Genomic DNA, 144,179 nt, shown 5'->3' with positions numbered 1-144,179 from the left:
GGAGTTTGCAGGGGGGTCTGGGGGGGACTGTTGCAGAGGGTATAGATCCGGATACACTTTTGCTGTATTCTATTTTGGGTAGACATTCAGCATTTGTCTTAGATACTACTGCCGTACCTGTCACTTCTTGATGTAATGTTTCTAATGCAAAAGACTCTGCAGACAATTTTAGAAGTGCTGACAGCAAATAATAGTTTTGGGAAGGTACATAAAAACCAATTACAAGGGATAACAGCAGAGCTGAAATATATTAATTGCAGTATGCCAGCGCTAGTACGACCTGTACCGGAAAAAAAGGATCAAGAAACAGATACCCTCGAACAAAATAGAGAAGGAGGGGAAACAGCCCTAATACAGACAACAAGTTAACCCTCAGTATATGTTTCCAAACAAAGAATTCTGGTGATAAAGAGGAACCGCAGATTGGGGAGAAGGGGATATGGATCCCATGGACCCCACAACAAATTCCAATGTAGGAAGCAAAGTAAGTTAGGAACCTTTAGGAGTAGTACTTCAGTAGTGAGCAAGCGAGAGATAGCTCAGACAGTCCAGGTTAACAACTTAAGGACTGACCAAGGCTGGGGGTGGGAAGTAGTAGCCCCAGGGTGAGGGTCCACATCACAAAAAGTTCCTAGCATACCCTATGGAGAAGATAGTCAGCGAGGAGAAAGAAAGAAGGGTAGAAAGAAGGGTAGCCAAGGAGGGGCAGTGGGAGAAAGGGAAGATAGAGGGGTATGTAGTGGGCTAGAGGGAGAGAACAACACCAAGAGATTAGTAAGAAATTGGGGTAGAAGAGACTTAGTCAAGCCAGATTTCCCAGTGAAGAGCGGGGTTTTGTTTTCACCTAACGGCCCAGGGAAAAAGGGAGTGGGATAGTCCCAGTGTAAGTAAATGTACGTGGATATTTTTGAAGCCTGGGGAAAGGGATTGGGAAGAAACAGCAAAGGAAATTAAAACCCTTGAATCATACATGCCTTTTGGAATTTATGGCTTTGTGCCCAAGTTTATGTGAGATTGAGTCAGAAGATTTAAAGCAAATAGGATTTATATTAAATTCGGAGGGGAAAGAGGTGACCAAAGTACTCTTCTATTCTGAATGTATTAGATGACTGGTACTGCAAGCAGAGGCAGAGCTAATAAAGGAAGGTATAAGACTAGTACAACAAAGTGAGTTAGAAGGTGAGGAACAAAATAGTAGAGCCCTCAGGTGCCATGCAGGCCTGCGCCCAAATCAAGTGCAGTGTAATTTGTTACATAATAAAAATCAAAGAAGGTGTGTGGATGGAAATAATGGCAGTCTTAGCTTAACTGTAGTTACTGAGCAAAATAAATCACAGTGGACCCTCACAGGATAACGACCCTACTTACAGATAATAGTTTGAAAGCGCTTAATGAACTGATAGTAAATTATCCAAATTTTAGAATGGAAGAAGATCCTAAAGATGTTTTCAAAGATTATAATAGGGGTATTGCGCTAATGGTTGACTGCTTGAAAACCAAATTAAAAATATTGCAAGAGGAGACAAAGGGAGAAGCATATAAGATTAATATTAGCAATAGATGGTTTAATTGGGAGTGCAAGTGCAAAAACGGAAAGGTGCGAAGGTTAGAAAGGGAATCTAAGAAAAGACCTTCTAAGGTTATAGAAGAGAAGCTTTGCCAGGCAAAACAAAGTCATAAAATAACTACAAGACAGAGGAAACGGGCATATATTAAGAAGAATTGGGATACAATGATTGAGGTGATAAGCACACGGAATATCAGGGGCTTTTGGCAGTTGGTGGGGGAATGAAAAATGTCAGGAACTATGCGGTGTCTGATTGAAGAAGAGGATTGGTACAAATATTTGTCTACTGCATATAAAGGTTCTGACACTGAGGAAGAATATGGCGCCACTAGGAAGATTGATGAGGACATGAGATTAGCTTTTGTCCCACAAAAGGTAAAATAAACTATTGTAGCACTTAAACTCTCCAAAGCGGCAGGCCCAGACAATCTCCCAGCAATAATAATAAAGAAAAACATTGATTGGTGGGTCAGAATTTTTTCCAGAGAATTGGAAGGGTGCTATGATAAGACCGATTCATAAAAAGGAGGACCCTACACAACCACAAAATTACCGCCAGATAAGCTTAATAGATATAGGAGAAAAGGTATTTGCAAAGATACTGCTGGGATTGATTAAAGAATGGGCAGAGGAAAATGATTTGATACCAGTGGAACAAGGCGGGTTTAAAGAAGGGCACTCGACAATTGACCACTGCTTTAGTCTGTGGTCATCAGCAAAAAAAATCAATTGAAATGCGAGGAAGCCTGTTTTGCTGTTTTGTTGATTTTTGTGCCACATTTTTTCTGGTAGACAGAAAACTATTGTGAGACATGTTTAAACAATTAGGGATCGGTTTGGATCAATTTTTTCTCCTTCAGGGTCTGCATACACAAAATTGGGCCCAAGTAATTCGAGATACAAGTGGTTCACTCTCAAAAAAGATCCCTATAAAAAACGGACTTCGCCGGGGTTGTGTATTGGCCCCAATATTATTTACATTATTTCTGTCAGACTTGCCAGGGCTGCTGAAGGAAGTTAAAGGCCTATGACCAAAAATGGATGGAGTGCATGTTTCCTGCTTACTATATGCTGATGATCTAGCGATAATGGATATGACCCAGCAAGGACTACAAAGGAAATTGGAGGTGTTTTATTCCTATTGCCAAAGGAAAAAATTGGTAGTAAATATGGATAAAACTAAAATAATGTCAATTGGGAAAGGAAAGAGTGCATTTACTTACTGTCTAGGAGGAGAAAAAACAGAGAATGCAAAAAAATATAAATATCTAGGCATGTGGTTCAACTCACATTTGAGATGGAAGATCATATTGAAGCCTTAAAGCACTATCTTCGGTTTGGGGATTGAGACAATTTAGTAGTAAATATGGGGGACCTTGCTTCCAGCCAGTCATCTCTGCTTTTCATGCTATGATACGTCCCCAGTTTCAATATGGGGTAGAAGTTTTAACATTTTCAGGGAAATTAAATTGGTAGACAGAAGAAGGCATTTACGTAAAGCGTATGCTATCGCTGCCTCCTTCAATTGTGCTACAGGCTATACGAGCAGAATGTCAAATGACAGCATGGACTTACCAGGGACTGCATGCTGCGTTGAAGTTTTGGCTAAGCATAAGAGATGAGGGGATTTGTAAGATTGCGATATTCTGTAAAAAAGAAATAATAAAAAGTGAGAAATACTGGGCGTCACAAGTGAGAGGACAGTTAGAAAAGATCTGCGTCCTCTTAGGCTTACCCGGCAACCAGTGTTGTGGAATAATGGTGAAGGAAAGGGCAAGAGAAATAGATCTGAAGTACCTGGAGTGTAAAATCTCAAATTAGGCCATGGTGGGTGAACCTAACCCAAGATTAAGGGACTCAGGCCCGTATTTATACTCCGTTTGCGCCGAATTAGCGTCGTTTTTTTCGACGCAAATTCGGCGCAAAACTAACGCCATATTTATACTTTGGCGTTAGACGCGTCTAGCGCCAAAGTATGAGTAAAGAGCGTCATTTTTTTGCGTGAACGCCTTCCTTGCGTTAATGAGATGCAAGGAAGGCGTTCCCGTCTAAAAAAATGACGGAGACGCAAATGCGTCGTATTTATACTCCCGGGCAAAAATCACGCCCGGGAGGTGGCGGGTCAAAAAACCCCGCATTTGCGCCACTATTTAACGCCTGGGTCAGGGTAGGCGTTAAGGGGCCTGTGGGCTCAAAATGAGCCCACAGGTGCCCTCCCCTGCCCCCAGGGACCCCCCCTGCCACCCCTGCCCACCCCAGGAGGACACCCAAGGATGGAGGGACCCACCCCAGGGACATTCAGGTAAGTTCAGGTAAGTATAATTTTTTACATTTTTTTTTGGTGGCATAGGGGGGCCTTATTTGTGCCCCCCTACATGCCACTATGCCCAATGACCATGCCCAGGGGACATAAGTCCCCTGGGCATGGCCATTGGGCAAGGGGGCATGACTCCTGTCTTTACTAAGACAGGAGTCATTTAAATGGCGTCTGGGCGTCGAAAATAATGGCGCAAATCGGGTTGAGGCGATTTTTTTGCCTCAACCTGACTTGCCCCATTTTAAGACGCCCTAACGCCATTTTCCCCCTACGCCGGCGCTGCCTGGTCTACGTGGTTTTTTCCCACGCACACCAAGCAGCGCCGGTCTGCTAGCGCCGGCTAACGCCATTCCATAAATACGGCGCTCGCATGGTGCTTCAGAATGGCGTTAGACGGCGCTAAATTTTTTGACGCTAAACTGCGTTAGCGCAGTTTAGCGTCAAAAAGTATAAATATGGGCCTCAGTGTTACAGTTCAGATTTGAGTTAAACCCAGGTTATAGGGATCCCAAAGTAAAAGCATCTCTTAAGAACACCGAGGGCCTTTATACTTGTGGTTTATTACAGAAATGTAGCACGTAACATCAACTTTTGGATTGTTATTGGCTTTTAGAAGTGCGTGAGAAGTTTTTAAGACCAAATTTTAAGGAGTATAATATTATTAATCGGGATCAAGCGCTCAAGTTACTAGTAAACATGAGGTTTCTGAATGTAACGTGTGCGCTAGGCCAATTTTGAAATTGGATTAAGAGGGTTTTTAATTGGACTCATAGGGCCCGGTATAACGTAGGGAGCAAAGGTGAATGAAGAGTTTAAATTGTTGTAAATTGATTGTTTTTTAAATGATATAGGCTGATGGTAATATTGAAAATTTGCCACGTTATAGGGAGGCGTGTAGTAAAATACAGAGCACTTCATATTGACAATTGCACTTTATAACATTGTAAGGATTTAAGTCTTATGAGAATCACATGTGGGACAATTTGGTGGGCATTTTGTACCTTGAAGGATTAGTAGTAAAAGGGAAGTTATTCAAGGTTAGAATCATTTAATGAATTATGTAAATAGAGTTGGTTGATAAGAATTAGAATGAATTAAGAATTTTGTGATTGCATAATGCAATGAGACATTTTTAAATACATTTTGTATAATTAATTGTTTATGGGATAGGATTTTTTATAATGAATTTTGTACAACTTATTGTTTTTATACTTATAAGGTTCAAGCCAAATAAAAGAATTTATGACAACACAGGCATAATACAATGTTAAACGCGTCCTGCAATGGAATCCTGCCGCAAGGAATCCCCCACTGGAATAACATCAACCCAACTATGAAATCTAAATATGCTTGGCACAATCCCACCACCCAGACAGCGCTGAAGTAATGTTAGCCAGCAGAGGAATCGGCTGTGTCTGTGCACCTCTTACGCAACAGAAAACAGTCTGTCAACGCGGACAGAGGTTTAGCCGTCATAAATCTAAAGAAGGTGGATGGGAATCTGTCAACTCGATGGAGTCCTTGTAAACCTCACCACAGACTGAGAATGGGAGTCCCGTCAAGATCGAAATCAGGCCCTAATTAGAAATGTTTACCAGGCCATTCCGCTTAAAGTACCTGGCTGTTGAGGAACCTTTCTTAAGAGTTAAACTTGAATTTCTCTTTCTTGGAGATTAATCACCAAAAGTCAACAGCTTCAGATAGACTTTGTCTGACCACTATCTGTTTCCATCTTGTACTCGGTTACTGCCTCCGGCCTTGCCCTACTGAGGAGTTTTGACTTCCTTTTGAAGTCTGGAATAAATTTGGGGCTACTTTTACTTATAACATTAAAACAAATCACACGCTCTCTTTGGGTAACATTTTGGCTCATATTTATACTTTTTTTGTGACACATGTGAGTCACTTTCTGATGCAAAAGCGGCGCAAACTTACAAAAGACAATTATATTTTGTAACTTTGCGCAGCTTTTGAGTAAAAAAGTGACACAAATGTGGCACAAAAAAATTATAAATATGGGCCTTTGTTAATAAATTATCTAGTTAAAATTGGATTGGGATATTCATGGTGTAATGTTTTCAACTTTTTTAATGTTTTGGTACTAATAAATGCTTCACTCATTTGCTACTTTATGAGTGTCTACTCAGTGCCTTCACAACCAGGGGCTGAGCTCAGTCTTTTAAATTGTCTTTACCAGACCTACGAGAGTGTTGACATTATTTGTTCTGGTGAACTAACATTAACCTCACAGTCATGTGATGCAGAAGAAGACATTTTGAAGGTAGCCATTACTAATGCCCATTTTTCGCTCACACTAATCTAAAGGAAGCGTTTATGAAGAATGCTGGGGGCTGGTGGTCCCCGGGGAAATTTAGGCCACCCTCTCTAAAAGAGATGTGAAAGCTATTTGAAAACATCTGGTAGCTTTTACATCTAAGAAATTCAGGGCTAGATGTATCATTATCCGGGTTTGCATTTTCTAAATAGCGATATTCAAGAAATTACTATTTCAAGAAATGCAAAATGGAATGTATGAAAATTGTGTTTCGGTAATAGCGCTTTCTTAAAAGTCTCAATCGTTATTACCGAATCGCAATTAGGGAATGGGACTCCATTCATCCCTATGGGTCTGTAGGCCCATAGGTGTGAATGGTTTTGCATTTCCGAATTTGCGAATTCCTTTTAGGAATTTGCAAATTAGGTAATGCAAATCTCAGGGTGCTGGGGGCCTAAGGCCCCCTTTGATGCACCCCAAAAAAATATCAGTGGATGTGAAGCGCACACATGCCAGAGGGGCTTGTGTGCGCTACATGTCATTTTTAAAAACACATTTTTAAAATGCACATGGTTACCACCAAATTGGATTTGGTGGTAATTGCATTTCCTAAGTGCACAATACACATTTCGGAAATTAATGATACATGTGCTTTGGAAATCACAAATAGGAATTCCCTATTTGTGATTTCCTATTTAGAGAATGGAGTTGCTATTTTAGTGATTCCTTGAAATTGCACTGCAAATGCCTTTCATAAATCTTGAAAGGCATTTTTGCATTTGCAAATGGTCAAATTTTATAAATGCAGAAAACTTTGATACATCTAGCCCTCAGTATGGCTGAGAGAAGCTACACCACTGCTGAGAAAGAATTATTGGTAATAAAAGAAGCCATTGGAGTCATCACCTATAGGGGTTCAACAATACGGTCACTGTATTCTGTGACCATTGGAGTCTCAAATGTATGTGCCCAGTTCAACAATTATCTCCTTGGCAAGTGAAATGGATGAAATCTTTTGCTGGTTTTGATTTCATTGGAACATTTGGCCTAGAGTTGAGAGCAAAAATAACAGATGTTTTAACCCAAAGTGTGTCCTTAGTAACAGAATTATTTGGTCTTCCTCATTCAACATATCCTTGGCTTTGTCCAGTTACCACCACACGGAGATTGACAATCTGAATAAATAAATCTAACAGTGAGAAATGTCTGTGCTGTAGCTCATCTAGGATTCCTGGGTAAATGTAGGGCCTCTTTCAAAGAGGTCATTTATACTTTTGAGTGAGGTGACTCCTTTTTCTATTCACATATAGCAATAAGCGCGTGTGCCACAGGCTTTTCTTTTCCTTTTTAATGTAATTGTTTTTATTGCTCTTAAACTGTTTTTACTGTTTTTAAATCATCATTTTTGGATCTCTCTGGGGCAAACTTGGGGATCTTTGTATTTTTGGGAGCTCACATTGGTTTTAATTTTTCGGGAGTAAGGGCCAGTTAGAGCCCTACTTCCTGTTGACTGCCAATTCTTGGATTAGCAGTCTAGACGCCACGGGTCACGTGAGCTTTGCTCTTCCGACCCACCAGCAATATATTTGCACACAATGCAGCCGCGCAGCGGAAGGTAAGAACATGTGCCACAAACTTTTCTTTTCCTATTTTTAATTTAATTGTTTTTATTGCTCTTAAACTGTTTTTAAATCATACATTTTGGATCTCTCTGGGGCAAACATGGGGATCTTTGTATTTTTGGGAGCTCACCTTCCTGTGGACTGCCAATTCTTAAGGTTAGCAGTCTTGACGCCGTGGGTCAGGTGAGCTTTGCTCTTCCGACCCGGCAGCAATATATTTGCACACAATGCGGGCGTGCCGATCGACGCTGAAGGCAAGCCCGTCTGTGCCCGTCCGCATCCGACGTGGGCCGGGGACCATGCCCAAATGTAGACCACTCTTACCTTCTCCCCTACATATCTTCGTTCTCTTGCAGGTAATTCCTGCCAGCACAAGATGGCATTAGATTACCCCATTGAATGGAGTTGTAGGCACTGTAACTGGGTGATTCAAGTGCCCCAGACCTTAGAGGAGGCTAGATCCCAGATCCCAGGGTTGAATAGGACAGGGGGGGAGCATATACAGGACAGGCCTTCAAGTAGAGGGTCCCTAATATACGCCCTGCTAAATGCCCGCTCATTAACTAAACATAAAACAGAAATTGCTGAATTAATTGGGCTAAACAACATTGATTGCCTTTTTATTACAGGAACATGGGCTTAAATGGACTCTAATCCCGACTTTATTGAGACTTCTCCCCCGAGATATGCCTTCTACAGATTGGATAGAACAACTGGTAGAGGAGGATGACTAGCGGTTATCTGTAGATCAGATCTTACGTGCCAATGGAACAGACCGAACCCCCCCCTGAGATATGTGAAGCCATGTATTTTCAAATTTATCAGCATAATTCTTTACTTTTTGAAGGACTTCTAAAATATATATCCACCTGGCCCTTTTTTAAATTTTCTTCAGAATTGGACAGGTTTGTTAGAGCCTTCAGTTATGTCAATTAAATCGATTACATTAGGAGATTTTAATATTCATTTTGATGAGATTCAAAGCTTGCATATTAAAGAATTCATAAATCTCATGGCAGCCCTAGATTGGGAGCTGAAAGTCCTTTCAGCTACACATATAGCTGGACATTTGATAGACAAGATTTTTGCCCGCACTAAGGACCAGCTGGCATTATCTAATGCCCCTCTCAGCTGGACAGATCATTTTCTCCTAACCTTCAGATTTATGGTGGGTATCTTACCTCAGCTCCCCAATTGTAAAAGAAAATCGATTAGGCACTGGAATCATATTAAGAAAGAACGGTTTTTAGCCCTTTCCCAGCCTCCACTGGAAGCAGGCTGGGAAAGGGCTAACAATTTGTCCCTGCCATCAGTAGATAGTTTTAACCAGGGTATTGCTACTGCTGTGAACCAATTGCCCCCCCCGCTTAAGGCCTATTCACAGAAAACAAAAAAACCTAGCCAACTTTGGTTTAGAAAGGACCTTAAGCTATTCCAAAGAAAGTATTGTCAACAAGTGCGGCAATGGAAATTCTACTCCTATTGAGAAAGAAAAAAATAAGAATTGCTCTTAAAAACTATAAAGAGGCAAGCATTTAAACTAAATCTGAATACTATACCCAAAAAATTTAAGATGCCTCCCATGCCCCCAGAGAACTCTTTAAGGTTATTAATGCACTGACTTCTCCCCCGCCACTGTTAGAGCTGGAGAATTCACAGGAATTCTGTAATAAAGTGGGCTTACATTTTGAAAATAAAATTTTACAAATGTATGCTAGTTTTAATCAACTTGAGGATAGGGATGGCTATCCTGATATAGTTAATATTGAATCAAATACCAACTACCCCACACTAACTAACTTTCAACCTCTATGTCCTGAAAGAATAAAAATGTTTATCTCAGAAATCAAATTGGCTCCCCCTCCGATCCTTGCCCCCCTTCTATTCTTTGATTAGCCCCTGATCCTGTTTGAACAGCCTTATCTCCAATTTTTCATGAGGTCCTCACTTCTGGAGTCTATCCTACTTCTTGGAAGGATGTTACAGTAATTCCTTTGAAAAAGAAACAAGATGGAATCAGTCATGACGTGAATAATCTGCGACCCATTGCCCTACTTCCTTTTCTGGCCAAGATCTTGGAGAAGCATAGCAATAGGGAATTAGCCAATTTTTTTATGGATTCAGGAGGACTAGATGCCTCCCAACATAGTTTCAGGAAGGCACATAACACAGAATCAGCCCTCATTACTTCATCAGATTCGATCCGGAGAATGGTAGATGAAGTACAAGGGGCTATTTTAGTCTTACTGGACCTGTCCGCGGCATTTGACACTATTTCTCCTCAGATTATGATATCCCGCTTATATCAAGCAGGGATTAGAGAGGAGGCTCTTAAGTTGCTGGAATCTTTTCTGAAAGATAGATGGGCCACCGTGAGCTGCAGCGACTTTAAGTCTCCTGCATACCACTTACCTTGTGCCCCCAAGGTATCATTACTTAGCCCCACCTTGTTTAATTTGGCCAAATGTATTTGTTCTTTTGGCTTTAGGTCAACCTCCTACGCTGACAATACCCAATTGATCATCCCAGTCAATCAAAATTGGGAGGAAGTAGCAGATAGCTTTAACAAATGTATGCATGAAGTCAATGGATGGATGAACTTAAATTGGCTCAAATTAAATGGTGATAAAACGGAAATACTATGCTTCGGATCAGGAACTCCCACTGGTGGCCGACAGACTGTGACACTCTCCCAGCTCTCATTACTGCTATAAAAAATGTAGGTGTCACTTTCAACAATTGCCTTTCTTTTAGATCACGTCAATCACATTGTGAAAACTAGTTTTTGGACATTAAAGATGCTAAAGAAAGTTTTTCCTTTCCTTCAAAGGGAATGGAGAATTACAGTGACTTTAGCACTGGTAGTATCCAAACTAAACTATTGCAATGCTCTGATGCTTAATTTATATAAAACATCTCTAAAGAAACTTCAGTTGATTCAAAATACTGCTGCTTGGGCTATTTTGAACCTCTCATGCTCAGCATCAGCCAGTGGCAGTTTAAAACAATTGCACTGGCTTCCAGTGGCCCAGTGTATTATTTTTAAAACCTTATGTCTGACCTACAAAGCAGTACATTGAAATGGTTCCAAATATTTGACTTCCAAGCTACATTGGTATAAACCCAATCGACAACTCCGCTCGGTAGGAGCTTTCAGAATTCCGGTCCCTTGTACCTATAAAGCGAAATAACACTGTTACTGTCCGCTGGCCCAGCGGAAAAGTCGAAATAGTGAGCCAGGAATACCGCCAGCACTGGTGGTATTATAGCACCCACTGCCTCAGCGGTCATCTAAGAAGACCGCCGAGGTTGTAATGAGGGCCTTAGTCTTCTTTTTCAGGACAAGTTTCATCACCGGAACGAAGTTGCAAGTTGGATCCAACCCCCCGCATCTCGCTTCAGATACACATCGCAGGAGGCCTAGGTGAAGAATTCTATCTTTGGACTTAAAGGATTTTTAGTGACGGAAATCTTCATCAACTCAAACTTGAAATAGGATCTGACCTCCCTCTAGCCCTCTTCAGATACTCTGCACGGGAAACCTCGTCAACTTTTTGACGTTCGGACTTTGTCACTTTTTTGAAGCTTTTTCTCTCTGACATTGGATGAGTCTGCCAAGCAAGCAGATTTTGGCTTTGAGATTGCCTTTCCATGAGCCCCCGGTAGATTCCTGGATGTCTGGGGCTCCAGAGCTTTTCAGCGGGACAAACCTGCATGTCAGGCCCAGTTGCAGTCGACGTAAGCCGGCTTAACTCACGATGTTGGGTCGGTCCACTTATGGAGCTTTTTTCCAAAAGTTCTCCAATCCAAAACCCTGTAAGACTGGTGGTAGCAATGCTGAGGGTCCTCAAAGGTGTTACCATTATGTAGCTGGACATAGGTAGTGACCTATGTCCAGTGCACACATAAAATGGCGTCCCTGCACTCACAAAGTTCAGGAAAATGGAACTGGAGTTTGGGGGGCAGCTCTGCTAATGCAGGGGTGCCCTCACACACAGGTACTTGCACCCTCCCCTGTGGGCTAGGAGGGCCTGCCATAGGGGTGACTTAAAGTGACCTAGTGCAGTGACCTGGCAATGAAAGGGTGCATGCACCTTTTCAAACAGACTGCAATGGCAGGCCTGCAGAACACTTTGCATGGGCTCCCTGTAAGTGGTATAATATATGCTGCAGCCCATAGGGATCCCCTTGTACCCCAATACTCTGCGTACCTATGTACCATATACTAGAGACTTACATGGGGGTACCAGAATGCCAAATGTGGGGTGAAAATGGTTCCAGCAACCAAGTTTAAAGGAGTGTGCATATTCACTGGGGTCATGGTTAGCAGGATCCCAGTGATCACAGTCAAACACACTGACAAACAAGCCAAAAAGTGGGGGTAACCATGCCTTAAAGAGGCTACTTTCCTACAAAACCTGAAATATTTAACTCCTTTTGAGTCTGTATTAATTAAAAATTAATTCTCTCCAAAGTCAGCCTATGGAGCCTATTCAGTACAATGAGGGAAACAAATGTAGCTATTTGTCTTCAACAGGGCCTATAAAACATCTTTTATAAAGTCCCTGCTTATTGTTACACTTTGGAAGCACTTTTATTTCCAAAGTCGAATTTGGGGTTAACTTTACATTAAAAGCAGCCAGCAAGGCAGGCCTGCCTTTAAAATGACACTGGGTACCTCAGCCTGCACTTGTGGGTGCACTACCTATACTGGGTCCCTAAACCTATAACCCCTACATATACTAGGGACTTATAGGTAGGTTGATACAGCCAATTATATTTTGCCTAATTTGATTAATCCATTAAATACAGAGCACTGGCCCTAGAAATGGTTAACAGTACCCAGGGCACAGCCAATAGTCAATAACCCCCAGTATCTGTCCAAAACGTTTTGAGGGTGACCAGGGCAAAACATGAGGACTAAGCTACAAGGCAATACTAACCTAAACACATATCTGAGCCCTAACATCTACCCAACTGTGCTTAGTTGGTGGATGTTGCTTGACATTGAATATGTGACCCATTTGGGAGTGCACCTTCTCCCAACGCACTTACCTCTCTTGTGTAGGCTAGCCTTGGTTCACCCTAACTCCACTGCTAATCATGTTTGGCAGGTAATGCACCAACAGCCACAGCAGGCAACCAAACTCCTCCTACGACATGTTCTTGACCCTACCCCTGACCGACATCTCACCACCCAAACTAGCCACCTTACAATCAACAACCACATAAAACTAACCCTTCCCCCACCCATAAAATGACAGAAACCCTAAATGGAGAAATCCTGACAATATATTAGACAGAACTATACAATATACAATTATACTACACCAAGCTTATGTACACAACAGGGACAGCAGAAGCACTAATAATACCAAAAAACAGAACAATGCTCAAGAGCTCACACCAAACACCTCCAACAGCCAGCACAGAAAAAACGACTGTATAAGAAAGTGAAAGGAACTTCACACTTCCTGGTTTGCAGCATGTATGAGCCATTGTATAATTTTCTGCGTGGATGAGCCATATTTCCTACTAAACCTTCACATTTCCTACTAAAGCGTCGTTTTTCCTGACTAATCGCTAGAGAATTAACCAAGCTGCAAGATATACGCAACACATACAATGACCAATTCATTGTTTTTAATCCTTTAGCGTTGAGGTGTGGCTTCTGACTGACACTCTTCCTACTAAAGCATCACAATTTCTACTAAAGCTTCACATTTTCTACTAAAGTGTCACATTTCCTATTAAACTGTCACATTTCCTATTGAAGCATGGCTAGTGAAATAGGCAATACTTAAGTTACACTCAATATACAACAAAAGGGTCAATTCATTGTTTTTGATGCTTTGATGTTAATGCATGGACTCAGACTGATGTTCTGTGTCCCATCCATTATGCGTTGTGTCAATGCATGTGTTTTTCTTGATGCAACTAGCCCTTTGTTTGTGGTACAGTGTAATGATTGGTGCAATGCAGGATCCTACCCAGTGATCACTTTTCTTGCTCACAATCTCTTTGCTGACATGCTTGTAGACTTTTGAAGTGCTGCAGGTGTATGTTAACAGTGTGCATATGTGTGACTCCTTGCATTCATAGTGTGGACACTAGAACAGGCAATATATTGCTGTAAATACATAGAGTTATTGACAATTGTAACATATATGTATGTGTTAGATGAGATGCAACACTGATGTGCAGAATAAGTAGACTAACTGGGTTGCACTATGTGGCCATGCACATCAAATGGGCCCTGTGTTCACTGGCATAGGACAATCAGGTCACTAAACTGACCTCAATGTGTGTAAAGAAGAAGAAACATGTAAAGACGTACAACACACAGAGTTATGGCACGCTGTTTACATTTGCACTCCCTTTAGATTGTGGTAGGATGTCTGACATTCAGTGCAATGTTCCATATTGCTACTTTTGTTTGGTGTGGGTCTTCCACACAAACATGCATTTGGCAGATTTTATTAATATGCACACATGTTTTGGGCCACATGATGGTGTCCCAGGGTGGGACCGACAACTCGCTACAGTGATGAGCCAAACTGAAATAGGTGAGATGTTAATGTATATATGTTGAAAGTGACTCTGAAATAAAAGTCCTTACACCAAGGAAGTGCTCAATCACTTAATTACTTTTCAACACACTTTTTGTAATAAAATAGAACTTGGATTTATGGCCATCCAAAATAATCAGTCTTCAGTAAAAAAAAGTCCGCACAATAGTGTTCTTCCACCGAGTCCAAGTAACTGTACCTACATTTTCCCCTCCGTCCACCTCTGCATCATCATCCTCACCCACTGGTTCGTGCTCATGGCACATTTGTTGGCACACAGATATTGAGCAAGATACAACAAACCAGGATGATTTTGCAAACTGTAGGGGAAAGTATAGAAGTCGGCCGCTGGACATATCCAGACAGTGGATACAAGGCCTTAGTAAGCAGAAAGTCCTTTCCACAATACTTCTGGTCCTGCACAGCACTTTGTTGAAGGTGCACTGGGCCTCTGTCTGGAGATGTGCATAAGGGGAAACTAGCCAGACCTACAGACCATATCCTTGGTCAGATGAAAAGACAAAGGGAGAAAAGTTAGTCAAGGATCATGGTGGTTGATAAACCCACATTCAATTACATGTCCTTCATGTGTACTGAATGACTTTTGTACATCCGTACCACTATTGCACGTTACTGATAACATTAGGGCCCTCATTATGACATTGGCAGTAAGTACCGCTTACCGCCATGCTGACTGCCGCCAACATACTGCTGCGGCGGAGAATCACCGCTACCCATATTATGACACACACATAGCAATCCATCACTATACAGCCACACACACAAGTCCGCCAGCCAAAGGTCGGTGATAAACTGGCGGTAGCAAAACCCACACCATTACGACAACAGAACTACACCCACAATATTATTATCCACGAATCATCATGGCAGACATTCAATGGCTGTAAACCATTGGTGCTACATACCACCACGCTCAAAATACACACACACATACAAAACAACACCACATTGAACAATTCAAACTACACACACCTAACACCCATTCAAACACCACAACCACACCATTATAAAACACACACACACATTACCCACAACACTCTACGAATACAAACAAGTGCCACAAGAGAGATAGCAAGAACACAGACAAGACCACAGTCACACACCACCATCACCTATATACCATCCACGCCCCTTACATCACACACCCCAACACATTACTCTACACACCCTCACCCACACCACTCACACTACACCCATGGCACCACGACACCCAAAGTTCTCAGAGGAGGAGCTAAGGGACATGTTGGAAGAAACTATCCGGGTAGAGCCACAGCTATTCGGATCACAGGTGCAGCAGACATTCATTGCAAGGAAGATGGAGCTATGGTGGAGGATCGTGGACAGGGTCAACGCCGTGGGACAGCACCTCAGAACAAGGGATGAAATCAGGAAGAGGTGGAACGACCTATGGGGGAAGGTGCTTTCCATGGCAGCAAGACACCAACTAGCTGTACAGAGGACTGGCGGTGGACCCCCACCTCCTCCCCCACAGCTAACAACATGGGAGCAGCAAGTCTTGGCAATCATGCATGCTGACGGCCTGGCAGGAGGAGGAGGAGGACTGGACTCTGGTAAGTCAAATCTCTATTGCTATCACCGCCCCTACCTGCATGCCATCACATATCCCTACCCTCACCCTCACTCCTATAACTCCACCACCTCCCACACTCCCCAACTTCACAATCCACACATCCCAATTTCAAGCCCTGCATGCAACACCAATGCATGGACACCCATCACAGACCTGCATGGATACCTATCAGTAAAGCATGCACACTAGAGGGAAACAGATAGCCCACAAGATAACAACTCACACAAGGCAAAGCTGTCAGGGCAAAATCAACCTTAGAGGGCAACACACCCATGCACAAGATGTCATACACAGAAACAATAACACTGCATTTACATCCCCACAGGTCCCCCACCCAATGTTACTGGAGAGGAGGTGCCAGAAACATCCAGTCCCCCCACCCCAGAAGAGGCCCACAGTGATTACAGCAGCTCAGGACTCCTGGATCTGGATGACCAACCTGGCCCATCAGGGATCTCCGGACAGTCAGTACCCAGGCACAATCCCATACCACCACAGAGCCTCCCCCCTCAGGAAACACCAGCACAGTACCCACTCAGCGGCCCCATACCTCTGTCCCCAGGACACGTCAATCAGCAGTGTGTCCACCACTACAGGTACCCCAGGCCACCCCACAAACACAGGACGATCAGGGACCTGGGATCAGAGGCAGTGGGCACATGCTTCAGGGGACATAGTCACAGGACAACAGGGAAGCTGGGAGGACTGCTGTGCGACAGGGGGAGGACAGGCCCAGGGAACCGACTCTCCAGGAAGCAATCACTGAGATCCTGGGAGCATATCACCATTCCCATGAGACGATGGGCCAGATACTGGACAAAATGCAAGGGAACCAGCGGTTGCAGGAGGGACAGTACATGGGGATCAGGGAGGAATAGAAGGACATCAACACCACCCTGGTCACCATTGCAGGGGTGCAGGCAGACATGGCCAACACAATGAGGGAGCCAGTGGCACAACACCGGGCCCCTACTACTACCCACACCGATGAACAGCCCACCACCTCCGCTGCCGCTAGTGGACAGGAGGCCTCGCCACAGGACCAACAGGCCACCAGCACCCCTCCCCCTGCAGAAGGAGAGCCACCCTGCAAACATTCCCTGTGATCTAGGCAGAAGCCAGTCACTGTTGCCAAGACCCCCGCCATGAAATAAGACTCTCCTGAATGTGATCCTTATGTCCCAACCTGTCACCCTGTTCACCTTGAACTGCCATTGCTCCCACTCCTATGCCCCCTTGGACAATGCACCTGTGATCCACATAGACTGGACTCTATCCTAGACTTTCCTCCATCATCAACCCAACCCATTGCACATCCCCCTCTACTTATTAGCACTTAAATAAACACCCTCTGAAGAAAATGTATGGAGTATGTCAAATGATTTAACTATGTATTCGTTTAACAAGGTATAAACACTGCAATACAACTGTATAGTAATGTATATATAGGAATGACCTGTAGTTGGCTGCAGTCAACACACCAGGAGAGATAGTGGGACACAAATATCTGCAAACAGACATGCCAAAGGGTACAGTGAGTGGGCATAGAAGAGGGAAAATCAGCCTGCCAGTGACAATGTCAAACACAAATTGTTAATTAAAAGTGAAGTTACACTGTCTTACCTGTGTGTCATTGAAAGTATTGATGAATTATTGCACTTATGTTGTCCTCATCCTCATCCTCTGACTCCTCATGTTCACTGTCCACAGGGTTCACTGCTGCCACACACCCATCTCCAGCCTCATCCTCATGCAAAAAAGGCACCTGGCGACGTAAGGCAAGGTTGTGCTACACACAGTATGCCACGATGATCTGGCAGACCTTCTTGGATGAGTAGCACAGGGAACCACCTGTGAGATGGAGGCAATGAAACCTAGCCTTCAGGAGGCTGACTGTCCTCTCTATAATTCTTCTTGTTCGCCAATGTGCCTCTTTGTAATGTTCATCTGCCCTTGTCCTGGGATTCCTCACAGGGGTCAGTAGCCATGAGAGGTTGGGGTAACCAGAGTCACTTGCAAATATCGAGGGACAACTGTTAGCCACACACCAACCCTTAAGGCCCACACCGTACCCATACCCAACATCCACTGACTGGGAAGAACATCTCACCTATTAGCCACACCCAGTGCCTCTGGAATTGAGCCATCACATATGGGATGCTGCTATTCGTCAGGATAAAGTCTTCATGCACAGACCCAGGATACTTCGCATTGACATGGGAGATGTACTGGTCCGCCAGGCACACTATCTGTACATTCATTGAGTGAAAGCTCTTTCAATTTTAGGACACATGTTCATTTCTCCGGTGGGGGGGACAAATGCAATATGTGTACCATCAATTGCACCAATAATGTTGGGGATACGTCCCATTGCATAGAAATGAGCTTTCACTGTGGCCAACACCTCTACCTGGGGGAAAACGATATAGCTGCGCATGTGCTTAATCAGGGCAGACAACACTCTGGTAAGCACTATTGAGAACATTGGCTGTGAAATTCCTGCTGCCAAGCCCACTGTCACTTTGAAGGAGCCCGTTGCCAGGAAATGGAGCACTGATAGCACTTGCACAAGAATCGGGATCCCGGTGGGGTGACGGATAACAGATATCAGGTCAGGCTCCAATTGGGCACACAGCTCTGTGATTGTGGCCCTGTCCAGTCTATATGTGAGGATAATGTGCCTGTTCTCCATTGTTTCCAAGTCCACCAGGGGTCTATACACGGGGGGATGTTTCCATCTCCTATTCATCTGCAGCAGTTGCAATCTATGGGGCAAATCGGTGAGCAGCTGGTCAGTATCTCATATTTCCAATCACTACACTTCATTGCGTGTTCTGGTTGTAACAGTATTTGTTGGATAGGTCCAAATGGTGCTTATGTGTACTGTGACACAGCTAGGTGCCATGGCCTGCTCCCCCCTGAAATGGCGTCCGCCTGTCCTGTATGGGTGGAAATGAGGTAATTCCGCTGATGTTGTGCGCCGTTGCAGGAGGCAGTCAAGAACCGCCGTGCAATTCACATTAGTCATCATTAGGCCCTATGGGTTACAGTAGCCAAGGGTGATGTACGCTGGTGGTGACGGTATGCTCCACTGCAGGCGTGACCACCATTTTCTATCTGTTCACTCACTTGCTATCTGGCCTTCAGCAGGAGAGGACCTACACTGCATGTGCTACTGTGACCTGTGCCTGCAATCAACCGTGGCTTGTGTCACTGGGGAAATGGCCCCTGCCTTCACCGTGGAGGAGATGGAGAGACTAGAGGATGGGGTCCTACCCCCGTACCGAATGCTGTATGGGCCTCCAGACCAACAGGTGAGTACTCTGTGAGCACGATGGATAGGGCATGAATGCAAGGAGTGCTGTATGTGAAGGCCTTGTGTAGGGTGGGGTTGGTGGAAGAGCCCTCGGCAGCGTGCTGCATGTATGTGTGGCCATGTCTATACGTAAGGGGATGTGAAGGCCAATGGTGGGCCATGAGTGTAACAGGCAGGACGGTAGGACTCATATCTTTCCCTGTGTCCATTTCCCTGCAGGTCAGGGCCCATCAGAAAAAGGGTATATGGCGTGCCATCGCCAAGGGCGTGTGGACCCTGGGGGTCTACCGCAGGCGGAGCACCCACTGTCGGAAACGGTGGGAGGACCTGAGATGCTGGGCACGGAAGACGGCGCAGGCCCAGCTGGGGATGGCCTCCCAATGAGGAAGGAGTCCACGTCGAACCCTGACCCCCCCCGATGGCCTGCATACTGGCAGTGGCCTATCCGGAGCTGGATGGGCGCTTGGGACATCACAGAAGTCACAAGGGGGTGAATACAGTACCCCAATATACCACTTGCACCTGGTGGGGTGGTATCTGGGTGGGTGATGTGGGCCTGTGGGTCCCCCTAGGCCAGGCCACACATTGCACGGTAGGTCCCATGTTTGGCAGGGTCTGATGTAAACTTCCTCCAACAAAGCTAGTCGGCATCCACTACTGGACAAGGGTCTGTGGGTCTCAGGTATGCTGCAATTGGCGTTAGGTGTCCATGTCCATGGGTTGGTGACTAGCATTGTGACTGGTAGTGCATTACCTAGTGCGTAGGACTGTTTCCTGTGTGTGTGCATCATGTACGCCAACGGTGGAGTTATTGGCACCATTGACCAAGTGTACCCTTTGTGTTTCCCCCTTTTTCTTTTGTCACCCTGTCCTTATGTGCATTAGCATCATCTGGTGGAGGAGCAGAGGCACCGGCGACGGAGGGACCTGCATCCCTCAGGGCCCAGGAGGCCGAATCCACCGACGGTGAGGGCACCAGTGGGACAGAGGGCGAGGGGAACACCATGGAGTGGACAGTTCAGACAGTGATACCTCCTCCGATGGACGCTCCCTGGTGGTGGTGGACACCTCTGTGCCCATCCCAACTACAGGTACAGCCGCCCCCGTACCTGCACCGCCCTCCCAGCAGCCCCTCAGTGAGTTTCCTGTGCCCACTCACCCAGGAGGGTTGGCATCTCCTTCACCCCAGGCACCTCAGGCCCTGCCCCAGTTAGCCCTGCTGCCCTGAGTGAGGAGGCTATTGATCTCCTGTGATCCATCTCTGTTGGGCAGTCAACCATTGTGAATGCCATCCAGGGACTGGCAGCCCAAATGCAACAGACAAATGCATTCCTGGAGGGCATTCACACTGGCATGTTGGCCCAACAGAGATCAATCCAGGCTCTGGCCTCATCCCTGATGCCAGCCATTGTCTCTGTTTCTAGCTTCCCCCTCCAACTTCCTCTACCCAATCCCATTGCTCTCAACCCCAACCTGTCCCAAGCACACAGGCAGACCAGCATGCATATGAGACAACACACAGGAGTGGTTCAGGCAAACACAAGCACCACACATTATCCCGCAGGCACTCACACAGACACCATCCAGAATCAAACATACTAACATCCACGGCCTCCACTGTGTCCCCCTCCTCCTCCTCGTCTACCTCCTTCCCAGTTGTGTCTGTACTCACACCTGTATGCATTACATCCTCATCAACTCCCACCATCACCATCAAGCCTATCACTACACGCCCCTCACTGGCAGCCCCCCCACATCCATGGACACTTCCCCTGTGTCCTCTCCCACTGTGTCTGTGCCCCCTCCTCCCAAAGTACACAAAATCAAGCACTCAGACGCCCAACAGCCATCCACCTCACAACAGCATCCAGCCCATGCACCCAAGCACAGCAAACTGACACCTCCTACAACTACTTCCTGTTCCTCCACTCCCAAACCTTCACCCTCTTCCTGCCCCGATGTCCCTAAGAAGCTTTTCCTCTCCACCGTTGACCTTTTCCCTACCACTCCCCCGTTCTTCACGTCGGGCCAGGGTGGCCAGAACACAGGTGAGCACCTCAGCCACCCAGTCCACGGCCACAGTAGTGCGAACAGCTATTCCAGGTGGGAGAGGATACCGGACACTAGGCAGCCACACTAAAAGGGTACCTGCACCAGGTGCTGCAAGGAAGGCTAAGGATGCACCACCAGCTGAATCAAGGAAGGGCAAGGAGGCACACCCAGCTGCGTCAAGGAGGCACCCCAGCTGCTTCAAGGAAGGGCAAGGAGGCACCCCCAGCTGCTAAAGGGAAGGGCAAGGAGCAATCCCTGGCTGCTGACAGGAAGGGCAAGGGGCCTGCACCAGCAGGCAGTAAGGACATGAGGCCTGGGGCTCGGACTTATTCGGAGCCCCCACTGCCAACCATGGTGGTTCAGCGGTCCGAGGCTGCTGGGGAAGAGCTGGAGCCTCCCCCCACCACTGGAAGCACCGCCAGCAGCATCACTGTCTGCAGCAGCAGACCCAGTGGGAAGTCATCCGAGGCTGCTGGGGAAGGGCTGGAGCCTCCCCCCAACACTGGCAGCACTGCCACCACGACCAGCACCACTGCCAGCAGCAGCAGCCCCAGTGGGCAGCCATCCGAGGCTGCAGGGGAAGGGCTGGAGCCTCCCCCCACCACTGCCAGTACCGCCACCAGCACCACTACTACCACTGAGCAGCCGTCACCACTGGCGGACAGTGTGTAGTCCTGCATCCATGGGCTGTTGTGTGGCCTGGCCCCTACAAATCCTATGGGTCTGACACCCAGGTGAGTGACTGTGGCCTTGCACTCCCCAAGATCTGCATCACTGGGAACAATGCCCCCTCCAGAACTAGTGGAAGAAGCCATCCACTCACCCTATCCTCCACAGGACGAAGCTCACAGGGCACAATGCCCCCTCCAGAAACAGTGGAGAAGCCATCCACTCACCCCATCCTCCATGGGAAGAAGCACACTAGGCACAATGCCCCCTCCAGAACCAGTGGAGAATCCATCCACTAACCCCATCCTCCACAGGATGAAGCTCACTGGCCACTGTGCCCCCTCCAGAACCAGTGGAAGAAGCCATCCACTCACCCCATCCTCCACAGGATGAGGCTCACTGGGAACAATTCCACCTCCAGTACCAGTGGAAGAAGCCATCTACTCACCCCATCCTCCACAGGAAGAGGCTCACTGGGCACAATGCCCCCTCCAGAACCAGTGGAGAACCGTCCACTCACCCCATCCTCCATAGGATGAAGCTCACTGGGCACAATGCCCCCTCCAGAACCAGTGGAAGTAGCCATCTACTCACCTCATCCTCCACAGGACGAAGCTCACAGGGCACAATGCCCCCTCCAGAAACAGTGAAGAAGCCATCCACTAACCCCATCCTCTACAGGATGAAGCTCACTGGGCACTGTGCCCCCTCCAGAACCAGTGGAAGAAGCCATCCACTCACCCCATCCTCCACAGGATGAGGCTCACTGGGAACAATGCCCCCTCCAGTACCAGTGGAAGAAGCCATCTACTCACCCCATCCTCCACAGGAAGAGACTCACTGGGCACAATGCCCCCTCCAGAACCAGTGGAAGTAGCCATCCACTAGAGAGACTGTGGCCTTCCACTCCCCAGGACCAAGCAGTGGGCAAACCACCCACTTGAGAGACTGTGGCCTTGCACTACACAGTACCAAGCAATGGGCAAACCACTCACTTGAGAGACTGTGGCCTTGCACTCCCCAGAACCAAGCAGTGGGCATACCACCCACTAGAAAGACTGTGGCCTTACACTCCCCAGGAAAAAGCAGTGGGCAAACCACCCACTTGAGAGACTGTGGCCTTGCACTCCCCAGGACAGTGCACAGGGCATGTTGCCCCCTCCAGGACCAGTGGTGTTGTACCATCTTCCGGCTGAGGTGCCCCCCCATTCCCCATTCCATTGAGGCATCTGTGTTTTTTCGACCTGATGCCCCTGCATAGTTCTCTCCGTGTTGTTTTTACAGGAGTGCGGTGGGGCCTTGGCCTGTGTGTTGTGACCCTGTGGCCCACGGACATTGAGGACTGGGCAGTGTCCCTACATTTGTAAATATGTATATACTTTGGGATTTTGATGCACTTATTCGTATTACACTCACTTTCTTCAAATAATTTTGTCCTTGCATTATTCCTGAGGGGTACAGTGTAGATATGTTATGTTACTGCTTCTGGTTGTTTGTATGGTATTGGGGGTGGGGCTGTGTGTGTTGCGTGTGTGTGTGTCACTCTCTTTTTCCTCCCCCTCCCTTGTGTGATCGTCGGAAGTACTCACCGTGGTCGTCTTCGCCGGCGTTGGTATTCATAATGTAGCAGAAGGTAGACAAGCATGGGAAAAATTAGCAACTTGGGCTCCATGGATTCATGGTTGAACTTCTGAGTTCTGTTCCTGCCAGGCTTTTGATGTCATTGGTACCACCCTGGAAAAGGTGGCAGACAGGCCGGTCATAATAGAGTGGGCGGTACATTGTCTTCCGCCTGGCTGTTGGCAGTTACCGCCGTGGTGCTTGTGGATTCCACCCTGGCGGTCAGTGTGTTAAAGTGGCCGTCTGTCTGAGCGGTTTCTGCTGAGGTCATGATTCTATTTGTGTTACCGCTGGCCAGTTGGCGGTATTACCGCTGCTTTATCACTGACCACCAGGGTTTGCATTGCAGATGAGCCCAGATGAATAGCGCAAATAGGAAGGACACCCCTTGTATACATGCATTGTCTCACATTGCACATACTGGTGTGTCCTTGATTATTCTTCATTTGCTGTTATTAGGTCTGTCATGTACTTCAGGTGTACTTACTAACCATTAGGTCATTCCATTATGGTCATTCTGGAATTGCTGATTTATGATGGTGTGCCAGAAGATGTATGCATCATTCACATTCCCAGGGTATTTGGCAAGCACATTGGTGAACATACCACAATGGTTCACGATGGCCTGAACATTTATGGGATACATATACTTCCAGTTCCTGTAGTGAAAGGGATGTAGCTGCAGGGAAAACTATTTGCAGATGTGTACAGTCCATCACACCCAGCACTTGTGGTAAACTGGTGATGGCATAGAAACCTTGATTAATCTCCAGCTACAGTTGTTGTGTGAAGTGATAGGCATATGATAGCATCCACAACAATGTTTAGGAAAGCAGAGAACGATAGCTGGGAGAAACCTGCCACTCTGGCTGTTGTAATCTGGATGTCACCATGTGAAGTACAGCCATGAGCTTCACCTGTGGTGGTATGTTGGTTGTCCTCCCAGTTGGTGGCTGGAGCCTTGGTGCTATCTGGTTTAGCAGCTGAACAATAGATTCCCTCCAGAGGCCGTACTGGGTGATGATCCCATCCTCCCTGAGATCAATGAGGAAAATCAGCTTCCAAAAAAATGTTCTCCATACTCCTGTGCTGCTTTTGAGGTAGTGAGTGGGAAGGTGTGAGTGGTTGGGGTGGTGGTGGTTGTGGTCATCTCCTTACAACTTCCAAATGCAAAATCAGGCGCTCCATGATGTAGTTGAACTTGCCAGTCTGTTCTGTGTAGTGTCTCTTTATAGGCCAAAGCCAATGCATCATTTCCTATGCATGGGTTACAGATGTGCAGACATGTTGGTGCATTTGAGCTTCAGCGCGACACTTGCAGGTGATGTGTCACTTTTCCCTAAACTTGTAAATATATATGTAGTAGTTTTATGGTGGAAATTATGCTGGAACACCTATCTTGAATATATTAATACTTATGAGATGTAGCCTGTTCAGAAGCAGTTACATTTCAACACAATTCAACTTTTGTAAAGCGCAACACTATGGGTATCTGGGCGCAGAGGTTGCTGAGTCTGCTTCGAAAAGCTTTCTGAAGTCTGCCAGTGAGGGTGCTGTTCAGAGGTGGAGTTCATTCCAGGCTTTGGCAGCAATGAAAGAGAATGAGCGGCCCCTGCTGTGGATGCAATGGATGTGGGGTACATGTGTGAGGGCGAGTGAAGTGGAACACAGGTGTCTCAAGAGGACATGGTAGATCAGCCTGTGGTTGATATAAGACAGTCCAAGTTTGTTGAGGCCTTTGTAGGCATGTGTGTGTGTCTTGAATTGTCATTTTATGTGGACAGGCAGCCAGTGGAGCTTCCTGAGGTGAGGAATGATGTGGGTCCACCAGGAGGAGTCTGGCTGCCATGTTCTGTATTGTATGGAGTCTTCTTAGTAGCTGGGAGAAGATACCAGTGAAGAGCACGTTGCCATAGTCAGGGTGGCTGGTGATGAGTGCTTGTGCGATGATCTTTCTGGTGTTTACTGGGATCCAACTGAAGATCTTGTGGAGCATGCGTAGGATGTAGAAGTAGGAGGAGGCAACTGCATTTAATTGTTCTTTCATGGTCAGTTGGCTGTCTAGGATTATGCAAAGGTTGCAAGTGTTGTCAGTCAGTGTGGGAATGGGTCCGAGTTCTTCTATCCATCAGCTGTGGTCCTAGGTAGAGGTGTTCTTTCCAAAGATCTACTATCAGGGCTACTAAAAGTGATGCATCACCCTAGATGTATCACCTTGTAAATGTGGTGTACTGACTGCACCACCAATGCAATAAAAAAGCTTTGACGCATTGGCGGCACAAGTTCCTTGTAAATAAGCCTCCAATTGTCTCTATAACATCGATAACAGTATGTCTAAGAAACTAGGGAACAATGCAGGAAGCTAAATGATACCTAATACGCATCACCACTACCCTAAACTCTCTAACGCAACAGAGGATGTCAAATTAGCTCTTCACAAGGGAAATTCCTCAGTGAAGTGCACAGTTTAGATTTAACATGCACTGGACCTTCTATTCTTGGCTTTCACTGGAAACGCTGGAAACACTAGAACGGTGCTTGAGATGGGTATGCCGGCAGCTATTTGGAGTTCTTTCATTTCCATATACCTCTCCAGCTTTTGGATCTAGTTATTCTTTTTAATGGAAACTGCTCTTTGGAAAGAATCTCATTCTCCATTTTTTCTCTAGATCTTGGTGTCTTTCGGTGAATTCTGACAGCAGCTCATCGATGCAGAGAAGCAGTTCTTTGGAACAGGCAGTCCAGGCAGGGTACAATCCTTACAGCACAGCAGTCTTTACTCCATCAGAGTTCTTTCAAATCCAGTAGTGATTTGCTCTCAGGAGGTCAGTGACCCAGATCTTATACCCCAAAGTGTCATTGGTGTGGGGGATGAATATTAAATAATCTATCTGAAGTGCACAGGTCCCCGTTTCAGTCCAGCTCTGGTTCCAGACAGTGGAGGGAAATCAGCTCTTTGTATGGGCATAGGCCGTTAACCTTTGAAGTGTAAATGTGTGTAAGCTGTTCCTATCTTCCCAGCCCAGGAAGACCTATGGCAGATGAATGCAGATGCAGTTGAGTATTCTACATTGTGCATATCTGGGGGGAATGCACAAATGTAGCTGTCCTCCAGACCAGACATGTATTGGAGGCAGGCTGTCAGACACACAGAGCAGTGAGAGCAGAGAAATGCCCCCTTTCTAAAAGTGGCATTTCTAAATTAATAATAATAAATTTGACTTTACAGGTAAAGAGTATTTATCATTACCATTCCAATGATATTAAACATGACACAGCTACTTTTTTCTGATCAGGATTTACAGCTGAAACGGTTATTAAGGAATTCCAAACACTGGCCTATGAGAGAAGCAGGCCTCACAGTTATGACAAATCACTATGGGAGTTTTTCATGATCAGGACATGTAAAACGTCAATGTACATGTTCTGCCTTTTACATATATTTTACTTTGACTTACATTGCACCCTGTACTATGGGCTACATAGGGCCTACCTTAGGGGTGACATATGTAAGAAAGTAAGAAGTAGAAGTCGTGATATGATTTTTTAAAGATTAATGGCCTAATCATTATGAGTTTGGCAGTCAGACGAGCTGACTGCCAAACTCACATGAAGGACGCCACCACCATACCAGTGGCACCCCCAAGCATATTACAATGTTCCCACCAGGCTGACATTTAAGGGAGTTGGTGTAAATATTGTAGCACACCAGCACTATTGTAATGCAAAGGAGACAGTGCACAATTCTTTGGTGCTGGGCAGGGGGGGGGTCGCTAAACTGGTGCTGGGCAGGGGGAGTTCTGTTTTACAGTCCTTTTTTTTCTTGGATTTTGCCCCCTTGCCTCCCCCGAGGAACAACACACATATTAGCAAAATTAGAGATCTCCCTCCACAAGCTGATTAAAGAAGGGCAGCTTCTAAACATATTGACTAACTCAGCCTCACAGGGATTGCACAACACACGCGTAATGCCCACAGAAGCACCCCATTTCACGATTTCAAGAGGCATATAATAGAAGCTAACTACTGTTTTAAAATTCTGGGCTTGCAGATTAGCTGATAATAAGATTGTTATCTTAGAGGAGAAGATTTTAATTTTGTTCTGAAAAACTTCAACCGATCAGGGCTCAGCAAAAAAGCTTCCCCATCCAGATCTTGTGGAGACTTAATAAGCTGCCTCAGCTGCCACCTCCTCTCCACCGTTGCATGGCAGAAATCTAAACGTGCAAAGAAAGAGTGGCCATCATGGGTTCTCTTAGAGTCTGGGCGTGTCCTCTCAAAAACGGCCTGTTGCAGCAAAATGTTTCCAAAACATACCAACACAGTTTTGAGCTGAGGCAGCTCTCCAGGCCTGGGCTTTCAGGGAATAGAGGAAAATGGTGTGCCTTCTGTACTTCAGCATCCCAGTTCCATATGGTTAGTTCGGGAAGTACACCCTTCAAGAGTTCAACAACAAAAGTCCTGATGTCGTTCCCTTTGGCCCCTTCAGAAAGGTCCAGGACTCTCAGATTCTTCCTACGCTGTCTGTTTTTGAAGTCCTCAATCTTCCACACCACATTGGTTACCTGAGTTTCCTGCAGTGTGGTCTTGATTTTAAGTGTTCCAACATACTGTTCTAGCTTTGCTGTTTGCTGTTTAATTGCTTTCACCGATCTCGTCACAGGTCTTGTTTACCCACTTTGTAGAGCTCTGCAGCTTCATATTGTCTAACCATGCCCTCGTGCTCTGGGTAAGAGTCTCATCTTGTCAAGTTAATTAATTGTGCTATATATTAAACCCAGTGAGGGTTTTTCTCTGGAGGAGATTGGCAACTGCACTTGATCCTAGGAGGGTGACTCCGTTTGTGATTGGGAATCTTTCAATAGATCTGATTTGCGGTAGAGCAGTCCCATTAGAAAGCCTGAGAGGTTGATCTGCAGCTCTCTTCTTTCATCCTCCTCTTGGAGCCAGCACTTCTGATTATTTTAGTCTGTAATTTTTTTCTTTTACCTCACTTTGCCTCAGAAGTCATCAGGAGTTATGCTGGACTCAGAACCTGAGATCTCTGTGGCCTTGAAAGCGTCCAGCATCAAACCTCCATCTCAGCATTTATCAAGACTCGTAGAGCTATAGCACAGAGAGTATGTTCCGTCATTAAGTGAAAATAATTGGCCAGCATGCACTGATGTGTCCAACCCAGCCATTCTCAGGCTCTGCTTGTTTATACTTGACTCTTCTGGAGCGATAACAGAGTTGTCCTGTGGCAAAGGAGAGTGACGGATGGGTCTAATCACTACATTTTGAACTTCTATGGTCAAAGTGCCCTCTACCAAAATGACCCCCCCCCGGACAGACATTCCTCTGCCACTATTTTAGGTTTCACATTTATTGTTGTTGTTGAGAGCACCATCCTTCTTTCTGACATATCCAAATTTTGGTTAGTTAAGACCACCTTCCTCCCTGTCGTATTGTCTGCAATACATGAGTGTTTGAAATTGGGTCTCTAGTTGGCAGAGGTATACACCATTGTCCAAGTAGAGAACCACAGACCTAGTCAGGGTAAGTCACCACATAATGCAAATTTTCCTGTGCTCACCCTCTGGTAGCTTGGCACAGAGCAGGCAGGCTTATCTTAGACTGCAATGTGTAAAGTATTTGTGCAATAACTCATACAGTTAAAAGCACAGTTAAAACACCACAAAGGTTTAGAAAAATGGGGAATATTTATCTGAATAAAGTAAGCTAAAAGTGACAAAAATCCAATGCACACAAGTTGAGATATCACTTTTTAAAGGTCTAAAAGAGCCTCAATCCTAAGAATCAGTAATTGAATCCTTGTAATGCGCAGTACCTGGGATGCGTCAAAAATAACAATGCACGGGGGCCGCAGAGGAGCGATGCGTGGAAAAATAAGGTGCAGCATCGGATTTTCTGGCACAGCTCCGAAGATGTGTTGTTTCTTTCCATGCTGGAAGGTGATGCATCATTTTCCAGGAGTGCAGCCTTGATTCCTCACTACAATGTGGAGTTATTTTGATATCCAGGGATGATTTTTTGAATTTTGATGCGCCGGTAGAAGGAGCAGGTGCTGCATCAAACTGGTTGGCGTTGCAGTTAAATTTCAGCCGCAAGGCAGACGCTGCGTCAGATTTCCAGTTTGTGAGTCCGATGCTGCGTTGTTCTGGTTGGCAATGCAGTCATTTTCCAGCCGTGATGCAGGTGCTGCGTGGATTTCTGCAGACATTGCATCAATTTTCCTAAGCACAAGGACTTCCTGGAGAGGTGAATGCTTTGTTGGCCCTAAGGCCTCAGAAACAGGAGGCAAGCTCAATCCAAGCCCTTAGAGAGCACTTAAGGAGTCCTTTCAGCAGAGTCACGATCACCAGGCAGAAGGGCAACAAGCAGGAAATCAGTTCTTCAGCAAAGCAGTCCAGATGAGTCCTTTGGGCAGCCAGGCAGTCTCTCTGACAGAGCCCATGTGTAAGTCCAAAAGTGTCTGATTTGGTAGGGTCAGAGACCCAGTAAATATATCCAAAAGTGCTTTTAAAGAGGGGGAAACTTCAAGGAGTGATTTTGAAATGCGCAAGTTCTCCTTTCACCCCAGTCCTGTCTACCAGGATCCCTCTGAAAAGTCTGTTTTGAAGCTGAAATCGAAGGATCGACTACCTGGTGGCACACAACATGTAAAGGCACCCTATATTTGGATGTCAGATTGAGTTTGGACTTTTATAGGCCACTTTTCCAATGGAGACTTTTAAGTACAGATTCGTCATGACTTTGAAAAAGACTGTGGACTCATAATTCTAATAAAATACAACAAATAATAAAAGAAAAAGCCTTGATAAAGTCCTTTGTAAGACGAAATACGTGTCGGCTGAATATGGATGAACTTTACAATCTATTTCCCTATTGGATGAAGATAAATACTTCCGCTTCAAGTCATCAGAGTGGATAATTTCCACCCTTATAACCAATTTGTTTGATTTTGTATATAGTTGATTATGAATGTTTTAAGGGACGAACCGCTTTGTTCTTGACTTCAATATAGAGATTGTCAAATTTCTGGTGAACATCTTTATGTAACAATGGGTCATTTGGTATGTTACTTTAGCTGTATTGTAATTTTTGCAAATTCTTTTGTATGTATTAAATTTAATGATCAAGAATTAAAAAAAAAAATTGTTCTTAAATCATCATTCATTGCACTGATACCACATTTGGGCATATTTATATTACTATAGTCCTCTTACACAATTTAGTGATTCATGAATACTTCAGAATTGATAATAGATTGACACTATTCTATGTGTGCTCCATTCCCATTTTTGGATATAAATTTAGCTTGCTGGTACAAGTTCTCTTGTTCCGACATACATGCTTGACAACAGGCATGTTTTGAATGTATTGAGCACCTATACAATACTCGATATTATAGGAATGTGCGGCTACTAATAGGTTTTCTGTTGTCCATAAGTTCCCCTAATGAAATCATTTTTTTGTATGAAGCAGGCCACTGGCCATTGAAGTCTAAGAGAGATCCCCTCTTACCTAAGAGACAGAGCATACCTGCCCAGGGAGACCCATTCAGTATGCAGATGAATGCAGATGTGACTGAGGGCCTCAATACAAGTTTGGTGGAGGGGATCACTCTGTCACAAATGTGACTGATATCCTGTCCGCCTGTGTTACAAGTGCCATAGGATATAATGCAACTTGTATTATGGTGGGAGGGATATCCGTCACTCGTAATGAGGCCCTGAGTGTCCTGTGTTTATGGTTGTCTGGGTGGAATGCACAAGGGGAGCTGTCAACCAGCACAGATCAGCTGTGGATCGGAGACAGGCTGTGAGGCACAGATGGCAGTCAGTGCGGAGAAATGCCCACTTTCTAAAACTGGCATTTCTAATATACTAATATTAAATACAACTTAACCAGTAAGCAGAATTTTCTATTGCCTTTTTGGCCATACTAAACATGACAAGCTACTACTTCCTGATCAGAATGTACCACTTAAACACATAAAAGGGAAGTTCTAATTCTAGCCTATGAGAGGAGCAGGCGTCACAGTACTGGAAAATGAATTGGTGAGTTTTTCACTACCAGGACATGTAAAACACATAAGTGCATGTCCTGCCTTTTACTTACGTAGCACCCTATCCTATGGGATACCTATGGCCTACCTTAGGGGTGACTTATATGTAGAAAAAGGGGGGTTTAAGGCTTGGCAAGTAGTTTTGATGCCAAGTCGAAGTGGCAGTAAAACTGCTTACACAGGCCTTGCAATTGCAGGCCTGAGACACAATTAAGGGGCTACTTAGGTGGGTGGCACAATCAGTGCTGCAGGCCCACTAGTGGCATTTAATTTACAGGCCCTGGGCACATACAGTGCCCTTTACTAGGGATGTACAAGTAAATTAAATATGCCAGTTGGGTATGAGCCAGTGTTGCCATGTTTTTGGGAGAGAGCACATGCACTTTAGCACTGTTTGGTAGAGGTAAAATGCCCAGAGTCCTAAAGCCAACCAAACTGATGTCAGAAAAAGAGGAGGAGGAAGGCAAAAGGTTTGGGGTGCTCATTCAGAGAGGGTCATTTTCCATCAATGAGCCACTCTGATCGGTTGGTCTCTCAGGTTCCCCATGCTAGAGATCTCCAACTCCGTTGCCCATGCAGCTGCCACAATGGGGGGATAGCCAGTCACAGATCCCTTTGTGGGCAAGCAGGAATTTTCCAGTGCCTCCCCCAATATTTTGTAGCCACTTCTTCAGACCGCCGCATACCTCCACTGAAGGCAACAATGTTTCTCTGTCCTCCTCCTGTCTCCATTTCTGCCCTCGTGGTGACCTTCATGGCATCAAACAATACAGGGCTCGGTAGCAAGACAGAGGAAAAGTAACTTGCAATGGTTGACTGTCCGGATGCTGGTCGCGCCGAGGCCCTCGACTCTCTCTCATTCAGCTCACTGTGGTCTGCCTGGCTGTGATGCAGGTGAGCACCTGCTTGCCTACCCTGAGGCTTAGCCCCAGTTCCTGCTCCTGCTACCATTGCCACCACTGCAGAGCCCTCCTTCTTTAGGTGAGTCTGTCCCCCGCATGATACTTCACTGCATAGGGGCTCCCCTTTCCCTTACGGGAGGCGTCCCGCTTTTGGGGGCCATCTCTTCACACCAGCCACTGAGCTTTCCACAGGGAGCTAACGACACCTGTAACGTAGCCTACAGCATCGCCCACAGCACTGATACTGCAGCAATCAGTACACTGATGGCGTAAACAAAGCCCGGAACAGATTTCGATGGGGGCTGAACCCCGTAAAATGCAGTCACAGCTCACGGGGTGCGGAAGGGGTGGGGCTGCACATGAGGGATGAAGGGGGGAATAAAATATATATATATTTTTTTAAACACTTACCTTTACTGGCCACCACACTGCTCTGCTTCTCCGTCCCAAGCATGAACTCCCAGTCTGCCCTGCGGCCAATCCTGACGCTGCTCAGAGCAGACTGGGAGCATGTGCCTGCTCTCTCCAGTCCGGCAATACGGTGCCAGGCTGGAGGGAGCACACTGGGCCCGAGACAGCCGTCTAAACACACATGCGCTTTGAGGCAGGGGGTGCTGTGCACTCCCCTTCGCTGCTCATCACCCCTCTGGCCCTGCCCCTTTACAAGAAAATGATAATAAAGACAGTTTATTATCGTTTTCTTGTAAAGGTTTTGCAGCTGCCGCTGCTGGTAGGAAAGCAATGCTCCTCCGCCCTAACAAAGGAGCCACCCTTGGTCAAATGCATCTCAGCTAACCGGCTTTGGAGTGGTGTGGTTCTGCTCACATTTCCTGGCCACTAACAAAATGCACAGCCAGTGGGTAGTCAGGGGGAGAGAGAGCTTGAAACTAGCATGCCTATGAGAATGCTATCTTGCCCATCTTTCAATGTATAAATGTCTGCATGTGTTAATATGTTTACATATGTGTGTGGGGTCGGTATAATTGAGACTCGCAGGTGCTTAAGATGTCTCTGCTGCTTTTTCTATGTTACATAATGAAAAAACAAGTTAAAAAGGAAGATGAAAGTTTGCAAAACATAAATTAGACTGCAAAAAGCTGGCCAGTTCAAGCCAATATGCAGTACTGCTGTAAGGCAAATCAGCCGTTCACAGACTAAGCAATTGTCTTCAGGAAAGCTCTTCTCTGTCTGTTTGAATTTATTTTTTTCTATATTATGAAGTAGCTATTTTTCTAAAGGGTTTAATAACCAGGTTGATTAGGCGGAAGAAATTCATGTTCAAATGGTTATAGATGGCACTTACAAAAGCCCTTGTTTCCAACCTTTGAATGACAGATGGCCTTTTGGAGATGTCAATTGTGCTGCAGCTGAATAATTGAAGCAAAACACGACTCTAGCACCCAAGGAGAAATGCATTAATGTCAACGAAAAATTGTTAATTTAGTCCACCATAATTCAACATTTTACACCAACTGTTCAGCGAGTACACATTAATTTAAAACTTATTTCTTGATGCTTGTAAGTTTCTTTTCCGCGTGTTCATAATGTTAGCTTTTTCACATCTCCCTTGGGCGTGGCATGGAAGCAGCTGTTGGTTGATGGTTTACTGCTTTTATGTCTGTCTCGATTTACAAGCAATCACCATCTCTTCTCCAACTAATCCCTAAAACGTGATATGAATTTATTGCAAGCAGAGAGAGGGATTTAAAATAGGTAGGGAAGAAGAGCTACTGTATTGCCTTTGCCTCATAGACAATGCCCTGAACACTAAGGGGCTCTTTTACAAGGTACGTCATTTTGTTTTGACGCAACTGTGTCGCAAGCAATACTTTACACTGCTCCACATTTACAAACTGACGCGTTGGGCTGAATGTATCAGTTTGTAAAGCGTTGCATCACATTATACCTGCCCCAGGTATAATGTACGCAAGGTAGGCATTCCCTCGGGAAAAGCCATGTAGAAGTGAGACAGTGAAATTTTAATGTTTCACTGCATCGTTCTGCAACTTCACTGCACCAGAATTCTACAGCCTGCTCAGAGCAGGCATTAAACTGATGCAGGGCTTTTCTCTATGGGATCCTTCCTCACATTGCTGGGGTAGCATCATTTTTGTTACACCAGTCTGGCAATTCGTCAATTTAGTTCCACAGATGCATCAGAATTTCTGATGCCTCTGTGAACATGTGCGCCATGGCGCTCTGTATTGTAAATACAGCGCATCCATTGCATCATTAGGGAGTCAAAGGGCAGAGCAAGAAATCTCATCAGGCCCTATATTTCCCGGAAGGAGTCTACTTTTGTCACTAGTCATCCACTGGCATGCAAAGCACATGGAACCCTCTCCTCCCCCTCCCACGACTGACTCAAGAGCTCTCAGGCCAAAGTGCTGCGCAAAGGGGGGCCCCCGGGAGCTCAGCCCCGCCCCGGACCAGGGGGTCTATAGGGGCTTTGTTATGCCATTGCTGTCGTCCATGTTTTCTTTTTTATCACCAATTGTCTTCTTTCTTCCTGATTGTTAGAAATGGGGTCTTTGGTTGACAGTCAAGCTACCCCCTGTTCAAGCAAGGACCCTCACTCTAGTCAAGGTAAAAGAGAATCACCCTCAGCTAACCCCTGCTAACCCCCTTGGTAGCTTGGCAGAGCAGTAGGCTTAACTTCAGAATGCTAGGTGTAAAGTATCAACACACACAGTAACTTAATGAAAGCACTACAAAATGACACAACAAGACCAAAACAACAAAAATCCGGCATACACAAGTCAGGTTATGAATTTTTAAAGATTAAACTAAAAAATAGCGCTTAGAAACACAAAATGCTTTGATGAGGTGTTAACACGGCATCGTGACGGGGTCGTTCCCAACAAGCCAACACCAGCGGCGCTGGGCACTGAGTCGCGTAGACCCCCAAGTACAGTGCCTTTGGTGAAGAGGGAAAACAAGTCGATGCGGGAAGTCGGGGATCGCCGCTTCTGTGCGAAACGTTGAATCCGCGGACTTCGATTGGCGTCGGTCACGACATGGTGCAACGACTTCCACGGAGTCGCGGACTTCAGTGGGGCTGCAGTGGCGTCTGGCCTGCGGAGGTCGTCGCGTTCCAGCGAAGATAACGGAGTCGGTTGCAGGCGGCGTCACTGGATTCAGCAGCGGCGTCGGTCCGAAGTCATCGGAAGTTGATTTCCTTGAATTTCTACCAGCGTTCCTTTCAAGGGCCCAGGGACTGGATAGGGCACCACTTGTCAGATCAGGAGTTTCTCCAGACACTCCAGGTGCTGGCAGAAATAAATCTTTGCTGTCCCTGAGACATCAAACAACAGGAGGCAAGCTCTAAATCAAGCCCTTGGAGATTTCTTCTCAAGATGGAAGGCACACAAAGTCCACTCTTTGCCCTCTTACTCTGGCAGAAGCAGCAACTGCAGGATAGCTCCACAAAGCACAGTCACAGGCAGGGCAGCACTTCTCCTCATCTCCTCAGCTCTTTTCCAGGCAGAGGTTCCTCTTGATGTCCAGAAGTGATCTAAAGTCAGTGGTTTTGGGTGCCCTTCTTATACCCAATTTCTCCTTTGAAGTAGGCCTACTTCTAAGTAAAGTCTCTTTTGAATGTGAAAAACTGCCTTTTATATCCAGTGCTGCTGAAGAAGTACAGATGCCCAGAGATGTGGTGCCCTACTTGAAGGAGGGAGTTAACACATGCCAGGAGGTTCAGGGGTAGGAGGTAGCTCCAGTGATTCACAGGGTCCCTGAGGTGGATTGGGGAACTGGCATGGGGAGTCATATTCCTACTGGTGGGAGGGACACTCTACTGACTCTAGGTGAGAGTGAGAAGGAGAGGGGTTCCCCCCAGGTAGAAGTCCTGGTTACGGAGTGTGAAGACATCCCAGGAGAGTGTGGGTTGAGTGTCAGGGACAGTCAGGTACTGTCTCACCAGTCTCAGGAGGGTGATGTGGGATGCTTTTTCAAAGCAGTCTCACTGGATGGTTGGGTAAACGGTACTTTGGTTAATTCATGTGAGGGGCTGAGTGATGTAATTGCTGGAGAGCAGATGTCTATTCCTTATTTTCCAGAAGTACACCAATACCCGGTGGAGTATGAGTTCTCTGACCCCAGGGAACTTACACTGGAGGCAGACCAGAGAGTCTGAAGAGGCATTTGGGGGTGCTCCCGAGAGGAGTCGTCTAGGTAGTTCCCAACCAGGTGAGGTAGGGAAGGATTGTAGTGTCCCAGGTAGGTCCCAGTGTAGTGGGATGAGTGAGGGACCCTATGTCCAGTCTCAGAGGAGAGGGAATGGAGATGGGTGTAATAGGTACCTCTACTACACCACAGTGTAGACTCTGCACTTTCCCATCCATATCTTCTGTGTGCCCCCCAGCTTCCTTGGCTGTCACCCAGGCCCTCAATTCTTCTTGCAGCGCCCCCTTCTTGTCGGAGCTCTTCACAGGACAGGCAAGATCTTCAGAGAACTGTTTCAATTGAGCAACTGAGTACCTCTTCAGTTTCCCTAATTGAAACACAGCTCCAGCTGTTGCATCTCCAGATTGAGACATGATGGCAACAAGTGCAAAGTTCCAACGGCAGAAAACAATTTCCCAATGAAGTAAAAAGTCAAGGGATCAGCAAAATCATGGAAGTAGAACAAAAAGGAGTCCCAAAGAGAAAAATGAAAGATCACCGTAGTGGTCTGAAATCAAACAGTAGTGTACACTTAATCACTGTATGTCAAGTACAAATACACTGATCAAATCTGTGCGGACACTCTGGGCCCATTTTCTTCTTTATGTTCATTCAATTGACCATTATTAGGAGTCTCGAAGGGTAAAGTGAGTTAAAGTCAACACTTCAAACTAATTAACATTGTAACCTATTTGGTCACTCATTGAATCTCGGGACAGAAAGTAAAGTTTAAGAATTTATTACAAAATTGATGGCAAACCTATGTAAATGAGTCTTAAAAACATGCTATATAAGTACATAATCACCAAAGCATAGCGTTGATTCTGATTAAATCATACAGGCATATGTTGTACAAGGATCTCAGTTTCAGCAATACAAAAGATGAGAAATAGTATTTAGTGATCAGTATACAAGTTGCAGTCCTTTGCCTAATCATTTGAAAACTAATTTATTCTAAATATTCTAGCTCAACTATGAGGGAATCCTAATTATCTCTCAGGAGACATTGTAACTGATGAAATCAATAGGAAAGTGTCAGCATAACAGAAACCTCAGTAGAAGTTGTGATAGAGAGGTGTGCATAGCATGAAGCCACTGAAACGGAAAAAAAGTAGAGAGGTCTGCACCTCCTCTAGTCTCAGGGGAATCTGCTCTTGCCAAACAGTAACAGGGGCCTGCTCTCATTTAGCTAAGTAAATTTCAATTAAACCTTGCCAAACCTTCAAGAATCCATGTTACCAACACCAGTAGTCTGTCTTCAGTGCACAATTGAAATTGGCAACTCTATTCAAGTTCTTATCCCACAAGTCGAACAGCAGGACAATCTTGAGAGCCTTTATGAGCATGGCACATAAATAGGAGTCTTCCTTCTCAGTTTGTTAGCACTCCCTTTGTCCTTCCAAAATAATCCTCCCATATCCTACTTTCTCAAATACACAATATACCTTTCATTAATGATAGCCTCAGATGGGCCCACCTGCAAATATAGAATGTTGCAACGCAAGCAAACTTCACATTGAACTTTAGACACACAAACCAACATTTAAGTTCTTTAGCTGAGCTAACGTAGTATGATACTTCAATGCACATTCAAGAAACATAATTATACTTGCATCTTCAATTAATAATTCAAAAAAATTATGAATAAACAATTGTATGTAAGTTCATCATGATATCTTATTTAAAATACCTGAATATAAATGTGCACACTTACTACAATCCTACACGTTAAAATCACCATGAACCTGAAGTCTTTAAAGGAGAGGTCCCTAAAGTTACTTGCTCTACATCACTCCTGGTTGAGAGGAAAGTCTCGTGGAGCCACCACCAATCATGGTCATCCCATTCCAAATCATCAGGACACTCGGGTAAGCACAAGAAGAAGTCGAAGAAGCACAAGCGTACTTCAACTTTACCCTGTTGGTTAAACAACACAATGCAGGAGAAGGAGCATCCTCACTCTAGTCCTCCATTTTTGGAGCCTATTTCTGAGTTGACTCTGCAATTCCCCAACATTTGGGGAGCTGAGGCCACCCCTGCCCAACTCAATGATATTTACGAGGCCATATGCTTCATTTTTGGGCAGTCTGAACCTGCTAGAGAGGCTTCGGGCCCCACAGGGTCAGCAGGGCGCCTTCAGGTTTTGTTAGCACAAGTGTTTTAATAAAACATTTTTGATAGGTGTTGTATTATGAGTAGTGGATTTGTGTAAAAAAACATAATAACGTAGAAAATAATGCACACATTTGAAAATGTGTTCATGGTGAATGTCTGCTAATGTTCACGAAGTGTACTCACTAATAGTTATTAAAATGAAATATTGAGCATATGTTTGATTAATGTAGAAATATGTCATATTAAGGGTTATGCATTATGTATTAGCTTTATAAATTGTAGCCCTTAACTTAGCATAGGTCTTGGCTTAGTTGCCAGGCCTCATGTCATGCTGTATTTCTTAAACGTTTAATAAATGGCTGTCAAAGAGAGCTAATTTTGATTTTCCATTGTATTGTGTAAATGTTCCAATAGCTGGAAAGTTTTCTCATGAGAATCGATTGCTAGAAATGTTCTTGCCAAATGTAACAATATGTATGTAATGTGTGTGAGAGTGACTTTCGTAGGAGGAGAACAATGGAGACACTGACTGGAGTAGAAGCTGCAACAATATTGTTACCTAACAAGCTGGATGATGAGTACATTGTAGGGAAAAAACAATCAGCGACATGTGAACGGAATGGTGGTAGAATTCATAGATTTTTTAGTTTTATTGGACAAAGTGTGAACATGCAATCCCTTGACCAGTAGGGATTAAGGAAGTAGTTGTAGGGAATTTAACTTAACGAGACTGTACCGAGAGAAGACAACCCATTCTTGCCCATTTCCGTCTTGACAAGAGACATGCTTAATTTGAATGCTTAAAGACTTTGGCCCTCATTTTAACCTCAGCAGTCTTTTTGCAAGACCGCCGAGGTACCGCTGTGCTGAAGACCGCCAGTGCAGGCGGTTTTCCGCACAGCATATTATGACTGCTGGCAGCCCTCCATCTTTTTTCGGATGGAGAGCCGCCAGCAGCCATACTGGCGGTCAGAGGGGAAGTGGAGGCTGCTCCACCTCCACCGCCACATCATCAGAACACCTCCCACCGAATCACGTCCCATGATTCAGTGTGGCGGTGTTCTGGTGACGGGGAGCTGGTTGCGGAGCAGCCCCTATGGATCTAGTTCCCTCCTGGAGGATCACTGGACCAGGTAAGGTGATTGTCTGTTAGGGGAGGGAGGTGGGGGGATGTTGTGTGCATGCATGGGTGTGTGCGTATGAGTGTGTAGAGGGGTGTGTGAGTGCGTGTATGAATGCGGGGGTGTTGTGTGTTTTGAAAATGTGTGCATGTCTGTCTGTATGTCTGTGAGAATGTGTGCGTGTATGTCTGTGAGTATGTGTGCGTGTATGTCTGTGTGTGTGTCTGTTGGAATGTCTGTTTGTATGTGTGCGGGTATGTGAAGTTGTAGTGTATGTGTGCATGTGGAGCGGTGTCAATGTTGGAGGAGTGGGGTCTTGCCACCTTTGGAGGAGGCAGGGGGCCTGAGGTGTGGGGGGAGGACTCAGGGGTGGGGGAGGGGGTGGAGGAGACCCCTATCAGTGCCAGGGAAGGAATTCCCTGGCACTGATAGTGCCTACCGCCATGGATTTCGTGGCGTTACAGAACCCCACAAAATCCATGGCGGTATGCGGGGTCGTGATACTGCTGGCGGTGTAGTGACAGCCGCTGGTCTGGAGAAGGAAGTCTCCAGCCCAGCGGTCGTTACCACCCTGGCGGTCGGAGTGGAGAAGTGGCAGTTTAGCATTTTTTTTCTGGCGGTCTGTTGGAGGTATGACCGCCATTTTTCCACCGACCGCCAGGGTTGTAATGAGGGCCTTTGTGTTTTCTGAACTTTGATGTTGAATCCTGAGGCCTTGATGATCGACTGATGTCCTGATGACGAAGACTATTTTAGCTTCCCTATCCAATTGAGGAGAGTTATTTTTGTACACATGAGTTTGTTATGCATATTTGCTTTTTCTTTCTAGGTTCCAACCGCACTGTTTTGATAGAGCCATAGTTAGATGTTTTCTAAATTTGTGTTACAAAATTGTTTTGCACGAAGCCAACATACTGATGCTAATCTGATGTTAGATACGGATCCTCTCTAATGAAAGTCTGCCAATAGGGAATAATGTTGGATGAATGTCTTTGCTGAATCTAGATATATGTGATATCGTTTGCACAATTATTCTTGTTATTAATTTGCGCCTTAGACTGTGTGATAGTTCAAGCTTTGATTAGATTACATTTCTTCTGTCACTTTGGACAGCCAGTATTGTTTCCTTATGTGTATCATTTGATTTTGAAATTAATTTACATGACGGTAGCATTGTTAATATAGGGAAATAAATATTCTAACTTTTACTAAAAGGTGTAGTTATTTATGACTGAAAGGTCATTGTGTGTGACAATTACTGACTCCAATTTATTATTAATGTAATTGATTATTGTTGATTATTGATATTGTCAATGAATTATTGATTATTGATCTGCATGTACTAGAATTATGGTGGGATCATCTTAATTGCGAGTCCAAAGGTTCAACTATCTATTCACGTCCCCTTGTAAGTTTACTTCTTAAGGTCAGACGCGCTACCAGTGATGGTAGCAGAGGTAATGGTTTGTCTCCTTAAGAGCTCACCATAGACGTCCATACAGAGTAAGAGCAGAGAGGTAATGGTTTGGCTTGTCTCCTTAAGAGCTCACCATTGATATCCGGTACAGAGAAGATAGCAGAGACGGATGGATCCTCTCCCTGTGAGCCCATCGTAGATTTTCCCAGAGATGGTGGTAGCTTGATGATTTGGTCCTTTGAGAGTTGATTATTACAGAGATTTGGATTTTATTTTTCAATTATGTTATTTGGAGAGACAATGTCCAGAAATTACTTACCCAGAATCTTGGATCTTGCCAATGATTGTCTGAGGATGTTCTCAGCGTTCTAAAGACAGTGTGAATGAAGTAGGTTGCGCTTGCACAGCGTATGCAAATCGCAGGTGAATTGTGATGTTTGTGAGGGTTTAGAAGTTATAGAAGGAGTGTGCGTACTCCGCAGTGTGAGAGTGGGGAAGTCGTTGAACTTCACATGTGTTTGGCACTGTGTGCTCAAAATTGCCCACGTGGTTGTTGATGTACAGACCCTGCATGGCCTAAAATTCCTGAGTATATTGAAAACTGTATGAAACACTTGGTTTTATGTTGTAATGTGTCTGGTTTAGAGGTTGATCGGGCGTGGTTGACAAGTCAGAGTGTGAGTCAAAGTGAGAGAAAGAAAATTTTGACTGAGATCTGACGAGTCCTATGTGCACCAGGACAGACCCACTGATCAGTTGAGAGTAAAATTTGCGGGTCGCAGTTTACTTGCAAATCTGGGAGAATGAGAAAGAAGGAGTAGCTGTTAGAGCGAGAGCCGTCAGTGAAAAATCCGTAAAGATTCCGAAGCACTTATGTTACCTTTCCTGTAGTGAACCAGCAGATTTGTTTTTTTGGTTTTTGATTAGTGCTTGCAATTTTTGCATTAGTTTTGTGTGGATCGAAGTTTGGGAGGACAAGCTACAATACTTTTTTAGCTGCAGTACGCGTGAGTGTGATGTCATTAGAGCCGCGCTGGAATAAGTCGGTTAATGAGAAGGGTCGCGCACAGATTGGCACCCGTCCGTTAGAAGCAATTGGTAGGTGAAGAGAATTCTGGGATTAAAAGTCACTTCTTGATTTGATTTTGAATAACAAAAGGTCAAAAAGATGAAATTGTTCAAAGCTTTAACGAGTGCTTTAAGGGGAGATACGTATATTACAATGAGTATAGGTGCGGCTACACCGCCAAGAGGTACACCAGCTTACATTGTAATGGAAGAGAAGGGTGTCGAGCCATGTCTTTAGATAAAGCAATGGTGCAAAGTGACAGAGAAGGATGGGAACTTAGCATTTCCTGCAAATGGGACGTTCAATTTGAGAGTTTTGGGGCATTAAAGGATGGTGCTCTGTGAATCAAAGCCCCTTCCGAGACAAGCACAGTTTGAGTCATTAGCGATTTGGGAGCTAGTAGCCAGACAGCAACAGCAACAGAAATTCGAGAGGAGAATTAGAAAAGCAGAAAATACTTTAACAGAGTTTAGGTGGGACAGTGATCAGAGAGCTTGGGGGATGGAGACTTTGCATGGAATTAAGTTGTTTCCGGCAATTATGCAGGGCAATGTGAAGAAAGGAAGGAAAGCTACTAGAAAGACTAACAGAAGTCCGTCTGAAAATAGGGAGGCTAGAAAATCTTCAACAATGGAGGTAGAATCAGATGATGATGAGTTTATTTTGCAGTTATTGAGAAATCTCCCACCACTATATGCAGCACATGAGAGTGGTCCGAGTACCAGTGCTGATCCTACAGATCCGACGCAGGTTAATGGGATAATGAGTCTGATGAGGGGTGGCCTTAATGTGACTACTACTCCTGCAGTGCAAAATCAGGTGCAACCGCCACAAGTTCAGAGAATTTACCCTGATGTGCCCGTTATGGAAACAACTTAGAATTTAATGGTGCCCATGGAACAGGTTTTCCCGAGGCGATGTTGGTTCAGACTCAACCAACTCCACTTTTACTGGCCCAAGTGCAGCCGAAGGTAATGCCGAGATTCACTCCAGTAACAGGGACACAGTCAGATATGTCTTCAATGATGACTCAGAACACAGGAGTTACTCTCCCACATAGCGTAAGAGCCAGATCAACCCCAGATGCTATATTGTTACTTATTACTGTTGGTCCAGCCGTACCCCTATTTGCACAAAAGAAACCTACTGTATGTGAACAGGGTGCCATGTCCCAGGATCTAATGAGGGGAGGATATAATGAAAATGCTCGAGTAGTCTCTCCTTTGGGACAGAATTTTGATGGATCAAGATCATTGTTGGACCTTAGTCCATTTGGAACACTTCCAGACACCATGGTAGAGTGAAACATTAACCGAGGTTTGACAATGTTGACATCGCAGACCCCAAATGCAGTTGCACAGCAGGTACCACCAGTCCAAGCCAGTAACATTTTGTTGCAAGGATTGACAGCCCAGCAGTCGACTGAATGGTTAGCAAGCTGCATACCCCGCAGAGTGCTCCTAAGGGAGAGGAGTGTTTGAATTATGCTAGGCCAAGTATGGAAGCGAGTGAACTTGTTGAGGGAGCTATGGGTATGAACAGGTTAGAATCCTACACAGAAGCCAAGTTAAGATATTTGTGCCCAACGATTACAAGGGAAGTGAACAATGTGCATCAGAAACTAGCAGACCTGGCAGAGAAATATGGCATAGAAATAGAGAAGAAGCATTTGAAAAAGAGTTATAGATTAGATTTTGAGACAAAAAATGTTGCACACAAGAGATGTACCGGAATGAAGGCATACCTTAAGGAATTGCTTCAAAGTGCCCAGACATGGGGAGCATTAGACAAATGGAAAGGCATAGGGCTGAAGAAAAGAAACAAAAGAAAAAGGGATTCTTGGAGCTGACTGAAAATGTGCAGCAGGATAAAAATCCAGTAAAGATTTTACCAATGAGAGAAGTTCCGGGAGGGAATTTTATTATTATTTGATTTGCTGGCAAGCAAAGCCGATTGATGAGGTGTTGCACTATGCAAAGTACTGTAGTGATGAGATTGAGTTGAAGCAGAGAAAGCTGAAAGAGAAGGCCATGGTGATGCAGATTAAAGCTACTCAGACAGGCATGCAAGGGAATTTTTCACAACAGTTAGCACAGCAGAGTCAGGGAAATATGATGTTTCAGCCCAAGATGACAGGTAGAGGTCGCAGAGGTAATATGAATCGTGGTCCAGACTTGGGTACTGTAAGGGTTCAGAATGATGTGCAGGGAATGAAGAAATTATTGCCATGTCACGTTTGCGGAGCCTTTGGACGTTGGAAACGGGAGTGTCTGATGATGGTGCAGGAAGATGTAGTTCAGCAAAGTAATTACATCAATTTGTTCCAGAACATGAGAGGGCGCAGAATGAGAGGTCCAAATTTTCAAAATAATGTAAATCAAGTGCAGAACTTTCAACCCATGCAGCATGTGCAAATGCCATATGTACAAATGACACAGTTGCAGCCAATGCAGCAGCTGGTTCCCATGGTACCTAGACAGCAAATTCAAATGCCTCAAGCCTGATTATACGATGTAACACCAACTTTAAAAATAACTACTGCCTTAACAACGAGGTCGGAACACCGACCTCGTTCTTACTACTAATGATTTTACCACGAATGCCCTAACAATGATATTTCATTGTAAAGGCATTCCTGATAAAACCATTACTAATAGGCACCATTCACCCTACATCCCTCACACCACCCCCAACCCCACCCCAAAACCTAAAACCCCCTGACCCCCCCACCCCCTCCCCAAAACCAAAAACGACCCACCCCCAACCCCACCCCAAAACCTAAAACCCCCTGACCCCCCAAACCAAAAACGCCCCATCCCCCCAACCCCACCCCAAAATCTAAAACCCCCTGACCCCCCACCCCCTCACCAAAACCAAAAACACCCCACCCCCCCAACACCACCCCAAAACCTAAAAACCCCTGACCCCCCACCCCCTCACCAAAACCAAAAACGCCCCACCCCCCTAACCCCAGCCCAAAACCTAAAACCCCCTGACCCCCCACCCTCTCCCCAAAACCAAAAACGCCCCACCCCCCCAACCCCACCCCAACACCTAAAACCCCCTAACCCCCACCCCCTCCCCAAAACCAAAAACGCCCCACCCCCCCAACCCCACCCCAAAACCTAAAACCCCCTAACCCCTTGTCACCTGCGTCGTCCTCCTTTGCCAACTCCCTTCTTTGTACCTTAACCACGCATGTTTGTTGTTCAGAACATACGTAGTTAAGGCACAAAATAATGAAGTCGTGGTTAAAAAAAGCGTTGTTGTGCTTTCGTTAACCACGACTTTCGTAAAAAAAAAGTTGAAAAAAGGATGTTTCCCCTCAAGCCCCACTGGATCAGCAACAAGGGATGCTTTCTCAACAGGTCACAGGTCAGATGCAGTACACCAATTCCCGTTACACAGTGAGGATGGAATAAATGATGATTGGATGAGCGACAGTTCAGATGAAGAGCCATGTGTGCTTGCAACTTCCTTAGAAGTAGATCAGAGAGGTCCCCATGTGAAGGGAAAGATTATGGGTCACAGAGTTTCATTCTTGGTTGACACAGGAGCTACACGATCCTCAGTGAGAAGTGCAGAAATTCCAGACTTGCCCCTTTCAGGTAAAACAGTTCAGATTGTAGGTGTAGCAAATCATTATTTGACCAACCCGATTACAGAACCAGTTCAGGGTAAAAGTGCCAACTTTCAGGGATTGCACAAAGTCAAGTAGAGTATCCCAACTGGGAAGAGACTTGTTGTGTAAAACATGATGTTCGATTACTTGTACAAATTATGGAATTGAGACTCAGAGAAACAGTGATGATGAAGATGACCAAGCCCCAGGGACACAGTGTAAAACTACAAATGAGGGATATCCTCTGATTGAATTTTTTCCAATGTTTAAAGTGAAGGAGCTGACTCCTGACTTGCAGGGAACGGTTAAGGAGAAAGCATGGGATTTGACAGGAAAAAAAATAGGTCTGATAAAGGGAGATGAGCCAGTTCAAGTTACTGTAAAACCAAATCCAGTTTTTCCTCAAATTCCCAAGTACCACATGCCCAAATAATTGCAGACTTTGTGAACCAAGGGGTTTTGAAGGAAGTATTGGGCAGCCCATGTAATTCACCAAAAATGGGTTTGCAAAAGCCCTGTGGGAAAGTTCGAATTGTCCAGGATTTGAAAGAAATTAATTAAATTGTGGTCAAATGTTGTCCCGTGGTGCCAAATTCAGCAGTGATAATGTTTCAGATTCCATGTGAGGCTAAGTGGTTCACTGTCATTGATTTGTCACACGCCTTCTTTGCTGTGCCTCTTCATGAGGACAGTCAGTTTCTCTTTTGTTTCAAATTTCTAGATCGAGTTTATTGTTGGTGCAGAATTCCTCAAGGGTTTTCAGAGTCAACTTCCATTTTCAATCAGATCTTGAAAAAGAATTTGGAGTCATTGGTATTGCCTTTCCAATAGACCTTGGTACAGTACATTGATGACTTACTGATTGCATCCAAAACAAAGGACGAGTGCAAGTATGACACGATTGCCCTCTTGAACCATTTGGGAAAGAATGGCCATAGAGTGTCTCTGCTTAAATTGCAATACTGTCAAAAAGTAGTGAAATACTTGGGTCACCAGATTGAGAAAGGAACAAGAAAGATATCCAGAGGTAGGAGTACAACCATATTGCAGATAAATCTCCTGACCACACAGAGAGATGTCAGGATGTTTTTAGGGATGATAGGTTACTGTCGCCAATGGATTACAAATTTTTCAGTCGTTTCGAGACCATTGCAGAAGCTGGCTCATAAGGAAGTCACTGATCCCATAGTGCTAGACCAGGCTGGAATGAAAACGTTCACTGAATTGAGAGAGAGTCTGTGCAAGGCTCCAGCTTTGGATATCCCTGACTACACGAAACCTTTTACATTGTTTTGTCATGAGCGTGTTGCATGTTCTTTGTCTGTCTTGACACTGGTCTATGGAGGTGTAAACCACCCAGTAGCATATTTTTCAGCTACTTTGGACCCAGTTGCAGCACCCTTACCAGGTTGTTTGCACGCAGTTGCAGCAGTTGATCGAAGCCCTACACAGTGTGAAGGCATTGTGATGGGACATCCCCTGATTATAAAGGTCCCTCACTCTATTGAGCTTCTACTTACAAGGACGAAAACCCAATATTTGACTGGTGCGATTTTGATCAGATATGAAATGAGTATTCTAGGGTCACCAAATGTGTCATTGAAAAGATGTACAGTACTGAACCCAGGAACCTTACTTCCCAATGAAAATGTTGAAATTGAGAAATTGGAAGATGTTGAGCATGATTGTCTTTAAGTAACTGACTTGTGCGCAAAACCGAGACCTGACATTAGAGATACCCAATTGGAAGAGAATGACTACATTATCTTTGTTGATGGTTCTTGTATGAGAGACAATGCAGGGACACTGAGAGCAGTATATGCCGTGTGCACAATTACTGGTATTCTGGAAGCTTTTTGGCTTCGGGGAGTGTATTCCGCCCAAGTAGTGGAACTGGTAGCCCTTACTAGAGCCCTTACTAGAGCGTGCCATGTTTCTGCTCAGCTGAAAGTTACAATCTATATGGATAGCCAGTATGGATTTGGAATAGTCCATGATTTTTGCCAGTTGTGCCACAGAGAGGTTTCATGACCTCTTCTGGTTCACCAGTTAGAAATAGTGAAAGGATTAAAGAACTATTACATGCTATTCAAATGCCTGAAAAGTTTGCCCTGGTGTAATGCAGTGCACATCTGAAGTCGCAGGACTTCGTATCAGTGGAAATGGATATGCGGACCAAGTCGCAAGGTTTTGCGAATTAAACTGTATATCGTTCAAAGATAAGTGGGAGCTGTTACCTGAAGAAGACGAAACATGTCCAAGTTTTACAATAAAAGTAATTGACACCTTGGTGGAATTGAAAATGTTGCAGAATAATGTTGACAGGGAGGGAAAACGTTCATGGATTAAAATGAAATGTGTGCAAAGACAAGATGAATTGTGGGTTTAAGGGTAAATTGGTTTTACCAAATATTCTGTTGTCTCAAATGGTTAGGTATTATCATGGTCAAGCACATGCTGGGAGGGATGCCATGATTCGGTTGTTCAAACATGATTGGTTCAAGCCAAAGTTTAGACAAGTTGCTGAATCAGTTTGCCATCATTGTGTCATTTGCCAACAACTGAACATGGGGAAAGGGACAGTGGTTAATTTTAGCCACATTGGAAGAGCAGGAGGTCCGTTCAGCAGAATGCAGATGGATTTTATTGAAATGCCTGTGTGTGGATGTTTGAGATATGTGTTGGTGACTGTTTGCCTTTTTAGTCACTGTATTGAAGCTTGTAGTACAAGAAGAAAGGACAGTCTCACAGTAGCAAAACTACTGTTAAGGGAACTGATACAGCATTTCAGGTTTCCGATCTCTTTTGAATCAGATAGGGGAAGTCACTTCAACAAAGAAGTAATTAAATTACTGTGTGCAGCATAGAACATTGAGCAGAGGTTGCATTGTATTTACCGCCCTGAAGCATCAGGACTGGTGGAGCAGATGAATGGTACCTTGAAGTCAAAAGTTGCAAAGATGTATGCATCCAGGAATTGGAATTGGCCTGAAGCATTGCCTTTAGGTTTTATGACAAATCCACTTCTGCAAAGGGCTGGCTGATGTGGTTCACTCTTTCTCTCAGCAGGTGGAAGCTACCACACTGCCACCTATCCATGACCCAGGGCACAACCTGAGAGCCGGAGACTGAGTTGTGATCCGGAAACACATGAGGAAAACATGTTTGGAGCCTTGTTGGAAAGGACTATTTTAGGTAGTTCTGACAACTTCCACAACTGTGAAGTGTGCTGGAATTCTGAATTTAATCCATGTCAGTCACACGAAGCAAGTGGCATGTCTACTCGATCATGAAGAAGAGTTGCTGAGAGTACCAACAACAGCAGAACATGTCTCAGGGCCGGAAAGAGAACAAAGAGGAACTGAGACCGGATCTGATCCAGTTGAGGGCAGTTCAGTCACTCCTGTGAGAGACAAAGGAGAAGACCTCCAGGAGAGTGACAGAGAACGTATCACAATTGAGGCAGCAGGAGAGCTTAGTCAGAGGAGGGCTTTCCCAGAAGCAGACGATCTTGAGAGACAAACAGAGCAATTGCCAGACGCAAAGAGGAAAGCAGTTGAGTTGGATCAAAGTCACTGTAATCTGACTCTTCCTGAACCTGTTGCAGGTCCGTCAAGAGAAAACACTGCAGAACAAGGGGAAGTTTTGAGTTTGACTCTGAAGAGAACACTGAAAGGAGATAAGTGGCCAGAGTCACAAGCAAAAGGAAAGGAAGTGGTTGTTGGCACAACAATTGAGGAAGAAGTAAATACAACAAGGAGAGAAGATCTAAGTGAAGGATAATTGAATGGTGATCAAAAGTTGAAAAGAAAGAGAATAGCAAGTCGAAGATACGCAGGTCCTGAATGGGTGCATGCAACTACAAGTGAATGGCAGCAGGATTTTTTGTCTTTTTGTTTTGATGGAGACATTCCGGGTCAGTATTTTGGCACTTGAAGGAAGCTGATGAACTGAACTGTTGAAACAATATGAGAGAAATTTGTTGGGAAAGAGACTGTTGAAAATAACCGGAAAAGACATTAATAGCCTGATTTGACTTTTTGATACCTGATTTTGACAAGCTGCTTACCGATTTTGACAAGGGATCCTGGAAGTGAAATTGAGACCTTTAAATAAAAGCTGAAAGGAGAGTTTGTTTTAGATTTTTGCAGCAGTTTTTCAAAATTTTTCTTCTGCTTTCTGATTCTTTCCAGATTATGAGTAACATTAGCCAGCAGGGTAGGAATACTAGGTGCTGTAAATATATGCGTTTTGGTTTGGCGATTATGTGTGGGATATTTTTTGTGTTGTTGATTGTGAGTATGTCTGTTCTTAATAAGAGTGAAGCCAACCCTAATTCTGCTTTTGAGTCAACTACTGTACTAACGGAAATAGAGAGGTTTAGTTTAGATGAGAAGTATTTGCATGAGGGTACTAATGCGCAAGGGGAACTTTCTTCTAATATCTTCTATCGCTTGTTGAGTGAGTATGTTGAGATGATGGATGCAAGAAATTGTGATGTGTGCACGCAGATTCCTTCATCAGTTGAGGAAGGAGTTATGTACCATAGTCTGCCCCTAACATATGGAATAAGTTGTAGTCTGCTACTAACAAGATTTTATAACCAGGAGTACATTCATTACTTTCACTGGAATTACGATGTGGTGTTTTCATTTGTCCCTATAACTAGGCATTTGAGTACAGTAGCTAAGGATAATGACATAGTATTAGTTAGGGGTTTCTTTGAACCTACATGAACACTTGGCACAGCTTCTGCACACAACAATAATTTGGCATGCTTGCTTACACGTTAACCACTTTGCTGCCAGGCCTTTTCCCCCTCAGGTGCCAGGCCTTTTTTTGGCTATTTGGGGCAGTACGCCCTTATGTCATCATAGCTATTTGTCCACATAAGCTACCCACGCCAAATTTGCGTCCCTTTTTTCCAACATCCTAAGGATTCTAGAGGTACCCAGACTTTGTGGGTTCCCCTGAAGGATACCAAGAAATTAGCCAAAATACAGCAATAATTTTGGGGTTTTTTCAATTGTTTTTAAAAAAAAAGGGCTGCAGAAGAAGGCTTTTTTTTTTTTCCCCCTGAAAATAGCATCAACAAACAGTTTGCACTGCTAAAATCTTCCCTGATTTCAGGAACAGGAAGACTTGAATTAGAAAACCCATTTTTCAACACAATTTTGGCATTGTACTGGGACATTCCCCATTTTTACTATTTTTTGTGCTTTCAGCCTCCTTCCAGTAAGTGACAGAAATGGGTGTGAAACCAATGCTGGATCCCAGACAGCTAAACATTTCTGAGAAGTAGACAAAATTCTGAATTCAGCAAGGGGTAATTTGTGTAGATCCTAGAAGGGTTTCTTGCAGAAAATAATGGCTGAAATAAACAAATATTGAAATTGAGGTGAAAAAAAAAGGCATTTTTCTCACGTTTTACTCTGTAACTTTTTTCTGCAATGTCAGATTTTTTAAAGCAATATACCGTTACGTCTTCTGGACTCTTCTGGTTGTGGGAATATATAGAGCTTGTAGGTTCCTCAGAACCCTAGGTAGCCATAGCCAATAAATGAGCTGCACCTTGCAACTTGTTTTCATTCTATACCAGGAATACAGCAATTAGTTTGCTGAAATATAAAGAATTAAAAATAGGTATCATGAAAACCTTTGTTTTTCCAAACTAGGCACAAGATAAGCTGTTGAGAAGCAGTTGTTATTTGCACATCTCTGAATTCCGGGGTGCCCATACTAATCAAATCAAATCAAATCATTAACATTTATAAAGCGCGCTACTCACCCGTGCGGGTCTCAAGGCGCTAGGGGAAAAAGGAGGGGTTATCGCTGCTCGAACAGCCAGGTCTTTAGGAGTCTCCGGAAAGCGGAGTGGTCCTGGGTGGTCCTGAGGCTGGTGGGGAGGGAGTTCCAGGTCTTGGCCGCCAGGAAGGAGAAAGATCTCCCACCCGCCGTGGAGCGGCGGATGCGAGGGACAGCAGCGAGGCCAGAGGAGCGGAGGAGGCGGGAGGGGACGTAGAAGCTGAGGCGTCTGTTGAGGTATTCCGGTCCCTTATCGTGGAGGGCTTTGTGTGCGTGGGTGAGAAGTGGGAAGGTGATCCTTTTGCTGACTGGGAGCCAGTGCAGGTGTCTCAGGTGTGCGGAGATGTGGCTGCTGCGGGGTATGTCGAGGATGAGGCGGGCCGAGGCGTTTTGAATGCGTTGCAGGCGATTTTGGAGTTTGGCTGTGGTCCCGGCGTAGAGGGTGTTGCCGTAGTCCAGGCGGCTCGTGACGAGGGCGTGGGTCACGGTTTTTCTGGTGTCGGCGGGGATCCAGCGGAAGATCTTGCGGAGCATGTGGAGGGTGAGGAAGCAGGCGGAGGACATGGCGTTGACTTGCTTGGTCATGGTGAGAAGAGGGTCCAAGATGAAGCCGAGGTTGCGGGCGTGGTCTGTGGGGGTCGGTGCGGTTCCGAGGGCCGTGGGCCACCAGGAGTCGTCCCAGGCGGACGGGGTGTTGCCGAGGATGAGGACTTCCGTTTTTTCAGAGTTCAGCTTTAGGCGGCTGAGCCTCATCCAATCTGCGACGTCCTTCATACCCTCTTTTAGGTTGGTCTTGGCGCTGGCGGGGTCCTTGGTGAGGGAGAGTATAAGTTGGGTGTCATCGGCGTAGGAGGTGATGATGATGTCGTGCTTGCGTACGATGTTGGCGAGGGGGCTCATGTAGACATTGAAGAGTGTCGGGCTGAGTGATGAGCCTTGGGGTACGCCGCAGATGATCTCGGTGGGTTCTGAGCGAAACGGAGGGAGGTAAACTCTTTGGGAACGGTTTGAGAGAAAGGAGGCGATCCAGTCCAGGGCCTGGCCTTGGATTCCGGTGGAGCGGAGGCGGGTGATTAGGGTGCGGTGACAGACTGTGTGAAAGGCAGCCGAGAGGTTGAGCAGAATGAGGGCGACTGTTTCACCGTTGTCCATCAGGGTTCTGATGTCGTCAGTGACTGAGATGAGGGCGGTTTCAGTGCTGTGGTTGGTTCGGAATCCGGTTTGTGAGGGGTCGAGCAGGTTGTTGTCTTCCAGGAAGGTGATCAGCTGTTTGTTGACGGTCTTCTCTATTACTTTGGCTGGGAAAGGCAGAAGAGAGATGGGGCGGAAGTTTTTCAGGTCGCTCGGGTCAGCCGTAGGTTTCTTTAGTAGGGCGTTGACTTCGGCGTGTTTCCAGCATTCGGGGAAGGTAGCAGAAGAAAAAGAAGAGTTGATGACGGTCTGGAGGTGCGGGGCGATGATGTCGTCGGCTTTGTTAAAGATGAAGTGCGGGCAGGGGTCCGAAGGGGCGCCGGAGTGGATAGAGTTCATGATGGATTTGGTTTCTTCCGTGTTGATGTGGGACCAGTTGTTGAGGGTGATGGCCGTGGATGCCGGTTCGGTGGTGTTGTATTACAAGGCATTTCTCAAATAGAAGTCTTTTTTACACACGGTGTTACATTTGGAAGCAAAAAATGTAGAGAAAGACAAAGGGCAATAACATTTGTTTTGCTATTCTGTATTCCTCCAAGTCTCCCAATAAAAATGGTACCTCACTTTTCGGGTAGGTCTAACGCTCGCAACAGGAAACGCAACATGTACACATCACATTTTTACATTGAAATCTGAGGTGTTCAAAGTGCCTAGCTGTAGATTTTGCCCTCTAGCTCAGGGGTCACCTAGTTAAACCTACCAAACCTGCACATTTTTAAAAACTAGATACCTAGGGGAATCCAAGATGGGGTGACTTGTGGGTCTCTCGCCAGGTTCTGTTACCCAGAATCCTTTGCAAACCTCTAAATATGGCCAAAAAAACACTCTATCCTCACATATCTTACACCCAGCATTCCCCCAAGTCTCCCACTAAAAATGGTACCTCACTTGGGTGGGTAGGCCTAGTGCTCATGACAGGAAATGCCCCAAAACACTATCTGGACACATTTTTATCAAATACAAAACTACCTGTTTTTACTGGGGGCACCTGCGTTTTTGGTCCTGGGCTGAGCAGCCATCTAGGGAAATCTACCACACCCAGACATTTCTAAGAACTAGACACTTGAGGCAGTCCAGGGAGGTGTGACTTGCATTGATCCCCCAATGTTTTCTTCCCCAGAATCCTCAGCAAACCTCAAATCTAACAAAAAAATCACATTATCATTTCAGTGTAGGATCACCACACCGGGACAAATTTTCAACCACCCAACGTTCCCCTCAGTCTCCCGGTAAAAATGATTTCTCACTTGTGTAGGTGGGCCAAGTGCCTGTGACCTAAAACATGTTGAAATTGAGGGGGAACCAAAGCGGGTCCAAAAGGGCAGTTTGAAAAAACACATTTTAAGGCCGACAAGTGCAGCAGATTTTTTATTGGTATAGATGAGACAATGTTGGATGGTAGGAATTTTGTGGATTCCTGCAGATTCCGGAAGGTTCCGTCACAAAAATGTGGGAAAAATGTGTGATTTCCAGCAAAGTTGGAGGCTTGCAGGGCATTGTGGGTAAGAAAATGGTGCAGGGTGCATGTGAAGCACACCACCCTGGAATCACCCAAAGGTTTAGTTTTCAGATGTGTCTAGGTCCTGTGGATTTTTCTACATGGCAGCGTCCCAAGGTAAAAAAAAGTGGAGCCCTGAGCATTCCAAGTGGGACGATTTTGAGAGTTGCCAAGTTCCCATGGCCCAAATGTAAAACCAAAACCCAAAATAATCAAATGACCTCTTGCATGCCGCTGGACAAGATTGTTTAGTGTGTTGGGGAGAACTGAAAGACTGTTACCCCTTCAGTTGGGGTGGAGCATAACCAGGCCCATACTGATTGGTAGCCACTACCCCACTATCTTTTGATTTTTTTTTTAATTCCTGGCATCTAGTAGACTTTCTGCCCTGTGGGGTGTGGATTGGGGGTAATTGCCCAATCTGTCCACTGGTGGGCAGAACAACTTTGGCCCCATTTATTTGGGGTGGGGGTATGGCCTATTTTAAAAAACATATCTTCCCTGGTCTCTGGTGGGCTTTCTGCCCCCACTTCCAAAAATATGCCAATCTGCCCCCAATGGGGGCAGATATGGCCAACAGTAAAGTGCCCCAATGGGGAGCGACCCTTGCCCAAGGGGCTGCCCCCCAAACAAAACACACACAAACACACACACCAGTCCCTGGTCTCTAGTGGTTTCTGTCCCCCTCGGGGGCAGATTAGCATAACAAAAATAGGCCAATCTGCCCCCAATGGGGTCAGAAATGGCCTAAATAATATTTGCCCCCCAGAGGAGCGACCCTTGCCTAAGGGGTCACTCCGCATACATAAAAACATAAAGTAAATAAAAAAATATATATATCTGTGGTGTCAAGAGGTTTCTGCCCCCCCTGGGGGCAGATCGGCCTAATTGTAATAGGCCGATCTGCCTCCGGGGGGGCAGAAAAGGCCTCAAAATACTTTGCCCCCCCCCTCGGGGAGCGGCCCTTTCCCAAGGAGCTGCTCCTTTTATGCTTAAGGGCCAAAAAAAACCCTGGTGTCTAGTGGTTTCTGCCCCCCAGGGCCATTCTTCCCCCAAGGGAGGCAGAATTGGCCTAAAATGATTCTGCCTGAAAGGAATTTGGGCCCCCGGGGAGCGACCCTTGCCTAAGGGGTCGGTCCACACATATAAAGAAAAAAACAACAATATCCCTGGTGTCTAGGGGTTTTCTGCCCCTTGGCGGGCAGGAATGGATGAAAAATAGTTTGTCCCCCCTGGGGAGCGGCCCTTGCCCAAGGGGCCGCTCCCCTTATGCGTAAGTATGATAACAAACAAAAAAAAATCCCTGCTGCCTAGTGGTTTCTGTCCCCGCCCCTGGGGGCAGATCGGCCTAATTATATTAGGTGCAGGACAGGCTGGTCTCGTCCCAGGCACATGGGAACCGTGTGCCAGGAAGAGACCAGCTCGTCCCAAGCACCCAGGGGCTTAAGAGAAGAGCTTCTTAGATCACACAGATGACAGGAGAAAGGAATTAAAGAAGAAGTTAGAAAATGCTTAGAGGAAAGGATTTACAGGGGTGGTTATGATTATAGTGCAATTAAAACGCAAGGAAAATTAGTTCTAGATGCGCAACACATAGGGAAACTTTGCATATATAGGCCTAGATCATGCAATGACACTTTGTTTGTGGGAATGAGTGAATGTAGACATGTGTCTTTGTTTCCGAGTAAATGGACGTTCATGTTGCATGGACAGGACCCAGCAATTCCTGGGATTCATAAACTTTTTGGTCCTAATGCGTATTACCGTCTTCCAAGAGGATGGTATGGGGCATGTTACTTGGGAATAGCTTTCCCAAAGACTTATCAAATGAATGATTTGAAGAAGTTTCCGAAAGTGACTGAATTACATCATATGAGACAGTCTTCTGGTATAGTGGGAGATATACTTGGAGCAATGATTCCTTCAGCTGGAGTTTCTAAGGCATACTCACTCGGTGATGCTTTTCATCTCAAGTGGAACTCAGACCTCCTTTATGCCTTTCTACCAATACCACTTCTGTCCGGAGTTCTCAAGAAGATCAAGAACTACCAGTTCCAAGTCAGTCTTGTGGCTCCGGACTAGGCATGAAGAGTATAGTTTCCCAAGCTCTTGAGCATGGCCATCAATCTTCCGATCAGGCCTGCCCCTTCAGGAGGATTCTCCGGTGCAACAACGAGGGACGGGTCTCCACCCAAACCTGTCCAGTCTTTGTCCTCTTTCTTGGAGATTGAGCAGTGGCAGTTGACACCTTTTGACCTTCTGCCAGAAGTCTGCAACCTTATCTTGGCAGCAAGGTGCCCCTCCACCAAAACGGCATATGGCTGTAGATGGAACAAATTTGTGGCATGGTGTACAGACAAGTATGTTGACCCCCTCTCTGCTCCTCTCTCTGAGGTTCTTTTGTTTGTCCTTTCGCTGGCCAGCAGGACTCTGGTCTGGGCACCCACACAAGCTATTTGTCTGTCTTGGTTTTCCTCTGATTGCCTGATCAACCCTCTTTATTTGAATCCCCCATTTGCCAGGCAGCAACGTGGGCATCCTTGCACACGTTTACCAAACAACATTGTCTGGAGAGTCTGGTCGGAATGGATGGGTACTTTGCCCATTTGGTCCTGCAGCAATTCCTAGTACGATCTTGGTTTTCCTACCCTCCTCCAGGGATGGTATTGCTTAGGTATCTTTTCCAAGGTAAGGAATATGCAACTAGAAGTCTCTATCAGATGAACAAGCTACTTACCTTTGTAACAAATTATCTGGTAGAGATATGCTAGTTGCAGATTCCTCACTGACCCGCCCATCCTCTAGGGTGAGGAATCTGCAACTAGAATATGCCTATGCCAGATAATGCGTTCGATTAGGTGTTTAAACATAGGAATTTCTGAAAGAACTAAATCATAATTTAAAAAATAATATTGCAAACTATCCTGTCTGTGGAACATACTCAACAAAAGACTACAAGACGCTCCATATGTCAAAGGAATGTGATAGTAAATGATGCCTTCTGAAATGGAAGCTGTTAATTGAGTACCAACAGCAATTCCTTGGCTCCATAGTATCTATGTGTTCACAAAGCAATCTGAAATATACATTTGCAGAAAAATATAAAATCATCTATCTGCAAAGCCTTATCATCTAAACCATATAAGCCACTTTATCTAAGACTCAGGCCCCCATTACAAGTTCGGCGGCCACTGGATCACCACGCAAGCCATGATGGTCACACCGCCAGTCCAGCGGTGCAGACCGCCATATTACGACCACGGCTGTTATCCAACCGCAACACAGTCAAGTCACCCCAAGTACCGCCAGTGCGGTTGGACTGCCGACAATGGTGGTAGCTTTCTCCAGGTTGGCAGGGACTAATTAATTGCCCATTATATTACAAGTCAGCAGACCACCAGGATTTCTGGGGTGCACCACGAAAACCCTGGCAGAAACTGGCAGAGTAAAAGGAGACACTCTCCTCCAGGTACACAGACGCATCTACAACCACCATGGAACCCGAATTGGAAGTCTTCCCACTGCTGTGTCTAGCCATACACCACCATGACTAGCGACGACGACGAAGATGACAACTGTAAGTACACACCCATACACAACACACACACCCGGCATGGGCAGTGATGGCCACACACACACGCAAACAAGTGCCCATATCAACGTACACATTAACAGACACACACACACTCACTACATAAACACATACGCTAAATACACACACCGCGGCCAACAGACACACTGCACATGCACACCACTGCCACTGTCAAACAAATCCATACACAACACCCCACAATCATTCAACAACATCACAAACACACAACCGCATTGTCAAAAAGGTACATCGAACAACTCCAGCCGACAACATATACTGGCTGTAAAACGTAGCAACACACAATCATAGAAATAGTATAGACATCAAAACAATGCCTCAGGTGATACACCACGTCAAACCATCATGCTAAGGGACATCACAGATGCATCACTATACACACAGACGCACACACCACAACAAAACAATGACACATACAACCATAACAACACATCACAAGCACATAGCAAAAGTCATCAACCCAGCGCATGCAGCAACATAGATGCGTCCCATACACATACACCACAAACATTAAAGTATACAGATGTAACAGAACCATGTTGAAGGAAATCCAGGACAATTTCTCAAACTTGACATTCACAGCTATGTGGGCAGAGGTATTACAAATTTGAATGAATAATTACAACTATATACAGGTAGGGCTTACTGGCCAGTCTGAAGTGCTCTGGGCATATTGGGCACAGTCACATGCCCCAACTTGACTCCTGACTGCCAATTGTCTTCCACATTGCAGGGGCATCAATATGGCAGGCTGGAAACTCACAGGTGGGGCGTGGGGGCTTGGGCTTGGACGGGGGGTCCTTGGGTTTAGGTTTCAGAGGGGGGAGTTTAGAGTTACATTTTCATTGTGGGGGAGGGGGTTTGTATTGTGGGGTGCAAGTAGGGACCTTATGCTTTGGAGGAGTGGTTTCTTTGCAGGGGATGGGGCATGGGAGGACTAGGAGGTGGAAGGTCTGGGTTGAGGCAGGGAAACATAGCACAGGGTGGCACAGGTACAGAAAACAGGTCAAGAATGTCAAAGAAAATATTTTTAGGTACACAGCCATGGGTAAAATGGTTGTGGAGGCAGAGGGAGTGGTTGTAGGAGGTGTTGGTGTGCTGGACGTAGATGCAGGTATGTGCAATGTGTGCTTGTGTTTGGTGGGTGTATGTTGGGTGGATGAGTGAGTGTGTTTATCTTTTTTGGGAGGAGGGGGAAGAGATGCAGGGAAATAGTATGGAAGATGTGTGAGTGTATGTTGTGGTGGTGGCTGCAAGTAAGGTGGATGTGCTGCATTTGGTTGTGATGGTTGTCGTGGTGAGTGCAGATGTGGTGGGTGAGGTGGATGTCTGCGGGTCTGCTCTTGTGGTGTCTGTGGGTATGACAGGACTGGTGGCAGGATCAGGGAGTATGGGTGTAGTGATTTCAGGTGTGAGTGGTGATGTGACTGTGATGGAGGAGGTGGTGGGGAGACAGTGTAGGGAGTGGCTGTCGTAGTGTCTGCAGGTGTGTGATGACTGTGTGCATGCTTGTGGTGTGTCCGGTGTGTCCTGTGTGTCTTGTGGTGCCTGTGTTTGTCTTGCGCACCTTGACTGTTGTAGTGGGTGAATGCTGGTCTGTATGTGTGCTCTGGATGGGTGAGGGGAGGGGGTTGTTGGATTGGGCACAGGTAGCTGGAGGGAGGACGGAAGATGAAGGGACACTGACTGAGGAGGCCAGAGCCTGAACCTACCTCTGTAGGCCAGCTAAGGCACTGTGAATGCCTTCCAGGTAGGCATTACTTTGTTGCATCTGATATGCCAGTCCCTGGGTGGAATTCACAAGGGTGACTGCCCCACAGAGATGCACCTCAGGAGGTCAATAGCCTTCTCATTGAGGGCAGTAGGGCTGATGGGGGTGGGGTAGAGGTGCCTGCGGCAAAGGAGACACCCACCCTCCTGGGTGAGCAGGCATGGCCATCTAGGTGTGAAGCTACAGGGAGGGTGGTGCTGTTAAGGGGGGTGACGGACAGGATGGTGCTGGTATGGACCCAGATGGTCCTCCACCACCAGGGAGCTTCTATCAGAGGAGGCATCTGAAGATGATGTTGCTGTACTAGTCTCCCCCATGGTGCTCCCCTTGCCCTCCTTCCCACTGGTCCCTTCAGTGTCGGTGGAGTCTGCCCCCTGATTCCATTGGGCTGCAGCTTCTTTACCTTCCAGGGCCCCTTTTCCTTCACCTGATGATGCTGATGCACCCAAAATAAGAAGAGTACAGGGAGACAGGGTGGAAGAGAACGAAGGAGGAAATGGTCAATACCTGTCAGGAATAAGACCATGCGCAGTCCAGGTCCCGTCCAAAACTCCGTTGCGTGGCTCTGCAGTGCTTTCTGTGCACCACTTGCCATCCCCTCTTGCTCCAAAGGTGGCCTTCAGTGTCGTCTGCCCTGTGGCAAAGCTCATAGAGCTGCAGGTTCAGGACATTGGTGGACAAGATGCACTTATCAGTGCTATTGCATGAAGGGGCTACAATTCCCATGTTTTTAGAGGCAGCAGCCATCTTGGGGTGTGGCAGGCCTATAAAGCTCAGCCACACCCAAGCACGTTGCTCACTATTTTGAAGACTTCGATGCAGTCAAACCTCGTGGGGGATTCTCTGAAGAAGAGCAGAGTTCCTGCATGGCAGAGTGGCATCCGATCAAAGTATCCTTGTTTCCACAATGAATTCAAATACGAGTAGGTCTTACTCGTAGCGGTAAGGCCTTGATGACTTCAATTTTGGAGGAAGTCATTACTTCCAGAAGTAAAGCGGCCCTTAGCACAACGAGCAAATCGTTTCCAGTTTCCAGGTTACAACGGCCTAGGCGCGATGATCAAAGGCGTTTCAGTCCACAGGTGTAAATCGCTCTTGGCATGACAGTTCAGGTGCTTCAGTCCACAGATGTAAAGCGCTTTTGGCACAGAAGTTCAGGCGCTTCAGTCCACAGATGTAAAGCGCTCTTGACACGGAAATTCAAGCGCTTCAGTCCACAGGTGTAAAGCGCTCTTGGCACGACAATTCAAGCGCTTCATTCCACAGGTGTAAAGCGCTCTTGGCAAGACAATTCAGGTGCTTCAGTCCACAGATGTAAAGCTCTCTTGGCACGGCAGTTCAGGCGCTTCAGTCCACAGGTGTAAAGCGCTCTTGGCACGACAATTCAGATGCTTCAGTCCACAGATGTAAAGTGCTGTTGGCACGGTAGTTCAGGCATTTCAGTCCACAGGTGTAAAGCGCTCTTGGCCTGCAATTCAAGCGCTTCAGTCCACAGATGTAAAGCGCTCTTGGCACGACAATTCAGGCACTCCAGTCCAGAGACGTAAAGCGCTCTTGGCACAGCAGTTCAGGCGCTTCAGTCCACAGATGTAAAGCGCTCCTGGCATGGCAATTCAAGCGCTTCAGTCCATAGGTGTAAAGCGCTCTTGGCACGGCAATTCAAGCGCTTCAGTTCACAGATGAAAGGTGTTCTTGGCATGGCAATCAAAGCGCTTCAATCCAGAGGAGTAAAAGGTTCTTGGTACAACAATCAAAGTGATTCAGGCCACATAAGTAAAGCGCTTCAAGTTCAATGAGTAAAAACTTTTCGGCCTTTATAGTTGTGAATGTGAAAGTATTTCTGGAGATAAGCAAATCATAGTTGTCATTGTTTTTTGGAAAGCATAATATGTGAAAAGCATATCTAATTCTTTGAGATTTTCCAGGTCATGATCAAAGGTTTATGTTATGAATGCATAGATGTTACAGGATTGACATTCTGAGTATAATCATAGTCCAAAGCTCTTGCCATCTCTTGTTTCTGAGGTCGTAGTTTATTCTTGTTCCATGATGATCATAGTCTAAAGCTCTTGCCATCTCTTGGTTCTAAGGTTGTAGTTTATTCTTGTTCCATGATTCAAAGAAGGGGATTTGCCCTCATTTCAAAAGGGGTCTCCATCAGATATCGGAGATGCATTTGAGTCAAGAGTCTATTGATGAGTTATATTTCTATGAATGAGTAAATGCATATTTGTTCTAATCTTTTCTTTTCAGATCTCTCTCCGTGCTGTTCCCTACCCTAATTCCCTTCCCCCGACTGGCTTCATCATAACTCTGTGCTATAATAGCTTTCTGAGTTGGTGACGCCAGAAGGTGGTCCTTTTGTCCAGCAACGTGCAGATCCTGAGGAAAGGACACTGGGACAATACCTACCCATCTAGTACACATACCAACAAGTAATCTACTGCTCCTATGGCGTGGCAAGGAATGGCTACGAAACATTGGTGGTCATTCTGACCCTGGCGGTCTTTGACCGCCAGGGCGGAGGACCGCGGGAGCACCGCCGACAGGCCGGCGGTGCTCCAATGGGGATTCCGACCGCGGCGGTAAAGCCGCGGTCGGACCGGCACCACTGGCGGGGTCCCGCCAGTGTACCGCCGCCCCATTGAATCCTCCGCGGCGGCGCAGCTTGCTGCACCGCCGCGGGGATTCCGACCCCCCCTACCGCCATCCAGATCCCGGCGGTCGGACCGCCGGGATCCGGATGGCGGTAGGGGGGGTCGCGGGGCCCCTGGGGGCCCCTGCAGTGCCCATGCCACTGGCATGGGCATTGCAGGGGCCCCCGTAAGAGGGCCCCTACATGTATTTCACTGTCTGCTGCGCAGACAGTGAAATACGCGACGGGTGCAACTGCACCCGTCGCACAGCTTCCACTCCGCCGGCTCGATTCCGAGCCGGCTTCATCGTGGAAGCCTCTTTCCCGCTGGGCTGGCTGGCGGTCTGAAGGCGACCGCCCGCCAGCCCAGCGGGAAAGTCAGAATTACCGCCGCGGTCTTTCGACCGCGGAACGGTAACCTGACGGCGGGACTTTGGCGGGCGGCCTCCGCCGCCCGCCAAGGTCAGAATGAGGGCCATTGTCCCCAAACATTGGTCATGAATACATTATACCAATATGTAAGCTGTTACCTCCTAATTCCAAACAAATGAATAGGTTGGACATGCTGCAGTTTGTCATCAGTCGTTCTACAATGGTAAAAAAGAACAACTACCCACATATACTTACCAATCTCACACTTTTGCCACATTATTTTTCAAATGTCCTGGATAGGTACATTGCACCCAAAGTATAGGACAGGTTGGTAAAGGACTCATGATGTACAGAAGTCCATTGAGAATGAAATGATTTCACAGTAGAAGTTCCTTACTCACAGGACTTATTACCCAATGTCAGCTCTAACTAGATGACATTAACTATCTAAAGCAGACTCAGGTGTAAGGAAATAAAGTTTTGAAATCAGTCAAAATAGGAGCGTGTCTAAACATAACTGAACAAGGAGGTATAGCACCAATATATTACTGCTTGCATGGTGTTTAAAAGCTAACTCACACCACTTCTAAATAGTGGATTTAATAGCCAGGATTATAATCTTATCTGATGTACACACATGCCTCATTAGTACCTACGTAATCTAACTAACACAATAGAAGCCCAAACAATTGATATTAAACAGTGTGTACTCTCCTCTTTGTGGCTGCTGTGCTGCCCTAAAGAGCCCATCTATCTCCGGGTAGGCCACCACCAATATGCGGGACATTAGGGGGTCAGGGTCCAACGGGCACTCCTTCTTCGTTGGTAGGACATCCCAAGCTGGGCCTCTGCGATCTTCCAGGCCCAGCATCTCAGGTCCACCCACCACTTTCTACAGTGGGTGCACCCCCAGCTATGGACCCCCAGGGTCTGCACTTACTTGACGATGGCTCTCCATAACCCCTTTTTCTGATGGGTGCTGACCTGCATGGGAGACACAGACAAAAGGAAATATTCATGTAGTGTTGCAGTACACCTACAGCAGTGGCCTACACACAACATGCATAGCACATGCTCATACATCGTCCACAAAACGCCATTATCATTCAAACAACGCAACCCCGGCAGTCAATCATGCCATGTCTATATTCACACTCTTCCGCTGTCAAACCCACTCTAGCTGATAAGTATACCACAAACCTGTTTATCTGGAGCCGCATACAACTGTCCCTATAGGGGTAGGACCCCTTCCACCAGTTTCTCCAGTTCCTCTGGGGGTGAAGGCTGGGGCCCTATCTCCTGCAGGACGTGCCATTGTGGCTTCCATATACAGAACACAGCAGCTCATGCAGTAGAGGTCTTGCTTGCTGAAGTGTCAGGAGTAAAGTGAGCTGGGGTATGCAAATGACAATCACGACTACCGTAGTAGCCATGACCGTCACCATCGGCGGTGATCATTTTTGGCCCCAGTTCCCAGTGACATCAGTGTTAATTAATGAGGAATTGCATAGCGGTTCTGACCGGCTTCCGCCATGACGAGTAACGCCATTGGAATGGGGTCACTTTCATCTGTCCTCTGCATGCAGGACAAATGGCTGCCATTATACTGGTTTTTCAGATGCCTATGTCATCCTAGTACGTTGTAGCATTAAGTTAATGACTAGTTGCTTGATGTACGATGTCAACTCATGTGAACTCACTAGTGAAGTGAGTGTTACCTGCCAAAATGTCTGATGTAAAATCTTTTCAATGTGTGGAAGTTTGAAAACTGTATCCGACTTAGGGACGAGTTTGCTATGTCAGACTTCCTTTTCTGTACAGACCCCTTGTGACAAGTATAACAATAGAATTGACAGCTGGGATGTCGCAATTGTGTAGTTTGTGAATAACTGTTTCCCTGCGTCAGGTTTCAATTACCTTACATGACTTGTCCTGTTTTCCTCTTCTATAGTGCAATTTAGTAACAACAGTGTAACAGATGTCCTGAAATGTATTTTGTTCCATGCCTATGTACCGTCCAATGGGGAGATTGAGAAATGCACCGATCTACAGGCCCCTAGTCGACCTGGCTACCATGGAAGAAAGACACATTATACAGACGTATCACCTGAACCGTCAGACCATCAGGGGACTGTGTACCCAGTTGGAGTCGGATCTTCTGCCAACCATACGTAATCCACATGCATTCCCACCAATAGTACAGGTGTAATCTGTCCTGCATTGCCTCGCCTCAGGATCTTTTCAGGTGACAGTGGGACTGGCTGCAAGAATGTCACAGCCAATGTTCAGTTTTGTGTTACAGGATGTACTGGATGCCTTACTCAAGCACTTGCACAGCTACATCAGGTTCCTACAATGTGCTGATCTGTACACTGTGAAGTCTGCCTTTTTGACAATGAACACACTACATATGTAATAGGGGCCACTGATGGCACCCACATTGCATTAGTTCCCGAGGGCTAATGAGCAAGTCACTACTCGATCAATGTTCAGGTGGTACGTCTTGCCAACCAATATATATCCTATGTGGCAGAAAAGTATCCTGGATCTGTCCATTATTCTTACATCTTGAGGAGCAGCAGTATCCCACAAATTATGTTGCGACTACAGAGAGAGGGGGCATGGCTCATTGGTAAGTGTATCACTGTCTATGTCTAATGTCTGTGCTACATCACTTCACAGTCAGCTCTGTGCCTCTGATAGTTGATTTACACCTTTGTGCACACAGGTGACTCCGGCTACCCCAACCTGCCCTAGCTTCTGACACCAGTGAGGTACCTCATAACAGATGGGGAGGACAGTTACAATGAGGGTCACAGCCGTACAAGGCGGGTAATCAAGAGGACATTTGGGCTAATGAAAGCAAGATTCAGATGCATGCATGTGTCCGGTGGTGCCCTTCAGTACAGACCACAGGAAGTCTGCCAAATCATTGTAGCATGTTGCATGCTACACAATCTTGCACTGAGAAGGCACATTCCACTGTTGGATGATGAGGAGGTGGCATCTGGACAAGTGGCTCAGGCTAATGACTCTGGAACTGACGAGGAGGCAGATGAGGAGGATGCGGCTAACTCTTGATTCAGCAATTCTTCCAATGAATGCCAGGTATGTGTAGTCTAAAGTTAATGAGTCCTTTAACCCTGTCTGCCTAGTGGCTTTGTCCCTCCTTGTGTTTTGCACCAGGGGATGTGATTGCACTTCATCCATCTGTCTGTGTTAAGCATGTTGATGGGATGCTGACTTACCATCAGGGGAGGAATAAATACTACACTGCCAAAGCCATGTGGTACTTGCTGTTGGCATGGCATGCCTTCAGCATAGTGTTCCCCATTTTGGGTGTTTTCAAGACTGCAGTGTGGATGTGTATGGACTGGCCTAATCCTATCACATGACAGTCCAGCTACCCCTCCACCTTGTTCCCAAAACTGATGTCTGGTACCTACCTGTTATAGACATTGAAAGCTAGATATTCTGTTGGTGATGTTAGCTATGAGGAATGGTTCTACTAATCTGCATCTGTGTGACCTACAGACCTACCTTGTAGATATGTGGTGGCGTCCTCACTGCAACATGATTCCTGTGGATGCATAATGTCCTGCATGTGTATTGGATGCACAGCATGGCAGACATCTTTGAAGCTTTACCCTATCTTTTTCTATCTTCATGTCAGTTGTGTGGTTACACTCTGCTTTCTGACAAGACTGTTGGCACCCCTGGCATAGGATTACAGTAGAGGAAGGATGTCATGACCAACCTGCTGCACATTCCTGCCACATCTGTGTTGGAGGCTGGCACTTTATGCAGTGTGCAAAACCAAGCACACTAGGCAGAGGGTTCTGGCAACCACACGTTGGTTTCTAGCGGTAAAAATCAGACCACCTAATGCTCCAGTTTTTAAGGTAGCTGGTCGAGCAGTTAGGCTAATCCAGGAGATGTGCTAAGTATGTGCTGTACTCACAAATCCAATCATGCACCACACACACTCAATGAAAAACTAGAGACCAGAGTTTGATAAAATACTTCAGACATTCATATAAATTTGAAGACCAAGATCTTCAGAATACGTTAAGTACTTTTCAAGTTATGAGTTTTAGCAAAGTTAGTCTTTCTGTATGTAATCAAGCACCATAGGAATCAATAGGCAGTCACCTTTAAAAATGCATTAAAAATTGCACGAATGAGTTACCAGTCTCTTCTTTTGCAGGGTGGTCACAGCAGGCGTTGGAGAGGTTCTTGGCACAGGGCCACCTGGAGGGGCCACTTGGAGAAGGAGCTGGTTTGCAGATTTAAAGTTGAGGCTTGCAGGTCCCCTTTGGCTGCTGAGGTCACAAGGGGTTGGGAACCCAGGGCACACAGCAGATCCTGTGATGCAAGGACCAGGGCGGCCAGGTGCAGTGCGTTTTAGAGGTCTTGGATGCTGTGCGTAACGGAATCCACTGGAGCTGGAGGTGAGTCTCTTTGTGGGCAACTTACAGGACAACAGGGGCATTCTGGTTGGAGGTCCAGGGTTTTCCTGAAGTCCCTCAACTGGGGCTTCCTCCTGATCCCTTTTCAGCTCTGGGGAGCTGGATTTCTATTGGTCCGATGTCAGCTGACCAGTACCCAGGGTATTGCTGTATCTTAGCCACTAGGGGGTGCAGTGCCACCAAAAATTGGCACAGTTGTGGGGCACTTCTGGGTGGCTGTTGGTGTGTCGCTGGGTCCGGCTGTGACTTCCGGTTGGGCAGATATCTGCGATTCAGTGAAGTGACCCTCACTGGTTTGTTGGTCCTTTGCCAGTTTCTTGCTTTTCTTGAGTGGTGCTTCCACTCAGGAGGGAGATCTGGGGTGATCCTTGAAGCCTGGAGGTCCCCTGGGTTTCTTGGGGTCCAGAGTTCAGCTCCTCCTCAGTCGCGATTGTCGGGAGTCTGGTGCTGCAAGTAGCGGTCTTGGTGTCTCTTCTGGTGCAGCAGGACCTCTGTTCTCATCCTGGCGGGTTCTTTGGTGCTGGTCTTCTTTTTTTCTTGGGTTCCTTTTAAAATCTAAAATCTTAGTTCAGGGGAGCCCACTAAACACTGAATTTAGTGGGTGTTTTGGGGGGATCCTGATAGTGTTCAATGAGACACTTACACTTGAGTGCTACAACCACTACAGTGACCACTCCCTGTGAGAGAGGTCACTTCCCTGAACCTCATTGGCTGTTTTACTCCATTTCAAGATGGAGAAAACTGAATCAGAGGGTCCTCTTCACATGCCAGCCCTGAGTGGTCGTGCATTCTCAGTAAGTCCACTTCTCCTACCCTTTGTCTGGTTTCCCGCCCTGGCTCCCACCCAAAGTGGGAGTGTGCAAGGGGGGAAGCCCTCTGCTGCTTGCAGCAGGCCTGGAGGCTCACGTTTTGGGGGCTGTAGCCCTTTGAAGCTCACCGCCAGGGTGTTGCACATTCCTGAGGGAGGTGGTGTTAGATCCTCCACCCAGGAAAGGCATTGTCTCACAAACCAGAGAGCCATGGCTCTCCCCCAGGTGTGTAGATTGGCTGTCTGGAGTGGTAGGCTGGATGAAACCAGTCAGCAACTCTGCCAGTTAGGGTTTGCTTTTGCAGGGGGCACCCCTAAGACGACCCCTGGGTAAATTTAGGGCTAAATCCAATATTGGCACCTGTTTGGATTTATCATTCCAAGTTGTTTGATACCAAAGAACCCAGGGTGCAGAGTAGCCATCATGTAGCTGGGAAACTCGTGTTTGACCAGTGTCCAGTACATGCATTTAAAATGGCTGCTCTTTTCACTCACTATGTCCTAGGTTTGGCAAGGACACAGTGGGGGCATATTGCACATACAGTATGGTGCACCCTGCCTTAGGGGTGGAAGGCCTGCCAGATGGGTGTCTTACCCATAATGTATGTCTTGTAGGGTGGACAGGACACACACAGAGTGTGCCAAGTCGAGTTTGTCCTTGTAGGCTTGTCCCAGTACACTCAGCCTGCAATGAAAGTGCTAGGTGCATCTGGGAGCAGGGCCCTCGGGGTGGCAGAATCAGTGCTGCTGCCCTCAGGGGTCTACTCTGAATATCTTTTGCCCTGGGTACTGGGGTACCCATTTACTAGGGAATTATAGGGTATTTAAGACTGTAAGCATCACAACAGATTTTGGGAAAGAGCTCTGGCCCAGGGAACCTGTTTAGCAGGGGCTCTGGGCACTACCAACTTCTAAAACACATCAACATCAGGCAAAGGTGGGAGCTAACCACGCAAAAAGGAGGCCTCCTCTCATAATCTGTCCATCTGTCAGACTTATGGACTCCTATATCTGCATTTCAGTTGAAATCTATCACATTAAATGGTCCTGGTGACAATGATGACACGTAAGCCATTACTGTGCTGAAATGTGTTTATTGTGATTCAAAGTGCATTTGCTGAGGAGTGGGGTCATGGGGTTTGAAAGCATCAGAGATTGTGGGCCAGCTGTTGGTTTGACAGGTCCAGTCTCCAAGGGCAAAGGGGAAATGATGTTTTGGCAGTGGACAGACAACTTGGTATCATCGTGGCACACAATGGAGAATGTTCAGGAAAGAGATCACTTCCTGGCAGTGTTTTTGGTCTTGGCCTCATGTCCTGCAGGATACCTGGATGGATGACCTTATTTGGTAGAGGATCCTCAGCTGCAGGGGAATGGGTCTTCTGTCGGGCCCTCCATTGCAGTAGCTATGGCAGATGTAGACGGAGTTGATTGGCTACTGGTAGGGGCCTGCTGGTGAGTACAGGACGCATGCAGGATGCTGGTAAGTTCAGTGATCACCCCACAAATGGAGGCAATAGTAGCATTGTGTGTTCCCAACTGCTGCATGGCCTCCTGGTGGTATTCATTCTGCAGCCTCTGGATCTCCTGGAAGGTTGTCAGTATTTGATCCATCCTGTCATGGGATTGCTGGTTTGCTCCAAGGACTCTGGAGATGGCCTCCTGGCCAGTCGTGTCCCGTTGGTGCCTCATACATTGACCCACAGTTGCCTTCTTACTGCCCCTCGCCCCTGGCAAAGTCTGCTCACTCTCTGACATCAGGAAATTCATTGTCTTGGATGTTAGGAGTCAAATCAGGTCCCTGTACTGTGGGGCACAATATGGATTGCTCTGTCTTTGGGACAAAGGTTTGGGGAGGGATTTCCTGTGCTGTAGTAGCCACAGAAGTGGATGATTCAGATGTGGGCAGGGTGAGGCTGGTGGTGGTGGACTGACCAGTCATCCCGGGTGGGCCACGAGAGGTGTCCCCTTCCAGGCATCCAGAGTTGTAGTTCTCAATTGGGCCTACTTCCAGGGGCTGACTGTCTGTCTCTGGCATCCTCTACTGGGTGTCAGTAGCAGGGATACCTGTGGATGGAGTGAAAATGTGATACATTGTTGAAATGTACTTGTTGTTCACATGTAATGACAATGACAGCTGTTTCACCACTGGCAATGTTTAAGGGTTGATGGATAGTGCTGTTGTGTGCCTGTAGTAGAGTAGGTTGTGGCCATCAATGCTGTCATTGCCATGTACTAGTGAGCAGTCCAAGTATCCTGTAGTTGAAGGGGTGACATGGTTATATGTGCAGGTGTCCTAATGTGGAGTGGAATTGTCAGTTATACAAGAGTGGGGAGTGTTGCCTTGTGGTAGTTGTAGTACCAGTTATAGTGGGAGATACCCGTGCTCTTGGTGGGCCTGTGTGGAATTAGCGGTAGTGGGGAGGTGTGGCATGCAAGGGAGGGTATTGGGTTCAGGGTGGATTGGTGCACGTAAGGGTGCTGTGAGGGGGTGTAAGGGTGGTGGGGGTACATGCTGTGCAGGAGTACATGGTGCCCAGGGAGTGTTGTTAACTTACCAGAGTCCAGTCCTCCTGGTATTCCAGTCAGGCCTTCTAGGTGCAGGATGGCCAAGGCCTTCTCCTCCCACAATGTTGACTCTGGGGAAGGAGATGGAGGTCCACCACCAGTCTTGTTGATGGCTATCTGGTGTCTTCCCACCATGGACCAGACCTTCTCCCATAGGTCATTCCACCTCTTCCTATGGTCCTCCCTTGTGCATGGATGGTTTCCCACTGAGTTCACCCTGTAGACGATCCTCTGCCATAACTCTGTTTTTATGGCTATGGATGTATGCTGGACCTGTGCTCCAAACAGTTTGACTCTATTCTGATGATTTCATCTACCATGACTCTCAACTCCTCATCTGTGAATCATGGATGTTTCTGTAGTGACATAGTGGATGTGTTGTGGGTGGTGGGGTGTGTAATGTGCAGGGGTGCAGAGTGTGGTTTTTGGTGAGGTGGGATTGTGTGGTTCGGTGTGCTTGTGGTATGTAGTGGTTGTGTGCAGAAAACAACATGTTTGTTGTATGCAGGGGTGCAGTTGTGTAGTGTGTGCTGCATGTGGGGTGTGGGGTGCCTATGGTATCCAGGTGTAGTATCTTCTATTTGTGCATTCTTCAATTCTCTGTGTAAAATTCAGGATGCCAGGGGTTGTGGGTATGTGTGTGTTAGAAATTGAGTTTTTGGATAACTGTCAGGTAACCCCCTGTCCAAGCAAGGACCCTCACTCTAGTCAGGGTAAGTCACACACAATCCAAATTATCCTGTGCCCACCCCCTGGTAGCTTGGCACTGAGCAGTCAGGCTTAACTTAGAAGGCAATGGGTAAAGTATTTGTGCACTAAATCATGCAATAACACAGTAAAACCTCACACAAATACACCTCACAGTGTTTAGAAAAACAAATATTTATCTGGTAAAATGCAGGTCAAAACGATTCAAATGCAATAAGTTTATGTTGAAAATATCACTCTAAAAATTATATGAAGTGTCTTTAGTCTTTTAAAAGCAATAAATGTCTTGTTCAAGCACAAAGTACCTGGTCTGCATTTCAAATCTTCACAAAGAACCGCAGAGGAGGAGATACTTGGAAAACAGGGAGGTGTGCGTTGATTTCTTGGGGTTCACACGGCAATGTCGTTTAGTTTTCACGCATGGACGGCTTTGCGTCAATTTCCGGCGCTCAGTCTTGGATCCTCTTTGGGTTTCTGGGTTTCTGGATGCCCCGGGGACCATGCATGGATTTCTGGCGCTGACAGCATGAAGTCAAGGGGCTGCGTCGATCCAGTGGGTGTTGCATGGAAATTTCTACTGCACTGCAGGCGCTGTGTCAATTCCTCTCCAAATGTTGGGCTGTGTCGTTCCGGTTCGGCTGTGCATCGATCCAGTGGTCTGTGCGTCAAATTTCCGGTCGCTACGCTGGCACTGCATCGATCTTCTCGTTGCGAAGTCGGGCTGCGTCATTCTGGTTTGGCGTGCGGTGATTCTTTCACCGTGATGCACTGTGCGTTGTTTCTGGCAGGCTGTGCAACGATTTTCGTTGCACATGGAGTCCTTTTTGTACAGATGAAGTATTTTTGGTCCTGAGACTTCAGGGAACAAGAGGCAAGCTCTATCCTAGCCCTGCTTAGATACCCAAATGTGCCATGAAGTGGGGAAGACTTCAAAGAGTGGCGTAACGGGTGCACAAGGTCCCCTTTTAGTTCCATCCTGTCTTTCAGGGTTCCAGTAGGGGGTGTGGCAGTCCTTTGTGACAGGGCAGGCTACTGTCCTTTGACATGTAAGTTTCAAACCCTCTACACTCCCAGCCCAGGCAGACCCATTCAAAATGCAGATGTATGCAAGTGATGCTGAGTATCCTGTGTTTGGGGTGTGTCTGAGTGAATGCACAAGGGAGCTGTCAACTAAACCTAGCCAGTTGTGGATTGGAAGGCACAGAATGATATAAGTGTAGAGAAATGCTCACTTTCTAAAAGTAGCATTTCTAAAATAGTAATATAAAATCCCACTTATAGAACACACATGTTTATGTTCTGCCTTGTATCTACATAGCACCCTGCCCCATGGGCTACCTAGGGCCTACCTTAGGGGAGACTTACATGTAGAAAGGGAGAGTTTAAGGCTTGGCAAGTACTTTTAAATGCCAAGTCAAAGTTGCAGAGAAACTGCACAGGCAGACACTGCAGAGGCAGGCCTGATATATGGTTAGGGGGCTACTTATGTGGGTGACACAACCAGTGCTGCAGCCCACTAGTAGCATTTATTTTACAGGCCCTGGGCACATGTAGTGCACTTGACTAGGGACTTACAAGTAAATTGAATAAGCCAATTGGGTATGAGCCAATGTCACCATGTTTTAAGGAGAAAGCATATACACTTTAGCACTGATTAGCAGTGGTAAAGTGTAGCAGAGTCCTAAAGCCAGCACAAAAATGAGGTCAGAAAAAGAGAAGGAGGAAGGCAAAAAGTTTGGGGGTGACCCTGCAGAAGGCCATTTCCAACAGTGTGGAGATGCATTTTATAGTGCAGTGATCAGGTGTGTGTGTATGTGTGTCTGGTGTGAGGTATTTCTACTGTCCAATGTGGTGTTGTGTTCTGTGGTGTTGAGTTTTTGACCACGGTGGTTTGGGCCACCAATGAATTCCCGCCATGTGAAGACCACTGTGCTGATTTGTGGGTCGTAATTTGGAGGGTGGGATGTTGCTGGCATGGCGGTGCCGGCAATGCCAGTTGTGGAACCGCCACTCTCGCGCCCTCGGACAGGCCAACAGCGTCGGATTTTTGCCTGATTTTGGCCATCCTGCAGTTTGTGACTCATAATATGGCAGTTGTGGCGGTCTTTTGGCCTGTGAACAGACAGCGGTCTTCTGCTTAGATTACCAAAGTCGTAAAGAGTACCTCAATGTTTGCAGGGGAACAGAAGATGATAGCTCATCTATTGTAGAAAGGGTAGAAGAAAATTCTCCTATCAATTAAATGATGAGTAATGAAAAGGAAACAAGCAATATTGCAGCAAGCACCTATGGGTTTGGTTAGCTTTCATGATTTCTCTAAAATAAGATTTTATAGGTGAAACACAGCAGCAACAGAGTATTCACCATCAGTTCCACCAGTGCAAGAAGCAAAACTACTCCATGTACTTCTAAAGGACAGCCTTACGCTCCTTGATCCATGACTCAGGCCTCAATATTCTTCTTAATTCCCTAACAAAGTCAATGCAAAGTCTCTCAAATATTCACAGTTCAAATTCACTAATTATCACATCCATTAGCACATACATCTCAAAATGAAATTGAAGCACAATGTTGAGTTCAAAAAGGTTCAATTGAATCTGCAGTGTTATACCAAAATTTGCAAACTTTTCTCTCACCATCATCTTCAACAAAGTATGCCCATTCAAGTGAAGAGTACCTCTGACAGGGAACATTTGTTCTCTTTGATCTCCTCAGTAACAATCCTTCGTTCACATTTTCACTGAGATTAGAGTAATCAGAAGCACACCCTCTTTAGACAGACTTAGTTTTCCTCTTTCTTGTCTTCTGGCCCAATAATCTAAAGCTTCCACTCGGTTCCTCACAGCACTAGGATCTTTGTCAAGGTCTGAATCTCAAGTTGACTCATTTGCCACTTCAGGACGAGACACTTCTGTTTCATTTTCAACTGCAGATTTTTCCACACCTCCGTCAGACCAAACATATGCTGTTTCAGGCTTTGTTGGCTCCCCGACAACTTGACTAAATTGCTCCGGTTGTCTCTCTGCCATCACCAGTACTTGTGGAACAGTTGCTGTCACATCTAGTGGATACTGAACTCAGTGAGTATGGGAAGCGTGGATCCAGTTAGGTAGACTTCACATTTAACTGCTGTTACGGCTACCAAGATGACTTTATGACTCCCACCCAGTTTCCTGGACTGGGGACATTGTACTGCTCCTGATGTAGGGAGGCTGTTGTTTCTCTGAATTGATGAGACACAGAACACACCATGTCAGCTAGACCTTTACAGTATTCAAGGACATATCACCTGTAATATTTACAAGTGCATTCACAGGAATAGTTGGCAATCTCATGGGGAGACAGTCTACTTTTCTGATCAGGTACACTGCAAATATTCATCAACACAAGAGGTAAAGCATCAGGCCATTACAATGATGTTGAAGCACAATGTCTTTGCCAATCTGGATTTTAATGTCCTATTCACTTGTTCAACAAGACCCAAACCCTCAGGTCTATAGCTGCAATGTACTCTCTGTTTCACTTGTAATGCTGCACACAACAACCTAAGGTTCTCATTATGAAAATGAGTCCTGCAATCTGATTCTAGAAAAGTCTGAAAGCCAAACCTTGGTATAAGCTCTCTCAAAAACAGTTTTGCTACAGTGAGACTGTCATTTCCTCTAGTCAGGGCTTCAGCCCAATGCAGGAAGAAACATACAGTCACCAGGACATATCTCAGCCCGTTACACACAGGCATCTCATTAAAGTCGATCTGCATCCTGTTAAAGAGTAATCCTGATCTTCCTATGTGAATTAGTTCTACTGCAATTCTCTTACCAACATTGTTCTTCTGGCACACAACATATCTGTGATACACCACTTCAGCCATCAACCTGAACTTCGGAGCAAACCACATTTGCCTAAACAATCTCAACATGGCGTCCCTGTCAAAATGAGCTGGACCATGGAAATGTCTAGTTATTGGTGGCTGCAAGCTATTTAGCAATACTGGCCTTCTATCCATTGAAATCCAAATGTCATTATCTTTCTTGTCACAGCCTGCTCTAACCCAACTCTGCTGTTTTTCCTCTGACACTTTTTCCTGAAGCCTCTTTACCTCTTCCCAAGTGATACAGTTGTTAATAAAAGGTTGTAGTTGGTCTCATCCATTCCCTCAGTTGTATACTATCCATTAAAGGTACAGACATTGTGATCACAGTACTTTTCAATCTCATCATCATAATTGTTACCCAATGTTACATGGTAATTTTCACTACATTCTGTAGGGCACTTAACCAATGCAACCTGTTAAGACAACTGTAACGCTTCACGGCGGTTCCTTACTTGCTTGTCATTCCAGACTGGGAATCTGGAAGATGTATTCCTGATGCAGGCCTTTGCATTACAAATCCCTTGTCGAAGGCATCTTTGATGACGATGCATGACTCTGCATCACAAGCCCCAAAACCAATTCAGAAACAGCTGGTGCTCTGAGCAGGCATTTAAAATTGGACTCAGTGAATTCGCAGAATGGCACATTGAAATGTAAATTTCACTGCATCAGTTCTGCTTGGCTTTTTGCCCAGGAATACCTCCCTTGCATACATTGGACCTGGAGCAGGTATATTGTGACGCATTGCTTTACAAACTGATGGATTGGGCCCAATGCGTCAGTTTGTAAATCTGAACCAGTGTAAAGCACTGCTTAGTGCCACAGCTGCGTAAAATAATGATGCAATGGTGGTGAAAAGGCCTTGTAAATGAGACCCAAAAATATCTTACTGATTTTATGTTAAAATCTTTAGTTTTGGAAACTCATTGTTACCTGGCATAGTAAGGAATTATTATAAGTAGTTGGGATAACATTAACTTTTAATGGCCGGGATTTAGTTCAGTTCTTGTAGGAGACCAATCTCACTTAAAAATTTTAGCTTCTAGACTTTTATTGAGTAGGATTTAATTTTTATCAGTATGTATCCGAATGGTCTTGGATGTCTTGTAGGTTTCTCAATGGTTTAATAAGGGTATGGGTAAGAGTCATGGTCTTAGTTAGCATTGTTGGAGAGGGGAAAGTAACATTGGCTTTGGTGTTGTCTAAAATGGTGATAATGTCTCTGGCCTTTGGAGAAAAGTTAGTTGCATCCATTTTTTAGATCTCCCAATGACAGTGTCAGAGAGCAGGTCACAGGCTTTGGGATCATCTGAAATAAAGTGAGTATGTGAGAAGATATCACTGCTTCACCCCAAGCAACAGCATCAGGTACAATTCAACCACTCCACTCACATGGACTGACCATGCCTCCATCCACTGGCAAATCATTACACTTCAAGCTAACACCCCTACCATGCATGCATTGCACCTCTATGTAAATATGGATAAGGAGAATTTCCTCCTTAACGCCACATTAGCATCAGAAAAAAGTTACACTAGTGTGAAGCTAATAGGCACTGTGGCCATTGTAAATCTGGCCCTAACATAGAATTATGTCACAGAGTATCTGGCTCAGAGCAGCTCAATGGTGTTGACTGTCCACAAAGATGATGTTGAATGGCTGGTCAAAGCACAAACCACTACAGAGAGAGTCTAGGATGAAACCATATGTGCGTGGCTTAGCGCAGAAGTCTTTGATTTGTTGGCGATCTGGGTTGTGTTAATTTGCAAAAGGTTGTTTTCTCTGCAAACTTCACAAGGATTTTTTTTCCAAAGATAATATGTTGATTTTTTAAATGCAAAATTCAGAATTTTCAGAAATCTTTGTGCTAAACACACGTGTAGTGAGGAACATTTTCAAAAAATACTTTCTCATACATTTCTTTATTAAAGACAAAAATGTGTAGTCGAATGCTCGCCCGTAAGGATTGTTTTGAGACGTTTATACTCAATGTAGTACAAGTTGTCTAAAATCTGACATCTCAGAGAATAATCCTCAACCAGGCAAGTTTATTGAACTAAAAAGTTCTTTTAAGCTACTTACTGTACTGGGTTTTTGCAGCAGCCTACTTCAGAAGTGTTCGATATGTCTGAGAAGACAGGAAACCAATGTTTCGAGCAAAGCTTCATGTTGAAGTTTAAACTACAGCAGGGCAAAACTCTCTTCAAGGTCGCTGGCAGGCAGGAAGCCATACGTCTTCGACAACGCTGAGAGGCATTGTTCGGAAGAGTTACTACTTGCAGTGGTTCAAGAAAGAGTTTTAAAAACGGAGATCTGTATAATGATTAGCCATCATCTGTCCACGAACGCTTATAAACTTGCTGCTTTTCAAAGCAATATTAGTGACCAACAAGGTCTAAAATGTCAGCCGAGGTTTGAGAACAGTGGCAATGTGTGCTCTGTCTTTACACGAGTGGGGCTGCCCTAAAAGGTCCCTGCTATGACAAGGTGTCAAAATCAGATTAGAGCATGATATGGAGATCACAATCTGTAATCTAGTTTCAATTGTACTGAAATGTTTTTTTTGTTGGTCATATGACTATAAAATTACACATATGAATTACCTTTATCTAACCCACAGTCCTTCTTCCTTTCATACCAGTGGTTCTCCTACTGGAATGTTAAATTATTCCCATAATGAATTGTTGTATGCATTCATGTATGTTTAAGAATTATCTGTGTAAAAAATGGGCTATTGATTGAGGGGGTAGGGTGGGTGGAACCCCCTACTGAGGGAGCAACAACAATCCTTGTTAAGGTGAACCACAAAATTCAAGAAATTATTCTGGGCTTCACCCTCTGGTAGTTTGGCACAAAACCAGACATGCTTAACTTAGAGGCAATGTGTGAAAAAACAACACACTAAAAATCAACCAATTTAGAACATTAGTGTACATTTCAATAAATAAGATGATACCAGAATGACAAAAAGTCAATTAGTAGAACTGGAGCTAAAGCTTTCACTGACAATAGCACCTAAAACCACAAAGCACTACTCAAGCTCATCTTGTGCGCTAAACTGAGGAAATGTCACCAGTTCATACCTCCTATGTTGGAGTGTGGGTCGGATACAGTGATCAGGCTAGTCCCACTGAATAAGTTACTTTCTAAGTCTGGCGCAAAGAGTTCTGTTCACAGTGGAGAATGCTGCCAGAACGATGATAAGTGTCACAGATGTTATAGTACGAAGAGCATGTCAGGCATTGCAGATTGCCACTGCTGTAGCATGAAGATAGGGTCAGGCACTTCAGATGCTTTTTTCTGGCGCTTCACAATACTGAAGTGTGAGGCTTGCATTGCAAGCCATCGCATCCGGGAGCTGTTGACAGAAAGTACAGGTCTCTCTGGTGCTTCGCATTGGATGTCATTGCAAGTGCACATGTTCCCGTTTGCTGTTGTGAGGAATCCTAACTTCAGGATTTTAACCTTTTGTTTTGGAGGAGAGCACTCTGATGCTAGACAAGGATACAGGGCCTGGGAAAGTACCTCTTTGGGGATGAGAGACTCACTCCAGCAGACAGCAACATGGTTCAGGCAGATCCAATTTCAGAGCCTGGCATGTCCATTTGTAGCAGGTCAGCTGGGCAGTTGCAGGGAGGCCTCAGGCTTAATATGCCCTTGTTGATCATATAGGAGGTCAGCAAACTGACCCTTCAAGGCAAATTGGTTAGCCTAGCATCAAAGAAAGCAGGTTCAGTCTTCCTTCTCAGACAGCAAGGCAGTCCTCTGAGGAGCAGGGCAGGACAAACCTTCATCCGGAATCTCCAAAGGTCCTGGAGTGTTCTGATGAGTGGCTCTGGAAGTCCATTATATATACCTGGTGCCATCCTTTGCCTGTGGGGGCTCCATGTCCTACCCCCACATCTGGTTCTGGAAAGCTCTTCCCCTTCACCTATCAAAGCTCAAACTGTCTTGGGTGACAAAAAAATAGTACAGGCCTGTTGTTGTTCCTTTGTGTGTGCAGGAGGCAAAGCCACTTGAAAGATAAGAAGGGCTCAGTACAGCTCCTCTCCTAACCATGGTAGACATGTCACTGTCTGGAAGCAAAACACAAACCCCAATGGCTGAGCCATTTAAGTCAATCCAATCCATTGGAGTGTAAACAGAATATCTCTATCTGCTCCCAATGCAAAGTGACCACCTATTAAATGTAATAAGGTAACCTACTGCTAGTCAATGGGAGAGATAGGCCCTACAAATTTCAAACATGCATTCAGGGATTTTCCACTGTCAGGACATGTAAATCTTAAGCACATATGCCCTACCTTTTAACCCCTTTGCTGCCAGGCCTTTTCCCCCTAAGGTGCCAGGCCTTTTTTTTGCTATTTGGGGCAGTTCGAGCTTAGGCCCTCATAATGTTTTGTCCACATAAGCTACCCACACCAAATTTGCATCCTTTTTTTCCAACATCCTAGGGATTCTAGAGGTACCCAGAGTTTGTAGGTTCCCCTGAAGGAGACCAAGAAATTAACCAAAATACAATGATTTTTTTTTTAAATGGTAAAAAGGGGCTGCAGAAGAAGGCTTGTGTTTTTTTCTCTGAAAATGGCATAAAAAAGGGGTTGTTTTGCTAAAATCACCAGCATCCCAGCTTTCAGGAACTGGCAGACTTGAATACGAAAACCAAATTTTTCAACACAATGTTGGCATTTTACTGAGACATACCCCATTTTTATTATTTTTTGTGGGTTTAGCCTCCTTCCAGTTAGTGGCAGAAATGGAACCAAAGCTGGATCCCAGAAATTTTAACATTTCTGAAAAGTAGACAATATTCTGAAATCACCAAGGGGTCATTTGTGTAGATCATACAAGGTTTTCCTACAGAAAATAACAACAGAATTAAAACAATATTGAAATTGAAGTAAAAAACAACCAATTTTCTACACGTTTTACTCTGTAACGTTTTACTGCAATGTCAGATTTTTCAAAGCAATATACCATTACGTCTTCTGGACTCTTCTAGTTGTGGGGATATAGAGGGCTTGTAGGTTATCTCATTAAAGTCGATCTGCATCCTGTTAAAGAGTAATCCTGATCTTCCTATGTGAATTAGTTCTACTGCAATTCTCTTACCAACATTGTTCTTCTGGCACACAACATATCTGTGATACACCACTTCAGCCATCAACCTGATCTTGGGATTAAACCACATTTGCCTAAACAATCTCAACATGGCGTCCCTGTCAAAATGAGCTGGACCATGGAAATGTCTAGTTATTGGTTGCTACAAGCTATTTAGCAATACTGGCCTTCTATCCATTGAAATCCAAATGTCATTATCTTTCTTGTCACAGCCTGCTCTAACCCAACTCTGCTGTTTTTCCCCTGACACTTTTTCCTGAAGCCTCTTTACCTCTTCCCAAGTGTTACAGTTGTTAATAAAAGGTTGTAGTTGGTCTCATCCATTCCCTCAGTTGTATACTATCCATTAAAGGTACAGACATTGTGATCACAGTACTTTTCAATCTCATCATCATAATTGTAACCCAATGTTACATGGTAATTTTCACTACATTCTGCAGGGCACTTAACCAATGCAACCTCTTAAGACAACTGTAACGCTTCACGGCGGTTCCTTACTTGCTTGTCATTCCAGACTGGGAATCTGGAAGATGTATTCCTGATGCAGGCCTTTGCATTACAAATCCCTTGTCGAAGGCATCTTTGATGACGATGCATGACTCTGCATCACAAGCCCCAAAACCTATTCAGAAATGGAACCAAAGCTGGATCCCAGAAATTTAAACATTTCTGAAAAGTAGACAACATTCTGAAATCACCAAGGGGTCATTTGTGTAGATCATACAAGGTTTTCCTACAGAAAATAACAACGGAATTGAAACAATATTGAAATTGAAGTAAAAAAACAACCAATTTTCTACACGTTTTACTCTGTAACGTTTTACTGCAATGTCAGATTTTTCAAAGCAATATACCATTACGTCTTCTGGACTCTTCTAGTTGTGGGGATATAGAGGGCTTGTAGGTTCATCAAGAACCCTAGGTACCCAGAGCCAATAAATGAGCTGCACTTTGCAATGGGTTTTCATTCCATACCAGGTAAACAGCAATTCATTTGGTGAAATATAAAGTGAAAAATAAGTCTCAAGAAAACCTTTGTATTTCCAAAAGGGCACAAGATAAGGTGTTGAGAAGCAGTCATTATTTGCACATTTCTGAATTATGGGGTCCCCATACTAGCATGTGAATTACAGGGCATTTCTCAAATAGACAACTTTTTTACACACTGTCTTACATTTGGAAGGAAAAAATGTAGAGAAACTGAAGGGGCAATAACACTTGTTCTGCTATTCTGTGTTCTCCGAAGTCTCCCAATAAAAATTATGCCTCAGTTCCGTGGTTAGGCCTAATGCCCACAACAAGAAACGCAACATGAACACATCACATTTTCCCAAAGAAAATTGATGAATTTTTTGGAAAGCGGCTAGCTGTGAATTTTGGCCCCTAGCTCAGCTTGAACCTAGGAAAACCTACCAAACCCATGCATTTTTTAAAACTAGACACCTAGAGGAATCTAAGATGGGGTGACTTGTGAGGCTCTCACCAGGTTCTGTTACCCAGAATCCTTTGCAAACCTCAAAATCTGTCAAAAAACTATTTTTCCTCACATTTCGGTGACAGAAAGTTCTGGAATCTGGGAGGAGCCAAAAATGTACTTACACCCAGTGTCCCCTCAAGTCGCCCGATAAAAATGGTACCTTACTTGTGTGAGTAGGCATAGCGCCCGTGACAGGAAATGCCCCAGAACACAACATGGACACATCACATTCTCCCAAATAAAACAGACCTGTTTTTTTGCAAAGTGCCTAGCTGTGGATTTTGGCCTTTAGCTCAGCCGGCACCTAAGGAAACCTACAAAACCTGTGTGTTTTTGAAAACTAGACACCTAGGGGAATCTAAAATGGGCTAACTTGTGGGGCTCTCACCAGGTTCTGTTACCCAGAATCCTTTGCAAACCTCAAAATCTGGCCCAAAAAACTACTTTTTCATCACATTTCGGTGACAGAAAGTTCTGGAATCTGAGAAGAACCACAAATTTCCTTCCACCTAGCGTTCCTCCAAGTCTCCCGATACAAATGATACCTCACTTGTGTGGGTAGGCCTAGTGCTTGTGACAGGAAATGCCCCAAAACACAACATGGACACATCACATTTTCCTAAAGAAAATGCCGGACAGAGACTTGTACTTTAGAAATGACAGAGTGACTGTTAGACCTGGCAGCTTTTTGGCGTGTCTCCCCTGTATTTTTGCCTTCTGACCTCCTGTTTTTATGGTATTCTGGACTTAGTTTTGCTGGTTTATTGTCTCTGCACACCTTACTACTGCTGATCAGTGCTAAAGTGCAAGTGCACCCTATGTAAATTGTATTGGTGATTGGGTTACCCATGATGGGCATATTTGATTTACTGGTAAGTCCCTAGTGCAGTGAAATAGAAGTGACCAGGGCCTGTAAATCAAATGCTACTAGTGGGCCTGCAGCACTGGCTGTACCACCCACCTAAGTAGCCCTGTGAACATGGTTCTGACCTGTCACTGCAGTGTCTGTGTGTGCAGTTTTAAACTGCCAAATTGACCTGGCAAGTGTACCCACTTGCCAGGCCCAAACCTTCCCTTTTGGTACATGTAAGGCACCCCTAAGGGAGGCCCTAGGTAGCCCTATGGGCAGGGTGCAGTGTATTTAAAAAGTAGGACATGTACTGGTGTGTTTTACGTGCCCTAACAGTGAAATACTGCTAAATTCATTGTTCACTGTTCAAGGCCTATCTCTCTCCTAGGTTAACATGGGGGGAAATTCTCTTTGAGGGCAGATAGAAATATGAAGTTTAGTGTCACTGAACTCCCAATTTAAAAAAAAACATCAGTTAGTGAAGTTGTTTTTTGGATTGTGAGTTTGAAAATGCCACTTTAAGAAGGTATTCATTTTCTTGTTTAAACAATTCAGTGAGTCTGCCTGTTTGTGGATTCATCATCTGGGTCAGTTTGACAGTTGGGCTGTTTACACCTCTCCTCTAGACATTGACACTAAGGGGCATATTTATACTTTGTTTGCGCCGAATGTGTGTCAAAAATTTTGACGCACAATCGGCGCAAACCCTGCCCCATATTTATACTTTGACGTCGGACCCCGCGGGTGTCAAAATTCCACCATGTGCGTAATTTTTTGGAAGGGGGAACCAGCCTTGCGTTAATTATATGCAAGGTAGGCGTTCCCTTCCAAAAAATGACTTTAAGGCCTGTGCCCCATATTTATAATCTGACGTCATTTTGACGCACAGGAGGGGGTGGGCCTTAAAAAACGACGCACAGCCTGATGGGCGCAGTTTTTTAACACTTGGGTCAGAGCAGGCGTTAAGGGACATGTGGGCTCGGAAGGAGTCCAGAGGTGCCCCCAGGGACACTCCCTGCCACCCTTGCCCACCCCAGGAGGACACCCAAGGATGGAGGGACCCATCCCAGGGAAGGAAAGGTAAGTTCGGGTAAGTATTTATTTCCGAATTGTTTTGTGGCATAGGGGGGCCTGATTTGGGCCCCCCTACATGCCACTATGCCCAATGACCATGCCCAGGGGACATAAGTCCCCTGGGCATGGCCATTGGGCAAGGGGGCATGACTCCTGTCTTTGACTCCGGAACCATCACAGCGATGCCAGCGACACTGCAACTGGCCTGAACTGTTGGTTTTGTTGATCACAATGCCATGATAACCCCAGATGGAGCTATCGACTTCAAGGAACTGTATTTTTGAATACTTCTGCAGAAATCCTATTTAAATTACTGTATGTTGGATTTAAATTGCATTTGGTCTTGTTTTATATAGATAAATATTGGCTATTTTTCTAAAACTGGTGTGGTGTACTTTTGTAGAGTTTTCACTGTGTTACTGTGTGTTATGTGCTAATGCTTTACCCATTGCTTCTGAGATAAGCCTGACTGCTCGTGCCAAGCTACCAAGGGGGTAAGCAGGGGTTATCTGAGTTGGTATCTCCCCTTTCCTGACTAGAGTAGAGAATAAGAAACTCCACTTCTAGGCCTGCTGCTAGCAGCAGATGACTGCCCCTATTGCAAAACCCCACTTTTGCCAGGAACAAAGGCAGAAAACACAAACTAAGTACAGGAAGATTGGCCTTACCTAGCATGCACCACCCCTAAGGAGCTGAATGCAAGCCCTGTCAATTTCCTCAATCTTAAATGGGAGGAAAATAGCCAATCGGGTGTAAGGAGGTGACCTCTGCCCACAGGAAGTGGTAACTTAGTAGGTGTATCCACCCTAAGGTAGATGACCCATTGGTCACTATCAGGTTCCCTCTAAAACACCAACTAAATACAGTATTTAGTGGGCATCCCTGGACCAAGAAATTATTTAGTGGACATTCCTAGACCAAGAAATCAGATTTGCCAGACAGGACAAGACCATCACCAAGACGATCCAAGGTGCAAGAACTGTGGACCTGCTGCACCAAGAAAAGGTGCCAAACCCTGGTCAGACCAAGCGTTAAAATGAGACCCACACACTACTACATAAGGGAAACACTGAAAAGAGCACTGGAAAGCAACAGGGCACCATGGAGGTGTTAATCCTACAGCTTGGAAGCCTTAGAAGATGACAACAATGACACCAATTGCTACTAGCACTACTGCAGCAACCACAAACATCACCACAGCTGCCACAAATGCAGTGTAGAAGTCAGGAGAGGATCTTTTGCCAGCGAGCAAGCATCCTGGCCCTTTAGGAAGAAGAGGTGATCAGAGTCTATCATCTGAGGCGGGAGTCCATTGTATGCCTGCTCCACCACACAGCGCCAAACATCACAGCAAGAGTGCGGAGTCAGACAGCAATTCCACCCATGGCCAAGCTCCTGGCTGCCCTCTGCTTGCTGGCATCAGGTTCATCCTAGACAAATGCTGCACAAGTGGTGGGATCTCACAACCATTTCTCTCTGCCTTCCTTACAAATGCTATGGACGCCACCATCAGACTCACATCCCATCACATCTGCTTCCCCAACACCCAGGAACTGCAGCAGGAGACCAAGCAAGGTTTCTACCAGATTGCTGGCTTCCCGCATGTCCTGGGTGCTATGGCCTGCACCCATGTCCAACTTGTCCCTCTTGCAGCAACCAAACGCCCGTAAAGGAACTGCAAACATACACACTCCATTAATGTGCAGCCCATCTTGGACCACTGTGGACTTATCACTAACATCCTTGTTAAATATCACTCGCATCCTAGTTAAATATCCCGAAAGCGTCCATGATGCTTACATCTTCAGGCTCTCCACTATAAACCAATAATTCTAGGATGGACAATATGGCAGTGGCCTACTTATAGGTAAGATACCAGACCAATCCTAACACAGACAGCAGAACAAATTGTAGTACAAACCATACAAATACAACATCAAACATATATGGACAGTGAACCACAGATGTGTAGACCACAACACATAAGCCACATGTCCCTGTCCCTCACATACACACCTATGTACAAGTCCCTGGCACCACCTGACTGACATATCATCATCTACATCTCACCTAAATATGATAGTTATATAACTTTCCCTTGTGTGGTACATGGTGCAGCTCACACTGAAATACAACATCACCATCAATGAAAAATCATGTGCAGGAATGGACACCTCACAGCACACCAGCAAACATACCGGTAAATCCCACATCTCCATACCATGATACAAGGGCACCAAAAATGGACTGTGCGGGATGTACTTGTGGCAAAGTGCAGGGATAGGCCAGAAATGCATAGGAATGAGGATACATGGAAGTTATCAGGGCTGGACTCCTGATGCAGGGCACTGCTGAAAAGCACAACATGCCCTGTACTGTCTCACAGCTGTCTGGAAAATCATGCATACATCATGCATACATCACAGTACATCCCAAAATGTCCTACACTGGGCATATGAAACTCTTGCACATACATATGCCAGCCAGCAACTGCCAAGAATAACACTTTGTGCAAGAGAGGTATTCCTAGGTCAAAGGGGTGGGATTCACAGGCATCACACAGGGACCTACACCTGTTATATGGCATTCAACACACAAGACACAAAATAGGAACACACGTCTACTTCATCACTCTTCTGCAGGGCTAAAGTAAAGGCACTAAGGGCCACACGTCAGAACAGTTGGCCAGCATCTAAAGCAGTGCTACCTCACTTGGGTACCTTACACCGCCCTACACTTAAAATGTGTGCAGTAGTCAAAATATGGCGCACCATGGTGCATAGTAGGTGCAATAGCACCAACATGATGGATGCCATCGATGGAATGTGTAGGATAAATGCCAAGTTCTTCACAATGCATAGGCCGACATTTAAAGGAATGGAATGGTGTGGCCAATTTTATGCTTGCTCTGTGCAGGCATCAAAAGTACCAGATAAAATATAGTTATTGGAACCTCTTCTACACCTCTGCACCATTTTAGCTTTAGCCCAATGGGGAAATACACCCTATGCATAAATGCACAGACATAATGTGTTGCTAAGGTACACTAACTGTTGCACAGCATGGGTTGTGGATCTTTCTAAACATGGCACTGTGATCCTTTGCCTCTTTGGCCCACAATAGTGTCCACAAAAATGAGGCTAATGTGCTGCAAGGAGTTTTCAGTGCCTTTTAACTTTGTTCCCTGACTCAATTTTAGAAAATACCAAACACATTTGGCATGGGTGAACTGTCAGACAAAAAAATTCCAATTACAGTCAAAATGTAGCTGAGACACAACCCATGATGGGAAAGTGCAGCACCACAGACGAATGCAACCATATATCCAAACAGGAACACACACAATACCAGATATTAGTCTGATACAACACTCCTCTCAAAACAGATATGGGCCATGGCAGCTAGCATTGACTAATGTGCATGATTGATACATAGGCCCATATTTATACTTTTTGACGCAAAACTGCGCTAACGCAGTTTTGCGTCAAAAAAATTTGCGCCGTCTAACGCCATTTGGATGCGCCGTGCGGGCGTCAAATTTATACTTTGACGTACGGCGGCGCAACCAACAGGTGGGCGTCAGGATATTGTGACGCACACAGCGGCGTCAAGTCGTAAGGAAAAACCACGTAAAGGCGACGCACATCACCGTGGGCCGATTTACGACAGCGCAATCGTGAAAGCGCTGGTTTTTCTCACGCAATTGCGTCAAATTCTAGCGCGAAAACTGCAGTGTTACCAGAGAGCCAACATGGATCCCAGTGGACACAACAGAGCCCAGGATGATGACAGCAGACCAGGAACCAGCCAAGAGGTCCCACAAACAAACCAGGATAACCAAAAAAAGAAAAGAAAGTGTCGCTTCAGTGAAGAGGAGCAGGAAATCCTGGTGAGAGAGGTGACGGAACACCAGCACCAACTTTTCATAACATCCAAATTGCCACTCAGTAGGAGAGAGGCCATATGGAAGCAAATAGTGGACAAGATCAACAGTGTGGCTGAAGAACGCCGCACAGTCACTGAGTGTAAGAAACGCTGGCATGACTGTAAACGCAGGACCAAAGAGAAAATGGCCAGGAACAGGAAGGCAGCAATGCAGACTGGAGGTGGGAGTCCAGCACAACAGGAGGCCCTGGACCACATGGAGGAGATGGTTGCAGCCGTCATCCCCGAGGAGATCGTCACAGGGATTCAAGGGCAGGACAGTGCAGACTACCAAGACACAATGCACATGCAGGGTAAGTCGCATGGGGAATTATAATGCACTAATGTTAACTGCAACCAGGGGGGGAATACCTACTACACAATGCATGTAAGTCAGCATATACATAGAGTGGCATGGGTAAAGGAGCACAGTAGGGAGGCATGCCTAGCACACACTGAAGCTGGGGCACCACCAAACACAGCAACAAGTACAGCCCCATGGGGACATCCTGTAAGTACAACAATAGAGCCAAGGGAAAGCAGCGACAGGTAGGAAGGCCACTACAGCAAACTCACATCCAGGCACTTGTTTTGTAAAATCTATCCTACAGCAACTATGTCCCTATCAGTAACCCAGTAGGCAAAGCAACAACTGCAATGTAACTGCCACAACACCTTACAATAACGCCTCTCATCTCTGTGCAGCTACAGTACCAAATGGCAGCAACCTCCCCATGGAATATACATACACAAATTAGGGGGTGACATTGACATCCGCAACAAGTCAGTGTAAAAATACAAACGCTCCAGTACACTCAAATGCCCAATGTCCATACCTGACACATACATAAGCCAAAGTAAACAGCAATAGGACCCACACAGCACCAACCACACACACATGCTGCATACGTCAGGGTCCCTCACATGCCTGGATAACAAGGCTACATCACTAATGTCATACTGCTCAGACAACACCTGAGGAGGAGACATAGGCAACTGGTCACTCCAACACACCTGCAAAGTCTGACAAACAAATCGGACCTTCATACGATAAACAGGCTTATACAATCAAACACACATGACCCACCTTCATCTTCAAACATCAACAATGTTTACATCCACACCACATCCAAACATGAACATGCATAGGAAATGGCACGGAACATGTACACTGCATGCAATGTGAATCAAAAGTGAATGGGGCAGGTCCTGAGAGGCAAGTGTGTTGGCAGGGCACTCACAACACCCACAGTCAGTCAATGTGTATTCTGGCAAGTGTAATGTATACTTTGCGCATTAGCCTCAGGCTGTAGGCCTTTCTGCACCTTACCCTGAATGTACTCTTACGCATATGCTCACATCTAAGAACCTCTGAGCACTTTGCACTACATGCTTCTCATTGGCCTTCCTATCAGGAAATATACCAAATACCCAGTCCTAGGGTGTTGTTAATAAGTCCAATCACACTGTTTTGCCTACATCTGCACTGGAGTGTGCCAGAACAGATACACTCTGTGCCCCAGTCAAGGATACAGGCCCTCATTCTGACCTTGGCGGTCTTTTCGCAAGACCGCCGAGTTACCGCCGCGGTGAAGACCGCCGACCGCGGCGGTGTGCCGCTGTGCGCATTCTGACCGCTGGGAGCGTTCCGCCGGAAAACCGCCAGCAGCCACACTGGCGGTCGGCGGGAAAGTGGAGACTGGTCAACCTCCACCGCCGCGCCAGCAGAACACCGCCCCCAGAATTACGACCCACATTTCTGTGTGGCGGTCTTCTGTTGGCGGTCTTCTGTTGGCGGTCACGTCCCTATGGCTCCCGTCGCCTCCCGGAGGACCAACGCACAAGGTAAGTTGATCGTCCGTGAGGGGAGGGGGTGGGGGGGTGTTGTGTGATGTGTGCGTGCATGGGGGTGTGCGTGTGGTTGTGTAGAGGGGTGCTGTTGTGTCTATGGGTAATGTGTGCTGTTCGGCAGGTGCGCATGTCGGCATGTATGTGTGCGGGTATGTGTCCCCGTTGTGTATGTGTGTGTAGGGGGTGTGTATATGTGCATGTTGGGGGTGTGTGCATGTCGGGGTACATGTATGTGCATGTCGGGGTGGGGGTGGGGAGGGGGTTCGTACCACCTCTGGGGGGTGGCAGGGGGGTGGAGGGTGTGGGGGGAGGACTCGGGTGGGTAGTGGGGGGTGGGGGAGACCCCTATCAGTGCCAGGGAAGGAATTCCCTGGCCCCGATAGTGCTTACCGCCATGGTTCGCACGGCGGTTCCCGCCCGCAAGAAACCGCGGCGGTAGGCAGGGTCATAATACCCTTGGCGGTCTTGGGACGACCGCGGGGCCGGAGTGCGCAAACTCCAGCCCCGCGGTCATGACCGCCGCGGCGGTCGGAGCGGAGAAGTAGCGGTCGGTCGCGGCGGGGACCGCCGCGGTCAGAATGCCATTTTTAATACCGCCGGTCTGTTCGCGGTCCGACCGCCGTCTCTCCGCCGACCGCCAGGGTCAGAATGAGGGCCACAGTCTGGTACTTTGCGGATAGATGGGGTAGGGGTTCTGATTTGCCATTCCTGCGTAGGGAAACTATCTCATCACCATGACTTATGACTTATAAAATCACTTCCTTGTCCCAAGACACACAAGAGGGAGTCTCCAAACAGAGAAACACCAGACGCTGCCTGCCTTGCTGCAGATGCAAAACCAGATCACAGGCCATTGCTCAGATATGACGGATGAAGTCTCCCCAGTGATTCATACAGGCAGGCTAGAAGCTTAACATGCTGTGCTATAAATAGAACAAGCAGAGGGAGAGTACAAACTGTTAGGCACCATGATAGCTTTCGACCAATGTCTTACTCTCCTGCTGACTATTTCAAGTCTACCATGTTGAAGTATTTGGGTTATTGTGGCTCACACCTAAATATAGACAAGTCAGTTGTTCAAAGAGATCATCATATGAAACAAATACTGTCTTTGACTTTTGTGTATGAGTTCATACTGGAAAAGAGTGAAGATGTTGGGATCTGAGTGACCACAACTTCCCTGAAAAGTTCCAAAGATGTCATGCGCTCGGATGTATAATCATTCCTTTGCTGTGGGAGACATGAGCCAATGCTAGTTAGCTAGAGCAAAATGAAAGAATCAGGGTGACAGAGTCAATTAAAAGTGGGTCAGACTCAGTCCATCACACCATTAGCTATCCTGCTGCCTCGTAAGCAAGTCAGCTCAGGTCGGATAATGAGAACACACCCTCGAAAATGTCTCTACATAAGAATAGTTAATCACGGAGGGACTAGTAGGACACAAAGATGCCTATTCACAAAATGTTACAAAGCAACACCTAGCGGCAATTAGGCAGACAAGTCTGGTAGCTCCACATCACACATGTGACACACAGGTGGGCCATAGGCCTACAACAATGCCCATATGAAGGACAGCAGATACCCAGAAAAAAACAGACACCAAAGATAAGGCATCCAAACGCCTGTAACTGTTTGCAAACTTGTTACAACACAGACACACTAATTGTACCCTGTTTCATTGCAGAGGAACATGGATCTCCTGCCGATATGCCTGACCCTGATTTCCCTGATGACATCGATGACGACCCCATCAACCTCTCCCCACAAACCCTCAACATGGTCTTAGGAAGCCTCCAAACCCCACCTTCAGTCCCAAGGAGGAGCCCAGAAGAAGCAGCCACCCCAGTAGACCCACCTGCCACCCCAAATGTAATACCTGCCAGCTCCAACACAGCTGAGGACTCCGACGACACTGGAACCAGCTTTGAAAGAACCGTCGTTGGGGTCCAGCGGGAGCTGGCCAAGGAGGTGCGGGTGGGGATGCAAACTATGGCAGCCAGCCTTGAGAGGGTGCGTTCGTGCATGATCCCTCCTGCTGATCAGACAGCTGTGATGCAAGCACTAACATCGCACATGCAGGAACTTGTAGAAACTCAAAAGCAAATCGCCACAGCTGTCATCCAGTTGACGGAACAACTAAGAATGCAAGCCAGTCAACGGGTGCACGAATGCAACATCGAACCCCTCAGGGCTGACCTGGCTGCCTACCATCGGGATGTGGCTGCCATTCTGAGAAACCAGCAGGCCCTCCTTGCTGCAGTATTGCCCTTCCTAAGTCCACAGGGACTAGCCCCCGGGATGTCTGCGTCCATGTCTTCTAACACTGAGGTGTGTGTTGCCCCTTCACAACCAACAACAACAAGGACAGAGGAGGCAACACACACATCAGAAGAAGAAGACGTGGAACAGATAACCTTCACACGGAGGAGTACCCGGAAGCCCTAGTCCCTGCACCATGGCCTACTCTGACCAAGGTCCTGCGTTTAGTCAAAGCCCAGTTTCTGAACACCTACACTCAATGACTGTTTGGCAATCCACTGTTTGACTTGTCCACATTGCCAGTGAATGTCTCTCTCCTACAATTTGGTAATCCTGTCCCTCTGCACTGACACCTTCTATAGGCTCACCAAGAAATGATGCCCCAGAACGGACTCTGCCAAAATGTTGAATGGACAATTTGCACTACAACACCTGTAAATAAATCGCACTTGCTCACCTATTGTGTCTCTGTGTCATTTCACACTTCAACTGTGCAGTACCTAACTCCAAAGTGGCTGTGTGGCAACCCTGTTGAATCTCTATACTACTGTCCTGATGTCATATATTCAGATCCATCTGTGCATTGGCCAGGATTGCATCATAGCCCTACCATACTGAGGGAAATAACTGAGGAAGGAACTAAGCACACACAATCATGCTGTGTTGGTCAGAATGATGCACCATCTATCGCTATTCCAGAGAGCAAATGGTGTCTGGGAAATGTAGGCTCCATGCAAGACTTAAATAAGAATGGATGGCGCTTAATGTAATGAATCGTGTACAAATCACACTGCATTAACTTCCCTTACAGAGTAGGCTTCCATGAAGGAAATTCATGGTGCTTCAGTACACACATGATGTAGCTCAGCAATGAAAGCAGCAATACATGAGTGTGAACAACTCCTCATCTACAAAGATCTCCCTGAGCTTCACACTGCTGTCCGACCTAACAATTAACCCACATTGACATGTAATGAAGCACTCTTTGTGAAGTTGGACACATATCATAACAAAAGCTTGGTGTACAATGCACACTACCAATGGGGAGTCTCCCAATTTGAGGATACTTAACAAGTGAGCACACGGGTAGATGGGATGTTAAACATCCATTCCCAGGGGATGCTGAGCATAGGACACAAATGTCACACTAAATCATTCTGCAACATGGATGTCAAGGCCATGATAAAGTAGCACCTAACGCATCAAGTAAAGGGTTAACAAAATATTTATTTATATCTAGTACTACAAGAGGCAACTAAGGGAAAGGTACACCTACACTAATCTAACCTGACTACTAATAACCCACAACTGTCCCTATCTAACCTAAGCTAAACTTACTCTACACATGTAACGAAACGATCTAAACATCAACCCCCCACCCACCATTATGAGACAGGACACATGCAGGACAAAACATACTAACCTACAGACATACTACACTATCCTAAACAAGCAGATAATTTTTTTTATTTTTTTGTTTTACATTTTTTTTTTTTTTGTTTTATTAAACATGAATCCCAACATTGCCCCCCACCCACCCACCCACACACAAATATTTGAGAAAAATAACAAGGACCCCCCACCCTCTTCCCTAACACTAACTAAGCTACATACCTATCCTAATCCTAATACTAATCCCCAAAGCCCAACTAACAGGAGAAAAAAAGGAAAGAGGTGAGAGGGGAGGGATAAAAGTTTAAGAGGGCAAACGAACTAGACGTTTGCACTCCTTAGTGTGCGCCTGATGTCGCGGACCCGGGTCTTTACATAGTTCATGTCATCAGTCAGGTTGTCCACCTTCCTCAAAAGTTTGTCCACTTTCTGGGACAATGCCTGGAAGGCTGCAGGGTCCACGGGAGGGTCTGTGGGGAGGGTTTGTGTGCCAGCAGAGGTCGAGCTAGTGGCAGCTGTTGGTGGGACATGTGACTGTCCTGCTGCCAGCACACGGCTGGGTCCAGGTCGTGCTGCATGCGGCGGGTCCATGGCAGCCGAAGTAGATGGGACCACTGGGCCAGACCTGGTGGCTGTGTCGTTGGTGGCTGTAGGTGGCACACTTGTTGGAGGCTGTGGTGTGGCCCACCACGCCCCGGAGGCCCTTTCGGAGTGATACCTGCGGCCCATCCGCCGATACCCAGACTGCACCTGCAGGATGTGCCTGTAACGGATGGCACGCCGCTCAAAATGGATGCGATCGGCCGCCCTCATGTTAGCAGCTGTGAAGAGAAAAGGCAGATATTTACCTTTGGCTTTGCATTGGGTGGGATAGCACAATGGGTTATTTGTACATTACTAGAAATGTATAGGTTGCAGCAATTGTCACAACATAGTTCACAGAAGGGCTCAGAGGAAGTACATGTGAAGCATGCATACATAAGGGCATATCACACCTAGAATATCCAGGTCTCTACATGATGGATGACATCACCCTACACTACTCATCCTAATCATCCCTACGGTTTTGTACATCATGGCTGCACCTCTTCCGCATACTTACTTCACTACATATGTCACTATATGTGATAACTATCACACTCCTCACTCTAAGCCATCTGGAATTGGTTGTGTGCTAAGATTGAACCAATGGGCTATAACCCAATGTCTACACTAGGGACCAGATGTAGGAAGATGGGAAATGGGACGAACAATCTGCAATGCAGAATGGGGTATCTGACACCGTCTGTGAGTTGCTATGGGGTTGCTAAGAGCCACCTCATTTACATCAATGATGTGGGTTGCAAGTTGCTCCACCTTTGCAACTATGGGCACTCACGGGGATGGAGGCCTGCTGGGAACAGCAGACCTCCATGTCCGTGACCGCTTGGAAATAACGCAGAACATGTTCCCCAAGTGTAGGCCGTTTACCTCAACGGGAAATGAGCAGCACTTAGAAATAAATTACGACAATTTCAATATTGAATAATTTAAGGCACTTAGGCCCGTATTTATATTTGTTGTTGCGCCGCATTTGCGTCACTTGTTGACGCAAAAGCCGCGCAAAATTGCAAATTCCAATTGTAATTTGTAAGTTTGCGCCGTTTTGGCGTCAAAAAGCTGGGCAAATGTGGTGCAAAAAAATTATAAATACGGGCCGCAGTGGTCCCAAGGACCACTGCCTGTTTTGTACAGGATTATTTTGGTACACTCGGAAAGGTGATGGGTTACAATGGGGACCCCTTACTGCTAGCAAGTGGGTTACCATCCACTTAAAGTGGATGATAACTGCGACTCACTTAGCAACCACAAACTCCATTGCAAATGGACTTGCATACCACTGTCAGTTGCAAATAGGACTGGAAAAAGCCTTCATATTTAGGATTAGGAATAAAATCTCCCATATATTTTCATGATCACCTAATACATTTCGGAATAGGAAACAGATGTTTGCAACTCACACACAATAATTATGAGTTTATCAACTTGTACACAGTTTGGCACATCTGGCCCTAGGTTCTGACTCACGACACAAAAGGTGTCAAGTAAGTGTGAGATACTGGTTGCTACAGTCCAAGGTAGCCTGTTTCACATTAACATCCCAGTCGTTGAGGGTGGTGTGGGAAGAACAACCACCAATCCCATGTGAAATGCACACCCAGGAGTGTATTGAACGTTCACCAAGTATGTGCCTTCACACACAAGACCTATGAATGGCTAGCAACACGTTGGACTTAGGCAAACATTGTGACATCCATGGACCACACATGTCACAATGATATGACTTTTGCCAACATGACATACTATCAGTGAGGCATGTTTTACTACACACACAGAGGAGGTGGAACACCCATTCTCATGATTCAACAGAACACATAGGCCATTGCACTCAAGTCACACACACTCCTAGTTCAGCTTGTGTAAGTACATGCCCCCGGAAGATCCAACCTACAGTGTGCACAGTCCATCCTCAACTAGGAAGATGCACTTTTCATCACAGCCATGTGCCTAAGCTATATGGGAGACTGTCAGTCTGATATGCAGACTCAGTTCATGTCAAGTCCCCGACCAAGTCTTACTTTGACCAGTGTATTCTAAGTAACTCATCCCATTCCCCATTGCGGCCCAACTGGAATGTCCTACAGCCCCTCAATCTCAGAGATGGCTAGGTGTTGCTTAACAGAAACATAAGTCCAATTTGATATCACACTAACACGACAATGGCAATGAACGGCCAGCGCATCACATCATGATTTCTCTTGAACACACAGTAGTCCATTTTGCGTCATTGCCAAATAAATATATCAAATAGCACTCAGGCAACACTCACTGTAGGTATCGGGGTCGTCGAAGTGTGCCACCTCTCCCACGGTGTAAGGCTCTGGTCCACCTGTAAAGCATGACAGGAAGAATGTACTCAGACTGGGTGGACTGACAAAATAATTCTGTTACAATGACACTGTGAGAATATGACATGGTAATGATACACTTTCACACATGCTCATACTGCATGGATGAGTTTGTATTCAACATTAACATTGGATGATTCTCCTGCTACAGTTACACACCCTACTACACACATGCAGTGGCCAGGACAGTCAGGTGTCGTCCAAGTTTACTCACAATAATTATGCCCCGCCAATATTGTTATCCAAACATCTCAGCATGTGCATTCCAGAGAGACATCCAGACACTTGTTCCATGAGGACTGCATGACCACTCACAGTCAAACAGCCTATGTGGACATGTTCAACACACAGCAACCACACACACATGTGACATATCTGTGGAAAACATATCTGACTTCATGTGACGTGTATAAAACACACATGTATATCATCATCATGGGATTCAAATCAGATTTCGAGCGATGGGGTCTACATATGTAGGTATGTTGTTTCGACATGACTTACTCATTGCCCATTATGACATGTAGAGTACAAATAGAGCCATTAACGTGTTGCTTGTCTGACACAAATGCTACACTACATTACATACAGCTACAGCCATCTGGTATGTGTAGAACAACTGAGCCATCTGACTGCTAGCATAGGTCTTCATACACATTGTGCAACACGTACACATTAGGGCACATATGTAAACATTAGTAAGGCAGCATTTGCATCATTGCATCACGCAGAGATGGGCCACACCTGCCAAATACAGATATATGTATTAAGTTTCTGCTGTTTGAGGGAGAAAAAGTGTAGCCAATTTGGGGATATCAATATATATTGACAAGGGCCTAGGTTTCCCTAGCATTACACATAGGCAGCTCCTTATCTAGCAGATTGGGTAACATTCATCACATGTTCACACACAGATTACTATCATGTCCATGTAATTGATTGCTACTCACCAACAGGGCCACCAATCCTGACTCCCAGGTGGTCCAGCAGGTCCTGTTCCCTCGTGATCAGATCGGCCCAGCGGTGTTTCAACTGATGGACATTCCGCATGGTCCCATGGACCCGGACCATGTGATGGCGCACCTTCTCCCAGCGAATTTTCCGGGCCTCCGTGTGATACCCCTGTATCACACGGCCCCCAGCCTCCAGCATCAGCGGGAGGAAATGGCACACTAGCCAGATAAATCCCCCCAATTCATCTTCGCCCATCCTGGACAGGCGAGGCCTCCCTGACATTATGACTGATGACTAACAGAAAAAATAAAGTAGGAAATGGGGAAAGGTAGAGGTGTGAAGTTAAGAAAAGGAGAAAATAGCCCAACTAACCCCAATAACTACCCTAGCCACAACAGACTCCCACAGACAATACAAACAAATACAGGAATGGACAAAACTAGACTTAACAGACTGAGACAATGATACACAACAATATTAGACTGAACAAAGTACAAAAGACAAGCTACACAGGACAACAAAGCAGTAATTCACAGGACAACACTCTTCACTGAACCACACAGTCTAGAAAAATCTGAGACTGAAAAGTGAAAGTGAAAGTCAACTTCCAATACAGATTTGGCAAACAGGATATCCTATTACATCACTTCCTGCATAAAATGGCCGCCGTTTTTTAATCGCGGTTTGCGTCGTATTTTCACGCATACATAATTTTGCGTCATTTTTTATGACGCATAATATTGCACATGCTGCTGAGTGTAAAAATATGATATGAATATTACTATTTATTTACTGTACGAGATGTCCAAAAATATGTGCATGTTGCGTCATTTTTTCCGACGCATACATGATGGGCGTCATATTTTATCCACCTACAGGAGTGCTAATGCTGCTGAGTGAAAAAATATGATATGAATATTAATATTCATTTACTGTACGAGATGTCCGAAAATATGTGCATGTTGCGTCATTTTTTCCGACGCATACATGATGGGCGTCATATTTTATCCACCTACAGGAGTGCTAATGCTGCTGAGTGAAAAAATATGATATGAATATTGTGAGAAGGTAGCCTCTTTCTAGCCTTGTTACCCCCACTTTTGGCCTGTTTGTGAGTGTATGTCAGGGTGTTTGTCACTGTTTTCACTGTCTCACTGGGATCCTGATAGCCAGGCCTCAGTGCTTATAGTGAAAACACCATGTTTTCAGTATGGTTGTTATGTGTCACTGGGATCCTGCTAGTCAGGACCCCAGTGCTCATAGGTTTGTGGCCTATATGTATGTGTCACTGGGACCCTGTCACACAGGGCCCCAGTGCTCATAGGTGTGCATGTATATGTTCCCTGTGTGGTGCCTAACTGTCTCACTGAGGCTCTGCTAACCAGAACCTCAGTGGTTATGCTCTCTCATTACTTTTAAATTGTCACTAACAGGCTAGTGACCATTTTTACCAATTTACATTGGCTTACTGGAACACCCTTATAATTCCCTAGTATATGGTACTGAGGTACCCAGGGTATTGGGGTTCCAGGAGATCCCTATGGGCTGCAGCATTTCTTTTGCCACCCATAGGGAGCTCTGACAATTCTTACACAGGCCTGCCACTGCAGCCTGAGTGAAATAACGTCCACGTTATTTCACAGCCATTTTACACTGCACTTAAGTAACTTATAAGTCACCTATATGTCTAACCTTTACCTGGTAAAGGTTAGGTGCCAAGTTACTTAGTGTGAGGGCACCCTGGCACTAGCCAAGGTGCCCCCACATTGTTCAGAGCCAATTCACTGAACTTTGTGAGTGCGGGGACACCATTACACGCGTGCACTACATATAGGTCACTACCTATATGTAGCTTCACCATGGTAACTCCGAATATGGCCATGTAACATGTCTATGATCATGGAATTGCCCCCTCTATACCATCCTGGCATAGTTGGCACAATCCCATGATCCCTGTGGTCTGTAGCACAGACCCTGGTACTGCCAAACTGCCCTTCCTGGGGTTTCACTGCAGCTGCTGCAGCTGCCAACCCCTCAGACAGGCAGCTGCCCTCCTGGGGTCCAGCCAGGCCTGGCCCAGGATGGCAGAACAAAGAACTTCCTCTGAGAGAGGGTGTGATACCCTCTCCCTTTGGAAAATGGTGTGAAGGCAGGGGAGGAGTAGCCTCCCCCAGCCTCTGGAAATGCTTTGTTGGGCACAGATGTCCCCAATTCTGCATAAGCCAGTCTACACCGGTTCAGGGACCCCTTAGCCCCTGCTCTGGCGCGAAACTGGACAAATGAAAGGGGAGTGACCACTCCCCTGACCTGCACCTCCCCTGGGAGGTGTCCAGAGCTCCTCCAGTGTGCTCCAGACCTCTGCCATCTTGGAAACAGAGGTGCTGCTGGCACACTGGACTGCTCTGAGTGGCCAGTGCCACCAGGTGACGTCAGAGACTCCTTGTGATAGGCTCCTTCAGGTGTTAGTAGCCTTTCCTCTCTCCTAGGTAGCCAAACCCTCTTTTCTGGCTATTTAGGGTCTCTGTCTCTGGGGAAACTTTAGATAACGAATGCATGAGCTCAGCCGAGTTCCTCTGCATCTCCCTCTTCACCTTCTGATAAGGAATCGACCGCTGACCGCGCTGGAAGCCTGCAAACCTGCAACATAGTAGCAAAGACGACTACTGCAACTCTGTAACGCTGATCCTGCCGCCTTCTCGACTGTTTTCCTGCTTGTGCATGCTGTGGGGGTAGTCTGCCTCCTCTCTGCACCAGAAGCTCCGAAGAAATCTCCCGTGGGTCGACGGAATCTTCCCCCTGCAACCGCAGGCACCAAAAAGCTGCATCTCCGGTCCCTTGGGTCTCCTCTCAGCACGACGAGCGAGGTCCCTCGAATCCAGCGACACCGTCCAAGTGACCCCCACAGTCCAGTGACTCTTCAGCCCAAGTTTGGTGGAGGTAAGTCCTTGCCTCACCTCGCTGGGCTGCATTGCTGGGAACCGCGACTTTGCAAGCTTCTCCGGCCCCTGTGCACTTCCGGCGGAAATCCTGTGTGCACAGCCAAGCCTGGGTCCACGGCACTCTAACCTGCATTGCACGACTTTCTAAGTTGGTCTCCGGCGACGTGGGACTCCTTTGTGCAACTTCGGCGAGCACCGTTTCACGCATCCTCGTAGTGCCTGTTTCTGGCACTTCTCCGGGTGCTACCTGCTTCAGTGAGGGCTCTTTGTCTTGCTCGACGTCCCCTCTCTCTGCAGGTCCAATTTGCGACCTCCTGGTCCCTCCTGGGCCCCAGCAGCGTCCAAAAACGCCAAACGCACGATTTGCGTGTAGCAAGGCTTGTTGGCGTCCATCCGGCGGGAAAACACTTCTGCACGACTCTCCAAGGCGTGGGGGATCCATCCTCCAAAGGGGAAGTCTCTAGCCCTTGTCGTTCCTGCAGTATTCACAGTTCTTCAGCCTAGTAAGAGCTTCTTTGCACCAACCGCTGGCATTTCTTGGGCATCTGCCCATCTCCGAGCTGCTTGTGACTTTTGGACTTGGTCCCCTTGCTCCACAGGTACCTTCAGACAGGAATCCATCGTTGTTGCATTGCTGATTTGTGTTTTCCTTGCATTCTCCCTCTAACACGACTATTTTGTCCTTAGGGGAACTTTGGTGCACTTTGCACTCACTTTTCAGGGTCTTGGGGAGGGTTATTTTTCTAACTCTCACTATTTTCTAATAGTCCCAGCGACCCTCTACAAGGTCACATAGGTTTGGGGTCCATTCGTGGTTCGCATTCCACTTCTGGAGTATATGGTTTGTGTTGCCCCTATTCCTATGTTTCCCCATTGCATCCTATTGTAACTATACATTGTTTGCACTGTTTTCTAAGACGATACTGCATATTTTTGCTATTGTGTATATATATCTTGTGTATATTTCCTATCCTCTCACTGAGGGTACACTCTAAGATACTTTGGCATATTGTCATAAAAATAAAGTACCTTTATTTTTAGTATAACTGTGTATGGTGTTTTCTTATGATATTGTGCATATGACACTAAGTGGTACTGTAGTAGCTTCACACGTCTCCTAGTTCAGCCTAAGCTGCTCTGCTAAGCTACCATTATCTATCAGCCTAAGCTGCTAGACACCCTATACACTAATAAGGGATAACTGGGCCTGGTGCAAGGTGCAAGTACCCCTTGGTACTCACTACAAGCCAGTCCAGCCTCCTACAAATATTAATATTCATTTACTGTACGAGATGTACGAAAATATGTGCATGTTGCGTCATTTTTTCCGACGCATACATGATGGGCGTCATATTTTTGAAACGTACAGGAATGCACATGTTGCTGAGTCAAATCTGAAATATGATGTAACTTATATTTTGCTGTCTAAATCTGTGAAATTTTTGTATACATTCAGATTTGACTCTGCATTCTGTGCACTCATGTACGTGACCAAAATATGACACCCATGCTGTATGCGTAGAATTATGATCAAATCTTTTTGTTACGTCTTCATGTTTTTAACTTGGGGAAGGTGATTTGTCAGGGTCAAACGGGGCAATGTGATACACATTTGTGTTTGGATATGCCACATGTCCATTGTTGTATGTATGGCAGGCATTCACACAGTAATGGTGTGGATACGTTACATAATGTCTTTTCCATATTTGTCAACATATTTGTGGCAATTGCTGATGGCTGTTTGGAAATGATGGATGGGATACCATGATGTATTCCTTCTCCAAATTTGGTCCACACTTATGATGGTGATGCTTTTATCTGGAGTCCTAACAGGGAGTGCAATGGTCACTTACAGTTATTATGGGGCTAACCATGTCCTAGCCTCATTTTGTGTTTGTGCTTTGTGTTCTACTCTTGACATGTAGGCCACACATGTACCTTATGCATGTGTTTGGCTCACAAGTACAGGATTTGTGTATGTTTGTGGGACCGTAGAAGTGGACTTAGGCCCCCAGCACCCTAGGATTTGACCATCCTGATTAGTTACAGTATCCATGGCTTGGCTTAATATTTTATGGGAAACCTGCAGCAGCAGGCTAATGTAAGGCCATATGGTATGTATGACTGTTGACCATGCATTCATCTCATTAGCCCATTAGAAGTTTGCAGTAATGATGATTTTGAGCTGACATGCCTACCATTTCCCAATGACTATGTTTGGAAGACTCTGAGCGTTCCTGATGTTCTGGGGAATATTCTTTAGTGGGTGTCTGTGTCCCTTTCTGCATTAACTGGTTAAGTGGCATGTCACATTCTTCCTGCTAGGTTCAAACTGGGACCCGACTGTGATGGTCTACTTTCAATAATTTGGTTGATTGTATGACATATGTGTACATGTGTGTTGGTATGTGGATCCACTATCACCTGTCTGGGTGTATGTTGTCACTGTGACATCCAGGTCTCCTCCTGAGTTAGTGGCAGCTAATGTTGTCCCAATTGTGTTTTGCTCATATCACCCACTGGAGAGAAGCCATTGATGACATGGTGACGTACACATGGATGGTCCCACCCTGTCTCTGACCACATGTGATGTGACTTTCACATGATCTACTTTTTTTGTCTGGGTGCAAGACTGTCTCAGGTGTTTTGATGTAGCATGTGGATTTGCCACATTTGTACTCATGTGGGCCTCTGTGTATGGCAATGTATCATGTCACATCCTACCCTCTGTGCATACAATTGAAATGTTCTTTTTTGTTGTGATGATTGTTATGGCATTGTTGGTCAAGGAGACCACATTCTTCGTCAGCATTTTATAAGTAAAGGTGCTCAGTAATGCATGGACCAAAGCATGATGTGGTGTTTGATATCTGTGTTTATTTACAATAGTGTAATACAGGTGATTATTATACATTAAGCAAAAAAATTATTTACAAGCTGCTGGCGCCTACGCTGTCCTGCTGCCGTGTTGGGTTGTCCCCCCTCCTGTTGCGGCCCAGCATCCTCCTCTTCGTCATCCTCAGGCATGCCTGGGTCCAGTTCAAGGAGGGGAATGTTCCTCTGGACACATATATTGTGCAATATGGCACAAGTGAGGATGATTTTGCACACCATCTCTGGGGAATAGAGTAGGCTCCCGCCAGTGATGTCAAGGCAGCGGAACCTAGACTTTAGGATCCCAAAGGTCCTCTCCACAATGCTGCGGGTCCTCTTGTGGGCGTCATTGTATGCCCGCTCTGCAGCAGTGATTGGGTTCCCGAATGGTGTCATCACCCAAGGCTGGATGCCATACCCCTGATCAGCTGAAAGAGAAAGAGAATGGATTGAATTAGATGTAGGAGGCAGTGTTGTACGGATCTTTGATGGCTGTAGTTGTCTTGTGTTGTCTGTGACTCTTTTGTGTACTAATGTTCCAACCTATGGTTGTTATTGAAAACTTTGCTTTGATATATTTTCCCTTGGCTGAGCAAGTGTTTGTTGGCTAACCGTTTGTCAGAAGGACTGTTTTTGTTGTTGCAGTAGAGTGTTCCCTCCCTAGCATTGTGACTAGTGATACAGTTGTCTGTGTGTCCTCACTGGGGGTGTGATGTTAGTTCCATGCCGAGTTAAAACGTGAAAGTGTATTTGACACCTTCATGTGTATGAGCCCAGGCCATCCCATACCTTTTGACTTATGCATTGTATTAGTGTACAGGTTATTTTGAGACTTCCAATCTGTAAAGTGACATTTGGCCAACCACACTCATTGATGTCTTCACATTAGGCTGTGGATTAAATTCCAATGTGTGACAGGTTAAATGTTGACTTCTGACACATGGCTAGTGATGTGAGTACCTCAGTGTGTTCCTGGCTAGGTGTTGCTATTGTGGTGTATGTGTTGTTTGTCCTAGAGGGTTTGTGTGCGGTGTGTGTATGGGTTTGTTTTTTGTCCTTACCAACAAGTAGTCCATTGCCATAGCGTCCATCCTGGAAGTGTTGGTTGATGGTGGAGTGACGGAAGATGAATGCGTCATGTACACTCCCAGGATATTTGGCCACGATGTTGGTGATCAGTCCTTGGTGATCGACTATGGCCTGCACGTTGATTGAATGTGTGTGCTTCCTGTTGCGGTAGAGGTGTTCTGAATCAGCAGGTGGCACAAGGCGTACGTGTGTGCAGTCGATTGCACCAAGGACGTGCGGGAAGCCACTGATGGCGTAGAACCCCTGTTTAATTTCCTGCTGCTTCTGCAGTGTGTTAGGGAAGCAGATATGGCGGGGTGTCAGGCGAATGATGGCATCCAGGACTTTAGGCAGGAATGCAGAGAATGATGGTTGGGATATTCCACCAACCAGGGCACCAGTTGTCTGAAAGGAGCCACTTGCCAGCAGGTGTAGTACGGCAAGCAGCTTTGTTTCAGTTGGGATAGTGCGGGGTGTCACTAAAGTGGGGGCCAACTGTTGTTCGATATTTGCCAGCAGCTGCTGAATGGCCTGCCAGTTCAACCGGTACCTCTGGATGATGTCCCGTTCCCTGAGGCCATGCAGGGTTGTTCTTGGGCGGAATATCCTGTCCTGCCTTCTGCGCTGTCTTTGGGGTCCCTGCTGTTGTTGTTGTAGCTGCTGTTGTTGCTGCAGGGCTCTGCGTCTACGTGCACGTTGAAGAAAAAGCACCTCCATAGCTCCCTGTTGCTGCTCTGCTGCTCTGTTGTTTGTTCTGTGTGTTCTGCTTAAGTACAGGTGTGTTTGCCCCATTTTAACGCCTGCCCTGACCCAGGCGTTAAAATTTAACGCTATTCGTGCTTTGCGTCATTTTTTTGCGCCGCCTACGGCCCGGGAGACATTTTTGCCCGGAAGCATAAATACGACGCACCGCTGTATGCGTGGGTTTTTGGACGGGAACGCCTACCCTGCATGTCATTAACGCAGGGCGGGGTGCCGCTTCCAAAAACTCACGCACATAGCGCCATTCCCCTTGTGCGCCGCATCGGGCGTCAGGGTATAAATATGGGGCATCGTTTGCGCTGAATGTGCGTCAAAATTTTTGACGCACATTCGGCGCAACCGGAGTATAAATATGGCCCATATTCTCACATTCCTTTGCAGCTGACCAAAGTTACGGCATCCAACCATGGGTCCTTACACCTTTTGAAAGTCCTACAACAGATGCAGACCGGGCCTACAATGAAGCCCACATAAGGGCCAAGAAATGTCATGGAGCAGACATTTGGCCTCTTAAACCAAGGTCAAGGTTTCTACACACACATGTCCCCTGGGATGACCAAGGATGTGTCCCCAATGAGGAGGATGACAACAATGGTGTAGAATTGGAGGAGGGGGAACAATAAAATACTGCTGCTGGAGTACGCAGAAGAGAAGTAATAGTGCAAAACTTTTTCACATAGAACTGTACTCCAAGAACCATCATGTAAATATTCAAATAATCAAATAATCAAATAAAGTCACGTAAACTCAGAATGCACTTGGCGTACTCTTTTACATCATCATATACCAATTGTAACTTGCACATATCTCAGGGAGCACAACTACACAGCAACAGTTATAAACAACTTAGGGACATAGGCCCTTATTTAAGAGGGCCTAGTGTTTGCTTATGCAACATTTGTGTCAAACATCTCACGCTAATGTGACCCAGCAATGCAAATTTTGAAGCAGCAGAATCTTATAGTGGGTCAAGTCGGGCATTGTCCCACCTTTTAACACCTTGTGCTACAAAATGCCTGTGACAGGCATTAAGTATGCAAGGGGGGGGTGTAGAGCTGATGGAGGGGGAGCCAAAATGGTGCAGTGGAATCTAACAGTTTCAACTGTGCAATATATTACTGCTACTTTAGACACCTGCTTAGAGCAGCTGTTTAAAGGGGGCACAGCACTGATACCAATGGGACCCTGAGTACTATGGTAAGGGCCTAAATCTAAGCTCAGAGCTAAACTGAACAGCACAACAATTGTGTCAAATGCATTATATGCTATTTCCTCCTACCCTGTCCCATGGAGCTAAGTCTGTAAAATACGGCACACACAAGGTTGTGGCAGGGGGATGATAAAGGTGGTAAGAAAAGTGGCCCTGCACTGGCTTCTGTGCCACTTTACTTTAATCTGCCCCATAGTCAGGAACAATAAATATCTCCTAAATAATTCACCACTGTTAGAAATGTTTTTTTTGGTTGGCAGTCAGGTTGCCCTTTGTCCAAGCAAGAACCCTCACTCTAGTCAGGGTAGGTCACACACAATCCAAATTATCCTGTGCCCACCCTCTGGTAGCTTGGCACGAGCAGTCAGGCTTAACTTAGAAGGCAATGTGTAAAGCACTTGTGCAATAAATCATACAATAACATAATATAGCACCACAAAAATACACCACACAGTGTTTAGAAAAATATATAATATTTATCTGGGTATTTGCCGGTCAAAATGACCAAAGATGCAATATGAATTTGTAAAGATATCACTAAAAAGTGATATGAAGTGTCTTAAGTCTTTAAAAAGTAAACAAAGTCTCTTTCAAGCACAAAGTACCTGGTTTGGAGTGGAAAATCTCAGCAGAGTGCCGAAGAAGAGGAGATGCGTGGAAAAATGGTGTGTGCGTTGGTTACGCCCCTTCACACAGTGACTTGCGTCGTTATTTTTCACTCAGGGAAGACGTGCGTCGTTTTCCGGCACACGGACCCTCTCCTTCTATGGATCGCGGGATTACCAGATGTCCCAGGGTTTGTGCGTGGTTTCTTCGGCTTGTTTTCCGGCTGCCCGTCGTTCCGCTAGGCTGTGCGTGGAGTTTTCTTTCTCACGGCAGGCGTCGCGTCGATTTCCCCTCTGGAAGTTGGGCGGCGTTGTCCATGGGAGGCCGTGCGTCAAATTTCCGGCTGCCCCGTAGGCGTCGCGTCGAGCATCGTCGGTGTGTGGCGATTTTCTCGCTGTGGAGCAAGCTGTGCATCAAACTTTTTGGCGCACGAAGAGTCCAAATGAAAAAGAGAAGTCTTTTTTGTCCTGAGACTTCAGGGAACAGGAGGCAAGCACTATCCAAGCCCTTGGAGAGCACTTTTACAGCTAGACAAGAGTTCAGCAAGGCAGCAGGCCAACAGCAAGGCAGCAGTCCTTTGTAGAAAGCAGACAGATGAGTCCTTTGAGCAGCCAGGCAGTAGTTCTTGGCAGGATGTAGTTTCTGGTTCAGGTTTCTTCCCCAGCAAGTGTCTGATGAGGTAGGGCAGAGGCCCTGTTTTATGCTAAATTGTGCCTTTGAAGTGGGGGTGACTTCAAAGAGTGGCTAAGAAATGCACCAGGTCCCCTTTCAGTTCAATCCTGTCTGCCAGGGTCCCAGTAGGGGGTGTGGCAGTCCTTTGTGTGAGGGCAGGCCCTCCACCCACCCAGCCCAGGAAGACCCATTCAAAATGCAGATGTATGCAAGTGAGGCTGAGTACCCTGTGTTTGGGGTGTGTCTGAGTGAATGCACAAGGAGCTGTCAACTAAACCTAGCCAGACGTGGATTGAAAGGCACAGAATGATTTAAGTGCAAAGAAATGCTCACTTTCTAAAAGTGGCATTTCTAGAATAGTAATATTAAATCCGACTTCACCAGTCAGCAGGATTTTGTATCACCATTCTGGCCATACTAAATATGACCTTCCTGCTCCTTTCAGATCAGCAGCTGACACTTCAACAATGTATGAGGGCAGTCCCAATGTTAGCCTATGAAGGGAGCAGGCCTCACAGTAGTGTAAAAACAAATTTAGGAGTTTTACACTACCAGGACATATAAGTACACAGGTACATGTCCTGCCTTTTACCCACACAGCACCCTGCTCTAGGGGTTACCTAGGGCACACATTAGGGGTGACTTATATGTAGAAAAAGGGGAGTTCTAGGCTTGGCAAGTACTTTTAAATGCCAAGTCGAAGTGGCAGTGAAACTGCACACACAGGCCTTGCAATGGCAGGCCTGAGACAAGGTTAAGGGGCTGCTGAAGTGGGTGGCACAACCAGTGCTGCAGGCCCACTAGTAGTATTTAATCTACAGGCCCTAGGCATATATAGTGCACTCTACTAGGGACTTACAAGTAAATTAAATAGCCAATCATGGATAAACCAATCAATAGTACAATTTACACAGAGAGCATATGCACTTTAGCACTGGTTAGCAGTGGTAAAGTGCCCAGAGTTCAAAAGCCAACAACAACAGGTCAGAAAAAATAGGAGGAAGGAGGCAAAAAGTTTGGGGATGACCCTGTCAAAAAAGCCAGGTCCAACAACCACCACATGAATGTGTTGGTGGAACGTGGGTATTGTCTCTAGCTAATGCAATTTCATTGTCACACACAGAGCACACAAGTGTGTTGGCTTGAAATATGCCTTTAGCAATCCAGGACATATACGTGAAGACTGCTGTACAGATGTAGGTAGGAAAGGCTAATAAGTACCTACAATTACAGGTTTGATTCTGCTAGGTAACCTAGCTAAGTCTGAATGACAACATCACACATGAGTACTGAGAACAAACTTCTCAGTGCCACTCACATGAATCAGCAAGAGAGTGTCAATCAGGGACCAATACACATAAATGTCTGGGTGTATTATATCCAATCAACTTAAAATGCGCATGTAAGTCCAACAATGTTCTAACAAGAGGAGGAATCATCATAATCCACAGGAGCACCATCAGGATCTCAACCAACACCCTCAACACCATTGATGCCGCTGAACACTTGCACTTCCAGATTCACGTCAATGCCAGCACCACCCTCAGAGGAACCCTTGTCTACAGACCACCAGGCCCCGACCATAGTTCTGCGACACCATCGCTGACACAATCAGCGCCCACACCCTCGCCTCTACGGACTACATACTCCTCGGTGACCTGAATTTTCACCTAGAGAACACCAACAACAGCAGCTCCTCAGCCTTGATCGTCAATCTTGCCAACCTTGGTCTCAAACAACTCATTACAATGCCCACCCACTCAGCCGGCCACACACTCGACCCCATCTTCTGCGCCAGCAGCCACATCACCTTCACCCATACCACCGAACTCCAATGGACCGACCAACACTGCATCTACTTCTCCTTCCAGAAACCCACTAATCACCACCACACGCAACGGGTCCCTCACCGCAGCTGGAACAAGATCTCGAAGGACCAGCTGATCTCCACCCTCCCCCATGCCCCGCCACCGAACACCAGCGACCCTAACACCGCCGGCTTCAACCTCAAACAATGGCTAGACGACTGCACCAACACCCTCGCTCCACTTAGGGAACCACACAACACCCACACCAGCAAGAAAGCACCTTGGTTCACCGCCAACCTCCAGGCCTCCAAGCGGGAGTGCCGGAAAATCGAGAAGATATGGCACCATGAACAAACAGAGAGGAACCACGCCGCCCTCAAGACAGCCATCTGCAAGCATCACCAGCTCATCCGGACCACCAAAAGATCATCGTACAAAGACCGAATCGACAACAACGTGCACAACAGCAAAGAGCACTTCAGCATCATCAAAGAACTCGCCAACCCCAAGTCCTGCTCCATCGACCCAGCCCTCGCAAGACCTCTGTGACTCCCTCGCCATTTTTTTTGCACTGCAAGATCATGGACATCCATGGCAGCTTAGCCTCCCCATCCCCACGACCACTGCGGCCAACACTAACCCCAACACACTCAACCACACCAACCTCCTGAGCGCCTGGACCCACACCAACGACGAGGACACCATCAAGACCACGAGCACCATCCACTCCGGATCACCCGACGACCCCTGCCCTCACCGTGTCTTCAATAAGGCCAGACAAATCATTGCCCCCCAACTCCGAACTATCATTAACAGCTCCTTCGAGACCACCACCTTTCCGGAGAGCTGGAAACACGCTGAAGTCAACGCCCTGCTTAAAAATCCCAAGGCAGACCCTGAAGACCTCAAGAATTACTGGCTCATCTCCCTCCTCCCCTTCCCAGCGAAGATCATCAAGAAGATAGTCAACAGCCAACTATCACGCTTCCTGGAGGACAACAGCTTGCTCGACATCTCCAAATCCGGCCTCCACACAAACCACAGCACCAAGACCGCTTTCATTGCCACTACCGACGACATCAGGATCATGCTCGACAAAGGTGAAACCGTGGCCTTCATCCTCCTTGACCTCTCGGCAGCCTTTAACACCGTCTGTCACCACACACTTCGTACACGTCTCCACGACACCGGAGTCCGCCACAAGGCCCTGGACTGGATCACAAACCTTCCTCTCTGGCAGAGATCAGAGATTCCACCTCCCTCCGTTCCTGTCGAAAGCCACCAAGACCATCTGCGGAGTCCCCCAAGGATCCTTTCTCAGCCCTACCCTTTTTAACATCTACATGGCACCGCTCACCAACATCGTCTGATCCCACGGCCTTAACATCGTCTCCTATGCAGATGACACCCAACTGATTCTCTCACTCACGAAGGACCACGCCACTGCCAAGACCAATCTCCACAATGGACTTTACGCCATCACCAACTGGATGGAGATAAGCCACCTCAACCTGAACTCGGATAAGACTGAAGTCCTCATCCTCGGCTCCAACCGATCGGCATGGGATGACTCCTGGTGGCCTGCCACACCAAGACACGCTCCAACTCCCACCACCCACGGTCACAACCTCAGCTTCATACTGGACTCCTCGCTCACTGTGACCCAGCAAGTCAACGCCATCTCATCCTCATGTTTCAACACCCTCTGCATGCTTCGTAAGACCTTCAGATGAACCCCTATTGAAACCAGAACGGACCACCACACCCTCATCAGCAGTAGACTGGACTACGGCATCGCACTCTATGTGAGAACAACGGCCAAGCTCCAGAGGAAACTTCAGCACATCCAGAACGCCTCTGCACACCTCATCCTTAACCTCACTCACCATGAACACATCTCAGCCCACCTCAGAGACCTTCACTGGCTCCCCGTCAACAAGAGGATCATCTTCAAACTGATGATCCACGCTCACAAGGCTCTCCATGACACAGGGCCTGCCTACCTCAACAAGTGTTTCAGCTTCCATGTTCCCACCCGCAAGCTCCGCTCCGCCAACCGCGCACTCACCACCATCGCCCGCATCCACTGTACCACAGATCCTTCTCCCACCTAGCGGCCAAAACCTGGAACTCCCTCCCCATCAACCTACGTCTGATCCAGGACCTCCTGACCTTCAGGAAACGTCTCAAGACCTGGCTATTCGAGCAGTAGTAACACCCTAGCGCCTTGAGAACCTATATGGTGAGTAGCACGCTTAACAAGTGATTGATTGATTGATTGAACAAGTCACAGACCCTTGCCAAATTGTATGTGTGAAGAATGACATAGAAAGCTTGATAGTGTCATTCCCTCTACTCATAGCTGACATGAGTAATCACAGTATCAAAATACACTCATTGAGAATGTTACATAGGTTGTGGAAAGCAAATGTGAGCATGTGGCCATGTATGAATAATGATGTGAAGCCACCGTAGAACAGTTGTGAGAGAAGTTGGGAGGCTTGGAGGGTTGGTCCTGCTGAAATGATCTCTGGATACTAGTGGTACCTCAAGATACCAAGGGTCCAGCTATGGACCTGTTTGTGGATTATCTCATCCTATAACAGCTGAAAACATGTGGACTGCCATAACTACTTTAGGTGGAGGGAGCCCACCGCATTCCAGTTGCACAATGAAAGCTTGAGCCCACCCATGGCCCATCATAGCAACACTCATAAATGTCCGATACCGGGGCGTGAGTCACCAACAGCTCACTGTGCCCCTCCATTGCGTATAAGTAAATCTTGGGTCATCCACAATTTCTGTCTTGGGGTCCAGACAGTGTGTCACAGTGTCCTCTAGGTGAAGAAGGCTCTGAGGGAATGGGATCACAAGTAAACAATTACTTTTATGGCACAGCTTTGTTTAGTCACAGCATGCACAACTCACTTTTTAGCAAGCTCAGGAGCTTGTCATGACTGGCTGGATTGAATGACAGCTGGCAGGAGTATCAAGACACTGCAACCGCCCTAAGAGGTATTGGGATAGCGGTATGGCAAAGGAATATAGTGAAACACTTGAAGTGGAGGTGTAGGTCAATACATTTAGGGGGTCATTCTGACCCTGGCGGTAATTACCGCCAGGGCGGAGGTTGGCGGTTGTACCGCCAACAGGCTGGCGGTGCTCCGCCGGGCATTCTGACCGCGGCGGTACAGCCGCGGCCAGAAGCGGAAAGCCGGCGGTGTACCGCCGACTTTCCGCTGCCCATGGGAATCCGCCATGGCGGCGCAGCTTTCTGCGCCGCCAAGGGGATTCTGACACCACATACCGCCATCCTGTTCCTGGCGGTTCGCCCGCCAGGAACAGGATTGCGGTATGGGGTGTCGAGGGGCCCCTGGGGGCCCCTGCAGTGCCCATGCCAATTGCAGGGGCCCCCGTAAGAGGGCCCCACAAAGATTTTCAATGTCTGCTTTGCAGACAGTGAAAATCGCGACGGGTGCCACTGCACCCGTCGCACCCCTTCAACTCCGCCGGCTCAATTCTGAGCCGGCTTCCTTGTTGACGGGGCTTTCCCGCTGGGCCGGCCGGCGGTCTTCTGGCGGTCGCCCGCCGGCCCCGCGGGAAAGCCAGAATGACCGCTGCGGTCTTTCGGCGGGAACCGCTTGGCGGGCGGCGACCGCCGACCGCCGCGGTCAGAATCACCCCCTTAATGTCTAGCCTGGGGCATTGTCCCCATGTGGAGATAAGAGAGGCTTGTAGGATCGTAAATGTGGCACTGTATATGCATTCAAAGTGTCTTGTGGGTGGGCTGGGAGCAGACTGCCATTGTCCTAAATCGATAATTGGAAGCAAAATTGAGACAGAGGATGTGAGACACCAAATTGGTAAAGACATTCCAGTAAGGGGCTGGGTTGGGGCCAGAAGGAGGTAGTCTCACATACTAGTGAGCAGTATGTTTGGTTGGGACAACAGGTGCCAGGCACAGTTGGGGAGGGGGACAGTTTGGAATCTGCAGCACAGTGTAGCAAGGAGCTGAGAGATATGAATGCAGAGGGTTAATTGGATAGTTTTTGTAGTTAATGTTCAAGCAAGATACATACGGCCAGTCAACATAGCTGAGGCACACAGGGTATTGACTCTCATAGTCTGAACCCCAAACAGCTTAAGGCTAGCACCCCCTGTGTGTGAGCCTTTAACTATACAGTGGGATGTCCAAAGTTAGTACACCAACCCTAAGGATAGTATCCTGGAATGTCAATGGACTACCCGACAAAGTCACATGGAGGGTGGTGCCAAGGTACATCAAACCAGATTCCCCTGAGGTGGTCTCCTGCAAGAGACTCACATCCTAGGCCATATGTGTAATGCCCTTCCCCAATGGGGAAATAATAAGGCTTTACCACCTCCTCTAGAAGAGTAGTAATGTTTGTGAGGAGAAACCTGTCCCGGTCATCTGGCAAATGTGTCCCGATCTGCTGGGTCCCTATGTGGTGCTCTCTGTGACCTGGAGGGTGGCATCTTAAACATACCTGCAGTAGATATCACGACATGACTTCATGACTCCATACTATAAGCCCCGACCACTCTGCTACATGAATTTTCAAGTGGGGAAGTGATCATGTGAGGGGAGCTTAAGGCAAAGGCAAGTGATAGCATACACCGACATACCCCCAGTCCGACGACGATTAGCAGACTTTCTCACTGCCCAGGGGCTGGCATATGTATAATGTACCCTTAACCCAACAATCCTGTACTTTATCCTTTAGGAGTGGGAGTGCATAATAGTCTTTCATGATTGATCTCTTTCTCATGCCAACTCACCAGCTGTTAAAAGTCATTGAGGCCACTAATATAACTAGGGGTATTTCTGACTCTTCTCCCCCACGGCTGGTGTAGGGTGGGGCCAAGAGGACAAACACTACCTACATCATATTTTGGCCTTGGCACCTTAAAGAGCCAATAAATAGAGAATGGATGTGAGCCACAAAAGACCATTATTTTCAGAGAAACACCACATATGTCAAGTCTCCGCTCACGCTGTAGGTAGCCTATAAGACAGTAGTCAAGTGGACGGGTCTCACCATGTTGGCATAAGGGAAGCAACTAAAAAGGGAAAAAATTGAAGGCTCTTAAATGTGTTTTTGTCTCTTGAGGCTGGCATACCTGATGAGGAGGGATCAGAGGGAGCCCACATCCTAGCCCTGAAGCAAAATCAGTACTGAGAAGTGACCCAGGAAGTTGCAAATATGCACATAGGACAACACAGCACAACATCAATGTAATGGGGGACACAACAGGAAAAATATTGGCCTGCCTGGACAGGTATGAGGCAGCAAATATATGGGTACCTGGGATCCAGAAGAAGTCAGGGGAACTTGTTTGTAGTGGACAAACCATAGCTCAAATGTCTGGCTACACTATGGGAAATCGATTATTCAAGGTATTGCGCCACAAAATAACAAAACAGGTAAGCTCCTGGATGACATGCCTCACCCAAGCCTCTCTAGAGAGGATAGGGAAGCCTTAGAAGATGCACTTTCCCTGGGGGAAATTGTAAGAGCCATCAGGGATATGAAGCCGGTCAAACCATCAGGGCCCAATGGGGTAACAATGGAACCATATAAGTTGACAGCCACTTAGCTTGCCTCACATCTGAAGCAGATGTATGAGAAGAGCCAGAAGGGGTGAGTACTACTGTTAGGCCAGTGCCAGGCTTCCATAGTGGTAGTCCACAAAGAAGGCAGGCCCAGGGAGGACAGTATCTGCACCCTGGGCTTACAGACAAGATGCAGTTCAAAAAAATATCAATGACCTAACCAAGCATCCAAGGAATAACCACACCGACATGAGACATCTCCTACACAAGCAAGTTGCTATTCCCAGTATATGATAGGGCAAGCCTGACATCAAGGCCCTCAAAAGCAACTACACATACTTGGCCATTGGATCACAAATGTGCAGGTGTATGTTTGCAGGGGGCTGTGCATCACAGTGCAGATAATTCATCATGAGGATGTGAGATCACCAACCAACGCCCCTCAAAATCCTGAGTAGGCTACATTGATCCTTGACACAGTCAGGGGCCTACTGATTGTGCTCAGTGAACTGAGCTGAGGTGATCACAGTCAACTGGTGAACATACATTCAACAATGGCCATTCAAATTGCAAATTGTTGACTAGGGTGCCCTTACTATATGAGAGCAACCCTGCCACACAGATTGTATTCAATGTCATCAATCTGCCAATAACATATATTTTTGAGTAGTTGAACTTAGAAAATGTATGTTGTTAACACAATATACCTAAATGTATCCACACGTGTGCCAGCTAGGTGGACCAGGCTTGTGGCTGTCAAGTTACAGATGGACAAATGAGTACAATTAACATAATTAAATATATATGTGTCACATGATTACTTACAACTTATCGTGACCAGTACAAATGAGTTACACAGATATGAGTAACACAGCTTTGGAACACCGGCCTACATATATGATAGATGTATTAGAGATTTGGTATGTGTCCAATCCCTAATTACTACAAAAAAGGCCCACCCAAAGGAATGACCACAGGTTGGACAAATAAAAGGATTTTCCTTTTAGAAAAACCCTTACTCAACAGGCTTACCCTTTGGTGGTATGCTTCATCATTGGGTTTCCTTCCTTTCCATTGCGGACCCGGGCATGCTGTGACCAACATGGTATGTGGGAGCACTAATGTAGCCTCATCAATGTGAATCAAATGAGGGATAGGAGTGGTGGGGTCTTGGATAAGTAAAAAATACCTGGCTCCTAGTGGTTCAAATGGTTTAATTGATCTCCTGGAGACCGTATGGTTAAAAAGGGGCTCTGGAAGTCAGGTATGTCTTGTACCCTATTTTCTGTTCTCCATGTTTCTGAGCCTTATCCCTAGGCTCCTCTTCAGGACCAAGGTTGACTCCTTGGTACACTCCTTGTATGACTACCAATTACGAAAGAGTAAATAATACATGCTGCGTGATAGGGTGCAATTCACCTAACTAATGTGGTGTCTTTCAATGATACGTATCATGTATGATGTACGTCACAGATACCTTGAGAAGGGTTTGGGTTTTGTCCCAAAGGCCCCTTTGGACAAATTCAGACTCTGCATAGAAGTAAATGATTTTATTAGGTGTTAGACTTTTTATCCTTGGTGTGGTCTCCCTTAACTTTTTACCTCTGTTTCCCAGGTTGTTGATGTGTGCTAGACTCTGTTTTTGCTGTTTTTGTTACTCTGGGCACTTTACCACTGCTAACCAATGCTAAAGTGCAAGTGCACCTATACACAATGTGTATGTAATTGGCTTATCGATGATTGGCATATTTGATATACTAGTAAGTCCCTAGTAAAGTGCACTAAAGGTGTCCTGGGCCTGTAAATCCAATGCTACTAGTGGGCCTGCAGCACTGGTTGTGCCACCCACATAAGTACCTCTGTAACTATATCTCAGACCTGCCACTGCAGTGTCTGTGTGTGCAGTTTTAACTGTAAATTCGACTTGGCATGTGTACCCACTTGCCAGGCCTAAACCTTCTTTTTTCTTACATGTAAGGTACCCCTAAGGTAGGCCCTAAGTAGCCCAAGGACAGGGTGCAGTGTATGGTTAATGTAGGACATATAGGCCCTCATTATGAACATGGCGGTCCGTTCCGCCAACAGAGGAGCGGTCCGGACTGCCAAATAATGAACCAAACGAAACTCACGCATCCCGTGCACAACCCACCACCAGGAAAGGATACCCGCTGACGACGGCAGAGGACGCCCACAGGCAATTATGAACCACCATTCCACCGCCATTTCCGGGGCGGGAACCACCGCCACACAAAGCCAGGCGGAAATGAAACAAATAGAAGGAAACGCTCACCAGAGCTCAACAAAACGTGCAGCGGCAGCCATGGACAGAGAGCTGCAGATCATGCCAGCCTTGCTCCTTGCCATATATCTACACGACCGAGACCGCCGACGAAGACGACGACGGTAAGTACTGCAACCAACAAAACAAGGGAGGAAAGGGCAAAGTTACATACCCACCCACTCCACCCACCCCGCAAAGCCCCCAACCCTACCCAGCAGCAATAGTCAGACACCCCACACCAAGAGGGATGTACCCGACCGAAGGCCAATGCAACTTGGCCATAGGACATACAATAGCACCACAGCCATAAATTATATAAACAAACACCAGGGTGGAACTGCGTGCAGCCCAAACACAGGCCACACCGAAACTTGATTATGAAACTCACTGAGCGAAATGATGAAAACAGGGCCAATGGCCAGTCCATAAAAAGTCAATTTTCCTTGGCCACAACTGGCCACACCTGACTCCCACAAGCGCTGGGTACTCCACTCAACAGGGCACCATAGGGTGATCCAGGCACCTCACGGAATGGGGGCAGATGAGGGTGGGGATTTATGACAGGGTGGGACTTTGACGTGCATAAGGAGGTTGGGGGGTGGGCTTCTCCTTAAAAGGGGGTGGGGGCTGTTTGGCATGGGCAGAGCTGGATGCCTTAGGCTCAGAGCGGGCCTTCTTCTTAAGTGGAGAAGGGGCATGGGAATGGGAAGGCTGGACCGGGGTAGTCTGGGATGTGGAAGGAGCGGAAAGGGCAAGGAGGTGGGCACGATTCGGGACGAGACGGGGTGGGCCAGTGGGCTTGAACAGGACTACACTGGAGAAGAAAAGTTTCTTGGGAGCAATTGGGGTGGGCGTGGATGAGGGCGTGGGAGTGGAGGCAGAGGGAGTTGATGTATGGGGTGTACGTGTGTGTGTAGTGGGTGCCGGGGACTACTCAGTATGCTGTGGTGTGGTGGATGTCTGATGGGTGGGTGTCTTGCTGCGTTTGAGTGTTATGGGAGGTGGAGGAGTGAGTGTAGGTGTGGTGTATGGGGTGCATGTATGGCTGTCTGCTATTGTGGTGAGTGTAAGAAGAGGAGCAGGAACAGTGAGTGACGGTGCAGTGCATGAGGATAGGCATGTAGAGGGACAGACAGGGAAGTGGAAGAGGCAGGCACACTGGGGGAAGTGTACGTAGTTGTGTATGCAGGTGTATGTTGGCTGTGTGAATGCTTGTGGTGGGAGGTGTGGTGCTTGTGTTTGGAAGTGTGTTTTTTGTGTGTTGAAGTGCTTGAATGTGTGCCTTGGACGGGTGATGGTAGTGGGGTGCTGGAAGGGGTAGAGGAGGTTGGAGGGGGGATGGAATGGCCAGGGAAACTGGCTGCCGTCCAAGAGGAGACCAGAGCCTGAAAAGATCTCTGTAGGGCAGACATGACACCGTGAATGCCATCCAGATAGGCATTAGTCTGCTGCACCTTTGATGCTAGCCCCTGGATGGCATTGACAATGGTTGTCTGCCCTACAGAGATGGTTCTCAGGAGGTTAATAGCCTCCTCTGTGAGGGCAGCAGGGCTGACTGGGGCAGGGGAGGAGGTGCCTAGGGTGAAGGAGAAACCCAAATTTCTGGGTGGGCGGGCATGGCCAACTCGGTGGGGAGCAGAAGGGAGGGCACTGATGGTATGGTTGGTGGCGGAAGATGTCACGGTTGTAATTTGTCCACTAGTATCCGCCACCGCCAGAGGACCCCCATCAGAGGAGGTTTCAGAGTCACTACCACCGGTGATAGTAGCCTCCCCGCGGAAGTCCCCTTGCCCTCCCACCCACTGGTCCCCTGGGCGACCGTTGTCTCTGCCTCCGTGGATCCATGGGCCGCTGTCTCCCCACTAGCCGGTGCTCAGCTCCCTCGCCTGATGTTGATGCTGTACCAGACACACAAAAGAGAACAGGGATGGGGAGACAAAACAGGAGAGACACTTGTAAGTAGCTGAATGCTGATACACAATGGCCAGACATATACCTACCCAGCAGACACACCCAGCAGGCAGCACCGTGCACTAGGCCCATGGCCCTGACTACTGAGCAGTATATTGACCTACACCCATATCCTGTCATTGCATTGAGCTGAGGTAGGTGTGTAGTGTAGCCATTTTTAATATATCTTCATGCACGCTAGTTTAACATACTAGGCCGCTCTGCACTTTGCCCTAGATATTTCTTATTCAGCTTCGCATTGTTATTTTACAATAACCAGTTTTTACGGTCTTGTTTTAATTTCTTCTATCACACTGTTTAGCTTAGTTCAGTACTGTGTTCTCAAATAATGCATTCTTGATCGCCCTGTGCTTCAGTCAAGGCTACAGTCTGGAACATTGCCGGTAAACGTGGTAGAAGTTTAGTCTCCAGTATTCGTAGAAAATACACATCCTTACGTAGGGACATTTTCTTAGAACATCTGCGTGTTAGTTATAAAAACACTTCCTAGTCCTAGTACACGTCAAGAGGGAGATTCCAGCCAGGGACCTACAACTAGATACTGAATGCCCTGTTGCAGATGCTGATGCAGATTAAAGGCCTTTACTCAGGTATGAGGGTTGATGTCCTCCCGGGGGAACCTGAAAGTCAGGCTTAGAGCTTAACATGCTGTGCTCGAAATATAACTTAGAGAGAAAATAATCTAGTAGCACTATAATAGCCTTATTCTTGTGCTTCACTCTCATTGTTACTATTTTAATCTTATTGTGTTGTATAGTTCTGGTTATGGCAGCTCACGCTTTGCTATCTAAAATACAGTTGTTTTATTAAACCAATCTTTAAAACTTAAACTGCCTTTGTCATTTATATATGATACTGTACTGTGTATGAGAGAACTGCTTGTGACCTTAGTGACCACGACTTCCCTGAGAAGTACTAAGATGTCATGCGCTCGGCTGCCCAATTGTCTCTTCCATTTGGGAGAGATGAGGCACTGCTAGTTAGACAGAGCAAAAACCCGGATTTGGAGTGACAAGTGTCATTCACCATGGGTTAGACTCAGTCCCCCACATCGTGGGCGATCTTGTTGCTCAAAATCCAGTACTCTCATTAGGATAATGAGAACCTACACGACATGGCACCGGCAATGTTTGGTCAGCCTCCAATTTTCGGGTCCACCGACATATCTTGGTCTCATTTTTATATAATGACCCCTCAGTTCTGCATACGGAGACGTCCGTGGTACTGAGGATTTCCACCACCGCTCTATAGGTAATACTATTTTTCAGCTGGTGGTTGTTCAAGCTTGAACCTTAAAAGTAAATAACCCCATTTTGGTGTGCCTTCGCTGAACTCTTAGTGCTTACATGATGGCAAATCCCCAGGCTGTACAAATAGCTATTCACATGAGACAACCTCTCACAGCGCATTTGCTAGCACATGGCCTTACGGCCCAGGGTGGTCCAGTCACGTTTGTGGTGGACGCCCACACAGCATATAGAACAGAACTTTTTTACTCTTGGTATCACATTTCAAGCAGTTGATGGGAACACAAATACATTTCATACATATACAGTTGCGAACGCGCCTGGGCTATACAGGGCGTATGCATATTTAGAGATACCTCTATCTTATCAAGAACATAATAATTGGCTTGATGGCACCCTACCCCATATAATATTACCAGTTCAGTTAGGTCAACTAAGTAATGATGGTCCTACCTGGCCTTTATTGGCCACGTATACACCACATCCTGCAGTTGCGAATATGGCGGTAGCTGAGGTTCGACGTTTATATATTGAGTTAACAGCAATATACAGACGATTAGTACAATTTGTGATGCAGACACTAAATACAAACCCAGCGCGTGCTGCTCCAGCACAACCACATGTAGTAATACCAGGTATAAATCTGGTGACTGTACACTCTATTATGGGTAAAGTTTCAGCCAAACGAGAGGAGACTCCGTTTTGGCTAGCACAAAAAATTAATGCGCTGGAGGCAGTATTTCCCCAAACGGGACCTCAGGATAAACATAGAATATTAACTACGTGTTTGCCCTTTGGGATGGTTCCTACAGTTGAACACTGTAATACATGGGGCACGGTATTTGCCGCGCTCTATACAACGGCACACGGTACACCAACACTAGCCAACCTACTGAAAGTGGTTAAACAAATTCAAGATGAATACGGGGCTGCCCAGCCCTAGATTTGGGAATGCAACTGATGGGCAATTTTGCCATAGTTTCTTCAATTATCCTAAGTAACCTTAAAGGGGAAGCAGTTGCACTTGCAGTGCGCATGCGGCTCCGTGACGTTCCGCAACAAGATCAGGAGCGAGAGCTGCCTAAAATAATAGCAGAAACATATTCCAGTATTGGTCGAGATAGCCTTGGGGCTAGACCACAAAAACCTAAATTTCAGGGTAAAATTAATAAAGACAATACTAAGCAACAACCTCAGGGTAATAAGAAACGCTGGGAGAAAAAACAACAAACACCTAAAAAAGAAAGGGGAGAATCTCCACGAGTGGAGACCCCACAGAATAGATATAATCTCAGGAATAGAGAGAATATAAAAATGCCTGATAGATATCAATATACTGATACACGCCAATCTTGTTCCTTTCAGGACTCATCGGAAAAGAGAAATGAGAGAGGTGGGCGATCAGAGCGGAGAACAGAGTACGTGAAAACGAGACAGGAATCACAACGCTCTTTGGAGGTTTCTGTTAAGAAGGAAGAGAAACCAGTACAACAAAAACAGCAATTTAAAAAGAAAAAAGTGGCAGCTGTCTCAGTCAGACATGCCACTCAGGAAGAGGGTTCTCTTGAAGAACAAGAACTGGGCTCTAGCACTGATAGACAGCGCGGCAGAGGTCACAATAGTTCGCCGGAATCTTCCAGAGCATCTGGAGGTGAAAGCAACTGATGACTTTATACAAGTAGAAAAAGCGGACATGTGTGTCTCCGAACCCGATAGGGTGTATAGAGGAACTCTACAATTGGAAGGAGGCATTGAACGCACCATACACGCAATCTTTTGGGACCGTGTAGTTAAAATATATGACATTTTGTTGTCCGAACAAGATTGGCCGCTTGATTTTGTCCGCACCTGCCCCTATGGAGAAAAGGTTATTAAACCTTCCTTCTCGCCCCTTGTTCCAGAGGAACTCGCTGAATCCTATTCTATAGAATGGGCTCTAGCACAAGCACCTGCATTATATAGAAATCATGTGGGGTGGGATAGGGATTCTCCATACCATGTCATTCCCATTAAAAGTGAACCTCAGCCACAACCGCAGTATCCAATAAAACATGAAGCAAGGGCACCGGTGAGAGAGATACTTATGCAATTAGAATACCAGGGTGTGATTGAACCCTGTGTCTCACCGATGAATAACCCCTTATTCCCTGTAGCTAAGCCGGACCATTCATACAGAATAGTCTTAGACTACAGACATTTGACCGTACATACACCTACATATGCTATACAAAACTCACATAGCACTGCACTAAAGAGGAACATTGTGCAGAAAAAATATAAAACGACTTTGGATATCTCAAATGGGTTCTTCTGCCAGAATATAGCGCCTGAAGCAGGGACTTAACAAGCTTAGCACACTAGGCTCCCCGAAAAAATTCTGTTGTTTTCCTCAGGGGTATAAGAACAGCCCAGGTCTGTTTGCAGCTCGTGTGACTGCTATTTTACATGAGATAGACCCTGAAGGTTTGTCATATGTGGACAATATATATCTCATGGATGACGAGTTACTACAACATTTAAGACGGGTAGCCCGCGTTGTTGTAGGGTTTGCCAAACTCAGCGTCCTGTTCCTGGGATATGAGCTGTTGAATGAAGGGAAGAGCCTAGCACCACAGTTTTTAGAAAAATGTGCACAATTGCAACCACCAAATACGATTAAAAAACTACAATCATTGTTGGGCTTTCTAAATTTTGGCAGAACATACATTCCTGATTATGCTACATGCATAAAACCTTTATATGAGATAATACGTCCTGATTTTTCAAGCAAATTCTGGATAATTGAACATACACATACTCTTCGCGAGTTATAGGCAGATATGCTAGCAGCAAAACATTTACACACACGGGACAATAAGACACATTTGGTCATCAGGGTAAAAGCTGGGGCCATCGGTTTTACTTATGTCACATTTAATTAAGGTGAGACAGTCATGATTGCATACCAATCACACTTGTATTCCACTGCTGAACAACGCTTTGCACCCATGGAGAAAATTCTCACTGCTGTGGAGATGGCTGTTATTAAAGAAAGACCTCTTGCCCAAGGAAAATGCATTATTGTTGTTTCTCCTATTCCAGCCCTAGAGGCTGTTACAAAAGCTAGCATTCCAAACGCAAAAGCACTTCATCCAGGATGGATACAATGGGCTACGTCTTTAACAGCCACTGATGTAGACTACATTTTCGACCCAAAGTTACAAACTCAAGAATTTCTACAATATGAAGTAGAATATCCGGTTCCCGCTGACACCTTGCCTATTGATCAATATCATGTAGTCATGTACACCGATGGCTCTGCGCAACCAGCGATTGGAACTAAACATCAATATTCTGCTGCATGTGCGGTCATGAGCGGCTATATGGAGGGGGAGAAATTCAGTCCCCAACATACCTATACACAGACCTTAGGGGATTGTACAGCACAATTGGCTGAGCTAAAAGCTCTACTGATGGCACTAGAACATACGGATCTGCCACAGTTCACACTGATTGTTTGTGATTCATATTATTGCGTCCAGTCTTTTAATGAATACCTGCATTACTGGCGCTTGAACGGGTTCAGAGATTCAAAAGGCAACACCATAAAACACAGACTCCTGTGGGGGAAGGTAGAAGACCTGAAAGAGACGCTACCCAAAGTCCATGTTGTACATACACTTGGACACCAGCGCGTTGGAATACACGTTGCTGGAAATACTTTGGCTGATGAAGCCGCAAAGTCGGCAGTGGCATTTGCGACTGTAGCTGCAGTGACTTGTTCAAGTTCCAAACCAGACACAGACATTATGACTGTCATAAAAGCTACGGTTGATGGCACGCCTTATCCTAAAGGATTTCCTAATAAGTTTCAATACTTGATGGGAAGTATGCTGGACGCTGAAGTTAAAATTCCAGGTGTAGGCGTATGCGACATCCCCAATAAAGATGTAAGACCACAATTGATTAAAGCAGCGCATGAAGGGGTGGCATCTGCACATGCCGATGCGGCGGCTACAATTTCACTCTTGCAGGCCCGTTATTGGTGGCCTGGTCTCTATAAAGAGACTAAGCAGTATGTCCTTTGTTGCGACATCTGTCAACAAATTAAAGTTTCCACGGCTAAGCGCCCGCGGCAGACAACCCTCTTAATCTGAAATAGACCATTATAATGTGTGTACTTGGATCATTGTGGTGCATTAACACCTGATAGTGCATACAAATATATATTAGTCGCTATTAATTCTTGCTCCAGATTTGTGTGGGTGTGGCCACAACGCTAGGATGATGCTCAGACTGTTATTAAAGATTTGCAAGGCTTTGACTGTACATATGCAGTTGCAGCATTCCATTCAGACCAGGGTCCTGCTTTTGCCTCAAGGGCATTCAGGGACACCATGGCTTCGTTGGGGGTCCAACTCCAGTACTCATCTCCATTTCATCCCGAGGGAAATTCTGTCGTGGTGTGATTAAAGGCTCCTAGTGGTTCAAATGGTTTAATTGATCTCCTGGAGACCGTATGGTTAAAAAGGGGCTCTGGAAGTCAGGTATGTCTTGTACCCTATTTGCTGTTCTCCATGTTTCTGAGCCTTATCCCTAGGCTCCTCTTCAGGACCAAGGTTGACTCCTTGGTACACTCCTTGTATGACTACCAATTACGGGAGAGTAAATAATACATGCTGCGTGATAGGGTGCAATTCACCTAACTAATGTGGTGTCTTTCAATGATACGTATCATGTATGATGTACGTCACAGATACCTTGAGAAGGGTTTGGGTTTTGTCCCAAAGGCCCCTTTGGACAAATTCAGACTCTGCATAGAAGTAGATGATTTTATTAGGTGTTAGACTTTTCATCCTTGGTGTGGTCTCCCTTAACTTTTTGCCTCTGTTTCCCAGGTTGTTGATGTGTGCTAGACTCTGTTTTTGCTGTTTTTGTTACTCTGGGCACTTTACCACTGCTAACCAATGCTAAAGTGCAAGTGCACCTATACACAATGTGTATGTAATTGGCTTATCGATGATTGGCATATTTGATATACTAGTAAGTCCCTAGTAAAGTGCACTAAAGGTGTCCTGGGCCTGTAAATCCAATGCTACTAGTGGGCCTGCAGCACTGGTTGTGCCACCCACATAAGTACCTCTGTAACTATGTCTCAGACCTGCCACTGCAGTGTCTGTGTGTGCAGTTTTAACTGTAAATTCGACTTGGCATGTGTACCCACTTGCCAGGCCTAAACCTTCCTTTTTCTTACATGTAAGGTACCCCTAAGGTAGGCCCTAGGTAGCCCAAGGGCAGGGTGCAGTGTATGGTTAATGTAGGACATATAGGCCCTCATTATGAACATGGCGGTCCCTTCCGACCCGCCAGAGGCAGAAACCGCCAACAGAGGAGCGGTCCGGACTGCCAAATAATGAACCAAACCAAACTCACGCATCCCGTGCACAACCCACCACCAGGAAAGGATTCCCGCTGACGACGGCAGAGGCCGCCCACAGGCCATCGGAAAGGCCCAACCCGCCCATCAAATTATGAACCACCATTCCGCCGCCATTTCCGGGGCGGGAACCACCGCCACACAAAGCCAGGCGGAAATTAAACAAATAGAAGGAAACGCTCACCAGAGCTCAACAAAACGTACAGCGGCAGCCATGGACAGAGAGCTGCAGATCATGCCAGCCTTGCTCCTTGCCATATATCTACACGACCGAGACCGCCGATGAAGACGACGACGGTAAGTACTGCAACCAACAAAACAAGGGAGGAAAGGGCAAAGTTACATACCCACCCACTCCACCCACCCCGCAAAGCCCCCCCAACCCTACCCAGCAGCAATAGTCAGACACCCCACACCAAGAGGGATGTACCCGACCGAAGGCCAATGCAACTTGGCCATAGGACATACAATAGCACCACAGCCATAAATTATATAAACAAACAGCAGGGTGGAACTGCGTGCAGCCCAAACACAGGCCACACCGAAACTTGATTATGAAGCTCACTGAGCAAAATGATGAAAACAGGGCCAATGGCCAGTCCATAAAAAGTCAATTTTCCTTGGCCACAACTGGCCACACCTGACTCCCACAAGCGCTGGGTACTCCACTCAACAGGGCACCATAGGGTGATCCAGGCACCTCACGGAATGGGGGCAGAGGAGGGTGGGGATTTATGACAGGGTGGGACTTTGACGTGCGTAAGGAGGTTGGGGGGTGGGCTTCTCCTTAAAAGGGGGTGGGGGCTGTTTGGCATGGGCAGAGCTGGGTGCCTTAGGCTCAGAGCGGGCCTTCTTCTTAAGTGGAGAAGGGGCATGGGAATGGGAAGGCTGGACCGGGGTAGTCTGGGATGTGGAAGGAGCGGAAAGGGCAAGGAGGTGGGCACGGTTCGGGACGAGACGGAGTGGGCCAGTGGGCTTGAACAGGACTACACTGGAGAAGAAAAGTTTCTTGGGAGCAATTGGGGTGGGCGTGGATGAGGGCGTGGGAGTGGAGGCAGAGGGAGTTGATGTATGGGGTGTACGTGTGTGTGTAGTGGGTGCCGGTGACTACTCAGTATGCTGTGGTGTGGTGGATGTCTGATGGGTGGGTGTCTTGCTGCGTTTGAGTGTTATGGGAGGTGGGGGTGTGAGTGTAGGTGTGGTGTATGGGGTGCATGTATGGCTGTCTGCTATTGTGGTGAGTGTAAGAAGAGGAGCAGGAACAGTGAGTGACGGTGCAGTGCATGAGGGTAGGCATGTAGAGGGACAGACAGGGAAGTGGAAGAGGCAGGCACACTGGGGGAAGTGTACGTAGTTGTGTATGCAGGTGTATGTTGGCTGTGTGAATGCTTGTGGTGGGAGGTGTGGTGCTTGTGTTTGGAAGTGTGTTTTTTGTGTGTTGAAGTGCTTGAATGTGTGCCTTGGACGGGTGATGGGAGTGGGGTGCTGGAAGGGGTAGAGGAGGTTGGAGGGGGGATGGAATGGCCAGGGAAACTGGCTGCCGTCCAAGAGGAGGCCAGAGCCTGAAAAGATCTCTGTAGGGCAGACACGACACCGTGAATGCCATCCAGATAGGCATTAGTCTGCTGCACCTTTGATGCTAGCCCCTGGATGGCATTGACAATGGTTGTCTGCCCTACAGAGATGGTCCTCTGTGAGGGCAGCAGGGCTGACTGGTGCCGGGGAGGAGGTGCCTAGGGCGAAGGAGAAACCCAAATTTCTGGGTGGGCTGGCATGGCCAACTCGGTGGGGAGCAGAAGGGAGGGCACTGATGGTATGGTTGGTGGTGGAAGATGTCACGGTTGTAATTTGTCCACTAGTATCCGCCACCGCCAGAGGACCCCCATCGGAGGAGGTTTCAGAGTCACTACCACCGGTGGTAGTAGCCTCCCCGCGGAAGTCCCCTCGCCCTCCCACCCACTGGTCCCCTGGGCGTCCGTTGTCTCTGCCTCCGTGGATCCATGGGCCGCTGTCTCCCCACTAGCCGGTGCTCAGCTCCCTCGCCTGATGTTGATGTTGTACCAGACACACAAAAGAGAACAGGGATGGGGAGACAAAACAGGAGAGACACTTGTAAGTAGCTGAATGCTGATACACAATGGCCAGACATATACCTACCCAGCAGACACACCCAGCAGGCAGCACCGTGCACTAGGCCCATGGCCCTGACTACTGAGCAGTATATTGACCTACACCCATATCCTGTCATTGCATTGAAGCTGAGGTAGGAGTGTAGTGTAGCCATTTTTAATATATCTTCATGCGCGCTAGTTTAACATACTAGGCCGCTGTGCACTTTGCCCTAGATATATCTTATTCAGCTTCGCACTGTTATTTTACAATAACCAGTTTTTACGGTCTTGTTTTAATTTCTTCTATCACACTGTTTAGCTTAGTTCAGTACTGTGTTCTCAAATAATGCATTCTTGATCGCCCTGTGCTTCAGTCAAGGCTACAGTCTGGAACATTGCTGGTAAACGTGGTAGAAGTTTAGTGTCCAGTATTCGTAGAAAATACACATCCTTACGTAGGGACATTTTCTTAGAACATCTGCGTGTTAGTTATAAAAACACTTCCTAGTCCTAGTACACGTCAAGAGGGAGATTCCAGCCAGGGACCTACAACTAGATACTGAATGCCCTGTTGCAGATGCTGATGCAAATTACAGGCCTTTACTCAGGTATGAGGGTTGATGTCCTCCCGGGGGAACCTGAAAGGCAGGCTTAGAGCTTAACATGCTGTGCTCGAAATATAACTTAGAGAGAAAATAATCTAGCAGCACTATAATAGCCTTATTCTTGTGCTTCACTCTCATTGTTACTATTTTAATCTTATTGTGTTGTATAGTTCTGGTTATGGCAGCTCACGCTTTGCTATCTAAAATACAGTTGTTTTATTAAACCAATCTTTAAAACTTAAACTGCCTTTGTCATTTATATATGATACCGTACCGTGTATGAGAGAACCGCTTGTGACCTTAGTGACCACGACTTCCCTGAGAAGTACTAAGATGTCATGCGCTCGGCTGCCCAATTGTCTCTTCCATTTGGGAGAGATGAGGCACTGCTAGTTAGACAGAGCAAAAACCCGGATTTGGAGTGACAAGTGTCATTCACCATGGGTTAGACTCAGTCCCCCTCATCGTGGGCGATCTTGTTGCTCAAAATCCAGTACTCTCATTAGGATAATGAGAACCTACACGACATGGCACCGGCAACGTTTGGTCAGGCTCCAATTTCCGGGTCCACCGACATATCTTGGTCTCATTTTTATATAATGGCCCCTCAGTTCTGCATACGGAGACGTCCGTGGTACTGAGGATTTCCACCACCGCTCTATAGGTAATACTATTTTTCAGCTGGTGGTTGTTCAAGCTTGAACCTTAAAAGGAAATAACCCCATTTTGGTGTGCCTTCGCTGAACTCTTAGTGCTTACATGATGGCAAATTCCCAGGCTGTACAAATAGCTCTTCACATGAGACAACCTCTCACACCGCATTTGCTAGCACATGGCCTTACGGCCCAGGGGGGTCCAGTCACGTTTGTGGTGGACGCCCACGCAGCATATAGAACAGAACTTTTTTATTCTTGGTATCACATTTCAAGCAGTTGATGGGAACACAAATACATTTCATACATATACAGTTGCGAACGTGCCTGGGCTATACAGGGCGTACGCATATTTAGAGATACCTCTATCTTATCAAGAACATAATAATTGGCTTGATGGCACCCTACCCCATATAATATTACCAGTTCAGTTAGGTCAACTAAGTAATGATGGTCCTACCTGGCCTTTATTGGCCACGTATACACCAAATCCTGCAGTTGCGAATATGGTGGTAGCTAAGGTTTGACGTTTATATATTGAGTTAACAGCAATATACAGACGATTAGTACAATTTGTGATGCAGACACTAAATATAAATCCAGCGCGTGCTGCGCCAGCACAACCACATGTAGTAATACCAGGTATAAATCTGGTGACTGTACACTCTATTATGGGTAAAGTTTCAGCCAAACGAGAGGAGACTCCGTTTTGGCTAGCACAAAAATTTAATGCGCTGGAGGGAGTATTTCCCCATACGGGACCTCAGGATGAACATAGAATATTAACTACGTGTTTGCCCTTTGGGATGGTTCCTACAGTTGAACACTGTAATACATGGGGCACGGTATTTGCCGCGCTCTATACAACGGCACACGGTACACCAACACTAGCCAACCTACTGAAAGTGGTTAAACAAATTCAAGATTAATACGGGGCTGCCCAGCCCTAGATTTGGGAATCAACTGATGGGCAATTTTGCCATAGTTTCTTCAATTATCCTAAGTAACCTTAAAGGGGATGCAGTTGCACTTGCAGTTCGCATGCGTCTCCGTGACGTTCCGCAACAAGATCAGGAGCGAGAGCTGCCTAAAATAATAGCAGAAACATATTCCAGTATTGGTCGAGATAGCCTTGGGGCTAGAGTAAAAAAACCTAAATTTCAGGGTAAAATTAATAAAGACAATACTAAGCAACAACCTCAGGGTAATAAGAAACGCTGGGAGAAAAAACAACAAACACCTAAAAAAGAAAGGGGAGAATCTGCATGAGTGGAGACCCCACAGAATAGATATAATCTCAGGAATAGAGAGAATATAAAAATGCCTGATAGATATCAATATACTGATACACGCCAATCTTGTTCCTTTCAGGACTCATCGGAAAAGAGAAATGAGAGAGGTGGGCGATCAGAGCGGAGAACAGAGTACGTGAAAATGAGACAGGAATCACAACGCTCTTTGGAGGTTTCTGTTAGGAAGGAAGAGAAACCAGTACAACAAAAACAGCAATTTAAAAAGAAAAAAGTGGCAGCTGTCTCAGTCAGACATGCCACTCAGGAAGAGGCTTCTCTTGAAGAACAAGAACTGGGCTCTAGCACTGATAGACAGCGCGGCAGAGGTCACAATAGTTCGCCGGAATCTTCCAGAGCATCTGGAGGTGAAAGCAACTGATGACTTTATACAAGTAGAAAAAGCGGACATGTGTGTCTCCGAACCCGATAGGGTGTATAGAGGAACTCTACAATTGGAAGGAGGCATTGAACGCACCATACACGCAATCTTTTGGGACCGTGTAGTTAAAATATATGACATTTTGTTGTCCGAACAAGATTGGCCGCTTGATTTTGTCCGCACCTGCCCCTATGGAGAAAAGGTTATTAAACCTTCCTTCTCGCCCCTTGTTCCAGAGGAACTCGCTGAATCCTATTCTATAGAATGGGCTCTAGCACAAGCACCTGCATTATATAGAAATCACGTGGGGTGGGATAGGGATTCTCCATACCATGTCATTCCCATTAAAAGTGAACCTCAGCCACAACCGCAGTATCCAATAAAACATGAAGCAAGGGCACTGGTGAGAGAGATACTTATGCAATTAGAATACCAGGGTGTGATTGAACCCTGTGTCTCACCGATGAATAACCCCTTATTCCCTGTAGCTAAGCCGGACAATTCATACAGAATAGTCTTAGACTACAGACATTTAACCGTACATACACCTACATATGCTATACAAAACTCACATAGCACTGCACTAAAGAGGAACATTGTGCAGAAAAAATATAAAACGACTTTGGATATCTCAAATGGGTTCTTCTGCCAGAATATAGCGCCTGAAGCAGGGACTTAACAAGCTTAGCACACTAGGCTCCCCGAAAAAATTCTGTTGTTTTCCTCAGGGGTATAAGAACAGCCCAGGACTGTTTGCAGCTCGTGTGACTGCTATTTTACATGAGATAGACCCTGAAGGTTTGTCATATGTGGACAATATATATCTCATGGATGACGAGTTACTACAACATTTAAGACGGGTAGCCCGCGTTGTTGTATGGTTTGCCAAACTCAGCGTCCTGTTCCTGGGATATGAGCTGTTGAATGAAGGGAAGAGTCTAGCACCACAGTTTTTAGAAAAATGTGCACAATTGCAACCACCAAATACGATTAAAAAACTACAATCATTGTTGGGCTTTCTAAATTTTGGCAGAACATACATTCCTGATTATGCTACATGCATAAAACCTTTATATGAGATAATACGTCCTGATTTTTCAAGCAAATTCTGGATAATTGAACATACACATACTCTTCGCGAGTTACAGGCAGATATGCTAGCAGCAAAACATTTACACACACGGGACAATAAAACACATTTGGTCATCAGGGTAAAAGCTGGGGCCATCGGTTTTACTTATGTCACATTTAATGAAGGTGAGACAGTCTTGATTGCATTCAAATCACACTTGTATTCCACTGCTGAACAACGCTTTGCACCCATGGAGAAAATTCTCACTGCTGTGGAGATGGCTGTTATTAAAGAAAGACCTCTTGCCCAAGGAAAATGCATTATTGTTGTTTCTCCTATTCCGGCCCTAGAGGCTGTTACAAAAGCTAGCGTCCCAAACGCAAAAGCACTTCATCCAGGATGGATACAATGGGCTACGTCTTTAACAGCCACTGATGTAGACTACATTTTCGACCCAAAATTACAAACTCAAGAATTTCTACAATATGAAGTAGAATATCCAGTTCCCGCTGACACCTTGCTTATTAATCAATATCATGTAGTCATGTACACCGATGGCTCTGCGCAACCAGCGATTTGAACTAAACATCAATATTCTGCTGCATGTGCGGTCGTGAGCGGCTATTTGGAGGGGGAGAAATTCAGTCCCCAACATACCTATACACAGACCTTAGGGGATTGTACAGCACAATTGGCTGAGCTAAAAGCTCTACTGATGGCACTAGAACATACGGATCTGCCACAGTTCACACTGATTGTTTGTGATTCATATTATTGCGTCCAGTTTTTTAATGAATACCTGCATTACTGGCGCTTGAACGGGTTCAGAGATTCAAAAGGCAACACCATAAAACACAGACTCCTGTGGGGGAAGGTAGCAGACCTGAAAGAGACGCTACCCAAAGTCCATGTTGTACATACACTTGGACACCAGCGCGTTGGAATACACGTTGCTGGAAATACTTTGGCTGATGAAGCCGCAAAGTCGGCAGTGGCAGTTGCAACTGTAGCTGCAGTGACTTGTTCAAGTTCCAAACCAGACACAGACATTATGACTGTCATAAAAGCTACGGTTGAATACTTGATGGGAAGTATGCTGGACGCTGAAGTTAAAATTCCAGGTGTAGGCGTATGCGACATCCCCAATAAAGATGTAAGACCACAATTGATTAAAACAGCGCATGAAGGGGTGGCATCTGCACATGCCGATGCGGCGGCTACAATTTCACTCTTGCAGGCCCGTTATTGGTGGCCTGGTCTCTATAAAGAGACTAAGCAGTATGTCCTTTGTTGCGACATCTGTCAACAAATTAAAGTTTCCACGGCTAAGCGCCCGCGGCAGACACCCCTCTTAATCTGAAATAGACAATTATAATGTGTGTACTTGGATCATTGTGGTGCATTAACACCTGATAGTGCATACAAATATATATTAGTCGCTGTTAATTCTTGCTCCAGATTTGTGTGGGTGTGGCCACAACGCTAGGATGATGCTCAGACTGTTATTAAAGATTTGCAAGTCTTTGAATGTACATATGCAGTTGCGGCATTCCATTCAGACCAGGGTCCTGCTTTTGCCTCAAGGGCATTTAGGGACACCATGGCTTCGTTGGGGGTCCAACTCCAGTACTCATCTCCATTTCATCCCGAGGGAAATTCTGTCGTGGAGTGATTAAATGCTCCTAGTGGTTCAAATGGTTTAATTGATCTCCTGGAGACCGTATGGTTAAAAAGGGGCTCTGGAAGTCAGGTATGTCTTGTACCCTATTTTCTGTTCTCCATGTTTCTGAGCCTTATCCCTAGGCTCCTCTTCAGGACCAAGGTTGACTCCTTGGTACACTCCTTGTATGACTACCAATTACGAAAGAGTAAATAATACATGCTGCGTGATAGGGTGCAATTCACCTAACTAATGTGGTGTCTTTCAATGATACGTATCATGTATGATGTACGTCACAGATACCTTGAGAAGGGTTTGGGTTTTGTCCCAAAGGCCCCTTTGGACAAATTCAGACTCTGCATAGAAGTAAATGATTTTATTAGGTGTTAGACTTTTCATCCTTGGTGTGGTCTCCCTTAACTTTTTGCCTCTGTTTCCCAGGTTGTTGATGTGTGCTAGACTCTGTTTTTGCTGTTTTTGTTACTCTGGGCACTTTACCACTGCTAACCAATGCTAAAGTGCAAGTGCACCTACACACAATGTGTATGTAATTGGCTTATCGATGATTCGCATATTTGATATACTAGTAAGTCCCTAGTAAAGTGCACTAAAGGTGTCCTGGGCCTGTAAATCATCCAATGCTACTAGTGGGCCTGCAGCACTGGTTGTGCCACCCACATAAGTACCTCTGTAACTATGTCTCAGACCTGCCACTGCAGTGTCTGTGTGTGCAGTTTTAACTGTAAATTCGACTTGGCATGTGTACCCACTTGCCAGGCCTAAACCTTCCTTTTTCTTACATGTAAGGTACCCCTAAGGTAGGCCCTAGGTAGCCCAAGGGCAGGGTGCAGTGTATGGTTAATGTAGGACATATAGGCCCTCATTATGAACATGGCGGTCCGTTCCGAACCGCCAGCGGCAGAATCCGCCAACAGAGGAGCGGTCCGGACTGCCAAATAATGAACCAAACGAAACTCACGCATCCCGTGCACAACCCACCACCAGGAAAGGATTCCCGCTGACGACGGCAGAGGCCGCCCACAGGCCATCGGAAAGGCCCAACCCGCCCATCAAATTATGAACCACCATTCCGCCGCCATTTCCGGGGCGGGAACCACCGCCACAAAAGCCAGGCGGAAATGAAACAAATAGAAGGAAATGCTCACCAGAGCTCAACAAAACGTGCAGCGGCAGCCATGGACAGAGAGCTGCAGATCATGCCAGCCTTGCTCCTTGCCATATATCTACACGACCGAGACCGCCGACAAAGACGACGGCGGTAAGTACTGCAACCAACAAAACAAGGGAGGAAAGGGCAAAGTTACATACCCACCCACTCCACCCACCCCGCAAAGCCCCCCCAACCCTACCCAGCAGCAATAGTCAGACACCCCACACCAAGAGGGATGTACCCGACCGAAGGCCAATGCAACTTGGCCATTGGACATACAATAGCACCACAGCCATAAATTATATAAACAAACACCAGGGTGGAACTGCGTGCAGCCCAAACACAGGCCACACCGAAACTTGATTATGAAGCTCACTGAGCAAAATGATGAAAACAGGGCCAATGGCCAGTCCATAAAAAGTCAATTTTCCTTGGCCACAACTGGCCACACCTGACTCCCACAAGCGCTGGGTACTTCACTCAACAGGGCACCATAGGGTGATCCAGGCACCTCACGGAATGGGGGCAGAGGAGGGTGGGGATTTATGACAGGGTGGGACTTTGACGTGCGTAAGGAGGTTGGGGGGTGGGCTTCTCCTTAGAAGGGGGTGGGGGCTGTTAGGCATGGGCAGAGCTGGATGCCTTAGGCTCAGAACGGGCCTTCTTCTTAAGTGTAGAAGGGGCATGGGAATGGGAAGGCTGGATCGGGGTAGTCTGGGATGTGGAAGGAGCGCAAAGGGCAAGGAGGTGGGCACGGTTCGGGACAAGACGGGGTGGGCCAGTGGGCTTGAACAGGACTACACTGGAGAAGAAAAGTTTCTTGGGAGCAATTGGGGTGGGCGTGGATGAGGGTGTGGGAGTGGAGGCAGAGGGAGTTGATGTATGGGGTGTACGTGTGTGTGTAGTGGGTGCCGGTGACTACTCAGTATGCTGTGGTGTGGTGGATGTCTGATGGGTGGGTGTTTTGCTGCGTTTGAGTGTTATGGGAGGTGGGGGTGTGAGTGTAGGTGTGGTGTATGGGGTGCATGTATGGCTGTCTGCTATTGTGGTGAGTGTAAGAAGAGGAGCAGGAACAGTGAGTGACGGTGCAGTGCATGAGGGTAGGCATGTAGAGGGACAGACAGGGAAGTGGAAGAGGCAGGCACACTGGGGGAAGTGTACATAGTTGTGTATGCAGGTGTATGTTGGCTGTGTGAATGCTTGTGGTGGGAGGTGTGGTGCTTGTTTTTGGAAGTGTGTTTTTTGTGTGTTGAAGTGCTTGAATGTGTGCCTTGGACGGGTGATGGGAGTGGGGTGCTGGAAGGGGTGGAGGAGGTTGGAGGGGGGATGGAATGGCCAGGGAAACTGGCTGCCGTCCAAGAGGAGGCCAGAGCCTGAAAAGATCTCTGTAGGGCAGACACGACACCGTGAATGCCATCCAGATAGGCATTAGTCTGCTGCACCTTTGATGCTAGCCCCTGGATGGCATTGACAATGGTTGTCTGCCCTACAGAGATGGTTCTCAGGAGGTCAATAGTCTCCTCTGTGAGGGCAGCAGGGCTGACTGGGGCAGGGGAGGAGGTGCCTAGGGCGAAGGAGAAACCCTCATTTCTGGGTGGGCGGGCATGGCCAACTCGGTGGGGAGCAGAAGGGAGGGCACTGATGGTATGGTTGGTGGCGGAAGATGTCACGGTTGTAATTTGTCCACTAGTATCCGCCACCGCCAGAGGACCCCCATCGGAGGAGGTTTCAGAGTCACTACCACCGGTGGTAGTAGCCTCCCCGCGGAAGTCCCCTCGCCCTCCCACCCACTGGTCCCCTGGGCGTCCGTTGTCTCTGCCTCCGTGGATCCATGGGCCGCTGTCTCCCCACTAGCCGGTGTTCAGCTCCCTCGCCTGATGTTGATGCTGTACCAGACACACAAAAGAGAACAGGGATGGGGAGACAAAACAGGAGAGACACTTGTAAGTAGCTGAATGCTGATACACAATGGCCAGACATATACCTACCCAGCAGACACACCCAGCAGGCAGCACCGTGCACTAGGCCCATGGCCCTGACTACTGAGCAGTATATTGACCTACACCCATATCCTGTCATTGCATTGAAGCTGAGGTAGGTGTGTAGTGTAGCCATTTTTAATATATCTTCATGCACGCTAGTTTAACATACTAGGCCGCTGTGCACTTTGCCCTAGATATATCTTATTCAGCTTCGCACTGTTATTTTACAATAACCAGTTTTTACGGTCTTGTTTTAATTTCTTCTATCACACTCTTTAGCTTAGTTCAGTACTGTGTTCTCAAATAATGCATTTTTGATCGCCCTGTGCTTCAGTCAAGGCTACAGTCTGGAACGTTGCCGGTAAACGTGGTAGAAGTTTAGTCTCCAGTATTCGTAGAAAATACACATCCTTACGTAGGGACATTTTCTTAGAACATCTGTGTGTTAGTTATAAAAACACTTCCTAGTCCTAGTACACGTCAAGAGGGGGATTCCAGCCAGGGACCTACAACTAGATACTGAATGCCCTGTTGCAGATGCTGATGCAGATTACAGGCCTTTACTCAGGTATGAGGCTTGATGTCCTCCCGGGGGAACCTGAAAGGCAGGCTTAGAGCTTAACATGCTGTGCTCGAAATATAACTTAGAGAGAAAATAATCTAGCAGCACTATAATAGCCTTATTCTTGTGCTTCACTCTCATTGTTACTATTTTAATCTTATTGTGTTGTATAGTTCTGGTTATGGCAGCTCACGCTTTGCTATCTAAAATACAGTTGTTTTATTAAACCAATCTTTAAAACTTAAACTGCCTTTGTCATTTATATATGATACCGTACTGTGTATGAGAGAACCGCTTGTGACCTTAGTGACCACGACTTCCCTGAGAAGTACTAAGATGTCATGCTCTCGGCTGCCCAATTGTCTCTTCCATTTGGGAGAGATGAGGCACTGCTAGTTAGACAGAGCAAAAACCCGGATTTGGAGTGACAAGTGTCATTCACCATGGGTTAGACTCAGTCCCCCACATCGTGGGCGATCTTGTTGCTCAAAATCCAGTACTCTCATTAGGATAATGAGAACCTACACGACATGGCACCGGCAACGTTTGGTCAGGCTCCAATTTTCGGGTCCACCGACATATCTTGGTCTCATTTTTATATAATGACCCCTCAGTTCTGCATACGGAGACGTCCGTGGTACTGAGAATTTCCACCACCGCTCTATAGGTAATACTATTTTTCAGCTGGTGGTTGTTCAAGCTTGAACCTTAAAAGGAAATAACCCCATTTTGGTGTGCCTTCGCTGAACTCTTAGTGCTTACATGATGGCAAATCCCCAGGCTGTACAAATAGCTCTTCACATGAGACAACCTCTCACACCGCATTTGCTAGCACATGGCCTTACGGCCCAGGGGGGTCCAGTCACGTTTGTGGTGGACGCCCACGCAGCATATAGAACAGAACTTTTTTACTCTTGGTATCACATTTCAAGCAGTTGATGGGAACACAAATACATTTCATACATATACAGTTGCGAACGTGCCTGTGCTATACAGGGCGTACGCATATTTAGAGATACCTCTATCTTATCAAGAACATAATAATTGGCTTGATGGCACCCTACCCCATATAATATTACCAGTTCAGTTAGGTCAACTAAGTAATGATGGTCCTACCTGGCCTTTATTGGCCACGTATACACCAAATCCTGCAGTTGCGAATATGGCGGTAGCTGAGGTTTGACGTTTATATATTGAGTTAACAGCAATATACAGACGATTAGAACAATTTGTGATGCAGACACTAAATACAAACCCAGCGCGTGCTGCTCCAGCACAACCACATGTAGTAATACCAGGTATAAATCTGGTGACTGTACACTCTATTATGGGTAAAGTTTCAGCCAAACAAGAGGAGACTCCGTTTTGGCTAGCACAAAAAATTTATGCGCTGGAGGCAGTATTTCCCCATACGGGACCTCAGGATGAACATAGAATATTAACTACGTGTTTGCCCTTTGGGATGGTTCCTACAGTTGAACACTGTAATACATGGGGCACGGTATTTGCCGCGCTCTATACAACGGCACACGGTACACCAACACTAGCCAACCTACTGAAAGTGGTTAAACAAATTCAAGATTAATACGGGGCTGCCCAGCCCTAGATTTGGGAATGCAACTGATGGGCAATTTTGCCATAGTTTCATCAATTATCCTAAGTAACCTTAAAGGGGATGCAGTTGCACTTGCAGTTCGCATGCGTCTCCGTGACGTTCCGCAACAAGATCAGGAGCGAGAGATGCCTAAAATAATAGCAGAAACATATTCCAGTATTGGTCGAGATAGCCTTGGGGCTAGACCACAAACACCTAAATTTCAGGGTAAAATTAATAAAGACAATACTAAGCAACAACCTCAGGGTAATAAGAAACGCTGGGAGAAAAAACAACAAACACCTAAAAAAGAAAGGAGAGAATCTGCACGAGTGGAGACCCCACAGAATAGATATAATCTCAGGAATAGAGAGAATATAAAAATGCCTGATAGATATCAATATACTGATACACGCTAATCTTGTTCCTTTCAGGACTCATCGGAAAAGAGAAATGAGAGAGGTGGGCGATCAGAGCGGAGAACAGAGTAGGTGAAAACGAGACAGGAATCACAACGCTCTTTGGAGGTTTCTGTTAAGAAGGAAGAGAAACCAGTACAACAAAAACAGCAATTTAAAAAGAAAAAAGTGGCAGCTGTCTCAGTCAGACATGCCACTCAGGAAGAGGCTTCTCTTGAAGAACAAGAACTGGGCTCTAGCACTGATAGACAGCGCGGCAGAGGTCACAATACTTCGCCGGAATCTTCCAGAGCATCTGGAGGTGAAAGCAACTGGTGACTTTATACAAGTAGAAAAAGCGGACATGTGTGTCTCCGAACCCGATAGGGTGTATAGAGGAACTCTACAATTGGAAGGAGGCATTGAACGCACCATACACGCAATCTTTTGGGACCGTGTAGTTAAAATATATGACATTTTGTTGTCCGAACAAGATTGGCCGCCTGATTTTGTCCGCACCTGCCCATATGGAGAAAAGGTTATTAAACCTTCCTTCTCGCCCCTTGTTCCAGAGGAACTCGCTGAATCCTATTCTATAGAATGGGCTCTAGCACAAGCACCTGCATTATATAGAAATCACGTGGGGTGGGATAGGGATTCTCCATACCATGTCATTCCCATTAAAAGTGAACCTCAGCCACAACCGCAGTATCCAATAAAACATGGAGCAAGGGCACCGGTGAGAGAGATACTTATTCAATTAGAATACCAGGGTGTGATTGAACCCTATGTCTCACCGATGAATAACCCCTTATTCCCTGTAGCTAAGCCGGACCATTCATACAGAATAGTCTTAGACTACAGACATTTAACCGTACATACACCTACATATGCTATACAAAACTCACATAGCACTGCACTAAAGAGGAACATTGTGCAGAAAAAATATAAAACGACTTTGGATATCTCAAATGGGTTCTTCTGCCAGAATATAGCGCCTGAAGCAGGGACTTAACAAGCTTAGCATACTAGGCTCCCCGAAAAAATTCTGTTGTTTTCCTCAGGGGTATAAGAACAGCCCAGGACTGTTTGCAGCTCGTGTGACTGCTATTTTACATGAGATAGACCCTGAAGGTTTGTCATATGTGGACAATATATATCTCATGGATGACGAGTTACTACAACATTTAAGACGGGTAGCCCGCGTTGTTGTATGGTTTGCCAATCTCAGCGTCCTGTTCCTGGGATATGAGCTGTTGAATGAAGGGAAGAGCCTAGCACCACAGTTTTTAGAAAAATGTGCACAATTGCAACCACCAAATACGATTAAAAAACTACAATCATTGTTGGGCTTTCTAAATTTTGGCAGAACATACATTCCTGATTATGCTACATGCATAAAACCTTTATATGAGATAATACGTCCTGATTTTTCAAGCAAATTCTGGATAATTGAACAAACACATACTCTTCGCGAGTTACAGGCAGATATGCTAGCAGCAAAACATTTACACACACGGGACGATAAAACACATTTGGTCATCAGGGTAAAAGCTGGGGCCATCGGTTTTACTTATGTCACATTTAATGAAGGTGAGACAGTCTTGATTGCATTCAAATCACACTTGTATTCCACTGCTGAACAACGCTTTGCACCCATGGAGAAAATTCTCACTGCTGTGTAGATGGCTGTTATTAAAGAAAGACCTCTTGCCCAAGGAAAATGCATTATTGTTGTTTCTCCTATTCCGGCCCTAGAGGCTGTTACAAAAGCTAGCGTCCCAAACGCAAAAGCACTTCATCCAGGATGGATACAATGGGCTACGTCTTTAACAGCCACTGATGTAGACTACATTTTTCGACCCAAAGTTACAAACTCAAGAATTTCTACAATATGAAGTAGAATATCCAGTTCCCGCTGACACCTTGCCTATTAATCAATATCATGTAGTCATGTACACCGATGGCTCTGCGCAACCAGCGATTGGAACTAAACATCAATATTCTGCTGCATGTGCGGTCGTGAGCGGGTATATGGAGGGGGAGAAATTCAGTCCCCAACATACCTATACACAGACCTTAGGGGATTGTACAGCACAATTGGCTGAGCTAAAAGCTCAACTGATGGCACTAGAACATACGGATCTGCCACAGTTCACACTGATTGTTTGTGATTCATATTATTGCGTCCAGTCTTTTAATGAATACCTGCATTACTGGCGCTTGAACGGGTTCAGAGATTCAAAAGGCAACACCATAAAACACAGACTCCTGTGGGGGAAGGTAGCAGACCTGAAAGAGACGCTACCCAAAGTCCATGTTGTACATACACTTGGACACCAGCGCGTTGGAATACACGTTGCTGGAAATACTTTGGTTGATGAAGCCGCAAAGTCGGCAGTGGCAGTTGCGACTGTAGCTGCAGTGACTTGTTCAAGTTCCAAACCAGACACAGACATTATGACTGTCATAAAAGCTACGGTTGATGGTACGCCTTATCCTAAAGGATTTCCTAATAAGTATCAATACTTGATGGGAAGTATGCTGGACGCTGAAGTTAAAATTCCAGGTGTAGGCGTATGCGACATCCCCAATAAAGATGTAAGACCACAATTGATTAAAGCAGCGCATGAAGGGGTGGCATCTGCACATGCCGATGCGGCGGCTACAATTTCACTCTTGCAGGCCCGTTATTGGTGGCCTGGTCTCTATAAAGAGACTAAGCAGTATGTCCTTTGTTGCGACATCTGTCAACAAATTAAAGTTTCCACGGCTAAGCGCCCGCGGCAGACACCCCTCTTAATCTGAAATAGACCATTATAATGTGTGTACTTGGATCATTGTGGTGCATTAACACCTGATAGTGCATACAAATATATATTAGTCGCTGTTAATTCTTGCTCCAGATTTGTGTGGGTGTGGCCACAACGCTAGGATGATGCTCAGACTGTTATTAAAGATTTGCAAGTCTTTGAATGTACATATGCAGTTGCGGCATTCCATTCAGATCAGGGTCCTGCTTTTGCCTCAAGGGCATTTAGGGACACCATGGCTTCGTTGGGGGTCCAACTCCAGTACTCATCTCCATTTCATCCCGAGGGAAATTCTGTCGTGGAGTGATTAAATGCTCCTAGTGGTTCAAATGGTTTAATTGATCTCCTGGAGACCGTATGGTTAAAAAGGGGCTCTGGAAGTCAGGTATGTCTTGTACCCTATTTTCTGTTCTCCATGTTTCTGAGCCTTATCCCTAGGCTCCTCTTCAGGACCAAGGTTGACTCCTTGGTACACTCCTTGTATGACTACCAATTACGAAAGAGTAAATAATACATGCTGCGTGATAGGGTGCAATTCACCTAACTAATGTGGTGTCTTTCAATGATACGTATCATGTATGATGTACGTCACAGATACCTTGAGAAGGGTTTGGGTTTTGTCCCAAAGGCCCCTTTGGACAAATTCAGACTCTGCATAGAAGTAAATGATTTTATTAGGTGTTAGACTTTTCATCCTTGGTGTGGTCTCCCTTAACTTTTTGCCTCTGTTTCCCAGGTTGTTGATGTGTGCTAGACTCTGTTTTTGCTGTTTTTGTTACTCTGGGCACTTTACCACTGCTAACCAATGCTAAAGTGCAAGTGCACCTATACACAATGTGTATGTAATTGGCTTATCGATGATTTGCATATTTGATATACTAGTAAGTCCCTAGTAAAGTGCACTAAAGGTGTCCTGGGCCTGTAAATCCAATGCTACTAGTGGGCCTGCAGCACTGGTTGTGCCACCCACATAAGTACCTCTGTAACTATGTCTCAGACCTGCCACTGCAGTGTCTGTGTGTGCAGTTTTAACTGTAAATTCGACTTGGCATGTGTACCCACTTGCCAGGCCTAAACCTTCCTTTTTCTTACATGTAAGGTACCCCTAAGGTAGGCCCTAGGTAGCCCAAGGGCAGGGTGCAGTGTATGGTTAATGTAGGACATATAGGCCCTCATTATGAACATGGCGGTCCGTTCCGAACCGCCAGCGGCAGAATCCGCCAACAGAGGAGCGGTCCGGACTGCCAAATAATGAACCAAACCAAACTCACGCATCCCGTGCACAACCCACCACCAGGAAAGGATTCCCGCTGACGACGGCAGAGGCCGCCCACAGGCCGTCGGAAAGGCCCAACCCGCCCATCAAATTATGAACCACCATTCCGCCGCCATTTCCGGGGCGGGAACCACCGCCACAAAAAGCCAGGCGGAAATGAAACAAATAGAAGGAAATGCTCACCAGAGCTCAACAAAACGTGCAGCGGCAGCCATTGACAGAGAGCTGCAGATCATGCCAGCCTTGCTCCTTGCCATATATCTACACGACCGAGACCGCCGACAAAGACGACGGCGGTAAGTACTGCAACCAACAAAACAAGGGAGGAAAGGGCAAAGTTACATACCCACCCACTCCACCCACCCCGCAAAGCCCCCCCAACCCTACCCAGCAGCAATAGTCAGACACCCCACACCAAGAGGGATGTACCCGACCGAAGGCCAATGCAACTTGGCCATTGGACATACAATAGCACCACAGCCATAAATTATATAAACAAACACCAGGGTGGAACTGCGCGCAGCCCAAACACAGGCCACACCGAAACTTGATTATGAAGCTCACTGAGCAAAATGATGAAAACAGGGCCAATGGCCAGTCCATAAAAAGTCAATTTTCCTTGGCCACAACTGGCCACACCTGACTCCCACAAGCGCTGGGTACTCCACTCAACAGGGCACCATAGGGTGATCCAGGCACCTCACGGAATGGGGGCAGAGGAGGGTGGGGATTTATGACAGGGTGGGACTTTGACGTGCGTAAGGAGGTTGGGGGGTGGGCTTCTCCTTAGAAGGGGGTGGGGGCTGTTAGGCATGGGCAGAGCTGGATGCCTTAGGCTCAGAACGGGCCTTCTTCTTAAGTGGAGAAGGGGCATGGGAATGGGAAGGCTGGACCGGGGTAGTCTGGGATGTGGAAGGAG

Source organism: Pleurodeles waltl, chromosome 1_2, assembly GCF_031143425.1.
Source record: "Pleurodeles waltl isolate 20211129_DDA chromosome 1_2, aPleWal1.hap1.20221129, whole genome shotgun sequence".
In the NCBI taxonomy this organism is placed as follows: domain Eukaryota; kingdom Metazoa; phylum Chordata; class Amphibia; order Caudata; family Salamandridae; genus Pleurodeles; species Pleurodeles waltl.
This window is presented reverse-complemented; position numbering follows the sequence as displayed.